Source organism: Mus caroli, unplaced genomic scaffold (genome assembly GCF_978045245.1).
Source record: "Mus caroli unplaced genomic scaffold, Mus_caroli_1 scaffold_17, whole genome shotgun sequence".
NCBI lineage: Eukaryota > Metazoa > Chordata > Mammalia > Rodentia > Muridae > Mus > Mus caroli.
Window position 1 is genome coordinate 75,325,285 of NW_028227272.1, and position 144,179 is coordinate 75,469,463.

Genomic DNA, 144,179 nt, shown 5'->3' on the forward strand with positions numbered 1-144,179 from the left:
TGATCTCCAGTTGGCGAGTGTAATCATTGAGAAGTGATTGAGTCATGTGGTGTCTGGCGTAATCAATGGATTCTACATTAATGGATTCAAAGTTTCATGTTGCTTGGAGGTGGTGGTATTGGTAAACTTTCAGAGTGGGGTCTCACGGGCAAAACTGAGCTACAGGGTAAATACTTTTGAGTTCTCTATCTTGTCCTGGCCCCCTCTGTTTTTCTTCATTATCATGTTCTTCATCAGCACAGGTCCATAGCAATGAAGCTGGGCAGCCATGAGCAAACCCCTCCGAAACCATGAGCCAACATAGAGCTTTAACCCTTTAAATTGCTTTTCAAGGTATTTTGTCGCAACGACAAAACTACTGATAATAAATCTTGCCTCTTCTCTATGACTCAGATTCTCTGATTTATTAATAAGATGAGAGGAGAAGAAGACAGGCTGTCTTAGGGTTTGCATTGCTTTGAAGAGACACCATAACCAAGGCAACTCTTATAAAGGACAACATTGAATTGGGGCTGACTTACAGGTTCTGGGCTTCAGTCCATTATCCTCATGGGAAGCTTGGTGGCATCCAGGCCAGCATGGTGCTGGAGAAGCTGAGAGATCTACATCTTTATCCAAAGGAAGCCAGGAGCAGATTGTGCACCACACTGGCCAGAGATCTCAAAGCCCTGTCTCCACAGTGACACACTTCCTCTAAGACTACCCGTTCTCCCATAAGGTCACATCTCCTAATAGTGCTACTTCCCATGGGCCAAGCATGTTCAAATTACCACATAGTCCATGGGGATATAAAACCACACAGGGAAGGAAGCACTAAGCTAAATAAATCAATGAAGCACTTTATTCAACAAATCCAATTAATGGCAAATAATCAAATGGGCAGAGTCTACTAAAAACCATGAAACAAAGGCAGGGCAGTTGGTTTCTCCACATAAATAGTTCAGAAAAAAATATTTCAGGGACAAAAGTAGCCACACTAACAATGGCACTTCTTCTGTCTGTGCTGGCAGTACGGTGCTATCCTCTCTCACCACTGGTAAAGGAACATCTATGGAGCACTGTGATTTCTGTATATCCATCTATCTCTCCATCAGCTCCTGGTGTTTAGAAGCACATAGACTGAACACTGTACTGACATCACCAAATCCATAGACATCAACTATTATTTTCCCTCAGTCTCCTTCTTGTGTAGTTAATGAATTATGGAATTAAAGTTATTAATCTCAGAAAAATACTGGACTCAGCAGTATTTTTCAAAATAGTAAACAGAAAATAATTCCAGTCATTATCCATGAATCAGTATAGAATTGTTTATGACTCTTCTCGTGGTCTCCTAGAGGAGGACTACACATTATCACAACCTGGGCAATCGCAAATGTTCTGTGACATTGCTCCTGACAATGACCACCTTCCCCCTCCTGGAATGCTGAGAGCTCTGTAATCAGTATAGCCTTGTGAAGGTTAATTCTGGTGGTCAACTTGATTGGATTAAAAGGATCTAGGGGATTCGGGAAGCACATCTCTGAATGTGTTTGTGATGAGGGCGATGACTGAGGGATGGGATTCATCCTCTGATGACTATTAGTATGAGGGGATCATTGGGAAGTGGCAAAAGGTAGGAGGTGTGGCCTTGTTGGAAGAAGTGGGCGACAGAGAACATGTCCTAAGACAGTATCTTCTTTCCATCAGGTAATAAAGAACAGCACATCCCATCGCACTCTCCTACCGCCATGATGTTGCCACTCAAGTGAATCTATGATGCTTGATGCCAGGAATCCTGGGGTCCTCATCTCTATACTGCAGCCTAGCTAATGTGTTTTGGGGGGGTAGGGCAGCAGGAGTCTTTTTGGTAATGTTGGTCCTCACACTGGAAGCTGAAGAATGAACCGAGGACTTCCTCTTCCCACACCAGGACTCTATCTCTGAGCGAATTCACCAGTCTCTGCTCTGAAGTCTAAAACATGTCTTACCTCTCTCCCTGGGGGTCAGAGCAGAGCTGCAGTTAGGGTTGCTCTCAGCTCCTCTGCTCCCTCCCCAGTTTCCCTAAGAGGCACTTCCCCCAAGAAAGTACTCTACTCATACTTTGAGATAACACCAATTTCTCTTTTCTATTTACTTTTTAATAAAATACATTCCAACTGGCATATAAAGACTTAAAATTATACATGGTCATGGAATAATATATAATCTTTTCATGCTTTTAACATTTCAGCCCATAACGATGGAACAAATATCTTGCAAAGCAGACTAGAACTTTGTGTCTTTCTCATTGCAACTTAATAGCTACCCACTGACCAATTCTCTCCCTCTCTCTCCCTCTCTCCCTCTCTCCCTGCTTAGACTCTGCTAATAGTCAATCTGCTCTCCATTTCTATGAGATCAACTTTTCCAGATACCACCTATGAGTAAGATCATGAGGTAGTTGCCCTTTTATATCTAGCTTGTTTCATTTAACATAATTAACAATCTCTAGATACATCCACACTGCCACAAATGATAGAATTTCATTTTTTTCATGGTGGAATAAGATCCCATTGTGTATGTGTACCATATTTTCTTCATTTGTTGGTTGATGGATATTTAGATTGCTTCTATGACATCAGCTCCTTTGAAAGACCTGAACTACCACATGGTCACATCTCATTCCTGTGTGCACATCTCTCCTCATAGACTAAGGGCTAGTCAAGACAAAATCAAACTCAAACACACACACATACACACACATACACACACACACACACCACTTATACTCTAAACCAAAGGCTAAAACACCTTGGACATCAGGTCAGCTTTAAGGAAATGGTGTTAGAACTCGGAAGCGATTGGGCATGACAAAGTTGTTGGAGAATCCACAAACCCTGGCAGTTTATCAAGAACAGACATATCGACAAATCTCCCTACTTATCCTTGTTTGGTCTTTCTTTGCCATAATTTATTTCTTTACTTAAACGAATCAAGAAGTAGAAACAATACCTATTGTTTTCTAGCTGTTTTGAACATTCATACATCCCATGTCCAAAATGATAACTTTCACAGTCTTTATTTCCTGTTTTCCTATCTGGTAACTCAGGCACCATATGATTAGCATATAGATTATATACTTTACCACCAAAATTCTGCTTTGGTGTAGCAAGGCTGCTTGGAAAATAAAAGCAGCTTCATTGCTTCATTTAGCCTTGTTTTATGATATCTGTCCTATCTTAAACTGTTCAAGAGAAAGATTCTATGTTGCCAGGGAACACTGACTGCTGCCTACCTAGTCTATGTATCTTTAACCCAGAAACTCTGTAAGTAGATCACTAGGTTCTCTGTAAGTCACCATCCACACACAGAAGACATGCCGTGATTCCTCCTCGACCACAAAAGAAGGGCATCTGCCTGTCACACCATACAGTGTGTGCTAACCCAGAAATCTAACTACTAAACCAAAAAGCCTCCCTCTTCCCCAGAGGCAGAAATCCTGAACTGTTTTTATTCATTTTATACTTTTTTTTTCTTCTTCAATGTTTCAGTAACATAGTAGCAATTGTCCATACTGTTTTGACAGTTTCTATTCTTCGGCTTGAAAATCTTCCCTCTTGCAGTCATCCATACTGCTATGCTAGAGACTGACAGCAGAAAGGAAGAATTCCAGATGCCTGACAAGAATCAGGGGGGAAAGCAAGTGTGGTCTCATTTTACATCTACCGAAGTTGGAGTCATAGGATTGTATTACCTACTTAACAAACCAAATATAAAATAAGATAGGTTAATGTGTTATCATGTTATTCTTTAGGAAAATTAGCTGCTTTAGTAGCAACAAATTGAAGCCCATAATTCACGTGATTTATGAAAGATATCTTTCCCTCTAGGACTCTCTCTCTCTCTCTCTCTCTCTCTCTCTCCCTCCCTCCCTCCCTCCCTCCCTCCCCTATTTTTATAATGATGCCTTGGTTATACTGTGAATGCAGAGAGGACTGTAAAATCACTCTTGTCCTTGGAGATGCTTCCACTAAAACTCCTTCCCAAAGAATGAAGCAGAGCCCAGGGAAAAGGATAAGACACTTAGAGGGGCTGTTGTTATCATCATCACTATTTTGTAGGGGATCTTTGTGAGTTTCACATCATGCACCCCAGTCCCACTCATCTCTATGTCCCCTCATCTCTACCCTTCCCTTGAAACCTATTTTCCAAAATAAAACACACAGACACACACACACACACACACAGACACACACACACACATATATACACACACACAGACACACACACCCCATAGGAAGCATCTCATTGTGGAAGTTGTGGTGTGTCAGAGCATGTCCCACAGTATGTCTCTCTGCTCACATACAATGCAAATGTTCTTTACAGCGACTTATTGGTCTGGTTCAAGGTCTCTGGCTTCTGTGACACCATCAATATTGGCTCCTTATAGGGACTCCTCCCGGTTATCCTGTTGTTGCCCTGTGTCATGGAGATCCTGCAGCTTTGGTTCTGCAGGAATGTCCCTTTCACATGTCCCTCATCGGGGTGGGTGTCTGAGACTGCAAACACTTGACTGCATGGATTTATTACCATAAGTTTTTCATTTAGCTTTTGTCAGGTTTAGGTCAGGAAGGCATAACTCACTGCACTTGCTGTGATCAGTTTACTCATTGTCTTTTTGGTCAATTTAGGACCCCTAGGGTGTTTCTTGTTTCACTTTACCCAAGCAGTGACAATAGTTTGAGAAGTACCTACGGTGATTCAGTGAAAATCCATTTGCTTTCCCAATTCCCTAACCCCTTCCAGACCCTAACAACAGGATCTGTAATCCTTGGCTTTCCTTCCTCCATCTTGAGTCCAGTGAAGATAACATGTCCTTAAGACCATGGGGACTCCATTAACTAAACTCTGCCATTCACAGCTCATGATGGTCTCTCCTGCCAGCCTGACCCAAATCAATAACTTCCTAGTTGACCCCAAAGATCCTGCATTCATCTGGCAACATGTTGACAAGTTAAAAGATATCTATATGTTCCCAAAGGAAACTACTCATTGGTATTTCAGGTACAGGCCCAAGTTGAATTGAACACAAATCTAATACATATGATTAGTTATTTTTTGCAGTGAAAAGATACCCAGTTTTAATGAAATTCTACAAGTGACTGATAACCACCAAGATGCACATATACACATATACATCATACATACGTACATCCGTAAAAAAAACACACAGCAAGAGCTATAATCAAATAGTTCATATCCAATCAGCATTTAGTACTCTTTTCCCATCAGTAAGAATTAATGGCTGGCTGATTGAGGACTTTCTCCAGCTGTAAGAGTGTTAGACCCCCTCAGGGACAGATGAGAAGAGCCTTCAATCAGTGACAGAAAAGAGTTAGCGAATTCCTATCACAACTTTTCACCCCTGAGATCGGATAACTCCAAGCTCATTCTATAGTATCTCAGTGTCTCCCTCCTACTGGAACTGACCACCGGGGCAATATGTCCTCTACTGACTAATTTTGCATGGTCACACTTCTACTTCTTTTCCCTAGCAGTGTTCCCTAAAACCACCTTCTAACTTACCTTTAAACCTGTCTGGACCAGAGGGTCAGTTTCTGGGAGAACTCAGCTGAAGTCAATCACTACTCCATTGCTTCTGTCATTGATAATCCACTCTTGATTTCAATTGGCTCGTCTATACTCAAACCACCCAATATTAAAATCAGAATTCCGGCTAAATAGGCTCAGGTCTATATATGTCTTTGGACATCTTTAAGTTTCACTGATCCCTTCTTGGATAGTTGTCTTAGTCGGGGTTTCTATTCCCTGCACAAAACATCATGACCAAGAAGCAAGTTGGGGAGGAAAGGGTTTATTCTGCTTACACTTCCACATTGCTGTTCATCACCAAAGGAAGTCAGGGCTGGAACTCACACAGGGCAGGAACCTGGAGGCAGGAGCTGATGCAGAGGCCATGGACGGTGCTGCTTACTGGCTTGCTTTCTTATAGAACCCAGGACTACCAACCCAGAGATGGCTCCACCCACAATGGGCTAGGCCCTCCCTCCTTGATCACTAATTGAGAAAATGCCTTACAGCTGGATCTCATGGAGGCATTTCCTCAACTGAAGCTCCTTTCTCTGTGATAACTCCAGCCTGTGTCAAGTTGACACACAAAACCAGCCAGTACAATAGTCAACCAGACCCTTCTAATTCTCTACTGTCCATAGAACATTCGAGGAAATTCCATTCTCACCCTCATAATCTAGCCTTTTATGCTCAGTACAGTTATGTAGAGATGCTCAGTTGCCCAGGCGTTAGGGAAATGAAATGAGTGGTGAAAATTAGCTAACCTGGGTTACCATGGAGAGTAAATGTTTTAACTGATCTCATTTTATTAAAGACCATGACCTATTTTGAATAGTTGGTTTCTGTTGCCTGATTGTTTTTGTTTTTTTCTTTTTCTTAAGAGCTCTTCTTCTTTCTCACTTCCCTGGGTCTAATCCTTCTATCCTTCTTAGAATATTAATAGGAACATCGGTTACTGTTAAAGAAACCAGGCTCTGGAAACTGGACAAATGTTCTTTGACAGATGGTTTGTGCAGTTCTGCGGGGCAAAACCTAATTATCCATTTTGAGTTATCATCTGAGTTTCTACTAGAGTTGCCAATATTTGTCAATTTGACTTTTATACTGTCCATTAAGCGATGTTCCTGCATGATAGAGCATCTATACCAGAAACATTTCTGTGCACCATCAGCCATGTGTTGAGAGCAATGTGGTACATGCCAGCACTATTTGCCCAAGGTCCATTCCTGTCCTTAGGCAAATAAGACCTGGGAAATATTACACTAAATAGTTTCTTTAAAGATGTGGCTTAACACATCTAGAGGACACGGTCTGGGAAATGCCCATCACATTAAGAGTTCAGAAAATGCCTGGAATGTACGCCACTTACTCAAGTCAGAATGTTTAGTTTCCACTTGAATAAACACAAAGATGCTAAACGCTACAGCCTCCTAGAGGGTTTTAACGAACACAATTAAATACACTAAATGCACCTCCTCAGTTTTTTTTTAAGAGTTCCTACTTGAAGGTTGTTTTCATTTTTAAGTTACTACTGCCACATACTCCAGTCAAATTTGAAGTTTGGTTCACTGATACTAGTGAGCCGTACTGATATCTCTTCAGTGAGAGCCTGGACTTTGCTTCCCCATTTCTAGGGAAATGGAAAAACCAGGTAGTACAAAGATCAAAAGAAATCCCTTTATTTTTCTAAGCAATGCTATTTGGATACAGGCCAGTCCACACTGGACAGACCCTGAAGTGTCTTTTACTGAGAAGAGAGTTCTTAGTCTTTCTAATGCTTTTTTTTTTTAAAGATTTATTTATTTATTATATGTAAGTACAGTGTAGATGTCTTCAGACACTCCAGAAGAGGGAGTCAGATCTCGTTCCAGATGGTTGTGAGCCACCATGTGGTTGCTGGGATTTGAACTCAGGGCCTTCGGAAGAGCAATCAGGTGCTCTTACCCACTGAGCCATCTCACCAGCCCTTTTTTTTTTTTTTTTTTTTTTTTTAATGGAGGTTTCGCTGTGGTGCTCAGGTTTGCCTTGAACTGAACACAGAGCATCCTTCTGTTTCAGTGTCCTGAAAGGCAGAGACCTTATATGTGTACCAGTACACCTAGGCTTCAAGGGCTTCAGAATAAGCAATATTTAACTGACTGCTAAATCTATGAAGTAGAGACAGCAAGATCAATTCCACAGAAAGACTGTATGGGATGAGAGGTCTTCCTTTGCCAGGTGTTAATGTGGTACCCAGTTCTTCAGAGGTTGTTTTATGAGTGGCTAGTAATACCAACCCTAAATTAAACAAGCATTCATATCAATGGCCACAGTAGCTAGATAATCCCCTAACGTCCAAAGAAGGGCATTTTCCTGACTACCCCCAGTGCTCTAAGTGTCTCCCTAGATCCCCTTCTCTCTTGTCTTTGTTGCTCATTAGCAGAGCTCATGGCTGACATCTTCCCAAGCTTAATAACAAGGTCTCCTGAACTGCCCAGGATGTGTGGCTCCCATGCCTTCCAATCTTGCTCTCTCATCAGTCTTGCTACTGGCTCTTTTGGTCCCCATTAAGGTCTTTCATCCACCTTTCCACCCCCTCACCAAGAGCATCTGCCCATCCTACATGAAATGCCTGCCAATCTTCTCTGCCCTGAGTCAAGCTGAAAATTCAGTCCCTTCTTTCTAAAACTACAACCAGTGCTACTTCTACAGGGCAGGGTCTGCAAACTAATGCTCCATTCCACAACTAATGCTCCATTGTTGCTAAGAAAAAAAAAAAAAAAAAGAAAGAAAGGAAGGAAGGAAGGAAGGGAGGAAGAAAGAAAGAAAGAAAGAAAGAAAGAAAGAAAGAAGTCTGTTTGTTACCAGTTCTGTGTTGGAGCAAGAAAAGACGCTTTACTGGGAGTTGGCCTAGTTCATGCAAGTCCCCAGGGAAAAGAAACACTCTTATAAATGGCATTTTGTCATATTCTATCTGGAAAACTATAGGCTGAATGGTGTTTGCGAGCTTCCCTGGGAAAGTAACCACATTTGGAGCAATGTCGCTATGGAATAGGTTGAGATTTACCAACCAATACAACATACAGATTCATTCCTCAAAGGAGGGTGATCTGGGTTCCCAAGCCTGGATCTCCAGCCAGTCTGTCTCTTCCTGGTATCTCCACTTGGATGTCCCCCAGGCACTGAAAACCTAACATTTGCACTCCACTAAACCGGCTCTTCTTGCTCCTCCCTCTGTAGTTAACAGCACCCCTTATCCACAGTTACCTGAATCTAGAAACCTGACACTGCTGCGATTCTTTCCTCTCCCCCATTGTCTTCATTCAGCTGGGCTCAGTTTTTTTCTGGTGCTTCCTCCAAAATACCTCCCCCCCCCCCAACTCCATCTTCTGCCACCATTCCACCTGCTTTTATTGGGACCTTGGCAGGAGTTTCTTCACTGAACTCTCTTGTTTCTTTCCTCTCTTCAGTTGCCTCCTTTGGCATTCTCTGGGGTGTTCTTTCCAAAACTCAGATAGGCTTATGAAAGGCCCCTGTTCTCGAGGCAAGGAGAAGTACACATTGGATGGTCCTTTGTACTAAACCAAAAAGCCTGACTTCAGAAGAAAAGGGATTCTTGCCCATGATGTCACTCACCCCTGAGCACCCAGGCTGTACACCTGAGACCTTGCTGACAGCAATTTTTGGCAAGTCTCTTCAATAAGCCCAGGGAGCAGACAGCACTAATAGCATTCTTAGGTGCTGCAGAATAAAATCTCCTATGAATTCCTTCTCCCTAGAATCCAAGTGACTACAGATAGGTCATGGATTCAACTGGGTCTCTGAGTTCCTCTTCAGTCACGACTTTCCTAATTTGTCTCCTTTCACCTTACTAGATTTGAAATGGGTTTCAACATGTTGCTAAAACATTTTATAATGCTTTTCTATTCAAGTATATCAGATTAATAAATTAGAATCCTTAACATTTAGCTTATAATTTTAAGTTGGAGTTTCAAGATTTACATTCCGATTTCCAAAGACTACTCTGCTAAAAATTGAAATCAATTCGCTTAATTTTCTTTGTTTGGAGCGCGTATTTAGAGCCAACCACTAAATGGGGCTGAGGCTATAACAGTAAGAGAAATCAGACATATTCCCTATACTCATGGATCCCACAGTTGGGAGATATATTAATAGATACCAAACAAACAAATAATTTGTATATCCAGGCAGGAAGCTGTACTGGTTGCAATGTGCTCTGAACAGGAAGCTTATTAAACACTTCCAGCAACGTTATTTCATCCCACGGAATCCTGGATTCTTTGGAACAGTCTGTACTGCATATCTATGCTCTAAAACCTCTAATTGTGGAATCTGAATTGACCAGGATACTTGTCTTTGCCCCTTTAAGAAGAAATAATCAATCCCAAAATGTGAAGGATAGCAATGTCGCTACCACCTAGAAGGTCAAGTATCCATAGTGGCCACAGATGCAATAGTAGACTGAGTTGGAGATGAAGGAGGACTATACTTGTAAGCGTTAAGAATTATGTATTGTGCCGGGCGTGGTGGCGCACGCCTTTAATCCCAGCACTTGGGAGGCAGAGGCAGGCGGATTTCTGAGTTCAAGGCCAACCTGGTCTACAAAGTAAGTTCCAGGACAGCCAAGGCTACACAGAGAAACCCTGTCTCTAAAAAACAAAACAAACAAAAAACAAACAAACAAACAAACAAAAAGAATTATGTATTATCAGACTGGAGAGATGGCTCAGCAGTTAAGAGCACTGACTGCTCTTCTGAAGGTCCTCCTGAGTTCAAATCCCAGCAACCACATGATGGCTTACAACCATCTGTAATGAGATCTGATACCCTCTTCTTGGGTGTCTGAAGATAGCTAGCTACAGAGTACTTACATATAATAAAGAAATCTTTAAAAAAAAAGCATAAAAAAGAATTGTGTGTTATCACTTCTGTCATACATGCAAGGGAAACTGTTGGAGACCTCGGCAGAAAAAGAAGATGTGGATTTGGCTGCTGCATAACCCGAGGAAGGGGACCTGCTGTGCACTGCAGCTCTGACTCCTGAAATGGCTGGTTAGTATTTAGCATTACCTCCGTTTTCATCCAGATAATAGAAAGAAAAATGAGTCATAATTGTTGAGTTCTTTGAACTCCTTGGATGAAAGATGTTTTACTGTCTATAAGTGTGAAACATTGTTATTATCTATCAGACAGAGGCTCCCTGCAGCCAATAAGAAGCCAGTAAAATATAGATGAGGATGTATATACTGTTGTGATATTTAAATTTATATTCAAGAATAAAGTAAGTATGCTTAATGCTAAATAAGTGAAAAATCTTTGATCTACTATGCTCAAAGCACTCGGCAAACATGAAATCATCTCGATTCAAAATGCCTTGTGTACATGTCACACACTGGCCACTGCACTGCCACTAAATTCTTTAGTTTTCTTTGTAATGTGTACTATCAATTTTCTTTTCTCCTAAACAAGAGAATGAAAATGCTCATGAGGGCTCAGTAGGCAGCTCGTGGCAGGAAGTGTGCCTATCATAGACATGACCAACTCGAGCACTTACCACTTGTTTTCTTGATACTCATCCTGACTCAGTGAGGTGAAATCTCACAGTGATTTTAAGATGCATTTAAAAGGCTTTTAAAGATGTTTACGTGGGGGATTAGTTCTAATGCTTTGAATTAATCTGACCTCCCCAAATCAGGAATCTGCGTGTCCAAATGTTAAAGGTTCTTGCCCCCAGTTGGTTTTTGATTAATCAATAAAGAGCCAATGGCCAATGGCTGGGCAGTAGGCTGAGGCGGGACCCTTAGATTTGCATGGGCTAGGGGCTGGGAGAGGGGAAAGAGGGAGTTGCCATGATTCGGAGGGAGATGGATCAGACGTATAGCTGCAGAAGGAAAATCATCTGAAATGTAGGCGAGAAGGAACTCGGCCCCCGAAAGGGCTGCCCAAAAGCATTTTGGGTAGCAAAGACTAAGGGACTCCAGAAGGAACCAGGGCAGCAAAGATAAAATATAGAAATAGAGGACGTTAAGCCAGGAGTCTTAGAGGGAAATGCTAAGCTCAGGGAGGATTAGAACTGCCAAACCTTTGAGCTAGTCAAGGCATATTTAAAATTAACATGTGTGTGTGTGTGTGTGTGTGTGTGTGTGTGACTAATCCAGATGGTTCTTGGGTGGGTATACAAGTCCAACCCGTTTGGAGCACAAAACAGTTTAGCCAAACTCACCACAACATGTTTAATATTTTTTCCACTATTAATGGGACATTTTTTTTTAATTTTTTAATTTTTATTACATATTTTCCTCAGTTAGGGACATTTTCTTAATTTAAACTTTTTAGTCACTGTATTTTGAACATCTTTTCCCCTTCCTTCATTTCCTCCCAGATCCTCTCTACCTTCTGTTTTAGGGTTACTATTGCGGTGATAAAACACCAAGACCATAGAAACTAGAGGAGGAAATAGTTCATTCAGAGTATGTTTCCACATCACAGACCATCATCAAAGTCAGGACTGGAACTCAAGCAGGGAGGCAAGAGCAGACACAGAGGCCATGACAGAGTGCTGTTTATTGAATTGCTCCTTCTGGATTGCTAGCCTGCTTTCTTATAAAACCCAGGACCACCAGCCCAGGGATGACACCATCCACAGTAGTCTAGGCCAGTCCTCATCAATCCCTAAGAAAGTGACTATAGCCCGACTTATAAAGGCATTTTCCCAAGGGAGGCTCCCTCCTCTCTGGTGACTCTAGCTCATACCAGTTGAAATACAAGTAACCAATAAACCTCATTATCCATCCAGTTTTATACTCTTTCTTTCTCTCAAAACAAATAAGAAGCACACACTTGCAAAGCTCTGAAAATAACCTCCAAAATGATAAAGCAAAATAAGAAAAAAAACAAAATATGACCAAAAAAATGCCAACAAAAAGCAAAATGAAAGACGAAATTGACAAAAATATCATTGAGATTGTCTTTGTCCTGGCTGTTTGCATTTAAGGAGTGTCTGAGGTATGTGACACATTCGTTGATGTGTATGTTTGTGTGTATGTGTGTGCTGCCTAATTTTTGAGCTTTCTGTAGGTTCTAGCGGTCAGTCCCCTATTAGCTAGTTAACCTTCATTCCCAACTTAACCGAATTTAGATTTATCATGGACTCACACTTTGTAGCATGTCCTTGATGGTGTTTCCATGACATTTGATTGAGCAGGAGAGGAAGACCCTCCTTGGAAGTAAATGGGTACCACTGTGTGCTTCTGGGTCCCAGAGTGAGTAAAAGGACACAAAAGAGAGTTAGCTGTGGTTAGCTAAAGCTGAAACTTTAAGAGTTCTTTGGAAAGTCAGTTGTGTTGGATGGTGTTCTGCTGGGGCAAACACGTGAAGGAGTGTTTTCCAGAAGTGGACACAGGTGAAAGGCTAAAGCAGACAAGGAATGTTTGGCTGAAGCAGATACAGGAGAAAGGATGTTCTGCTAAAGCAAGCATGGGAAAGAATGTGTGATGAAGGATTCTTTGCTAATGACATGTATTGGTCTGCCTTGTGTAGTTGAGCTCCATTTGTCAGGACTCCATAGAAAGCCTACAAAAAAAAAAAAAAAAAAAAAAAACAAACTTGCGTTGGTATGCTGCAATTTCTTGCTGCTTCTGTGGGCTGATTGGCAGAGTGATGTCAGCTGGGACAGATCACATGCTGAGGCAAGACCTGGAGGACACTTGATGTTTGGAGGATATTAAAAAGACTCAACAGACAGTGATGGGCACTGAGCTTGGCTTGCTTTTAGAGCTAGCTGTGCAATGTTTGTTGGCTAAGAACTTTTCCTCCAGGTTCCTCCTGCTGAGTCACGCAGAGGATGAGGCCTGGCTGACTCTGCTAGGTAGTACCACTGCTGCTGATTCGTATTTGCTATCCCAACTCTACCAAACCAGACTGCTAGTGTATCTGTGAAGTGTTTGCGAGTGCCACTGCTAACCTATGAACTGAACTACTGATGGGAGTTGCTCCAAAAGACCTTTCTAAACAGATCCATTACGCCTCCCCACCCCCTCACCCCATGGCCTCATCCTTTCTTTTCCACTACCTCTGGTGGGTGGTGGGCTACAAGGGAGGTTAAAGCATTTAAGAACCATCATTAAATATAGGTTTTGAAAACATTAAAGTCACTGTTACCTGCCTAAGACCTGCACAAGATCTAAGCGACCAACATTTCAACATGGATCAGAGAGGAAAGCATGTGGCCCTGCCCTGCTCCAGTATATGATCCCACAACTCTGTACTTAGAGGCAGCACTAATTAACCGAGGAGATTAAAAAAGATACCAAGAAGAGGGGAGATGTGTTGGGGTGTCTGGGCAGAGTCAGGATAAATATGATCAAGGTACACTGAATACATGTATAAAGTTTAAAAAAAAATAGATACAATGTCTAAAAGTGTTTAATTCTAAGTAGAATGATGACCAGCAGGGCTGGGAATAGGGAAGAGGGGGCAGTGCCTGTTTAATAGGCACAGAATTTTAGTTTACCAAGAACTCAAACATTCTCATGGCACTGAATTGTATACTTACAAGAATAAAAAAAAAATCTGTGTTGCGCATATTTATCATCACTGAACAGTTAAAAAAAAAAACACTTAAACCCTTAAATAATTCATATTAAGTTCCGCAAATGAGTTTAAAAATTTTAAAAAGCATGAAATACAGGAAAAAAGAAAGCAGGATCTGTACAAACACACAAAAATGAGACACACAAAGACATTGATTTAGTCATGCAATTATTTCAGATGGTATGTGTACTTTACATGTATGTATGCATGTGTGTATTTTATATATATATATATAAACTATGTTTAAATGTATATTTCTTTTCTGTGTTTCAAAAGACAGAAGAGATAATTGGCCATATACAGATGGAAAATAAGAAACCAACTAACCTAGATGTAAAATGAGAATTAAATATGTACAAGTAAAAATGTAACCTAAATGAAAACTCACATAACAATTTTGATATAAGCTAGTTGTCCCTCCCCAAAGTTCAGGTGAGTACAAAGGGAAAATGTAACATATATTTAATTAATAGAATAAAAACTGAGGCCCTGTAGGAAAAGCAACATTCAAGAGAAATTTGACTGTTGAGATTTTCCCAGGAGTCAGAGATCACATTTTTAACCCAATGGAAACAATGTTTACTTTAAAGAGATTTTCAGTGCAGGAGTTTGTAAGGACATAAACTCTAATAAAAGAAATTGATGTTAGAAGTGATTCGAAATGACATAGGAAGCAGAGACACATTGATAAATCTAAGTGGGTATTGACTGTACTCAACATACAACAATGTATAATTTATAAGGTGAACAGAAAAAAAGATTACATTATAAATTAAAATAGCCTAGATATTGTTATTTGTATAACAAAATATAAAGATGTTCATGTTATGTAGAGTTTGAAATTTTAAAAATTTCATAGGAATATTTACTTGCATTGATGGCAGACTTGTGAAAGGTATGAGATAAAATACATGCATTTCTCTCTTCTCCTGAAAACATTAAAATCAGAGCAGACGGGACAGAATTATAGATCAATGGAAGAGAGCACCTTTGGCCTGCATGAAGATCTAGATTCGATCTTCTGCATGCAGTAGGAGTGAGAGGAAGGAGTGTCATTGGATTAATGGATATCAAAGTGTTGTGATGGATGTTGAATTAAGAGGGATTCAATAAAAATTCCTATACAGGTACTAGATGTGATGTGCTCAGTCCATCACACACTATGTTTCCAGAACACACCCTTTACACTGGAGACTGAAGATTAGTAATCTTTGGACAGGTGCTAAGTAAAGTAAAAAGTAGAATTTTTTCCCCCTGACACAGGGTTTCTCTGTGTAGCCATGACTATCTTGGAACTGACTCAGTAGACCAGGCTGGCCTCGAACTCAAAAATTCAACTGTTGCTTCATACCGAGTGCTGACGTTAAAGGCATGTGCCACCACGGCCTGGTAAAAGTGGGTGATGCATTTTTAGCTTATGGGTTCAGATATTTAAGTTCATGGTGTTTGACTCTGTTTGCTTCTAGGGTTGAGGTGGGGTGCAACATCTCAGCTATGAGACATGCCACAGTTGCTACTTATTGACAGCCAGCAAGCAGAAAGGTGACCATGTACATCCTTTGAAGGCATTCCTCTGGTGACTAGCTTCCTTTTGTAGGTGTCCTACCTATCCTAAAGGTTCCACCACCTATTAAGTGTTAGAAGCCAGTCATTCAACACATGAAGGAAATATTTCATGCGTAAACCATAACAGTAGTTATCTTGGGATCTGTCTTAGTTAGGGTTCTACTGCTGAGAACAGATGCCATGACCAAGGCAAGGACTTGACTGGGGCTGGCTTATAGGTTCAGAGATTCAGTCCATTATCATCAAGGTGGAAACACGACAGCATCTAGGCACAAATGATGCAGGCAGAACTGAGAGGTCTACATCTTTATCTAAAGGCTGCTAGCAGAATACTCACTTCCAGGCAGGTAGATTGAGAATCTTAAAGCCCACACCCACAATGCAACACCTACTCCAACAAGGCCACACCTTCTAATAGTGCCACTCTCTGGGCCGAGCATATACAAACCATCACAGGGTCATTCCTCAAACCTTCCTTTCTCCTTGTGTGTCTCTGGCTTGGGGCTGACTTGCTGGGGTTGGCAATCCTTAGCCTCCAGAGTGCTGACGTTATTACCGTGGTGTGGTACCATGTCTAACTAAGTGATTTCAATACACATTCCCACCCCCAACCCCCACTACTTTGTTTAACCTTTGAGTCAAAAACTATGAAGTACCAGAATTTGGAATAATAAGAAAAAAATCCTATGAAGTTCTGGAGATCTGAAGAAAAGAAAGCAATGGAAAGAAACAGATTCTTCTTGGGTAAGGATATTTTAAAATCCCATCAATCAATCCTGAGTTTTGGTCTCTAAATCTAGTACTCATGCATCAATTTTTATTAGGAACCTAAGAAATGCTCAGGGTCACCAGCACTAATTTCTGTCATATATATATATATATATGTGTGTGTGTGTGTAATATATTATATATATATTATATATATGTGCATGTGTGTAATATATTATATATGTGTATATATATATACCTATATATATATACAGATACACACACACATATATACCACTCAAAGACTTCATATTAAGCCTATATATATATATGTACATATACATATATATATGTACATATACATACATTAATATGTATATTAAGCCTATATATATGTACATATACATATATATATGTACATATACATACATTAATATGAAGTCTTTGAGTGGTGTGGTATTTATATATGAAACCAATGTTCTGGTAATATAAATACAACATACTAGTGACAGGCCTTGATTTCTTAAGAGCAGTATCTCATTTTCCAGAAACCATGTGTGGTAGAATGTACCTATTTAGGTCCACACATCTGAAACTGGAAAGAGAAGGAAATCATTTCAATCAAGTCTACGTTAACCTTGGTTGCACAATTTTAATCACCTGTGGGTGTCCTGATTCTTCCATTACTGCCGAGATATTCGAGAAAGGATAGATGGCTTATTAACCACAGAGTAATTTATGTCTGTCTAATTGCTACCTTCTCTTCATCTTTCTGCTAGCTTAGAGGCTATACAATACAGAATTGCGAGGTGTAGTCGATGACAGAGAAACCCATATAATGGCTGGGTATCATTTGTTTGTTTGGTTTGAGTAAACCAGACAATGAGTAAATTGCGCATTCCAGAGTTAATGAGATTATTACACTCCAGTTTCCAGGAGGCATAATTTCTAAGCTGACGGGCAGAAAGGCAGGTTAAGGTGTCATTAGCAGGATCCACTTACCTGCATAATTTTATTTAATATTTATGTGAAAACCTTGTCAGAACCCAGAGTCTAAAAGTAACTTTACATAACTTTTTGAAAAACAATAGTCCCTTAAATAAGATAAACTGCTCTTTTCTTAATTAAATTTAGGTTAAAAAAATTTAAGTGCCCTCAAAGTTTTGTACTCTTTAATATAAAGAAGTATACAACGGATTTAGTAAAATCCATCTTGAGATGAGGGTCAAGATGAGATACAAGGTCTTAAGTAGAACCAGGGTGGATTTGAACTTGCTACGTAGCTAAGGATGACCTTGAACTCGTGATTCTTCGGCCTCTACTGCCCATATACTGGGGTTATATACCTGAACATGGGTAATATTTGCATGAAAAAAATTCTAGGGGTTGTCAAGATGGCTCAGCAGTTAAGCACACTAGTCATGTGTTTAGAGGATCAAAGTTTGATTTCCAGGACCCACACTGAGGCTCACAATCATTACTAACTCCTGTCCCAGTGGAGCTGAAACTGGCTTCTGACATTGGAGGGCACCAGGCTCACAGGTGATGCAGATATACATGCAGACAAAACACCCATACACATAAAAATAAATAAAAATTAAAATATACATTCTTAAAGATATATCAAGGTGCAATGATTTGTTGGAATATGTAAAGTATTTTATGAACATGATGTAGAAAACGTTCCATTCAAATGATAAGGAGCCTCCTATGTACTCAGCTTATATAAATGACATAAATACAAATTATGTACATAGCTGATGTAAATCAACTTTTAGAAATATTCAGAGTAGGAGACATAATTAATAGGTTTGCAAATGCCCATCTCAGTAGGTAAAACACGAGGACTACTTTTTTTTTTTAAAGTATCAGGAAAGAGAATCAAAGAAGTGTCCCTTTGAATTAATTTCTAAGATTTGCTGCAATAAGAGACCAACCTGGTTCCTGCAGAGTGGGTTTAATTTCTATTGCAGGAGATAGACAAGACAACACTATAACAAACATGAGCTACTGTCGGAGTCTGAGTGGGGTTATCGTGGGTGTGATGTAGCACCACGACCAAAGAAACCGGGGGAAGAAAGGGTTTATTTGACTCTACTTCTACATCATTGATTATCGCTGAAGGAAATCAGGACAGAAACTCAAAAAGACAGGAACCTAGAGGCAGGAGCTGACGCAGAGGCCATGGAAGAGAGCTGCTTAGCGGCTTGCTTCTTCTGACTTACCCAGTATACTTTCCTATAGAACCCAGGACCACCAGCCCAAGGATGGCACCGCCCACAATGGTCTGGGCTCTCCCCCACCAATCACTGATTAAGAAAATGTTCTACAGGCTTGCCTACAGCTCAGTCTGGTGGAGACATTTTTCTCAATGGAAGCTTCCTCCTCCTCTCAAATGACACGAGCCTGTGTCAAGGTGACATAAAATTAGTTGGCACAGCTACCATAAAGGTCAATACCAAGAAAAGTTCCCCCTGCTGTGAAATGGATCCAAACGGCTTCAACACTTAACATTTCGTGGCTTAATTTCACAAATTATAAGGTTGTGAGTAAAAATTTCAGATTCAAGTATTATGGATCTGATGTATGTGCACCTATACAGTTTAGAAGGTCTGTGTCCTCAGCTAAGAGTCGTCTGTAGATGCTGCTCAAACTGTCGCACCATTATACTTGGACTCCTTTTAGGTAAGCTAGGATACTATACAAGTCAGGTTAAACTAGAATTATGTGGAGAGACACACGCTGTTGTGTAACAAAGCTTTCCCTGGGGAAACACAACACACAAGTCTACTCATCCCAGATGGGGAACCAACACTAGATCAAAACGCAGATACCACCAAGGTGCAGTTTAGTAAACCAAGGGGTTTAGGAGGGTTACTTACAGGAGCAGAAATGACTCAAAGACAGTTGCATCACCAAAGGCCACCCCAGTGTGGGTGACCGCTCACAAAGCTGAGGACCTGGAGCACACCGCACACAGAGCCTGCAGGCAGCTCAACAGGTTGGAGAGTGGCTGTCCCCAGGGGTGGGGCTGAGTTGATTTAAATCTCTCACAGGCAGCTGCTCTGGTGTCAGAGTCTGCCTTGCGGGTTTGCTCCTCTTGAGAGTCTGCAGTTAAGCTCAGCTGAGGCTTGGCGACTTGGCTTATCTGAGAGACCTGTTTGCAGCTCAGCTTTCTCCTCTTCTAGAGCTTTCAGCTTTTATTGCTACTCTGGGCAGGGAGGGGCCCAATGAATCTGGTCGGTTTCAGAGACTTCCTGAAGATTTTTCAGTTATTAACCTTCTTCTGAAAGGTTTTGCAGAGTGGAATGTTTTAATCTGGGAGGAGAGGAAACTATAACAGAACTCCCTCCCTCTTTCTTCCTCTCTCTCTCTCTCTTTCTCTCTCTCTCTCTCTTTCTCTCTCTCTCTCTCACTGTGAATACACCACACCTGGAGCACAAATGGACATGTTTATTGAATTTGTCAGAACTTATCGGAATTTACTGAATAAGTCTATAAGTTACATCGGTGTGTGTGTGTGTGTGTGTGTATGTGTGGTGTGTGTGTGTGTGTGTGTATGTGTGTGTGTCTGTGTGTGTGTGTCTGTGTGTGTGTGTATGTGTGTGTGTGTATGTGTGTGTGTATGTGTGTGTGTGTATGTGTGTGTATGTGTGTGTGTGTGTGTATGTGTGTGTGTGTGTGTGTGTATGTGTGTATGTGTGTATGTGTGTGTGTGTGTGAGAGAGACAGAGACAGAGTTGTTTGGTTGTTTTGGGCAGCAATTTAGTACTTTATTCTCTTGCTAGTTTAGCAACCACAGATTATTTTAATCCAAAATTAATTACTAATAGTAACTTGGAGCATATATTTCCCTACACACACACACACACACACACACACCAAATCCCACCGCACCACACCGTTACATAATGATTACAATATATCCTAGAAGTCAGTGATAACTCCTGGTTGCCGAGGCAGAGAGCCGAGGCACACAACCACAGAGTTCAGCTGGACTTCCAGGGCTCAGGGCATGGGGGAAGGGAGAGTGCAACACTGCAGGGTTCTGAAATAGAATGCGGGCCTTGTGGGGTGGGGCAGGGCAGGGTAGGGGGAAGTGTCTTTGGCAGGCCCATGCCAAGGTGTGCCCCTGGGATGCAAAGTTCTGGTGTTGAAGAGGTTTGTTGGGGGAAGGGAGAGGAGTGGAGGCCTAGGGAAGAAATGGAGGCAGACAGACAGTAGCAGAGGTGGGAAGGCAGAGAGAGAAGGGGGGTGCCCGCAGAGAACAGATCAAGGGGACACAGGGAACACAAGGAGAGAGAGGGAGAGAGAGAGAGAGAGAGAGAGAGAGAGAGAGAGAAAGTGAGAGAGAGAGAAAGTGAGAGAGAGAGAGAGAGAGAAAGTGAGAGAGAGAGAAAGCAGGTCCTCTTATTCACAGCACAGGCTGTTGCACCGGAGGCCGGCAGGTCTGTCTGCAGGTCACGTCTTAAGCAATAGCTAGGGCCCTGAGGGCAAGCCAGCGGTTTGGGATTTCAATGTCAATGTCATAGCCAGGGTTACCATTGCTGTGAGAAAACACCAAGAGCAAAGCAACTGTGGAGGGAACGGTTAATTCCAAGTCTGCTTCCAAACCACTGTTCCTCATTGAAGGGAATCAGGACGCGAACTCAAACAGGAGGAACCTGGAGGCAGGAGCTGACACAGAGGCCATGGAAGAGTGCTCCTTACAGGATTGCTCCTCCTGGTTTGCTCAGCCAGCTTTCTTATAGAACCCAGAACCACCAGGCCGGGGATGGCACCACCCACCATGGCTCAAGATGTGGTCCAGATCAAAGTTGGACCTTCCAACCTCAAAAGATCTGGATTAAAGGGATATCTTCTCTCCTCTAAGATCTGGGTTCGAAGTGGGTCTTCCTCCTTGGAACATACATCTTTAGGTGGGGTGTCTCCATCAAATTCCTCCCCTTCGGACTCAGGGAAAAGGAGGAGGAGCGAATGTAAAAGCCAGAGGGGCGAGGGGATGCCAGAAGAATAAAGTCTTTTAAACAAACCGAGCAAAACCCAGAGGAACTCACAGACGAACTCATCAGGCCCGCTGTGTACATATTACAGGTTTTAGTTTATGTGGATAGTTCGCAGTGTGCAAACCAGATTCTTGTGCTATCGGCTCCAGGACTTTTTTGCTTGCCCTTGTTTTATCTTACTATATTGTATTATATTGTGTTAAAAAAAAAAAAGAAGTGGGTCTTCCCACCTCAAATGATTTAATTAAGAAAAACGTCCCTCACAGGTATGTCCAACCATTTGGTTAATTCCAGATGTAGTCAGGTTAACAAACAAGCATAGCCATCACAAGCCCACCCCGTGATAACTTGACACACAATGATATCTCTTCATGCCATGTTTAATTTCCAAGTATCAACAATAACATGCCATAATTACACCTAACATGGTATGACTATCCCACATCCAAATGCAAATGCATTATAGGTTTAGAATGGGTGGCAGTGTCCCTTGAGGAGCATTCTTTTAGGATCTCAAACTTAAATATGATATCCACTGATATTCTCTGAATTGACGTTATCTTACATGATGAATAAATCATGGAAAGAGAACACAAATATTTGTGTATAAACACATGAAGAAAATAAGACAAAACACGGATGTCAATTATAATCCTTGTTTCTACAAGTGGTTAAACACCCTTAGCTGGTATTTCTAACTGTCTTCCTCCAATCTCCATTCTGTATTCCCTCCATGGCTCTTTTCCAGGAAGAAGGGACCTAGAGCTTCATTCCTGACATGTCTGTGCTCTTTGTCATCCAGTCTGGATTAGGTTGTTGTAGTTTTTGATTGACTTTAATCACAGGACACGTTAGTACCAAGAGCCACTCTAACGGACCGCTTACACTCCAGACATTTTCTTTCATACCTCCATGTGGAGAAGCAATCTAATGTCCCCCTGGTAATCCAAATCAATCAACCCTCCTAACACCGTTATTCCCTTTTTAGCCTGTTGTTGGCTTGAGGGCATCAGAAGCTCAAAGTGGCCTGAGGGAAGTCTGAACTTCTGCTTCAATGGAATGTTTGATGTGGGTCCTGGCAGGAGTACACCATGCTCTGGAAACAAAACTTCTAGGCCAGCAAAAGTTAAGGTTCTATTAGAGGAGGAAAGGGAAAATTTCATATTGGGTCACTATTAGTGAGTGGAACTATTCTATTTTCTACCTATTGATTCCTGGACCTGTGGATCCAGGTGTGATGGTTTCTGTATGTTCAGCGCAGGGAGTGGCACTATTGGAAGGTGTGGCCTTGTTGCAGTAGGAGTGTCACTGAGTTTCCTTGGTCATGGTGTGCACAGCAGTAAAACCCTAACGAAGACAGCTGACTCTTGGAGAAACATACCATATATGATTTGGACACGGATTCAAAGCATATACAACGTTTTGGAGAACCTTGTTCCAGACCTCTAGAATGATGTCACCTAATTGGGGCTGTAATTATATCTTCAAAGGGCCATTTTCTCTTTCTATCATGCCAGCTGCTTCAAGATGGTGGGGAATATAGTAAGACAAGTGGATTCCATGATCAGTGAATAGGGCATTCTGTAAGTCCATGGATGGTGGTTTTGGCAGAAGTGTTATATGCAGCAAAGGCAAATCTATAAGAAGAATAACTACCTACTCCAGTAATGACAAGGAATTGTCCTTTCCATGGAGGAAGTGGTCCAACCTACCACCAGGTCACTGGCTGGTCATCCCAGGGAACGGTGCTATATCTGGGGCTCAGTGTTGGTCTTTGCTGTTGGCAGAAGTGGCACGAAGCAATACCTGTAGCCAGATCAGCCTTGGTGAGTAGAAGTCTGTGCTGTTAAGCACACACATAATCTCCGTCTCTGCCATCACGGCCCCATTGTTCATGGGCCCATTGGGCAATGACTGAATGGCTGGGCAAAGAGGCTGACTGTCTACAGAAGGGGCTATTCTATCTTCTTGCTTCTTAAACTCCTCTTCAGCTGAAGTCACCTTTTGAAGTCGCATTTACATGGGACACAGTCTCTTCACATCCTTTGCCCATTTGGAGAGATCTATCCACTTACTTCTTCCCCGGGTGTCTTTCTCACTAGTTTTCCAATCGTGCTCTTCCCAAGTCCCTGACATCCAGCCAACCCATTCTCTCTGCACTGGCCAGATCAGCGCATTAAAAGGAGATAGGGTAGAAACCATTACCCCTGCATCTTTCAACTGCTAATTTTTATAGTTTCTCCTGGAATAAAATATTGCTTTTTGATTCACTATATTCCCTGGCAGAGGCAACTCTAAAGGTTTCCATTTAGCCTTTCCAACCACAATAGCCCTCCTTTCACTGGTCAGGAAACCAATGTGAGAATTCTGACTTCTAAGTATATTTATTCCAATTATATTTCCTGGGGAAATAACCACAGGATGACCCACTGGATCTACCTATGAGTAAGACTTCTCCAAAAACTCCATTAGATCTTCCTAAACTCTTAATTTAATTGGAGGGCCATAATGTTTTGTTTTTTTTTTTTGGGGGGGGGGAGGGTGTCTCTCGGAACCAGTATCCAATGGACCCTGTGCTGACCATTATGGGTCAGGCCATTCTGGACATTGATCTGTCAATGCTGCCTGACTAAGGCCACATTGCTTCTGGAAGGTCAGTGTTGTCACTTGGCCTCCGTTACCTTGAAGCCTAATTTAAACTCATTGCATTTAATTCATCAAACTGAGCAGCCCTGTGTGTCTCAACCCTAAGGTTGACAACAAAGCCCTTCAGATCTGCTGGTGCCCCTCTCACAATTCTGCAGTTTAAAGGGTTACTGAAGGGCACGTCTCCTGGACCTTCCCCCTGTGGGAGATTGGGTTTTACAAGGTCATACGCTCTAGTATTGCCATTTCCCTGAACCTTAAAATCCTTTCGTCAACATTAAGCCAACGGATACCAGGCATCTCCAACTCCTTTTTAGTAGGCCATCTTTTAGCATCTGAACAAATACCTCAGCCAACTAGTCAGACATCTGGCATCCTTGTTGACTGTGCAAGCTTCCATACTAAACCTAGAATCTCCATTCAGTGCACCCATATTAATAAACTCAGCCTAATCCAGTTTTATATTCTTTCTACCATTGTCTCACCCCCTTAAAGTCCATTCCCAGGCTTCTGCTTGACTGAATTAGCCAACGCTTTAAGCTCTTTAACAGGGTAGCGCACCTCCTCTTGGACTCCACTCTTTTTCCTTCCCCGTAGGAACCTGTAGCCTTAAGTCTGGTTATTCTTCTGTCCCAGTTATTGTTCTGTTACTATGAATAGACACCACGGCAAAGGCAACTCTTACAAAATAAGTCATTTAATTGGAGACTTGCCTACTGTTTTCAGTCCATAATTATCATGCAGGGAGCATGCAGACAGGCAATGATGCAGGTATGATGCAGACGAAGCTGAGAGCCTCATCCTGATGGGAAAGGAGAGGAGGTGGGGAAGAGGCAAGAGAGAGACAGGGTCTTATGGGTGTTTTGAAACCTCAAAGCCTGCCCCCAGGGATGCACCTCCTCCAACAAGGTCACACCTACTCCAAAAGGCTGCAGTACCCAATCCTTCTAATCCTTCCAAATAGTAATTAAGCATTTAAATATATGAGCCTGTGGGGACATCCCTATCACCCCCTACACCTGCCTTCTCTCTTTTCTCTGGTTCAACAAGCAACAAGGCATTCCCAATATTCCTTTTTTTTAGTCGCTACTTGCTGAGCACTATGTGCTCTGTGTGTGTGTGTGGGGGGGGGGGGACAAGCATTTTTTAAAAAAAATATTTATTTATTTTTATATATTTGAATACACTGTCGCTGTCTTCAGATATACCAGAAGAGGGTACCGGATCCCATTACAGATGGTTGTGAGCCACCTACCATGTGGTTGCTGGGAGTTGAACTCAGGACCTCTGGAAGAGCAGGCATTGCTCTTAACTGCTGAGCCATCTCTCGACCTACCAAGCATTTTTTTTTTTTTTTTTTTTTTTGGTTTTTTTTGAGACAGGGTTTCTCTGTGTAGCCCTGGCTGTCCTGGCACTCACTTTGTAGACCAGGCTGGCCTCGAACTCAGAAATCCGCCTGCCTCTGCCTCCCGAGTGCTGGGACTAAAGGCGCGCACCACCACGCCCGGCCCAAGCATTTTTTTTTAATGCATTATTTCACTTTCACTTCTAAATAACTTGCCCACCAAGACCCCTAACTCTTGGCCATTACGCTGGTTTCTTCTGTTTTCTACCTCCTAATATGGGGCTCTTGTGAATTTCAACATTTCTAACAGTTTTTTAAAAATGAACTGGGAAGAGCAACCAAGAACAGATAGCAAGGGCAAGTCTGAGGATAACAGCATGGGAGAGCTGCAGTGCGGGATTGCACTGGCTTTTCAAATTCCTAATTTCCAAGAGCCACTCCCGTTCATTTAGCCATCCCCAACCGGTCCCACTTTTAAAGTTCTTTTTCCTTGTGGGCTAACTTCAGGGCTGGGATGACTCATAATCGCAAGGAGGAGAAAAGCCCCAAGTATTTGTTAAACCTGCCGCCTCATTTTATAGGTCTAGTGTATACAGGGGTGGAAGAAAAGCCTCTCCCGAGCCTTCTATAGGAACCTAGCCATTCAAAAAGAAGGCAAGATATTGGCGGGGCTCTCTGATCGCCCATGGAAACACGGGTGCCAGGAGGTCCCCACCCCTGACCACAGGATGCACAGACTGCTAGTGGTGTGTCGAAAGAAACCTAGCTCAAGGTTTAGGGAGAGGGAGCAATTCCGGCCTGGAGCTGGGCTGGGGGGTGGGGGGGTGGGGAGGGCGTGACTGTGGTTTCAGCAGTGAGACTGGCTCACTGCTTCCCAGTTCACAAAGCAGCGATTTAGCCAGGGGGAGAAAGCTCGGGAGAGCTGGAGGTGGCTGCTGGCGCAAGCAGGTGTACAGCGCGCAAGACCGCTGGAACTGGAAGGTTCCCTAAGTGGGGAGTGGGGGTGGGGAGGGGGTGGGTGGGACGCGGGCTGATCCCAGTTTCCATGGCAACCCCAGGGCGCCAACACTGTGGGCTCTTGCTTAGGGGCTCCCGGGTGCTGCCGGAAGTGACGCGTTCACCTGCCGAGCTGGGGCGGGGCGCAGAGGTGCCTTCGCTGCTGCCACCGCCGGGAGCCAGACGGGAGTGTACCAGGCTCTGGGAAAACCAGGGCTCCCAGCCGAGAGCGTTTCCCTGCAAGCCACGACCCGGCCGGCAGCTACCATGGCGCGCCTACTGTGCTTCGTGCTCCTGTGTGGGATCGCGGGTGAGTTGCGGCACCTCTCCGTCCCAGTCGCTTGCGCTCCCAGCTCGCGGCCTCCCGGGAACAATGGGGCGTGGGGGGAGGGGGCGGCTCAATTTGGGGGGCGCTGCCGTGGTAGTGGCGGATGGGCACCCATGCACAGGGTGGTCTGCCCCGGACCACGCGCGCCAGCCCGGAGAATGCATCGGTCCCCGGGAGCGGCGCAGGGGGCGTGAGGCGTCTGGGAGGCAGCGGAGCGGGGACCCGATCGTCCGGTGGCGGTGGCGGAGGCTCGCCTAGGGGCGTGTGGGGCGCGCCTCCAGGGCAGCTTACCCTGGGGACCATTTGGCTTTATCTGCCCTTGTCTGTTTCCCGCGTCTGCCTGGGTGTTGTGTGCCGCCAGCCTTCCCCGATTTCCAAGCTCCGGGCTGCGAGTTTTTAGGTATCGGGTAGTCCAAGCCGGGGAGGCTGAATTACCAACGCCATTATTTGAGAGAAGACTGAGACGTTCGGTGTCAGTCGCCCTGGCTACCTCTAGGAAAGAAGCACCGAAGCTGCTGGGTTTTAGCTCCAAGAACAGGCTAGCTCGACCCAGCAGCTCCGAGACGAGGTATTAGGAGCCGAAGGTCTGATATCGCTGTTGGGGAGGAGTTACCCCGGGTTTGTAATAAGTTGATTTTTTTTTTTTTTTTTTGTATGATGATTGACGTTCAGGTGGTGAGGCGTGTGGTGTTAGAAATCGCCCAGTACATCTTTCAGCTGCAGAGCGTCTCTTTCAGGAAACAAGGCATTAAAAAAAAAAAAAATGCCTGGACCCCAGGACGCATACGCATTTTAGCACTTAGAAATTAATCTTTTTCTAAGTGTGTTTTAAACAAGTCGGTCTCATTTCCTAATACTAAGCAATTGGAGGAATTTTAAAGCCAAATGAGTCATGTAAAAGATTTACACGTTCAACTCTGGGAAGCACGCACGCGCACACACAGCGTAGCCTCCAAAGAGGATTGCTTAGGGTTCAGGGAGTTGGGAAGGTTGTTGGATCTGCCTCAGCTCTACTGGGATGGCTCTCTCTGCTTCCTGCTGAAATGTTAATTCCATTGTTGGATGCCACAGCTGTGGACATTACTCATGGGATCAACATTCTATTAACAAGTCTAATCTGTGGAGCTGAGGCTACCACACCACCTCCACCTTTTTTTTTTTTTGGATACAGATCTTTTAGGCTTGGCTGAAATGTCGAAATTAAATCTTGTGGAAAACAGGAAGGGTCGTTGAACCAGTCTGCTTGGTGAATCCCACCTTTGTTTGGTAAAACAAACCGAAGTTGAATATATCCAAAGCAGAAATTGGAGGAATGAAGGATGCAGGGAACTATCTTCCTCTTTTTTCTTTCTTATAAAGTAATGCTTTCCCCCCCCCTTCCTCTTCTGAAATACCTCTCTGGTGGTCACTCTTTCCATTAAGACTATTTTAATATACCTAGCTATTCATTCATATAATGTGCGTTAGTGTGTAGTGAACACACTCTCGAAGGACAGATGTTTTTTGTCTAAACAGGACAACTATTTTCAACTCCAGTTTTTCTGCTTCAGAACTCAAATTTCTCAGTTGACACTGACCCCCAGCCCCCAACCAACCAATCAACCAACAAATAAAATAAATCCTAAGCCCAAGTTCCAAAGACCTCAGAAACTTATTGATGTATGACTTTGAGTATTTTTGTAGATCTGACTCTTAGTGTGGTGGTGAGAAATTTCGTGCTTATACCCATTGACTCTTCTATTTGCAAAATAAGGTTTACTCATTAAATACTGCACTGCTGTAGACTGCCTTTGCAAGTTCTAAAGGGTTTGATAGGATGTCCTGGATGCTGATGGGACTCTGGAGGTATAGTTATTGCCTCTGTAGTTCAAAGTCATAGGATTAGGAATAGCAGTGGAGGCTGTAAGATACAGTAGTAAAATTAAACCTTTGGTTAAACAGTTACTAAGCATGTCCCCCCTTCCCCCACTTTGCCAGTGTGTCTGACCTCTAACTTATGCTGGAGCATGACCTTGAACACTGGGCAGATGACCTTGAACACTTGGTCCTCTTCCTCTTTCCTGGGCTAGTATTAGGAACTCAGTTCAACCACTCTACTGACTGAGCTACACACATCCCCAGCTGTACTTGTATGTGGTACATTTTCTAATGGCTCGTGTTTTTTTCCAAGGCTTGTCTGGAACTCAGATGTGTAGACAGCAAATTTACCAATAGTGTGTTCCTTCATCCTTCCCCTGCTGCTTGCTGGATTTACAGGTGTGCTCCCTACACCCGACTCCATGGGCTGTCTCTCCATTCCTTTAATCTCTCAAGCAACACTCTCCAAGGAGTGGCTTATAGTCATCTCTATTGTATGAATGGAGAAACTGAGGCATGGAGGAGTGTGTACATGAATGTTGAGCCGTCACGGTTTTGCTGCTCATTGGGCACATGTCACTGTGAGATTATACCTTTGAAACGGCCACTTTTCTTTTTGATTGCCTGTAATTGACATTCTCCCATCTGCCGCTGGTCGCCCGTCACTTAGGAAGAACCTGCTGTCGGTTTGACCTTGTGTCGCATGTTGAAGGCTTTTATGACTTAGCCTTTTAATTCCATGGTCTTGGTTGAGTGTTTTTGAGTCACTTTGAGGAATCCGAGACTTGTCCACGCTTAGGACACTGCAGGAAACTAATCTGTCCTGAGTGAACCCCACGTACCTCAAGTTTTATTCTCAGAGAGAGTCTCAGGTAGACAAAGCTGCCCTCTAACCAAGGATGGGCCTTGGATTCCTGAGTCTTCCACTTCTGCTTCCCAGTAGTGGGATTATAGATAGGTAGGCACTACCATGCCTAGCCAGCACCAGCCATTAATCCCAGCAATCGGGAAGCAGAGACAGGTGAATCTCTAGGAGTTCAAGGCTAGCCTGATCTACATAGTGAGTTTCAGGACAGCCACGGGTATGTAGAGAGACCTTGTCTCAAAAACAAAACACAGTAAAACAAACAAAACCCCAAATCACCAAAAAAAACCTAATTCTTTGAGGGTTTCGTACATGTTTATGGTTCGTTCTGATCTTACCAACCTCCTGCTTTCTCTTCAACTCTTCCCAGATGACCCCCACCCCCACCCCTACCCCCACCCCCACCCCGACCCCTGCCAGCTACTTCATGTCCTTTCACAATCCAGTGAGTCCAGTCAGTGCTGTTCATATAAGCTTGGGTGTGGAACCATCCATTGGAGCATGGATAACCTACCGAGGTCAGTTCCCCGAAAATAATTAACTGACTTTCTGACTGCCTTTAGCCGCCAAAGCTCCTTAGCTGGGGTGAGGCTTTATCCGGTCCTTCCCATCTGTGGCTTGATCTTAGCGCCAGCATTTCCGAAGGTTTGTTCAGTAACAGGGTGCTGCTGGCTTTCACTCTTCCAATGTGAGTCAAACTTAAAACCTGACTCCCTCACTCGCTTGCCTTGTGATGGTGGCCAGGTCCTCAGTATACGTCAGTTGCTTTCTGTGTCCAGTATGGGTGATCTGAGGAAGGGATTGAGAAGGTGGTGGTGGTGGTCACAGGGATGCATTGCTTCCATTGGATCAGAGGGAGAAGTTTAGGAGACCTCTTCCTGAATATGTTGACCGTAGTTAATAACCGTCTTGAGAAATTGCTGATATTTTAACTGTTCTTACCACACAAAAAAATAAGTATGAGGTAATTGTCAATTACTTGGCTTGATAGAGTCATTCCAGAGGGCACTGCTATGCATGGTCCCTCCATCCCTCCTCCTCTCTTCTCTGCCTCCCTCCTCCCATCCACCCTCTGGCTCTCTCACATTAGGTCACTTGTACTGTTACATAGGCAGGCTGACCTGACCTGACGGTCATGCTCATGGCTCCCCTTCCTGAATGCTGAGGTGGTGGGATGTGGGAGTGTGCCTCCACAGCACGAGCTCACTGTCCGGTCCTAACCTCTCGGCTGAAGTCACTGAAGGTAAAGATAGCCGGTGTGTTCTTCCCAGCCTGTTGTCTTTCCACACTTTCTGTGTCAGCTGTCCCATGGTTTGGCACGTTGTCCTTTTTACAATCTCTGCCCTAAACCTGGGTGACCTCATTACAGCATCACCGTGACCTTCAGCTTTACTGATAGGACATGGAAATGACTTCCAGTTCAGCTGGCTTTGAATCTGAACTTCTATTTCCTTCTCTTCCCTTCCCCCCTTTCCTACCTTCCCTACCTTTTCTTGCCCCACTCCCGTCTCAATTTTCCTTTTATTCTTTCTGAAGTCTCTGTTGCTAGGTTGGCTACCCTGAAATGTGCCCTGTTGGCCCAGGCTAGCTTTGAACTCATGGCCATCTTTCTGTCTCAGCCCACAGGAGTAGGAATTAAAGGCATAAGCCACCACAACCATTTGACTGTCTGACAGCCCTTTGTCATTTGAGTACCTTAGATGTTCCGTGCTGTGTTCCTAAGTAAACTTTACCATTAATTAGCTGATCAAAACGTCCATTCATTCAAGTATTTATAGTATACTATATATACTATGTTGTGGGCTGGGTGCCTCCTCAAAAGTGTTTAACATTGCAATTGTAAAATGTATTCACAAAGATGTGCAGTGAAGGGGATATGATGTTTCTTGAGGGTTGAAAGCTCAGTGGCTGTAAAATATGTAACAAATACTGTTTTGAAACTTACTGTACATGACTCAAGTTGGCCTAGGGTGGGGCCTGAGAGATTTTTTATGTTAACAAGTGACATATGACGTCACCGCTGACTAGGCTTAGTGGATAAGATGTAAAGGCTGTTTTGAGAGCTTGAGAGAAAATGATAGGTTGGTCAAGTTAGCCCCTCACACCCATGGCTCTGAGAAGCTGTGGGGGTTGTGAAAGTTCTCGAATGGTTAACAGTGCAGCTGTTCTGGAGGTGGGCAGAACTGCCCGCTCTTAGCAGGACACCCGGCTTGGTCTGAGCATGAGCGGCCCCTGTAGACACGCTGCACAGCAATGCTGGGCTTCCCCGTGGGTCTTTGGACGTTGTGTTGGGTGATGTGAAAGGTTCTGTCTGGTTCCTTGTTGGAGAGCAGCAGTACAGCTTCTGGCTTGATTTTTGTGGTGGTGTCGCAATCTGTATGGGGAATAATGAAAAGTGCAAGGTTTTTTCATTGTTTGTTTTTAAAAGACTTATTTATTTATTTTATGTATATGAGCACACCATTGCTCTCTTCAGACACACATCAGAAAAGGGCATCAGATTCCATTACAGATGGTTGTGAGCCACCATGAGGTTGCTGGGAATTGAACTCAGGACCACAGGGAGAGCAGTCAGTGCTCTTAACCACTGAGCCATCCCTCCAGCCCGACAAGTGGAAGTGTTTTTGTTTTGTTTTGTTTTTTGTTTTTGGTTGTTTTTTGGTTTTTCGAGACAGGTTTTCTCTGTGTAGCCCTGGCTGTCCTGGAACTCACTCTGTAGACCAGGCTGGCCTTGAACTCAGAAATCCGCCTGCCTCTGCCTCCCAAGTGCTGGGATTAAAGGTGTACACCACCACCGCCAGAACCCAGATCCTCTGCAAGATCAAGTGCTGAGCCATCTCATCTCTCCAGCCCTTAAACCATGAGGGGGGAGGGGACCAAAAACCAAACCCAAACCGAAGAACCCACAAGGTGGCGAAATTTAAAAAAAATAAGGTAAAAGGCTGATCCCAGGAGTGAGTCAAAGACCTGCAGTCCTGAACTGCGGAAGGATGCTGAGAGATATCAGCCATGAGTATCAGCTAAGGGGATGGGTAAGGCTGAGAGGTGTTAGCCATGAGTAACAGCTAAAGTGATGGAAGGATGCTGAGAGATGTCTGCCATGAGTAACAGCTAAAGTGATGGAAGGATGCTGAGAGATGTCAGCCATGAGTAACAGCTAAGGGGACCGGTAACGCTAAGAAGCATCAGTCTGGGAATAAGCAGCACGAGATTCGAACATGGATGCAAGAAGGACCTCTGTGGAGAGCTAGACAGGGTGAGGTTGTCCTAAAGATCCACAGAGCGGTGAGGCCAGTCCTACTGCCAACAAGCAATTGTGCAATTGAGGTCAGTGGATTGCGTGAGGATGTTATCTGAAGTGGTGAGAGGAAAGCTGGGTTTTAATAGGGCGTCTGGGCATTGGCTTAGTGGAGAATAGAAACCGGACTTTGACCATTGCCCCCTTGAACCCTAACTCCAAACCAGAAAGAAGCAAGCAGATCTTGCCTTTTTCTCCCTCCAGACTGAAGATCTCAAAAACCTCATTATTTGAACATTGATCCTCCTGCATATGAACTCTAGAATCCTTTGGTTGCTCAGGGATCACCATCCTATCTCATCTCTGACTTCTGGACCTTATCAGTGTTCAGCATCTTCTTCTGTATGCCTTCAAGCCTCTACTTCTCCCTCATTGCTCTCTGTTTTCCTATCTTAACCCGATCTTTTGAGGCAGCTGCCTGCATTTACTGCCTCAATTGTCTCTTCCCAAGTCACATTCCTTCTGTGAAAGGGCAGTGACATCTGGCTAAATCATACCTCCACCCCTCGTAAATCTTGTGGTAGAAATAGCTCTGTTGGGGCTACAGAGTTGGTTCAGTGCCTAAGAGCAGTGGCTGGTCTTCAAGAGGACCCAGGTTCAATTCCCAGCACCTATATGGGGGCTCACAACAATTTGTAACTCTAGTCTCTGGGGAATCTAGCACCCTCTTTAGGCACTAAGTCTTAACATTCTGTCTAAACACTACCCCACAGTTACCTGGCAATAGCCAGGTAGGCCTGGCCCACTATAAAAGGGGCTGCTTGCCCCCTCCTCCCTCTCTTGCTTCTCTTGCCTCTTTCTTTTGCCTCTTGCCCTCTTGCTTCCCTCTCTCCCCCTTCCCTTCCCCGCTCTCTCCAAGTGGCCATGGCCAGCCTCAACTTGTCTACTCTCTTCTTCTTTCTGCCTTTCTCTACCTCTTAACCCCCCTCCCCACACCCTGAATAACCTCTACTCTATACTATACCGTCGCATGGCTGGTCCCTCAGCAGGAAGGGATGCCTCGTCATGGGCCCACCAAGGCACACCCTCTCCCCCATACTTCACCACACCCCCATAGAACATATTCTTAATCATCTTTATCTTTTTATAAACACATCACTAAGGGCACAGCATTCTCATGGTACACGGATGTATATATAGGAAAATAGCCATATATATATATATATATATATATATATAGCCATATATATATATATATATATAGCCATATATATATATGTATATATATATATATTTTATTTTCATTTCTATATATATATATATATACATATATATACATATACATATATATATATGTATATATATATATATATATAGAAATGAAAATAAAAAAAGAACCTTATTAAAGAACATCCTCCTCTTGAACTTTTTCTTACTTCCCACCCTGAGAATCCGTCTCTTTCCCGCCTCTTTGTTAATATCTTCCCTCACCTTGGCGTGCTGTGCTTGGCTTCCTACTTGGACTCTAAGTGCTAACCCCTCAAGCCCTGCGCTTTGAGTGAAGTTCCCCCTCCTGCGCTTTCAGCGTCTGGTCTATGTCTCATCGATCACAACCTTTTCCCATCATGTCACCCTTGCTGTCTCCAGTGGGACTCACACTTCACTGAGTGCCATTCCTTCTGACATGAAAGTCTGTTTCTTAGCCACCAAAAAAAAAAAAAAAGAAAAGAAAAGAAAAAAAAAGTCTCAGACAGAACTGTGGAGGATTCGACTTGACTCTCTCATAGGCTCACATCCTGCTCTGAGACATCATGTGTGTCCCTCTAGCCATGAGCCATTTTGTTCGGGTCATAGTACCATGCTGTTAACCTTGTTGACTTTACCTCTGGCCTTGGTGAGGTGATGTTTTCCTTGTGCTCCAGGCCCATCCCTTTCACACCAGGCACACCTTATGTAATTGGTTTTCTCCGGGAGATCCACGCTTTTGTGAGATAAGGGACTGTATACCCCCTCCTGGCTTACACCAAAGCTGTGCACATTCATTGGATAGGCACAGAAAGGCCTGCAGAGCCATTGGGAAGGCTCTAGAGTGAATAGAGCATTTGAAGGTCAGAGGTGGTGTGGTGGCAGACTTGAGCAAGACTGGGCTGTGTCTTTCCTATCAACTGGCCAGCTCTGGGGCACCTGGGTGCTCCGGAATGGCAGTAGTGTGTCTCTACTCCAGCCCAAACTTTAGGATTCCTTTTTGACTTGTTCTTTTCTTCTGCCGGTCTCCACGTTTCTCCATGCAGCGCCCAAGCCATCAGGTGAGAACTGATCCTTCTGTGAGTAAGTCAAGAAAATATTTAAGCTGGGGATTTTGACTGTCCATTCAGTGGTCCACAAGTCACTCATGTGAATGCTGAGATGACTATTAGACTAAGCCAGGAAGCAAGGGACGCCTAACTAGAGTGACCTTAGAGCCTTGGCTTCCCGGTTTTCATCCGACATACACTCTAGTAAAAGTAACAGTGTAAGACAAGCGATTCTCAACATGGGGGTGGCGACCCCTTTGGGAGTCACATATCAGATGTCTACATTACGGTTCATGACAGTGGCAAACGTAGTTTCGAAGTAGCAACTAAACCACTTTAGAGTTGTGGGGTCCCCACAACATGAGGCTCCGTGTGAAAGGGTTGCCGCAGTGGGAAGGTTGAGAACCAGTGCTCTAAAGTGATCGCTAGATGATTGGTTTCCCTCCTTGAGCCGGAGAGGAACAGAGTCAGGAAGCTGGTCGGGCTGTCAGCATGAGGAGCTGGGTTCAATTACCTAACTCGTGAAAAATCCGATCAGCATCAGTAATAGTGCCAGACCTTGGGGCCCCCCCTTGAGCTGGATCCCACTTTGGGCCTGTCCCTGGACCTCCTTTTCCTCAGGCTCTTCTCCATTTTTTGACCCTGTAGTTCTTTCAGACAGGAGCAATTATGGGTCCGAGTTGTGACTATGGGAAGGCAACCCCATCCCTCACTTGATGCCCTGTCTTCCTGCTGGAGGTAGACTCTACAAGTTTCCTTTCCCCTCTGTTAATCATTTCATCTAAGGTCCCTCTCTTTGAGTCCTGAGAACCTCTCACCTTCCAGGTTTATGGTACATTCTAGAGGGTCCCCCCGCCCCCCACTTCCCAGGTTGCCCGTTGCCCAACAAGCAGCTGAAAGAGTCAGATGCAGATATTTATACTGCATACCAATGGACAGAAGCTGGTGACCCCCGTGGTTGAATTAGGGGAGAGCTGGAAGGAGCTGAGGAGGAGGGAGAACCTATAGGAGGACCAGCAGTCTCAATTAACCTGGACCCATGAAATCTCTCAGACACTGGGCCACCAACCAGGCAGCATACACCAGATGGTATACACCAGCTGGTATGAGGCCTCTGACACATATACAGTAGACTGCCGGGTTTGGACTCAGTCAGAGAAGATGCACCTAACCCTCCAGAGACTTGAGGCCCCAGAGAGTGGTGAGGTCTGGTGGTGTGGGGATATCCTCTTGGAAATGGGAGCTGAGGAGGGGTGTGGGGAGGTATGGGATGGAGAACAGTCAGAGGGTGGACCCAGAGGGAGATAAAAACTGGACTATTATAAAAGATTAAAGAATAAAAAGAAAAGTCAGCTGTAGTGACATGTACTTAGAATCACAGCCCTTAGGAGGCCAGGATAGGGGGTCTCTGTAGCTCCTTGGCTACTGGCCTAGCCTACTTCGTGAGTTCCTAGGCCTGAGACTATCTCAAGAAAAGTTCAGGTTCATGGCACCTGGTGAATGAGACCTGAAATTGCCCTTTGACCTCCACATACATGGATCCCCCCTGTACACATAGACAACCTATGAACACGTAGTTCAAAAGAGGTTTTATTTGTCCATATTTACAGCATCTCGTTCTGTAACTTAGTCCATGTGAGAACTAGGAATCATTGGGCCTTGCCTTTCCTGGAGATGGGATTATAGGAATCCCAGCTCTGGAGTTACTGTCTCCTAGACACTAGGGACTAACGGGGCGTGACCTTTCTGAGTCCTTTCTTTTCTGGATTTCTAAATTTGGTTTGAAATTACAGATGGAGGAATGTGAGCAGAGTGGGTGGTCCCCTTGATGCAGTGCTAGGATTTCTTCAGACAGCTAGGACCTGCTTCATGCTTCTGTGGGATCCTTGTTATTAATATTGTTCTGCAGACTCACTTTTCCTAGTCTATTCACTGACTTCTGGGTGATGGGGTGACAAAGTGAAAGATGGTTTCCATTTAGTGACAGCAGACGATCGTTTGATGAGGCTGGGAGGGTAGGTTATTCCCCTACGCCTTCCCACTTGTGCCTCTGGAGCCTTGCTCTGCTCTGTTGTCTTACCCAGTCTGATTTGGAATGAGGGCTTAGCTAAGTTGTAAAGGCCTCCCCTAGAGTCCAGCAGTGTTAGCACTTGGTTGTAATTGTCAGGCTGCTCCGAGAAGCCTGTTTTCTGCTCTGTTGCAGGAAGGCATAGGAAAAGACGGGCCAACCATGGTGGTTGGGTTTTTTGAAGGGTGTAGTATATGATACCAGTGTCAGGATTCAATGTTTGTTCCTTAGTATTTGAGGAAAAGGTCTGGCACGGTTAAATGAACTAACTGTACATACTGCGGAAATACACATTTCTTGGAAACAATTCAGTTTCCTTGATGTGATGTGTAGATGCTTAGACTACAAGAAGGAAGGAGACTTCTGGATACTGCTTCATCTTCTGAAGCCAGAGGGATGCTTTCCTCAGTGCGCTTTCTAGGATTCCAGGATGCCTAAAGAACTTTGGACTGCACAGATGAACCTCTGTCAAGGATTCCTAAGGGCTATCTCGAAACTGTGAGTCACATATGATAAGTACGTAGTATCTTTGCTAAGTCCTTATGTCACCAATGTCTTCAGACTTTCCAGTAAAAGTCATATCTTTGCTAAGTCCTTAGATTGATGACTGTCGCCAGTGCCTTCAGACTTACCAGTAAAGAAAGTTTTGAACTTGGAAATCCAGGAGAGTTCCCATGTTTTTGGACTAGACATAAACTTTTCACCTCATTTTGAACCAGAGTAGTATTGCAGTAAGAAGCGAGAAGACTTTAACTTGTTCATTGCAAACAGGATCAGCTCAAACCAATCTTGAATGAGTTAAGTCCGAGATAGGAGAGTGAATATAGCCCATTGGTTTGGTTTTGTCTCTTTGATGCAGGCTCTGTGTGTAGACCATGCTGGAGTTGATCTTCCTAAACAGTGCCACACACACTACCACCACCACCCACCCCCTACCCCCCCCACCCCCGCAACCTCTGGAGCTCTGTGATTGTAGCGACATGCTGCCACTCAGGGTTCCTTGTTTCTGTAAAACGATTTTATTTGGATCTAGTGTCTTCAGGATAAGAAGGACAGCCATCACTCAGAGTTGCAGAGATCAAAGCCTGCATGCGTCCAGTAACATGATGTCACACAGTGCCGTGCAACAGAAATAATGTAAATGCCGCCTGCATGGGCCATTTGACACTTTCTTCCAGACTTATCTAGAAAGAAAAGGTGAAGTTAATTGAGTAACTTTTATTTAACCTGGTTTATGTCAAACACATTTCCATGCGTGATCACATTAAACGTATTGATTGGGGTTAAATATTTTCCATGTAGCCTTTGAAATTTGAAATTTTGGTGAGTGTTTCTGTTTATAAGCAGCTCATTTCAGCTACTATTTCAGGCGCTAGCCACTTGTGCAGTGGCTGGCAGTTGCCATATTAGCCACCAGAGAGCTAGAGTTCAAAGCAATACTTCTGCTGTGGTCAGCCCTAGAACAAACACTGGCTATAAACATGCACAGAAGCAGTGTGTCCTCAATGCTAATGGAGTATGGCTTTCTATTATTCTTGGGAGGTTTTACCTTTCAAATAATTATCCTTGTCACACGGTATTTTCTGTTGGCAATGAGCTAAATAAAGCTTCCCGTTTCTTATTTAGTTTCCTTTACTCACTCGTTAGAGCAATTGCCACATGTGTACAAATCTATGTCAGCACCGCTTATTTGATAATTACGAGCATTGCACGTTTTACAGAGAAGACAGGAAAAATGTAAGCATAAAAATTATTGTCTTAAACCATGCTCATGGGGGAAATAAATGCAGTCATGGAGGAGTGCCAAATAACTGGATACAATGGCCCTGGTAATGGTGGAGGAGGAGTTCCGGGACATTAGGAAGGCATTCCCACTGTAATTAAAGTAGCCAGTTTAGGTGAGTGCGTCCTGGATGGGAGTGACGACCTCTGTGGGATCGAGCATTTCTTATACAGGGTGAAGCACTATTTACTGATTTTGCTGTGTGTCTGTATGTTATGTTCCTTATTTCATTTGAATGTTTCCTTACTGCTGCTGCCAAGTAGCTTTGTCTCAGGCTTGTGTTAATGAAAAGGGAGAAGAAGTGAGCGAGCAGAGGTTTTCATGAGCAGCGGGGCAAAGGACATTTCCTAAGACGCAGTGTTAACATAGCATTTTATGAAGGTGATGAAAATATTCACCATGACAACCCGTCGACTCTTACACATAACGCAAAACAACCTATCTGCATTTGTTTAGTCAGAGACATTTGAAATTAGCAGGCTTGACTTAAAAGACCAACGAGAAAACAGTTGCCATTTAGTAGATAGGAAAGGACAAGAGGGGCTGGTCGTAGTTGAAATGTGAATGCTGCCTTTCAAGAGAGGGTCTTTGTGAGGGCTGTGGGGGAGGAGGGATCTACTTCAGTGCCGCTGATATCTGAATGCCCTGTGCCTGCCTTCCCATGACTGTTTACATTTTCCTTAGTCCTGGCTTCTAAAGTCTATATTCAGTATTCACTACAAATCTTTTCAACTCCCATGGAAGTTTGAGGAAAATAGTGTGTATTTTTGAGCCAGGTGTTGCAGTGGCTTCCGGAGATAAGAGGTGAGAAGGCACAGACTGGGTAGGGGTCAGACATAGGTTTACCGTCACCTTTTATTCTGAGTGACTTTTATTCTAAGTGAGTGTACGTACGCCTACTTTGTCACGGAGGAAACACAGGCTAGCAGGTACAGGTTTCTTTTATTGAATTTCTTACGCCCCAGTGTAAACTGAACCATAATTGTACTGTGTAGTTCCATCTTTAAGGGGTCTTATCCTGTGCTTCTAAGGTCTTATTTCTCTGAGGCTTTCCTGCTTAAGTGTGAGTGTTCTATTGCACGTGTTTGTGTTTTATTCAATTTTCCTTTCTTTCCTATTGACCTATGAGCGTGTTTGACATTTCTCATTTCAAACACCCCTTGCTTGGACAGGACCTCAGTCTGTCCACTGTTTCTGTCCTGTTCTTGAAGGTCACGCTCCCTAATATAGCAGTCATTTCTGTTGCTGCTTGGATCCCCTCCCCCACTCCTCTAGTGAGATATGTCCCATTCTGTAGCCAAATAGTGTCGCTAGGTTGGAGTTGACCTAGGTCATTTAGTGATCATAACACCTAGTAGATAACAGGCCAGTGTCGCTTCCTTTCTTAAGTTTTGAGTTCTTTTTTTGTTTGGAAAACATTATTAATGAGTGTTGGGTGTACATCCAATCAGGAGAGATTGGTTTGGCATATTTATTTATTATATAGTGTGTGCCTAGTCTTGTGTCAACTTGACATACAAGCTAGAGTTATCTGAAAGGAAGGGCCCTCAATTGAGAAAAATGCCTTCATAAGATTTGGCTGTAAGGCATTCTCTTAATTAGTGATTGATGGGGAAAGGAATGGGTGGGTCCGTTCCTAGGCTGGTGATCCTGGATTCTTTAAGAAAGCAGGCTGAGCAAGCCATGAGGAGGAAGCCAGTAAGCAGCAGCCCTCCATGGCTTCTCCATCAGCTCCTGCCTCCAGGATCCTGCCCTGTGTGAGTTCCTGTCCTGACTTCCTTCGGTGATGAACTGTGCTGTGGAAGTATAAGCCAAATAAACCCTTTTCTCCCCAACTTGCTTTTTGGTCGTGGTGGTTTTTCGCAGCAGTAGAAACCCTAGGGCATATAGGCACGCACTGCCATGTCTGAATTATGCCATGGTAGAGGTCTAACCCAGGGCTTCTTGCATGCTAGGCAAGGTCTCTACGAAGCTGTAATGCCTGCCTGAGATGGGCTATTAAGGCGGCCATGTATTTCCTGCTGTCTACTGAAGAGAGAATACTGCTGTGTGCTTAAGCTTGTCCTTTAAAAACATTTAAACAATGTATCTGTGTGTGTGTCTGTCTGTCTGTCTGTCCGAGAGTTTGGAAGCATAGGATATCTGGAGGTGAAGTTACAGGTAGTTGTAAGCTGTCTGACAGGCGTTCTGGGAATAGAGCTGTGGGCCTCTGGAAGAGCACTGTGTTCCTAACCTCTGAGCCCCCCTCTCCAGACCCTGGATTACTCCGGCTTATGTGCATTCTTTCATTTGATCCTATAATGATGTAGGCATCGTTACATTATTTATTTTTCAGTACAAGGTCTTACTGCACAGCCCAGGCTGGCCTTGAACTCTCAAGTATAGCCTAGGCCAGTCTCAGGCCCACGACGATCCCTCTGCATCGGCCTCCACAGTACCTAGGTGGCATTATGATTATTAGTTCTCATCTAAAGTGTGAAGACGTCATCATGAGGCCACAAACTCTAAGGCTGAACTCAGAGCTGACCTTACAGCCCCAGCTACTCGCTGGGTAAGTTGTTGCCGTAATCCAGGCTGTGGATGTTTTCGACTGCACTTCCTGAGGCAGGATCGGAGCTGCTGAGCTGTGGAGCTGCTGATGGGAGGATTGGGGAGGGGGTGATAGAGGGCAAAGACATCTTTTTGGTTGATCAATGAACTACAGTTTGAAGGCATTTAATTGTGAAATAGAAGATTTAGTTCCACACCTTCAGTTTACGCTTGCGTCCCGAGAGAGGCAGCTTGTTTAACATGACACAGAGCGGTGTCTATGTGTAGGTGTGCACCAAATTCGACGACAGATTCCCAGTCTGATGCTTAGTTCTCTGCTAAAAAGAACAATTCACCCAGACCCTTGAATCACGTGTTCTACCTGAGACACTACTTAGAAGTTTGACATAGGGGTTGGAGAGATGGCTCAGTAGTTACTGCGGTTGCAGAAATCCCAAGTTGAGATTTTAGCACCCTTGTTGTGTGGCTGGCTCCTGACTGCCTGGGACTCCAGCTCCAAGGCATTCGATACCCTCTTCTGGCCTTTGAGGGCACTGCACTTAGGGACAAAGCTTAGTGTAGAAGAGGATTTGTGCATGCTTAACCAATCTTCTTCCTACAGGTCGGATGGGATTCTGATGGCGGACTCCCTGCATTTTCCAGTGATTCGGGAGGTGAAATATTTTATTGTCTACCCGCAGGGTGCTCGCAGCCGAGGAGCCCTGTTCCGTCCTCACCTCCATACAGTTGGACTGTGGCTGAGACATAGCCAGCCAGATTGATCTGATTTTGTTCTGTTAGAAGTTAGGCTACCTCTTGGTGTCTCTGCTTTGCAAAATAGGGACTCCTGTGACTACCTTTGCCTTGGAGTTATTAGTGAGAATTCAGAGTTAATCTCTATAGAGCATTTTGAAAAGCACAAGGCAGTTAATGAGTACTCTTGCAGTTTATTAAGATGGTTTCAAGCTGGGTGTTGTACATGGCTCTAATCTTAGACTCAGGAGACTAAGGTATGAGGGTCTCCAGGTTGAAGTCCCTTTGAGCTACACAGTGAGACCCTGTCTCAAAAAAGTCAACTTCCTCTGCAAAAGACTGTTTTCCGTCCCAGCTTAATTCCCTGGTACCTGGTATGGGATTCTCGTTGGTATAGGGCATTAATTCTAGCTATTTATAAAATACAAAAGTGTCCCTGGGCTGGTTCTTATTGTTGCTAATTTATCTGACTATCCTTATCTTAGCAGATGTAAGTGATAATTGAACAACTCAACTTTAGTGACCCCACCTCTGCCTATAATTTCTACTTCCCTCTGAATGATTTCTTCTTCCCCATGGCAACACATAAAGGGATAACTGAAGTAATTATATTCTCTACCTACCTTCTCCCCTCTTCTTCCTCAAGAGAGGTCTCTGCTTAGGTCAGTATGGCCTGAAATTCCTGCTATGGCGCAGGCTCACCCCAAACTCCCCATCCACGGTCTCGGGCTCTCAGTTGCTGGGAATACATGTGTGTGCCACTCCGATCAGCCCGGCCCAGTGCCTCCCTGCTCCCCCTTCTATGATAGAAACAGGGAGAGTCAGGTGATTTTTTCTAAGCATGACTAATCGTAGAGGAATTTTCTGGCAAGAAGGTTGGCACAGGTTAGTGAAACAGGAAGGGATCAATCGAAATAGCATAGATAACAGCTTTCTCTTGGCCCAGGGTTGACTCATCTGTGATGTTGTCAGCATGTGAATACACTACTAACGTGTGCTTATTCTTACCAAGGCTTTTCATGTATGGGCTGCTGCTTTGTCTAATTTAGTTCTTGAAATTCAGCTAGAAACTCCACACACCCCCGCCCCCTTCTTTAAAGTTACTGTAAAATCCAATGGAGTTGGTTTTTAAAAATATATTATTTATTTTTACTTATACAAGTACACTGTAGCTGTCTTCAGACACACACACCAGAAGAGGGCATCAGATCCCATTACACATGTGAGCCACCATGTGGTTGCTGGGAATTGAACTCAGGACCTCTGGAAGAGCAGTCAGTGCTCTTAACTGCTGAGCCATCTCTCCATCCCCCAATGTAGTTTTTATGGTATGCTACAAATGGAAAGTTTAGGTGATGGCTGGCCTTTCACATAAACGTGTTGTGTAGCAATTTTTAAAAGCAGACCCCCGACTTTCCGGAAGTGAAAAGAAAATGCCAGAATTATCAGTCTGAAGCTCCACAATGTTTCGGAGAAGAGACTGCTGCTCTCCTGAGGAATGCTATCTCCTTGGCGCTACAGCAGGTACAGACTGCCTGATGTTGCACAAATCCATTTCAGGTCCATGCAGGTTTCTGATTTTAAGAGAGTTAAGACCTCGGCAATGATAGACAGAGAAAGGAGGACATGAAGATGCAGTTGGGAGTTCTCCTGTACTCCAGGGTATTCTGTGTCAAGGTTGCCTGGTCACTCAGCTCCAGGCAGTCCTGGGAGTGGAGAATTGTATAAATTATCTGGCCTGGGAGTCATTCTGTTAATAACATACATAAGTTTTCCTAATGACAAGGAAGTCTGTGTACTTAAAAGGTGGCCTTGAAAAAAACAAGGTAAAGCAGAGTCCTTGAGTGTTACAAAACCTGGTTTAAAAATAGTGTTTTCAGCTGCAGTGTCAGAAGATGCACACAGTTATTAAAACCACACGTGTCTCACACTGCACCTCAGTGGAGAGGTGATAGGATACTGGTGTAACTAACCCGTGCAAAGCCCTGGGTGTTATCCCCAGCGCAGCCTAAGTGGGGTGTCATGGCACATGCCTGTGGTCTCGGCTTCTCTATTGGTGCTTCTGCTGTCTGTCCTCTGTTAAGTCCCTCTACCCCATATACATTGTAAATAAGGTGACAATGTTATAAAACATCAACTGTATTTCATACTCGAAACAATTGTCTAGTGTTGCTTGCAGTGTCTATTCTGCAGGATTTGAAAGTGAATTTACAGCCTCAGAATGATGCCTGACTCATAAGAAATTAATAAAGTTTAATTTAAAAAGTTAATGAAGTTTGATGAAATACAATTAATAAAGTTTCTATATCTCCCTGGGCATAAGTTATTTCATGCTTAGATGGTCTCTCCCGTAAGTACAGGCATGCATTGGTGAGGTATGACTTCTCAATATTAAACATTCTTGGGGAGATTTCGTTGTAATGAACAGCTCACCCGTTCCATGGATCTTTCTATCCAGGTTGCTGTAACAGGATACCAGAGAGGATGGCTTAAGTTAAGAAACTTGTGTTCTTACAAGTTCTTACTTGTGTTCTATGAAAGCCAGGGCCAGGGTGGCAGCCATTGTCGTTTCTGGAGAGAGGCCTCTCTGCGCTGGAGGTAGATATCGTCTGATCTCTGTCCCCACCAGATGGAGAGCCCTGATAGCTCTTCAGCGCTCAGCCAGATCTTACCTTACGGGCAGTGTCTCCAAGTCACCAAAGAGACTTTCCCACATGGATGCTGGGAACATTCAACCTTAGCCTAGTTCTCTAGGAGTTTTCAGAACTTAGTATTAGTGTGCTGTATATATTGTCTGCCTATGCCTATGTTTCTTTTGAAAGCTATGATTTGACTAAAATCATTAGGTAAATGAAATGAAACCAATGATATTTAGCTATACTTTTATTAATGGAGTGAGATTTGACTTTATCACCTCAGAGGTTTTTTTTGTTTCTTTGCTTTTTGTTTTTGTTTTTGTTTTTGTTTTTTTGATAGGCAAGTGAGTGCTCCACCAGTGAGTTACAATTCCAACCCTTGGTTTTTGAGACAGAATCTCCTTCCTTATGTAGTTCAGGCTTGCCTTAAGCTTGCTATGAAGCCTAGGCTAGCCTCAACCTCTTGAGCTTCCAAGTGCTGGGATTATAGGTGCGAACCGTCTTGTTTGGCAAATTTGCTTTTTAAACCCTTAATCAACTTTATACGTGACTACAACATCACATTGCTTTAATTTATATCTCTGTGGTCCTAGTTTATATTTTTAGATTGAGTGTGAGGTACAAGGAGGTCCTGCACACCTTGGGTTATTTTACACAGCCTTTTATTTAACCCTTTCTGTCTCAGCGTTCCCTGCTAAGACGTGATGAGCCTGTGTCATATTCCTATCACCCAGAGTCTATGGTTCTATTTATTGCACAGATAATGGACAAATGCACAATGATGGGTTGGGTAGGGTGGCGCTAAGAAACCTGCTCCATCCTTCCCCCCCTCCCTGCTCTCTAGTCACTTCTCGCTGGGCTAAATTGTCCCTTTTGTAGAAAGTCAGTTGGTTGCAAACAAACAGATCGTCATTTTTCTCTCTGACATCTTTTCTCAGTATCCTTGTTATTTTGTTTTGGTTTGGATCATAAGGTCTCACGATGTAGCTTTGGTGGCCTGACACTTGTTAGATATAGGTCAGTGTCGCCTCCAGCTCACAGAGTTTGCCTCCCAAATAACCTGGAATTGAAGGGGGGGCATCCCTATTCCCGGCCCTGCAAATATACTTTAAAGGTTTTCCTGTCGACATGGTAAGCGAATGCATTTCTAACTTGGTAGGTGTTATTCTAGGAGTAAGGCTGTGTTTTGAATAGGGAGCCACATGCTTTCCTTGGTGGTCTAGTGAAAGTCCCTTTGGCCATTTGGTTAAAGTGGTATGTTATATAAACTCCACTATAAACTCACCATTCCCCTCTGTCCTTCACGACACCACGTAAGGTACTCGGTTTCTCATTTTCAAACCCTTTGTTTGAAGCTCTTCTGCCGTTTTGCAGAGTGATAATTTCCAACTTCAAGTGTTTATAGTAAATATTTTGTTTCCCATCATAGCCGTCTCTCTCCTCCCATTTTCTTAAAAAAAAAAAAAACAAAACCACAAACTTTTCTCTAAGCAGCCTTAGTCAAAATAATTAAAAAAAAAAAAAAAAAAAGAACGAAAACTATCAACATTAAATCTCCTTAACACTTTCTTACTTTGCATGATTGAGAGAGAAAGCTCCTTGAGGACCATTGATATTGAAAATTGAAAAGACAGTTTACTCTGGGACAGTGCCTGGCCATCTACCCAGAGGACTGCCTCCCTTAGAGCAGTAGCTCCTCCCATCGGATCTCCTAAGGACTTAGTAGGGGGTGACAGCAAGGGCTGAAGAATAATACTCTTTGATGAAGTCTCATTGCTTTGATGTCCCCTTAGCCTGGGCAGCAGAGAATCTCCAAAGACCCGATTGACTTAGAAATTGGAGATAAGAAAAGCAAGCAGAAGGTTGGAAGATGTTATTCCAATTCGTGTCCACGTGGGATGGGCTTCACTGTTTGTTTATAGACTCTGGTTCCAAGCACTCAGAACTGGCCTCTGGAAGGCCTTTGTGGCTTGAATTCTTGTGCCGTGTATTTTATTAAACCCGGACAGTCAATTCGAATAAAATTATATTTGATTTAGCTTTCAAGCGCCGTTTGAACCTGCAAGCAGTTTTCAGGTTCCTCTGTCTGTCAGTGCAGTTTACTACAGTATGAGCAGTTTACAGCATGAGACTGAGTATATCTGTCTTTTATTTTATACAATTCTGACTGGCACATACTTCAGCACTTAAAAAAAAATAAAGGATGCCTCTGGAGATAGCTCTTGGTGTTGCTAGGCAACTCACGAACTCTTTTTGTGAGGGTCTTGAGATTTTAGTTCATTTTTAGTACAACCCAGGGAGGAGCAAGCTCATTTCAAAAAAAAAATACTGAAAGCCGTTTACGAAGCTGCTTTAAATATCTCATGCAGAATAGCATCTCCTGGTATCTGAGGGTGCCCACGTGTAGTGCACATATTTGCATATAGCCTAAGCACCTTGTCCATCAGCAAAGGGAAGACAAGACAGACACTGCTCGAAATGTGAGACTTTCTTCAGGCAAATTTTACATTTCCCTGACAGTTCTAAAATTGAACAGAATATAATTCAATCTTAAATTCTTTCCAGCAAATTAACAAGGGGCTATTTTAAGAGACTGAAGTTCCAGGGCCCCCTCCCCCCCTTAAAGAAACTAATCATGAAATGATAAGTCACGATTTCTGCCTTATGAGGGGTCTTAAAACTCCAAGGCAGCATTGGGAGGAAGAACAGCCCAGTACTGAGGAAATGCAGTGGAGTGTGGCTGAGATTTCTAAAGATTGCCAGAGATTTCTAAAGGAAAACGAACATTCATGCCAGCGAGAGGTAAAGGCACGATGGTCATACGTGGAAACAGGTGAGGTACTTCCTAGACGAAAGGACAGAACACTTACTGACTGGAAGGTGGTGAGGTCATAGACTTGTGTTCTGAAGGCTGAATTTATGAGAAATTAGAAATAGGACCCCAAAGTTCCAATATCTCTTCAGCAAGGACTCTAGAGATGCCAGTGTTAAACCATATTTTAACAAAATAAATATGTAGACATGAGGCAGTTCGAAGGCCAGAGGTCTTTCAGGACGATGCTAAGCAGTTGTTTGGTCTCAGTCAGTAGGTTTAGACGGGGGACCATCAACCTTTGTTGTGTGAAAAAAACCAACCCCAACGTTAGAGACTTAACCCAGAAATCTGTGGGTGTTGGGATAGGCTAGGCTGAAAAGGCTCACCCAGGGTACTGATCTAGATCAGGAAGCTGATCTAGAAGTGGGGTGTTGTGGTCTGGTGTGATGGTTATCTTGGGCAGTCCCAGCTGCTGGTCAGACACCCCAGTTATTTCCCACAGGGTTTGTTTTGCAAGGTGGTTCCTAAGAAGTCAAGAATGGATTTAGCGGGGCATCTCAAGACCTCACCCTGGAATCTTGCCCAGTGCATTCTTGTTACATTTCACTGGTCAGACTTAATGCAGAAGGTTTGTACGCGTTTTTTATTCCCCTTGAGGAATGTATTTAGATACTGTTATAAGGTTAGGATGGTGGCTTCTCTTTAGTTCCTGGCTTCAGCTTCAGCAACACTGTATTATTTCTCATAGATAGTGTATTAAGATTAGCTCTCACCTAATAGAAAATAATACCACATATTATTGGAGAAACATCATCAAATAGTCACTGTGGAGAGTGAGTTACTTGGGATTGATTGGCTCCTAATTTTTGTTCAGTGTGTTAAGGATAAACACAAGATGAAGGGAGGGGGAAGGTGAACAGAGTGTGGGGGTGGGGAGAGGCAAGCCCTGGGTACCGTTCATAATCTCAGTGTCCAGACTTTGTTGTGTAATTGTCCAACACTAGACATGCGAGTCCCGGAAGGGTCCAGGGTTTAAAGCTGTTGCTTCCTAGCACAAAATGGTGACATTTCATGCCCTGGACAGGGAGATGCTTGAGTTACACAGGAACTCTACTGGAGTTGCTGGTGACGGCTCATGCCTGTAAAATACCAGCTCCTTGGGCCCCTGAGGTAAGAGGATTGCCGTGAGTTCCAAGCGAGTTCCAGACCAGGCTGGAACCTGGAGTTTATTTATGGGTCTCATGATGAGTGAGACCCGGACTTAGAATAACTAAAGAAAGCTAAAGGTGGCCACAGAAGAAGTAGCAGACAGGACAAACTGGAGCTGGGGAAACTTGGATGATGCAGTAAATAGTTTTAAAGATATAACCGGTGAATTATAGATGAATTTGTGTTGTAAATCAAGCTAATGACTAGACTCTTCATACCTTGGATCTTGATTTGAAAACCAATATTGGCTTTTTTTTTTTTTTTTAAATGGTACCCAGGGAACGAACACACAGAGCCTTTTAAACACTAGGCAAGTGCTCTAATGGGGTGTTGACTTCTGCCTGCCTGTTTTGAGAAGGGGTCTTGCTATGAAGCTGAGGGTGGGCGCTCAGACCCTCAGTCCTCCTGTCTGGTTCCTTAGTACTAGGGTTCAGGAATGTGCTACTACAGTTGATGGCAAACCTTTCCCCCTCCTGTTTCTGAGACAGTCTTGCTGTATGTCCTAAGCTAGCCTCTAACTTGTGATTCTCCTGTCTCTGTTTCCCTGGTGTTGTAATTACAGATGTGTACCACATGCTCAGTGACCAAGCCAAAACACCCAAACCAAAACCCAACCAAACAAGCAGCCAGCTGTTCACTTGCTGAGGCTGAAGTGTGGGACTGTGCACGAACTAAGGCAACTGAGCTGCCATCTTCAGCTATAGCAAAACTAGGCTTAAAGTCAGGCTTGGTAATATACCTTTATAATTCCAATCCTTGGTAGGGGAGACTGGATTATGAATTCCAGGCTTCAGCTCTTAAACAGTACATTATTATTATTATTACTTGCATCTGGGACGTTCACAGTGCTTTTGAAGGGAATTGTTTGGATATCATAGCATCAATGGATTCATTACAAAGGTACCACAGCCCTTGAACTCCATTGCACGGAACCCAAACCCTGTATCACTTTGCTCCCATGAATAGCCCCGGGGCCGTGTGCAGAGGCTTAGTCCCACATGTGTGGTTCTTTTTGCAGATTTCACCAGCGGATTGAGCATCACTACACCCGAACAGAGGATCGAAAAAGCTAAAGGGGAAACTGCGTATCTACCATGCAAGTTTACTCTCAGTCCCGAAGACCAGGGACCACTGGACATTGAATGGCTGATATCCCCGTCTGATAACCAGATAGTGGATCAAGTGGTGAGTTTGATCAATTGCTGGTCCCTCCTCAGTCCAAGCCAGCGTGTCTCTCGGGTGTGCCTTCACATAGACTGGGGCCTAGGAGAAAGCTGTCAGCTGCTCAGGTGTGATGTTAGTGAGGAAGGCTGTCATACTGTGTGCTGTTGACACACCCGGAAGATACTGCATATGTAACGCATGAAGGGGCAGTGAGTGGAAGGTGCTTGGTGTGCATGTGAGGGGCCAGAGCAGGGAATTGTGGGAATCTGGAGCAGGCACACAGCAGTGTACAGCAGTGTAGGGACTTTGAGTAAAACAAGCTTGTTAAAGAAGATACAAGATATAATATATTATAAGAAAGGTATACAGTATTATTGTTAGGGCCTAGTTTCCATATTTCTTCAAGCTAAATATCCTGTACGATGAATTACTTAAGAAGGAAATGAGATCTTTGTGGTTGTTCTACCTTGACTTTTTATTTATTTGTGGGCCTGTGCACATGCGTGTGACACAGGGGTGAGCCAGTGGAGGTTAGAGGGCAGCATTGAAAGTTGAGACTTTGCTTGCATCCTGTGGATCCCAGGAGCTAAAGGCAGGTACTCATTCTCGGTGACACACTCCTGGCTTGACAGAAGCTTCTCTATGCAGCATGTGACTGACTGTATGTACTCCAGCTTTAATCAGACTCTGTCGGATGAGCGTGGCTATGCTTATGAAAGTGAGGAAATGGGCTCCGAGATGTGAAGGAGCAAGCCCAACGTCACACAGCTAGTAGGTGGGATTTGAACCCAGAATTCTGCCAGTTCTCATACCTCTTTTTTTATCCAATGTTATATATTAATGTTATTTTTGCATTTTATATTAACATTGGGGAGAAAAGATATTCTTGTATGCTATCTCCCGCCATACTACTCACATGAGAGTTACCTGGAGCTGTTCCAGCTGTGACTGTTGGTATCCTTTGCTCCGTCCTTCCTCGTCTCCCACGTTCCATAAACACATATTTCCTCACGTGGCCGAAAAGGGACACAGGTCATAACCACCCCTTAGCAGAATGTGACAAAATACCGCATGCACAAGTATTTTGTCAGCTTAGAAACAGTCACATACTGTGCCAAGTGAAACAAGTTTGGCTGATACAAAGCTAAGGATTTAAATTGCTACGACAAGAGTTAGCACTGTTTTAGGGTAAATGTTACAAGGATGTCCCACCATTGCAAGGAGAGATCAGCAAAGACAAGTAAAATCGTCAGGTAAGTGATTGTTGTACCATTTCTTAACCCGTCCTTCGGAAACGGGAAACGGGAAAACACTATGGTGGTTTACGAGGTCGCTCATCACGGGCACCACGTGTCTGGTGAGATGTGTATGACTAAGCAAGCTTCTGAGGTGCAGCTGTTTGAACATGAGGGAGAGGTTTAATAGACAGGAAGTCAGCATCTGGTGTGCCGAAGTTTGATTGATGTTGACGGGTGGGTGTGGCAAGCTAGGTACTGGCCAGAGCGTTCAGACCAAGTGCCGTCACCTTCAGCTGTTTTCCTGTGTGTACTCAACAAACTGATGTTGAATGGGACCCAGTGACGGGCGGTCGTCATACATACCCAGGAGGGTGTGTGGACTCAAGGTGGGGCAGACACGCTTGAGGAGTCAAATACAGAAAAATCCAGAGGTTCCCTCAGAAAAAAGATCCTTGGGAGACATTTCCCAGTTATAGTGCACATAGTTGGCGTCTGAGACGAGAAATTTGTGCAGATTATAACTGTGTTGGGTTTTTTGTCTTTGTGTTCGTGTTTTCCTGTCTGTCCTATTTTGTCTGTTTTGTTTCATTTTAAGATAGAGTCTATGTCTAGTATCAAGGGATATCTTTCTTGGATAAGGAATATCCTGTGACCCTGTTCCTCTTTGTTTTCCCATTAGAAATGGAGCAGAGAGCTACTACTCAGCCCCTGTGTCCTTTTCGTTTCTCATCCTGTATGTGGTTGGATAGCTGGTGTCTTCCTAACACAGGATTTTCCTACCCTGCATGTGGTTGGATAGCTGGCTTTTTCCTGCTTTTGCATTTTATATTAACATTGGGGAGAAAAAGATATTCTTGTATGTTATCTCCTCCCTCCCCTTCCCCCATACTACTCAGATAAGAGTCACCTGGAGCTGTTCCCGCTGTGACCCTCTGGTACCGTTCGTTCTTTGGCTAAGAACAAGGGATCTTAGTGGGAAATGTGAACAGTTATGAAATAAGGTGTTTTTTTGTTTGTTTGTTTTGTGTTTTAATCTCCTTTCCTTATTTTTGCTTTCAGATCATTTTGTATTCTGGAGACAAAATTTATGATAACTACTACCCGGATCTGAAAGGACGGGTACATTTTACGAGTAATGATGTCAAGTCTGGCGACGCATCTATAAATGTGACCAACCTACAGCTGTCGGACATTGGCACTTACCAGTGCAAAGTGAAGAAAGCCCCTGGGGTTGCAAATAGGAAATTCCTGCTGACCGTTCTTGGTAAGTTATCGTTCCTATTATCCACAGGGGTGGAGTGGGGTGGGGGTGGGGTTACAAGGTGGCAGGGAAGGTGGCTAGAGCGTACAGTAGCAACGCCCATGGAAGACAAGGCTGGTTTCACCTTAAAGTATTTATGATATCCTTGGACAGCAGAAAACAGCTTGTCTCTCCTCTTTGAATGGAGAAAGGAAGAGGACTGCCTACTTTGTAAAGGTTAGGAAGGTAGACCTCTCTGCTATGTTTTGAGGGTTGTGACCCAAAACTCACTGAGGCTTAGGAAGTGGGTGGAGCTTTTAGGTCATTAGGTCAGGGAGCTTCCAGTCTTGTGACGGGATTGATGTAGTTCCAATGATGCTAGATGAGTTACCCCGAAAGCAGGTGCTTACAGTTGCTTGGCTTCTCTGACCCCGTCAGGGCCTTCTTCTTCAAATGCCACTTTTGCTTGGGTAATGCAGTACCTACCGGAAACCAAGCAGATCCACTTGATCCTATGTTTCTGGGCCGCCAGAATTATAAGACAAAGACAATGTCCCTTTCAAAATAGTGATCTAGCTTCGGCTTCAGACATTTTGTTATAACAAGAGAAGACAAAAAGTTGACTAAGTGAGGAGTTACCCTAACTGGTATAAGATTCCCCCGCACCCCCTGGGAATTAAACCTTTTCATCTGCTTCAGCCTATCACGTTGAAACATAAAGATTTAATTATTATTAAGTCTAAGATCTCATTCAGCTTTAAAATGTTTTTGTGTTTTAATCTTTTACTTTCTTAAGGATAAATGAGATTTCTATGACTAGTTAGTTACTCAGAGTATTTCTTTGTATTTTTTTAAGATTTTGTTCAGACTATGTGTAGGTGGATGTCTGTGTGTGCATATGGATGTGTGGACCAGTGCCCACGCAGGCCAGAGGCATCCAATCCCCGTGGAGTTGGAGGGACATTCAGTTAGGAACTGTCAGACGTGCATGGTGGGACTTGAACTTGGGTCGTCTGCAAGAGCTTTACTACATACTCCTATCCACTGAGCTGCCTCTCCAGCCCCACATCACTGGGATGTTTCAATCAGAGGAGATGTACCATGGTAGCATGAATTGGAATGCGGGCTCATGTTACCCACCTCCTTCCCGCTGTTTCTGTTCTTCAGCTAAGGGGGTCAGACAGTTGCTGGGGTGCCTTGGAGCTTTCTCTGGATAGTTACAAAGGTGATGCTTCAACATCTTAGTAAGCTGTCAGACTCAACTCAGTTATCTATTAGACTCTGAAATAATGTGTACAATTAATCTCTTCATATTGGGATGCTCTGAAAGGCTGTAACTCTATGTCTACAGCTTTCTATAGCTCTTTGTCTAAAACTCCCTTGTGGGAGATTGTACACACAATGTGTGCTAACTTTATGAAGTAAACCACAACTGTTAGCTGTCTGTGTTACGGTGGTGATTTCCCTGTCTTGTGTGTCTCAGAGTTCAGGGAGACTCACTTTCTATAGGAAATGCTGGTGGCTAGAATTACTTGATACTCTTGGGAATAATGAAGTAAGACATTTACCTCTTGTCAAACTCTAGACTTGGTTTTAATTTAGGGTGGGCAAGTGGTCCTGGCCAGGGCCTCTTCTACAGCATGCCTGTGTGAGCAGACAAGGACTAGGAGCAGTAACTGGGATTGCTTTTGCATTCCAGTGTTAACTGCAGAGGTTGGCTTGGTTGTTGGTCACCTCACTGATAGCACACAAGGGGTCCTGGTCTTAAATTGGTTAGTTAAAAGTATTTTAGGGACTATGACATCATTGCAAACACTAGCTATGTTTATATCATGGAGATGTGGACTGAGCTTATGTTTGTAAACTGTATAAGCTGGCAGCAGTCTCTTTAAACACGTGGTCTGAACTCTTACTCAGATCCTGATGCGGTGAGTCTGTGGGGACTACCTACTTGCCTGGAAGTTAGTTCTGAGTCCAGGTGCACGTAGAGTGTTTCACACTGGTATTCATATGCTTCATGACGTCACTCACTCACAGCAGCTGGCTAGCAAAATTTGGGAAAAGGTACATTGGGAGCGATGGGATTTATATAGCTATTCCCAGAATAACTGGATGGAACAGCACTGATGATGGCCAAGTGGCTAGGCACAATTATGGTATCAACAGGAATGGCCCTTAAAATCTAGTGTCGCCGGGCATGGTGGCACACACCTTTAATCCCAGTACTCGGGAGGCAGAGGCAGGCAGATTTCTGAGTTCGAGGCCAGCCTGGTCTACAAAGTGAGTTCCAGGACAGCCGGGGCTATACAGAGAAACCCTGTCTCGAAAAACCAAAAAAATAAAAATATAAAATCTTGTGTGTGTGTGTGTGTGTGTGTGTATGTGTATGTGTGTATGTGGGGGAGGGGGAATAGGATCGTTTGAATCAGAAGTGCCTGTACGTGTGTGTCTGCGTCTGTCATTGCACTTTTATTCATAATGGTTAAACAAGGAAAACTCACGTAGGACAGAAAGCATGAGAACCAACTTAGACTGGGGAAAGAAATCAATAGCCCTGGCATTTATCAGCTGGAAAGACAGACAGCAAAGCCAGCCGCAGACTTCATAGGTAGAAGCATTGTTTTCCCGAGGTCTTAGAGGAAAACTAGAATAATGACATAGTGTTTGGCCAGCATTGCCTGCAGACCGGCCCTGCACTACCTGCCTTCACCAGGTCACTAATTATTCATGGGCCCTCCCTCCTGACAGTCCCCACTCCATGTTCAGTCCCCACTCTCCCTTCAGAAATAGCTGCCTGAGAGCTGATCTCTGCTTTCTTGAGAGCATCCCTAGATCCTTTACGGATGTTTGCCTCTTGTGTAGGAGTGATCATAATTCCCTGGCTCTCCCTTCTGACTTTATAGACCGCACACTTGGTCCTGGTGAGCTTGTGTAAGCAGGTTTTAGAGGTGTCCCCAAACTACAGGGTTCATCAGTATATGACTGGGGAGACACCCTTGACTGGTGCTGACACAGTGGACAGAAATCAGCACTTAATGAAGATGATTACTGATGCACACAGTGTGACTCATTCTCAGAAACTCATGGAATGGACCAAAAAAAGTACCTTAACCTTACTGTTCACATCTTGATTCCAGAAACAGAAAGGATCTATGACGTTTGATAGATATCTGATCAGCCAGTTTGAAGTAAGGCCACCATGAGAGAACTTGAAAAAAGTTCGGACTCCTGCTTAGTGGGTATCCAGTTAGCCCTTCTATCCTTGGGCTTCATTCACATCCACACACTGAGCAGACCACGCACGGATCAAAAAATATTTGGAAACATTTGTGTATATGTATTTGTATATTGTGTATAAGTACAGACTTAATGATTTTCCCTCAATTCTAATCATTATAAAAACTATGTCGTTTACATTGTAATAAGTATTACAAGCAATCTGTAGGTAATTTCATGAATGACTTAAGTGAAATACTATGTCATTTTATGAAAGGCAGTTGAGAATCCTTGTATTTATGTACCCATAGGGTCTGAAACCAATTACCTACTAAAGTACCAAATAATGACTGTATACACACATTTGTTAAACCCACTTGACTAACATATTAATTTTATTTCATAAACGTCATGTCTCAATGAGTTGCAGAACAGGCAAGGTATTAAGCAATGCGATGGCAAGGTATTAGGCTAGAGTTGGGGTAGGTGGCAGGTAACGAGGTTAGCTGTGACTCTAAACCATGGCTCAGAGGTCTGGAAGATAACCTCCCCCTTACCTTTTATGACTCTGCCATCTGAATGGATTTGAATTCACGTAAATTCATAATGTTAAATGGTCTGTGCTGCACTAAGCGGGTCGTCACGGTGATCAGTGTCATTAATAAGTGCCCTGACTGTCCAGTAACGACACCTAGAGAGGCGTGACTTGGCACGTACTCACCGATGGCTGCCTTTCAAGGACAGAGACTAGGTAAGGAATGGAGGGGAGCTTCTGGGAGCATCATTACCCGGCTGCATCATCCCTGCTTTTTTGACATGTGCCTCTGGAATGGCAGTGCGCAGAGCTGAGCTGCATCTCAGATGCACCAACCATTATGCAATGGCTGCTTGCCTGAGCTCATTACCTGTCTTGTGTTTGATAAAGCCGCGTAAGCTGGTTTGACAACATATCATTCCTTGTTCCCTTGTCCATCCTGAGCCCCATCCTGGCTGACGAAGGGGTGAGTGGCTATGCATCATACTCTGTGCTTACGGTGCTTACACAATCAATCCATTAGAAAGACAAGTCCCGTTCTCTTGGATAAAGCTGTAATTTCTTTTCCCTTCTCTCAGTTAAGCCTTCAGGTACAAGATGCTTCGTGGATGGATCGGAAGAGATTGGAAATGACTTCAAGCTAAAATGTGAACCCAAGGAAGGCTCCCTTCCACTACAGTATGAATGGCAGAAACTGTCAGACTCGCAGACAATGCCTACGCCATGGCTAGCAGGTACTGCTCCTCTTAGGAACCAAAGTGGTTCCCTGTGTCCTTGGTTGAGATTTCAACCCAGCGGTGTCTGTCTGTGTGTGTTATACTTTAAATTCCATGGTCTATATAGAATAATCTAAATTGCTATGGAAATTACTCCGTATCTTATAAACACAACCAAGTGTCTTCAAAGAAGAAATATTTCTATAAAGATCTTATCTTTAGCTTATTGTAATTGGTTGATGTGGTAGATCTTTTTTAATGTTGAGAACTGTGCACGGTCACAAATCAGTGGCTAGGCAAAGTGTCCAGGGGGTTCAGCCTGAATTCTTACTGATGGTCTAGTAATTTACCCATGTCGGGGCATGAGCTAAAAAGTTACAACTTGGCTAAATGTAGCCATTCATGTGGTTAGTATGACTGCTCTACTGTAGACTAATCACCTCACCTTGCTTTAGCTGAGGCTGTGGCTGAGGGGTTCCAGTAATTGTGGGACCTTGCTTGTAGGACCTGCAGGCTGGTTGTATGAATTCTGGACATGTGCATCTGCCTCTGGCAGTTTGTCTGCACCCAGCATCATCTTGTCTTCTAACTGCATTGCCAACCTTACAGGTTTATTAGCTTTATTAAAAGCTGACCGCAATACATCCTATCAATACAGGTTTGCCCTCCCCCACCCTTTTCTTTCATAGAAATGACGTCACCAGTTATATCTGTGAAGAACGCCAGTTCTGAGTATTCTGGGACATACAGCTGCACGGTTCAAAACAGAGTGGGCTCTGACCAGTGTATGCTACGACTAGACGTCGTCCCTCGTAAGTACATTCGTTCATGTGCTTCGCTTCTGTTATCGTCTCATAGCCTGCTTCAGGTTACTCTGTGAGCTCTGGGAGAGTCTGTGACGGCAAGGATGCTCACATGGGGCAGAACACTGTGTTTGCTCACGTTCCTAGTTCATGCAGAAGAGAAGACACTATACTTACCAATAAAACCATCACTTCAGTAGCTCAAAGGTCCACCATTTAGCCATTAAAGTACAAGGAGCTGAGGACTTTTCTGGACTCAGAGTAGTTTTGAAATTTGGGTGAGATATGTCATTCAAAAGAAAATAAATTTTTATGTTTTCTTTGCTTAGACAAAGGCCTTGGTGATCTCTTTTGAAAGTTAATATATGCAATAAAATGAGTCTGTCTCTCTCTCTCTACACACACACACACACACACACACCATACTTTCAGTACTAAGCCCTGTGTGGTATGTTTTCTTACTCCTGCTAATTCTGTTGCAATCTCACACTAGCCTCCAACCGAGCCGGAACGATCGCGGGCGCCGTCATAGGGACACTGCTGGCCCTCGTGCTCATCGGGGCCATCCTCTTCTGCTGTCACAGGAAACGCAGAGAAGAGAAGTACGAGAAGGAAGTTCATCATGATATCAGGTAATTCAGTGAAACTAGACTCCGCAGGTGTCCAACCAACAGTCCCGTCCCTGAGTCGCCCGTTCTGCAGGCACTCTGGTGCACTGAGGTGTTGGGAGAACTGGGAGAATCTTGAATCCTCCCTCCAGATCCTTCCAAGCATTGCGTTCAGATGCTTCGGTCTGACCGCTTCTGGATGGGCTGTGTGAAGCCTTCGAGTTTTCTTCTCCTGTTTTGAGAACCACAGCAAAATGCTTGTCTCAGGAACACCTGCTGTTAACCTGTGAAAAGACCTGATGGTCACTTAAGTGACGGGGTTTTAGTTTTTCCTCTTAGGACAGACAGTCTCACCGCGTTGCCCAAACTACCCTTGATGTCAGAACCGCAGTGAGTCTCCAAAGTGCTAGGGTCACAGGTGCGCAAACACACACACACACACACACACACACACACACACACGGCTTATTTTCTTAAATATTCCAAACTGGTAGATTTTAACTAGGGTTATACTTTTAAAAATTAAGAACACATGTCTTAAACAGCTTAACAACTTGGACATTGTTGTTAGTTAGGTCTGGAGATTGGAGATCTGAACGCGGTTTTTTAAGATGCACTCAGAGTTATTGAGGTTTATATTCTGTGTCCGTGCTTGATGAGAATTCTTCTTTTTAAAAAAGATTTATTTATCATTATATCTAAGTACACTGTAGCTGTCTTCAGACGCACCAGAAGAGGGCGTCAGATCTCATTACGGATGGTGGTGAGCCACCATGTGGTTGCTGGGATTTGAACTCAGGACTTTCAGAAGAGCAGTCGGTGCTCTTAACCACTGAGCCATCTCTCCAGCCCTTGATGAGAATTCTTAGGTACCGATGATAAGGCTTTGAAAACAAAAGTATGTCTTTTTAGGCTGAAGTCTTGGAGGACTTTCACAGCAAAGGAATTCTTTCCTTCCTTTTGGGGGCAGAATATGTATATGTGTCTGTGCTTTCTTAAGTATTAATGTTAAAGCTGAACGGCATGATCATAGATGCTAGGATATGAAGATGAGATGTCTTCCTCAGTACACATGAAACATACGCATTTGTACAAAAACCAGAATTTAGTTACTATGCCTTATGGTCTGACCAAGATAATAGATTGGGAAAGGCACACAGTTAATGCTGTGACGCCTTCCTCTGCAGCGTTTGCACTTTTGTATTTATCCATAATTTAAGTTTTTAGAAACTCAGTTATTTTTAACATGTACTGGGGACTTTGTTTTCCAGGGAAGATGTGCCTCCTCCAAAGAGTCGGACATCCACTGCCAGGAGCTATATTGGCAGCAACCATTCCTCCCTGGGATCCATGTCCCCCTCCAACATGGAGGGGTATTCCAAGACGCAGTATAACCAAGTCCCCAGTGAAGACTTTGAACGTGCGCCTCAGAGTCCGACTCTGGCACCCGCTAAGGTAGCTGCCCCTAATCTCAGTCGAATGGGAGCGGTTCCTGTGATGATTCCGGCACAGAGCAAGGACGGGTCTATAGTATAGAACTCTGCACCTCTCCGTTCTGCTGCCCATGGCTCGTTTCTTCTCTTGACATATCAACATTTACTCTATTCTAAATTTTGTTAACAGTAGCCCATATATATAATATATATGCGTGTATGTGTATATATACACGTGTATGTATGTATGTATATGTATATACATACATACATGTGTATATATGCATAATATATATGCATATATACACACTTATATATGCATATATATGTGAAGAAGTTTATAAGAAACATGCTCCATAAGATTTTTTTGGTTATTGTGAAACAATAAAGGCTTAAGAGTAATAGCATTGACCATCTGGAAAATTTGGGGTTTCTTCCCAAGTTGATTTTAATGCCCTTATCTTATATCTGAAGAAAGATATAGCACTTTGAATATGATGTCATGGATGAAGAAATTTGTGAGTTTACACACATCCCAAGTTTATTCTTGAATCATCTGAAAATGACACTTCGTAGTTTCTACCATTATTTTCAGGATATCTGTCTCATTTATTGATGAATAACAGTATCTCTCAAATGGAAAAACAAATCCATGGAAAAACTACTTAATGTATGAATTTGTTTTTATAGTCTGAGAATTCTAAGTGTATTTGGTTATCTGTAAAAGTAGGAGACATGACAGTGTTTTAGAAATAACTAGTTTTCTTTCTAAGTCATTCCTAAACATCTATGACCTGATTTCTTTCCTGTCTTTTTTTTTTCTTTTGTTGTTGTTTTGAGATAGGGCCTCAGTGTGTTCGTTGCCTAGGCTGGCCTCAAATCCTGATCCTTCTGCTTCTGCTTCCTGAATGCTGGGCTCACAAGTGTGTCTGACTGTACTGGCTGTAGACCGGTTTCCTAAGTATCTAACCGGTGCACTACAGAGGCAGCAGGAAGCTTTAGTGCACGACAAAGGAAGCTTCTGCTACACAGAGCTGAAACCCTTGATGCTGCATGGGTCGGGGTAGGAGGAGGATGGAGGAGGAGAGTGTCTGTGCCTCGGGGCCTGTGGACTGCTGCAAAACTGACCAGGCAGGGTGAGGGTGCCAGATTTATCGGTCTGTAGCTAAACACTGCCCTTCTACTGTAAGTGATGGTTTTGCAATTGGGAAGGAAGGAAGGAAGGAACAGAGGGAGGGAGGAAGAGAGGGACAGAAGGAAGGAAAGAAAACTGTTAATTCACTTATCTGGCAGGAATGGATGAGAATTCTCAAATTACTGATTTTTAAATTTGTGTTTTTGTTTTGTGGCAGACCGTACTGCATATTTTATGTTGTAATCCAGGCTTTTGAGTTGGAGTACGGTTCCTGGAGGCTATTTTTTTTTTTTTCTCTAAGAGTCAGTGAACAAAGAGATTTGAGGCAAGTTAAGTGTCTTCCCTAGTCCTGAATTCCAGACTTGAGCCATGTGCTTGCTGGCCTGTGGCCGCACCTGCCTCTCTCTAGCTGTCAGAAATCGAGGCTGAGTCTTAGGTTTGTGAAAGTGACTTACTCTCAAAAGAAATTTTAAAAGGAGTAAAGGGAATACTCCTATCTGCCAAATGTATTAAATATAGTTTTCGTAGGGAAAAAAAAAGTGAATTTATTGTATATCCCTTAAGATTGTGAGGGAGTGTGTGTAGCGTGTATTGAGCCAGCATTTTGTTTATAGTAGATAAGGTCTGTAATAAAAGATTTCATTAACTGCAAAACCTTTCCCCTAGGGAATTGGTCCCTGTTAATCTCTTCAGGTGCTGTGCTGGTAAATGCTACATTATAAATTAATGTTGGCATGCATTTACGACTAAGCAGAATAATGTGTATACTTTTAAATGGTGAATTTAAACTGAATGTCCATGTAATGGATTCGTGTACAGTTTTACATATTTGGAAGCATTTTTTTTTTAAAGTAGGTTTAAACCTCACGTAAAATTACTTTTTATATTTGTGTCGTCTTCATCTGTGCCTTTTAAGGTAAATTTAATTTCTACAGTGACTTTCTGGTGCCTATGAGCTAGCTATCACCTACCTTGAGGTGCTTAGAGGTGAAGGTACTGTTTTCAAAAGCACATCACCGTGGCTTTCTACCCTTAGAGTCCCAGTCTCGCCTCTTCTCCTCTGCCTTTCTTGATGTCACTTAAATAATACCACTGTTTAGTAGGATTGAAAAGAAAGCCACACCCTCAGTACGCTTTGACCGTGCTTCTAGTTTATAACCAGAGCCACGTTTGACTTTCAGATGTTTGGCATTTTTATAAGATATTACAAGAATAAACTGGAATGCAGATCTTAATGGGTTTTAGAATGGTAATGAAGATTATGGTAGGTAGAAAACACTACAAAAGCAGATGTGTGGAATCTTTTCCTTTTCTTAGACTTTGTATTTATTTAAAGGCAAACAAAACCTAGAGTATCCAACTATTTTTAGTCTAGATCTGTAGTAACTATAATCTGAAAGAGAAACTTGTTTAAAAAAAAAAACAAACACTGTGAACCCCAACAGGCCTGGTGGAAAAAGAATCAGAGACATAGTTGAATTTTTAGGCTTTGGTCTGCAGCGCTTCTCGTTGTTCGCCTCAGTTTACCCAAAAGGTCAGACAAGTGCTAGGAATTTCCCAGACAATCTCACTGATTTTAGTCAACCAAGGAGCAAGTATTTGCTCTAGAATCATTGTTGGTAATGGTCAACAGCCCATCGGCCGTGCTGGCGCATCTTCACTAAGAGCCAGTGTGAGTTCAGGGCCAGCACTGTCTTCCCAGGAGACCTTTCTGATTCCGCTCTACACATGAGAGACTTAACCCATATTCTAATGTTCCGAGAACATTAAAACATCTCTGGAGTGAAATGACACTCGTCTGTGTTCTGAATACAGAACAGTTTATGAGTATTACTATGGATAATCTTAGTCGTGTTTTCCTGTTAGAAAGCCTCCCCTTCTGCTCAAAGTCTGGTATCGATTTTTGTGGTTACATAGACAAAGACTTCCTTAAATTTGAATTATCTACCAAGGATTTATTAGTATGGAAACAGACTGAGTGTGTTTGGTGGGGAAGATCCATATAGACTATGGAAATGCCTAATTTCTGGCACATATGACTGTGCACATCATCTACGATCCCTGAACTCAGAGGCACAGGAAGATCATGGCTTTGAGGCCAGTAGCCAGTTCAAAGCAAGCCTGAGCTTCCCGGAGCGACCTGGCACCTAGAGATTGGACTCAGTAGTACAGTATTTTCTCTAGAATGGGCAAAAAGAATGAGGTCTGAATCGGAATTCTTTTAAAGAAATGAATTTCAGGCTGTGCCCTGGGAATTAGATTACATGGAGAGGCAGCAAATTTTTGATTAAAAAGAACTCACTGCATGGAGTTGGCTATTCTTTAATGTGTGACTTAGGAAATAACTACTGTCTCTGTGTGTACAGCATGTAAATTTGAAGCTATGTGAATGTTCATTCATAGGTTTCTGGGTTTTTTTTCTAAAATATTTCCAGTAGTGTTTAGAGTGTTCTCAGCTGCCTTATTTCGGTGTGAACAGATAACGTTCCTATTTTATGTGGTGAATGCTTTAAATGTGTCACTTACAGAGTAGTTGTAGAAAACAGCTGGCACGACTTTAAGTGGTTTGCGACATTATATATTATATATGTACATATATGTTTATAACATTATTGTGTTTCATAGTATAACTGTTCTGGGCAAGTTTTAATATTTCAAATGCCTCTGGATATTCCAGCAATAAAGGCAACATGTTCTGCAGTCAAATTTCTCGTTTGCCTACTTTGACACTAAAATAATCTGTATTTGAGCAAGATTCCTTTTGAAAATATTACAGAATGGGGAAATAAATTTGTGAATTGTGGTTATTTCTCCTTTCAGAAGGCTGACCATTTGTTTACCTTCCTTGAACGTGACCTTAAATTCTAAGTTCAGGCTTACAAAGTATGTCCCAGTTTGTAATTTAGAGAATAGAGACCATCAGTTGGGCTTGGTGTTGATTCAGACACTAAGAAGTCTGCCAAAGACAAGCTTTGGGATTTCTGCTAATTTGTTTAATGACACAGGTGCTGAGAAGGACCACAGTTCACCAACTGACTTATTCTTGTTCCTAATTGTGAATGTTGGCAATAAACACAGTTGTATTAAGAACACTAATTTGACACCCACATTTGCAAAGTTATAGTGTCAGTTTCAGATTTTGTATTTCAAATATCTGGCTTACATATTCAATGATGCAGATTTCAAAGTTTGTAAGAACAGTTTTGTCTAAAAACAGAAACTTGCTCTTAGTTTTGTGACCTTGTGTACTTTTGAAATAAAATGAAGAAAGCAGTCCCCTGCCTTGCGGTGTGGCTTTATTTTGCTTTGACAGACATCTTCCAAAGCTTCAGTATGTCTTTCCTTCCTGCTTTCCTGTACCAAGCCTCTTTGAACCTCATCCCTTGAACAAGAAGAATAAAGAAACTAATCATATATTAGTTCAACATTCATATATTGTCTGCCACGCCATACATACACCAGTGTACATTGTGAAGCTTATGGAATTCTGTAATTTTAGAAATCAACTCACAATTTTCCGGTGAATTAAAAGTCTTTATAAATACATATGAAATGTATAAACATGTTTTGATCCCTTCCTGCTGCTTTAACAGAATCTCTCATTCTGGGTTATCTATAAACAAACTCTGCCTACGGTTCTGGAAGCCGGGAAACCCAAGACCATCGCAGCAGAGAGTCTGATAGAGCCTGTTCTGTTGTGTCGTCCTAAAGTGGAATGGGCTCATTCATGCCTTTCCTAAGGACACTGATTCCAACCAAGAGGGTGGATCCCTCCTGACGGGCCATTTTCCAAAGGGCACCCCCACCCCATCACATTAGCCACTGAGGGTTGATTCAGGATGAGAATTTCAGGAGAGCATAAACATTCCGACCACAGCAGCAAGCATCTCCTGGTTTAAAGCTATTTTCATGGACTTAAAATGCTGCTTTCAAGAAAATGGGGCCTTGAAATTTCGGTAAGAATACTGTTGGAGAATAACAGGGTGATTTACTAGGCTCTCTCAGCCCCAGCGTTGCCAAGCAACTGTCCCGCGCATGGTAGAATGGGAGTGGCGGGTCCGGCTTCTACTCATTTGATGTCAGTAGTACCCTTGCCCCTACTCCATTTATTAAAATGAAAAGTGTCTTTAAACATTGCTTACTGTCCCCATACTGCCTAGGGTAGAAGGTGGATCAGGTCCCCTTGAGAAACAGTGGCTCACAGAGTCTAAGATTTCCTACTCGGGTTAAGATGACGAACACGGGACACGAAAGAAGCTATGTTGGAATGCTGGGGATTACTGCTTGCTTCACTTAACTGTTATTTCGTGAGCTTAGACTGGTGGCAGCTCCCCTACCTCATGAAGTGTTGGAAGGTCTTAAAGAATTGGCATGATGACAATTTTTATTCATGTTCATCTTTGATATCCGCAATGCTCATACATGGAATTCCACATCTGTATGTTAAAGTTCATATTACAATGAAATGTCAGGTGAAAATATGATGCAAACTTGAATGCCTTTAACACAGACCATATTTTAACCTTACTAACTCTAAAGACCAGATGATAGCTTGGCTCACGAAGTCAACACTGCAACATGTAAAGTAACTTATTACTAAATTAAAGTGGTCTAATAAGTGTCTAAGCCATAAATGAATATAACTTCAAAATGCAATAATGGCAACAGAGGACAGGCCGGCCCCAAAAACCAAGCTCAGGGCTTCAAGGTTTCCTGCTGGTGGCTCTGAAGTAGGAGCCAAGTTACTAAAATGACTTTTCACTGTTGTGAAGTCTTACATAGAAAAGAGAACAGCAAGGAAGTCCTGGTGAGGCTTAAGTAACAAAGACTTGATGTCTCCAAGTTCTGAGGCCAGATGGCCACAGTCAAGGCAGAGACAGGGATTCCTCTCTCTAGGAGCTGTGAGGTGGACTGTTCCAAGCATCTGTTATGACTTTTCCATGGGTCTTTTCTCCCTGTTTCTTTCACGCTGTTTTTCCTCTATAAATACCTGTCTCTGTCCATATTTTCTCTTTGAGGACCTCAGTCATACTGCACTTATACCCAACGGAGACCTCATCTGACATAACTGTAATATCTGTATTCAGAGTAGCTCCCAACTAATGCAATAAGGATTACGTTTCCACATAAGAATTTGGGGTGGTGGGGACAGCTCAACTCATAGTAGCAATGGGTGCAAACCCCAAAGGCAGGCCCTAACCAGTCAAAATTTATATGGAATATCTGCAGAGGGTTTCAAGACAGGGCCAACTCTGTAGATCAGGCTGGTTTCAAACTCCAATCTGCTCCCCTCTGCCTCCCAAGTTCTGGGATTAAAGGCATGCACCACTGCCCACCATTACTTTACAATGACTTTGTATCATCAAAAGTGACACACCCACTTGCCTCATCCTTTCTCCAGTCTCCTATCTTTCAAAACCAAAATGGGATGGTGATGCTGTTTAAGCTCGCACTTGCCAAGTGGAAGCAGATGAGCTGCCCACCAGTTTGTCTTTGTGACTCTTGCCGAGAAGATGCAATGACTTGCAGAGACACAGAACTAAATGGTGTGTGTCTTTTTAAGTGAATAACTGGATCTGAATAGCTTTCTTTAGTTTGGGGTTTTGTTTTTTCTTAATTGTGTTTCAGACAGTAATAATGAAGGCGATCCAGTGCAAGACACAAGACAAACCCTCACCAGTGTGTTTCTATTTCCAGTTCCTCTCCAAAAAGCTGCACGTCAAATTCGGTTAGTTTGTGAATAGGTTATTCAGAGAGCAAAAGGAGAAATCAGTATGTATGATCAGTGTCTTGTCTTGTTTCAGGAATTTCCTATACGTACACAAGGTTGCTAATTTATGTGTTTTAAAACACATCCTATTTATTTTTAAAAGTTAGTACTGTCAGGATTGGTCACAAGGGAGATAGTATTAGGTTTTACGTTGAAGCAACTTAGTGGAAAACTGAAGTGGGACAGAAAACTGAACACTTCATATTTGATTTGTGTGACAGCTCTGTTACAGGCATAAAGGACATGAAGGTTTTCTTTAATACAGGCAAAATATTAACTGGCAACTGAGTTACATACCTGGAACAAAACAATCATCACTGTAGGCAAAAAGTGCAAAGCAAGATGGTAGCCCACAGTGCATGTAACCATGGCAGACAATTTATAGAGAGGGGAAAGATAGCAGTTACAACCTTGCCGTGTAAATGTCGTAATCGAGGCCACGGAACTGTGTTTTGAACATGAGAGGAAGGAATTTCCTTGACCAGGGAACTGGCAATGCTGACATGCCTGTTTTTCTGGAGCATGCAAGAGTGCTGGATTGGACATAAACGGTTGGGACTTAAGAGGTGTGTGTTAGTGCTCATACTTCCGTGTAGATGAAGATGGGAGACCAAACCCCATAGGGACTGCAGTCTAACAGGAAACAGGGAAATGAGCTGTGTGTTCAGATGTCTGAGCTGGGATTTAGGATTCAGTGCTGTCAGGCCGTGCAAAAGAGGGAAGAAAAACAAAAACAGATGTCGCGGTTTACATCAGAAAGTTCAACTGAGCAGATTCTCAGTGGTCTTAGTTGTGGATAGTTTACAGCTGCTCATTTTACTCCTAGTAAGTCACTGACAAATCTCTAACAGTATCTTTCAGTGTATATTGAGTTGCTGGAATTTCTACACAGAACAGTTCTATGGAATCAGCACAAACTAAGTGAATGAAAGAATGAATTATTTTGCCCTTTAAGAGAAAATGGCGAAGTGGCATATTAGGTTAGCTATTCCTACATGAATTTGGCCACCGGCAGTGTGTTCTTTTAATGTTAAGTAGGACAGTTTCCCTCTCACAGTCCCACAGCAGTCAGAACATTTCCAGGGTACAGTAGGACTGAGGAATGGAGAGCGGTAACTGTAATGCGTAGTCTTGTAAAGTTGACACTCTTCTACAGAGCAGCAGGGTACAGTAGGACTGAGGAGTGGAGAGCGGTAACTGTAAAATGTCAAGTTGACACTCTTCTACAGAGCACCAGGCTTTTAACAAGAGAAGTCGACTGCTTCTATGTGTTCACGGAAACCACGCAGATCAAGATTAAAGTTCTCCAGAATGTAAAACGGGTCTTTCCCTGTCAACTAAAATGTTCTCACATGTTCACAGCACTTCAGTATGTAATTTATGAGTTTGAAATTTCTTACGATGTTATAAGCAAACAAGAAGCCACAGTTAAGTAAAAAAGTTAAGTAGCAATCCAGACTTTACAATGCCAACAGACTTAAAAATATAAAAAATAAAATAAAATAAAAAGCTGAGATGTCGTGGCAGTGGCAGGAATGACATCAGACTCAGATAGTTTTGAGGTGGTAACTTATGGAATCTTTTTAACACACATTATTAATTTTGTACATCTTGCACTTTAGTCCTGAAGTAACACTTGAAATCTGTCAGGATGTCCAAGCCACCAATGATTTGTTCAGTGCTGACAGTTGAAAATTGACTCCACAACCCTTAACATCAGGAACAGCCTACTTAAATGACTGATCACTAAAATGTTGACAGACTAAAATAGAGATACAGCCCTTTTACAGTTTGCTCAGAGAGATGGCTTATGAAGCCTTAGCATTGTCTCAGCTCTCTTAAGGAATTCCTTTTGAATTCTTTGAGGCCATGAAGTTTCCTGCAGTGGAGCAGAAATACAGGTCTACTCAGTTTATCATCTCACAGAATGGGTTTTGTCTTTCCATGATCATATGGCAGTATAAAGCTACTCACCTAAGGGAGGGAAGTTTGTACTGCAGGGTGTTTACGATACGAGCTGGCTCATCCTATAGTCATCTGGGCACTGTTTGCAAACCAGGATGGCTCTTGCTCTACATGCACATTTCACTACTAGAGATTTGCCAATTTGGAAGTTACAAGTCAGGGAACATGTTTGGGCAGAAAATTTGGTAAGAACTGGTATTTCAGAAGAGGTGGTTTTAAAGCCAGATACAGGCAAATTAAATTATTATTAAAACCACACTACCAGAAATATTACTATATATGTTATTCGGTTCATCATCATATACATATTGAAATAAAGGCAAGGTCCAGTAAGGTTTTTGGTTTTGTTTTTTTTTTTTTTTCCATTTCACAAGGCCTTATAAAACAAAACACGTCTACTCTTTTTCTAGAACCCTTGCTTTCTTGGCATTGAGGAAAACTGATCGGAGGGTAGTTAGTCTGGGACCCTCTTGAACCATGACCAGTCTCTCTTGGCAACAGCAGCCAGGAAGGTCACTCTCCCTGTTAGCTGCTTGAAACTGTTTTCAATGGGTGCTCCAGATTCCTGTCCTGGTGCTAGTGGTGGTCCCAGTGAAGTGTGTGCTTAACAAGCGCTAAGTAATGTTTGGGATGAACTCTTTCGGATACTTGCTGTGATTCCAGATTTCAAGTAACTGGTATACATTGGTTTTATCAAATATGAGATAATAGAAAAAATAAAAAATACTGATTGATTCTGGGGCTGGGAGGACGTATATAGTGCAGAACAGTTGCTCAATACACACAATACATTCTAGGTAAGCCCTGTGCCTGAGTGACATCCCCAACCAGAAAGATTTTGTACAGCCCCTAACTTGGCTATATTTGTTTGCTTAGCTGTACGCTGATAGCATACAGGGCACCATGTTCCTGGCAGTGGCATCAAGCTGTAGTTCCCAGTCACATGGTCACAAACCGACACTCTATGATGTAATGCTATGTTGCTAAGCTATGATTAGCAAAGTAAATGCATTTATAATGTTCAACTTATGGTGCACTTATCAGAATTTAACAATAAAAAACATATGTACATAAACATTTAATAACCAAAAGTACACTGCTATTCAAAATACTTAAGGAATGCTTTTTAGTGGACTATCACTTAAAACTTTTATTTGCTATTCCTTTTCAAAATTTATATTTTATGTACATTGGTATTTTGTCAGCATGTGTCTGCATGACGGTGTCAGATCTCCTGGAACAGGGGGTTACAGATAGTTGTAAGCTGCCATGTGGGTGAATTGAACCTGGGTCCTCTGGAAGAGCAGCCACTGAGCCATCTCTCCAGCCCTTGTTTGTTATTCTTGGTTGTCAAGGAAGAGAGAGGTTGTCCTATCCACCTCAAAAGCAAAGCCACTGCCATGCCCCGTATTCTCACAGTACAAATTTTAAGTATATCAAGTATTGTAAATGATATGGCCAAAGTTCCCCTTTGTTTCACTTTTGTTGTTTTTGAGACAGGGCCTTGCTGTGTAGCCCAGGCTGGCCTCATATTCAGTCCCCTGGTCTCATCCTCATGAGAAGAGGTTAGTCATGTGCCACTCGATCAGGCATGCACCTCTCTGCTTCTTATGCACATAGAACAGACAGAATCAGTCAGCAGGTTACAATGAACCTGACAAACTTGAAGTAGGTTTCACTTACTAACAGTTTAGATGACAAAATGAATTTATCTTTCATGTTTCAGTTGATTTGGACAAAATTTGAAAAAAAATTTTTGAGAAAGGTCTTCATTCTATAACCTAGGTTGGCCTGGAACCCACTACATAGCCCAGGCTAGCTTCAAACTTGGGTAGATCCTCCTGCCTCAGAGTCTTGAGTGGGATGACAAGTATAAGCTACCATACCAGTTTAAACACATTAAAGACTGCTCCCAGGCTGGAGCTCTAGGGCAAGCGTGTCACTGCTGACTGTTCCCAGCCTTCACCTTACTTTCACTGCCGTGGAGACGGGTCTGGTTATTGCTCTATACCACTTGCACGCAATGTTTCCAGTTTCATGAACGGCCACGTTTGCCTGTGTTGTTGACTTCCACAGCTATACTTACAAGTTGGCAGTCAGGGGATTATTTTGTACATTGGAGTGATTACTCCCCGTCACCATCAGTACTATAAATTATATAGTGACATACTTGATGGGACATTTAAGAGATCTGCAGCCTACTGTCAAATGACAAAGACTCATTAACCCAATAAGGAACATACATATTAGCTGTGAGACTGAAAACACCTTCTCCATATGCTAATCTAAGAGCAGTGCCAAGAAGGAAACGTGGCGTCCTCCCTCCCTCCTCTAACATTTCAGCAGAGGCTGTATCTGCCACAGGGGTGAAGTACTTTTAGGGTATTTTACTTTTGTACATATATTTTATTGTATGGACACCACTTCTATGACATAAAAACATACTAATAAAGAAATGTTAATTGTATACAACTATGAACACTTAACAATTTCTACCACTATAGCTATACCTCTTAACATTTCACATCAAGGGGTCAGAACTTGGAATCCAACCTTTAGCTCTGACAATAAAAAGATTATCTGATGCCCTCTTGTGGCCAATGACTTTTAGAGGGGTTTTATTTCTCATTAAAATTTAACTTATATTTCATTAAAATCCACCCTAACAGATCTACCAGAAATGACACCTCATTGTTTCTTTAAAAAAGTGAGTAAGTAAGAAATGTCACATAGTATTATTAACAGTGCAAGACCGTGCATAAACTTCTGTTCCTCGGCTCTTAAAAGCTTGCTTCCTAGAGTTACAGTGCCCGAGTTCAAAGTTCTCTAGTTACAGTACCGGGCAGGTTAATACTCGGTATTCTCTCTGTAAGGCACACAGTATTAGGACACACACAGGGTTGTGGTGGAACAGAAAGTACAGTGCTTAATTCCCAAGAGGTTAGGTGCAATTCATTATGTGTAACATATACACGAACTACCATTGAATAAGCCTGATGATGAGGTTTTTTGTTTTGTTTTTGTTGTTTTGTGAGATAAAGCCTAGCCATACAGTGTACGCTGGCCTTGAACTTGTAATCTTCCTGCCTGGCACCCAAGTGCTGAGACTTTCATGCGTATGCCACCCTGGGCAGGTACTGAGCAGGTCCTATCATCAGTCCTGACCTCATGGAAAGAAACATACTGAGCGTTAATGCTTGCCCAGTACCACAGCATCTTACAGCTCTCATTTCACTATGAGCAAGGTCTAAGCCAGGCCTGGTGGCTCCTACCCATAATCCCAATCCCTCGGAGGTAGAGACAAGGGAAGTGGGAGTTCAAGGCCCTTCTCAGCTCTATGGCGAGTATGAGGACTGTCTGCAACACAGACCTTGTGTCAAGAACAAGCAAACCAACCCTCTATGCCACATTCCATTCTCATGACATTCTGTACGTTATCGCAGCCCTGTCACAAACCTGGACATTCTCTGTAAGGCAGACTCAGGTCACTCTTTTACTGGCTTTATGCTCTTGCACTACACGGGTGCGTTATAATCCTTCACTACTGCAAAGGTTTCAACAAAGCATTTCGTGTATCAAGTATGTATTTCTACAAGTATGTCCACAGGCTATTTCTCATCTTGTAGTAGCTAAAAGTAGAATTGACCTTAAAATGCTTTTGAAGATGTTTTTACTCCTCCAGTAAAAAGGTTCTGACGTTAGGGCTTCCAGTTCAGTGTTTTTATGGGATTCCTGAGTGTGAGAAAGTGGGTCTCCGATTCTTGTTTTCTCTCTTGGGCTCTTTCTTTCTATTTGTTTATTGTGTTAGTTTTTATCATAGCATACCATAATATTCCTTTAAAATAAAAGTTTTTTTAAAAAGCCAGTAAAAAGCTGGGCGTGGTGGCGCACGCCTTTAATCCCAGCACTCGGGAGGCAGAGGCAGGCGGATTTCTGAGTTCGAGGCCAGCCTGGTCTACAAAGTGAGTTCCAGGACAGCCAGCAGGGCTATACAGAGAAACCCTGTCTCGAAAAACCAAAAAAAAAAAAAAAAGCCAGTAAAAAAGAAAGGTTGTGGAGTATGAATATTTACCAGAAAAATCCAAAGATGCAGAATAGAACTGTCTGTATTTAGCCCCTTTCTCCTCCTTCTGAATATACTGTCAAAATAGTGTTTTACTCATACAACACACAGCATTTTAGATAGGATATTTCCATGTTTCCACCTATAATATTTTGTTATTATTACTTTATCCATTCTTTTTTTCCATAGCCACATAGCATTTTTCATACTACCTTGTATAGATGTTTTAAATTTTATTTAGTTGCTCATTTGTTATGGCTATTTTTTTTTTTTTTTTTTTTTTTTTGGTTTTTCGAGACAGGGTTTCTCTTTATAGCTCTGGCTGTCCTGGAGCTCACTTTGTAGACCAGGCTGGCCTCGAACTCAGAAATCCGCCTGCCTCTGCCTCCCGAGTGCTGGGATTAAAGGCGTGCGCCACCACGCCCGGCCGGCTATTTTTTTTTTGTCACCCAAAAATATACTAAACACTTACATAGATGATAGCCCCATCCAAGGACTTCTATAGATAAACTTCTTGAAGTACAGTTGCTAGGTAAATCATACACACCTTAAAAGTCTAACTGCCTTTCAAAAGGCTGTATTCCTTTAAACCTCTATTTCAACATGTTCTAAACAAGGGACATTACCTTTTAAATGATAGGTGTTTTAACTGATACATCTCAAAGACTTGAATATCTATCTGTAGGGTACTATGTCGGGAACTATGGGATATGCCAATACGTGGATACAGTGCTTACACAGTAATGGGGCTTATCACTCCTGACGGCCTCATGGGTTAAGCAAATAATCTTGCCCAGCATCTGCAACCTTTCAACCATTACTAGTGAAGCTGATAAATGGCAGCACTATAAAGGCGACAGACACATCAGACAGCTAATGCAGCGGAGATGCTGTCCCCGCATCTCACTGATGTATGCTGTAAGCTCTGCTGATGGGTGTAGATCATAACGGTGTTTTCAAGCCCTATGAAATTCCTAAGTTCCTATGACTATTTCTGACCTTTACGGATGTTCTTTCTGTAGCTACTCCATTTTGAGGGTAGAAACAAGGCAATAAACATCAAGCCAGAGCAGTGAGAGTGACATTACCTTCTACAAGTCCAAGTACTTTTGATAACTATTAAATAATTGTTTTAGTCCTTACGTTAAAGGTGGCCTTCTGCTATAGACTTGGAAGCAGGTGACCATTTCTGCAATGTTTATAGAGTGCACACATTTTACATAGGAATTGCAGGAGCTTTCCCTCATTTGCCTTGGATAACAGACGTCCAGTGAATGCCCCAGGCGGCATGTATAATACAGGGGCAATACTGTGTTTCCCAGGGAGCGTCCTAGGTACTGCCTCACTAACCAGAATCTAAGGCCAGAGGAAATGTGGGGAGACTAGGCCAAAGTAATTGTTAACATTGTGTCCTAGGTTAAATAACCAAAAAAAATGATAATTAAAAAAAAAAAAAAAAAAGCAGAATGCCCATCTTGGGCATTGCTCTATTATTTCTCTTATCTGGATCTTCCTGGCCAGTTCCTGTCTTGTCCATTAGGTCATACTGCTACTAAAATTCAATTTACAGTTCAAACAAATGAAATCATTGTCTACGGTTGTTTTGTTTTGGTTTTGGTTTTTCGAGACAGGGTTTCTCTGTATAGTCCTGGCTATCCTGGAACTCACTTTGTAGACCAGGCTGGCCTCGAACTCAGAAATCCACCTGCCTCTGCCTCCCGAGTGCTGGGATTAAGGCGTGTGCCACCACACCCGGCAACCTAAGGTTTTAGTGTTACTTTTCAGACATAACTGAATAGTCTGTAACAAGGAAGTAAGATTAATGGCCAATATAGACGTTTAATTCATTTTCACTTAACATAAATCTCTGCCTGAGTTTCCTTCTGTCAAGTCTTGACCTAACCTCACAAGCTCCAGTAGTTGGTAGGCTTTGCATAGGTACCAAATAGGATGTGGTGTTGAGGTGCCACAGAGCACAGGCTTTTAAGTTGAGGCTTAAGTTAGCTTGCTGTCACCTTGGACACCTTTTGCTTCCCTCAGAGCCATTATCCAAATGAATAAACGCGGCACAAATCATGAGATGACTCTGAGGGTCAAATTATCACAAAGCTGACAGCTTAGAAGTCAACTTAAATCATTTATCTTGGCCGAAAGTTACACTGTACTAGAGTCAAAATGTTTTGCTACAGTTAAAAAAAAGTACACACTATAAGTATGCATTTTATGACCAACACTATAGAACTTACCAAAGAATTTATATTTTTCAAACATCCACATTGAACTTAACCTCTATAATTTAGAGCTCTGCTGTTATGCCTTCAAATACAAAAACGGGAGATTAAAACAAATTATCGTTATTCATTCACAAGCCACTCCCCCTGCTTGAAACTCCCTAATAAAGGTTTTAAGCTGAATGACGAAGCCGCTGTCAGCCACCTCTCCTGAGATAATTGTTTAGATCAATCCTGTAAGGGACACATTAACTCAGTCTTAAGTTCCATTAACAAGAACCCCATACCCACCAAAACATAAAGAGCCAATAGCTGAGAGGTAATTTGTTTTCAATAGTTAATAGACTGGAAAAGCTTTACTGTTGGAGGCTTTAATTACTAGGTGAACTGAACCTTTTAAACCAGGTAGATGAATAAAGTTCACAGTTTCATGCAGAAAATGATCTAAAACGCAGTTACATTAAAAATGAGCTTTCAGAGGGCTGGAGAGATGGCTTGGTGGTTAATAGCACTTGCTGATCTTACAGAGGGCCCAGGTTTGGTTTCTAGAACATACATAGGACGGCTAAGAACCATCCATACTAGTTCCAGAGGATCTGATGCCCTCTTGTGTCTTCCCCAGGCATGGCACACATACACACAAATATGCAGGCAAAACAGCCAACCACATAAAATAAAAACAAATATAAATGTCAGTTTTCCCCAAGATTCATCAGTTAGTTGCCATGGCTAATTAAGGATTTACTTCAATCATATTTATGTATTTGTATGTGCACATACATATATACATGCCCATGAAGTCAGAGGACATCCTGCTGGATGGAGTCAGCTCTCTCCTACCACTGGTGGATCCTATATATCAAATTCCTGTTACCTGCCTTGGTGGCAAGTGCCTTTATCCACTGAGCCATTTCGTTGACCAGAGATTTATATTTTGTAGTCATGTGCAAAGAGTTCTAGCTATTTGGTGTGTGCTAAAATTACTGCTTCTCTTCCTGTGTGGCTATTATACTTCAAATTCCCCAAGAAATTTACCTGTAACAGAAGCAAAATAGAACAAATGCTGTCTTTCCCGACAATCTTTTCAAACTCCCAACTCTATAACTACCCACAAGTCTGTTGTTCTCTCTATATATAAAATCCTCCAAAACCTACAAGGGAACAAGCAATGGCCTTAAGAGTGCAACACTTTTCTGTGGGGCATGACAACACACACCCGCAGTCCCTGTACTAGTGCTGAGGTGGATCACTCGACATCAGCAGGTGGGAGACAAGACTCCCATCTCAAAACACTTTTTGACTCCCTTCCTATTTAAAAATTAAGATGCCAATTACCAGTAGGAAAATTCTCAGGGGGAAAAGCTGATATTATGCTTTAGAAATATGCTAAAATTGCTACAGCTTAAGTCAGAAGACAATGACATTAAGAGTGTTTAAAATATGAAGTGGTAAACATCGACACTATAAAACTGACTTTATCTTCGTAAATTTAAGAAAACTGTCAACAGAGTTGGGCAGGGTAGCAAACACCTTTAATTTCAGCCCCCAGGAAGCACAGGGCGGCAGATCTGTAAGTTCAAAGCCAGCCTATGCCCTTATCTCAAAAAACCAAGAGTAAATGAAACGAAGAAACCTGATGGTTTGGAATAGCCAGCTCCCCTTTGATCGATTACCAGGAAGAGTGACTTGTGGTCCCTCTTGGCTAAGTTGAGTAATTTCCAAGTAAAACTGTGAAGGATGGTGATGTGGGAAGGCGGATGTATCGCTGATCTTGTTCTGTAAGTTTATCTTTAGAATATCTGAACTCATAGATGCTTTCTCCCTTTTCTTTGTAGTTCAAGTACGCTTACAAGAGCGATGGCATTACAGTGGTATAAATATGAAGGACTACTGAAGACTCTGAAGTACCACACTTCTTCCTTTATAACTCTAGCAAAGACTCAGGTTTTGTTTTGTTTTTTTTTTTGAAAAAAAAAAAAAAAAAAAAGCACAGCACTTTTGTTTTTAGTTTTGAGCTAGGATATCATCTTGCCCAGGCTAGCATCGAATCTGACGCACAGCTGAGGTGAGCCATGATGTCCTGTTGTCTGCCTCAGCCTCTCAGTCATGGGATTTCAGGCACTCCCACTATATCCAGTTTACAAGGTGGGTTAACAGTGGCTACAGGAACACGTCTGCTTTCTCTGATGGGAGAAGGCGAGTAAGTCAGATGTCCTATAACATCATTATGGGTCAAAACCCAGGTGACAAAGGTCCCATATATACTGACTTTGATTGATAGCTGAAAGTTGTTTTAATTGTATTTATATTTTCATTTAGCTACTGCCAGTAAATTAGAAGTTTTTTACATGTATATTTTCATATGTGGCCTTTGGGGATCCTGTGTTCAATAAAAAGGTGGTTTTTTTTAAACGAACATTTTAGATTATTTTCCTTCCTAAGTATCTCTTCTACCTTCTCCTTTTCTTACATACAGAACAAAACCACACATTGTCATGCCTCAAACTACCTTTTATTTGCAACTACATGATTTCACACAACTCTTCTAAATAATGACATAAAATAGATGTCCTTCTGTATAAATAACTTATATACTCTCCATAAAGTAAATGCTCAAAGGTGCTAGAACACATCGCCCACTCCTACAGTGTTTTTGTATCCAACACAGTCAATGCACAATATATAAATACTCAAGTCCAATATTAAAAACTCAGGCACTTGACTAACTTTAATAAAGTTTCTCAAACTATATCAATATATCTAAAGTGCATATATATATATACTTTTAAGAAAGATTATTCTCAATAGCTTTTCTATAAAAATAAGTCTGATGGTTTTGCCCACCTAACTTCACTACAAGTATGAACTCTTAGTATAGAGGAAGGCATGTCTTCCTTTCTAGCAACATGACATCAGCACAAGGAAAGGAGCTAGTGAGGTGCTAGCATGTGAGGGTTAATCCAGTGATTTCGGTCACAATGCATCCCAGGAGGAGGTACCCACGTCACTGGGATTGGGCGGAATGGTTTATTCTTCCTTCCTGGATTTGGATAAGCAAATGGAACAGGAGGAGGGTAATGAGTCTGATGGCCGCTCCCTCGGTACATTCCTGGCTTTTTCCTCGGCAAAGGGTGCCACATTGGAAGAGGTGGGAATATCAGTTCTGAAATCTATAGGAAGAGAAAGCATTAAGTAAATTAGGAGGAAAACAATAGCCTACTTTTCAGTAAAGACGAAGTAGTTCCAGACGACACAAACCTACCACTTACCCCAAGAGTGGGTCTTAGTGACACCCCTACAGTTACATTTAAACACCTTAAACAATACCCACATCTCACTAATATCTCCCATGTGCTTTCTGAATGAAGAAGAAAAAAGACTAATGGAAACAGTCTTACAAGCATCAAGGATGCAAACACACAATAATAGTTAGGTTTTAGGGCAATAGGCATGTTTTAGTTAGTTAAGCAAGAAGTCACGCAGGGAGCTCTGAAGCACACATTTTCACATCCCAGCCAAGGTCTACTAAAAAATAATGAAGTGTGAGGAGCAGAGGCCAAGTATTTTGACAGAACTTTCCAGATCATTCTGCTGTAGCCTGTTCAGCACTTGGGCTCAACATTCTTTTAAGTATGCTGGAAGTCAGGTAGACGACATCAAGTTCACATTATTTAAATTCTCATCAGCAATTTTCAAATTCTTTGCTTGGAACACTGCACCCTAAAGAATTTCAGATTTTCTGGTTCTAATCTGCCCTTCCAAGTGTGGGATGTTTTCTGTAATAGTTAAGATTTTGTAGAGCATTTAATGCAGACGGTACAATGACATGAACCAATTTTGTATTTTGAAAAAGAGGTTCTGTGTTTACGCCCGTGAACACACCTATATACACACTGGAACTTTTTTACATTTGGCTTTCAAGATCCTTATTTTCGTTTTTCTTACTATGCAGGAGTAGCATGGTAACTAGTAGACTAGCTGGAGAATGTCAGTTTTTCCAAATGGTCACAGCAGTTTCTACTCCTTATGAGATCTGGCTGCCTGATCTTCACTCAAAGTTGAGTTGCTAGGCAGTTCAACTTGGAAAAAGCCAGGTTTCATTGTTTTAATTTGATTTGTTTCATTGAAGACAGATGAGCTCTAACTCTTTTTCCTGTGCTCGCTGGCCATGTATAACATTTCTGTACAGTATTTATAACTTCTGCCTACTGCCTAATTAATTAGGTTCCTTGTGTTTTACTACTCTCTCTACTGCTATTGTTGTTGTAGGAATGCTGAGAGCGAGCCCAGGGCCTGTGCATATGAGGCAGCTACTGCCCCACTGACCTAGAGCCCCGTGCTTCTTTCCAGGTTTTATTTTGAGACATGGTCTCACCTGCCCAAGATGGCAGTCAACTGTGACCCTCCTACTGTTCACCAGGCCCATTAATTTTTGGAGTGTTTTTATGTTATCAAAACAAGTCTGTAACACACAGGCGTAATGAGAATGTACTTTCTGTGACTTGGCCATTCACTTTCTAACATTTTCTTTTTGTGACTAAAAATATTTAGTTTTGATAAAAATCAAAATTTTTTGGTGATCCTTTGGAGACATTTTGAAGATAATTCTCCACATTTCTTGATACATATAACTTTAAAAACTGAGTTTTCTTATATGCAGAGCCATGATCATTCCAAATCCATTTTCTGGTGCATGCTATCAGGTAACACTTAGACCCACTTTGGCCTTTTTCCTCTTTTTCAAACCTATTCAAGACTTTCCACCCTAAATGCTCTGGTGTTCTGCTGTGGGACAGGTGAGTGGGGAAAATGTATAAAAGTGAGCTTATTTTGGAACTTCGATTTTTGTTCCAATGATAGATTGTGTATCCCTAAACTATTAATAATCTTGATGCACAGAATAGTTTTATATATATAACTAATATATTATATATAACATATATAATATATAACTTAATATATATTTATTAAAGATTCCGTGTATGTGAGTGAGTACACTGTCACTCTCTTCAGACACACCAGAAGAGGGCATCAGATCTCATTACAGATGGTTGTGACCCACCATGTGGTTGCTGGGAATTGAACTCAGGACCTCTAGAAGAGCAGTCAGTGTTCTTAAAGGCTGAACCATCTCTCTAGTCCATAGCTTTATGTTCATGCTAGCTCTCAAATTTTAGTTTCTCACAGCTTTCGAATCAATGTGTTACTCCATAGAAATGGACTTTTGGGATTCTGATTAAGCTGAGTCCACAGATCACTTGGGAAATAGAGAGCTGACTGTAAGAGTAATTTCTAGAAATGCTATAGAATAAAGATCCTCCCCTGTCAGGAGCCGTTAATGTTTTTGTCTTTATTTGATGCTCCCCCTTTAGATTTTTATCAACAAAAGAATAATTAGAAAATGAATGATTAAATCACAGAAGGTATAATTTCGTTACATGTATGTGCTAAGGACTTGTTTCCAGAACATTACTCTTATTACAAAGAAAAACAAACAAACAAAACCAAAAACATTAATATCAGTCAAGATAAACAGGAAGGTTAAAGTGGAACTGTATCAACTTTCTACCCAAGGCTTAGACAGAAGTGACTTTTTTTCTGTGAAATGTGTTTTGTTGCAGAGTAGACTGCCAAAGAGAAAAGTTTTCCAAAAAAGCATGTAAGCTACCTTAATTTCCACACCTTTCTTTTGTTCTCTTGTGGTGGGCAATAAATGTCAATTAGTGTAAAAGGAAATGTAAACTGATTTTTAAACTTAAAGGTCAGCTTACTTGCAATTAAGAGCAGCCACTTGGGACTTATATTTTTGACTGAGTAAAAACAAAATCGAGTTAAAATCATCACATTTAGATGATTTCCAGGAAATTCAATAAAGTTAATTTGAAATGTATAATTCAACATACAGAGAAAAAAATGCCCCAAATATTTATGCCATAGACTTGAAAAACAATCTGAAAAGCAACTGCTCTAAAACAAAGCGAAACAAAAGGCAAGGCTGGTAATAAACATAAACAGCCCTGGAAAGGCCCCGGACACTGAGGGAAAGCTCACGATTCTACTCTACACTACTTCACTCTTTTTATTTGCAAGGTTTTTTTTTTTTTTTTACAGTTTTAATAAATAATTTTTTTAGAAACAGTTCTGCTAAATGTGACCCGTGCCTTTGATCCCACCACTCAGGAGGAAGAGAGGCAGGTGGGTCGGTCGCTCTGAGTCCCAGACCAGCCTGAAGTTTTATAAAACGGAAGCTATGTAAAACACAGCCACATCACCCACCCTGCAATAATCTCTACAACATCTTTCATAGCAACCTGAGGAAGAACCATTATATAATCAAGAGGGAAAATTACATTCCAGGGGGAAAATGTTCCTATCAAAATTTATATCATTATATAAATTTGAAAGTTTAGTTTTTCATACTCAAAAGCTTCTTAATCACTAAGTATACGGTTTTTAATCATTAAGTATACGGTTTTTAAATCATTCTTTGATCTCACCATGAACTTGCCACACTAAAGTACATCTAGTTGAGAATAATGAAGATAAACTTTCAAATATTCTAATAATACAAAAGTAAAGCAACTGTTTTCTGTTTAAGAATATTACTAAGTGGCTGGGGAGATGGCTCAGTGTTAAGAGCACTGGCTGCTCTTCCAGAGGTCCTGAGTTCAATTCCCAGCAACCACATGGTGGCTCACAACCATCTGCAATGGGATCTGATGTCCTCTTCTGGTGCATCTGAAGATAGCTACAGTATACTCATATACATAAGATAAATTAGTAAAAAAATTCAGTCTGCAGGCAAGCCTGTAAGGCATTAATATATATGTGTGTGTGTGTGTGTATATGTATATATATAGCTAATCAAATTCCTTGAAAGTAATTAAATGTTTTTAATGTACAGACATAAAGTAAATGAATCTGTAATGCAAGTGTATTTTCATAGTCAGAGCAAGAAGGAAGACTTTTTGGTTTTTATATAAGAAACTATCCTAAATATAATTCAGTGAAATTTCTCTTTAATGATGAAAAGGGGGAATACTAAGGAAATTAACCTAAAAATATAAATGAAGTAATAAAAGACTTAAAAAGTTACTGACGTTTTTGCTTTTTTAAATAAAAGGCTTTTTTTTTTCAATAATCAGGACTGTTTATTATGACTTCTCTTTTTGGAGGACAGCACATTTCTTTCAAAAATATACTTATCCTAGTCACTGTAGTAGAGTACACTTTTGATAAAATGACCCAGAATGCCCAGTTGCATCTCTGATAAGCAGCTTTCCACTAGTGTGTGTGTAACAGGAAGAGCTGAGGCAGAAAATATTCCACCATCTTGGGCAGTGCAACTGTGACTAGCTTGAGAAGCTGGCCGAAGGAAGCACTGCCCCCCTGTGGTCTGCACATGCGCAGGGGCAGGCCGTGGCAGGTCTTACCTGGTACACGGGGCTTGGCGTTGCAGCCACTGAGCTGGGTTTCACGTCCACTTCCTTGCTTGTGTCTTCATCTGAGGAAGAGGACCCGGAGTGATAATCAGAGGTCACCTTATCAAGAGCCCTGCTAACTTTCTTGGAGATTTCATCCTTGTTCTCATCCTCATTTTCAAAGCTGGCAACGATGAATGCATTGTTTTTCTCTCCATACCTAGGTGGACATAAAACGCTTACTAGTCATAGAAAAAGCAAGAAATGGTCATAAAAACAATTAAACAGGTCTGCTCATGCCAGTGTTCCGAGGCAATAAAGGACCCAGCCCAGAACTGGACTGTGCACATTTAATACCCAAAGCGCACGCAGGGTGTAATTTTCTGTCTACCCTGCTGAAGTATAAATGAAAGTGGCTACTTTCTTCTCTACTGACATCAAACAAAAAAAATTGTTTGAAACATCACAAGGGATCCATATTTTGATTATATTTACTAGGTATTAATGATATTTTCTTTAAGATTTTTGTAATGTATTTCTAAATGGCCACTGTACAAAATCAACTAGAAAAATCGTGTATTTTTTATTTTGACAGGGCCTATGTTTTTGACGGCTACAGATCAAGAGGTTTCTGACAATTACTAAGATTAAAGGGAAATGATGAGGGTGACTGATGTAGGGGTTTGCTTGAGCTGTATTACATTAGATTGCATTACTGACATTTTCATGAGTGTTGAAACTAGTGTGACCAAACGCAAACCCTCTAATCTCCTTGGCTTAGTTTCCTATCCGGTGGAAAGGAATCCAGATGTACTTTTAACTTCAGAGCCTCCTCTCCAGCTCAATCTAGTAATTCTTAAAATGCCTAGCAGTTTGAATGAGTTATTCATAACAGATATATGTAGTACATCTTCATTTTTGCCTACTAATGTTATGAAATTCAGAGAAAACAGAAAGGCAAGGACCTTCCTGGAAAACCACCACTGCCTCTGTAAAAATAGACATCAAAAACAAAGGCAGGCAGGTGTGTAGTAACTGAAGGGCCTGCTGGAGTTACTCAGATCTCTAATTCGCACATCTTTGCCTCTGTGGTACTTTGGAAGGAGGGTTTCATGCTAAATGAAACCACTGAGTGTATTACTGTAATATTGAGAATACACAATTAACTCCTTATAAGAATTAATAATGGACAATTTTTACACTTTCCATTCCCAATGATGGGTTGCTAAAACATCAAGGATAAGTTACTTACTATGAAACAAATCAATACTTATCTAATGCTCTTTTAACAGGAAAAAAAAAATGTAGACATTACAAAAAGTTGTAAAAGAATACTGAATCAATTAAGTTATCAGCTATTTTTATACTTTCTCATAGGAAAAAGATATATTATTTATTCTGTGTTTTCAAATATTTTACCATTTGATAACCTACTAAGCTATATGTTGTTTTGTTATTCTATATGGCAAGGAAGAATGTTTCATCTAAATACATCTTAATTTTTATTATAGCATCTTGGTCTCAAGTATACCAATGGATCATTTTTTAAAGTTTATTTTTAGTTTCAATGATGCTTGTATGTGTGGGTATGAATGTACCGAGTGGCGTTACCTTTGGATGCCGGAGGCATTCCTTCCTCTGCAGCTTGAGGTGAAGGTGGCTAGTCATGAGCTCCCTACATGGGAGCTGGGAACCACATTAAGTCCTCTGGAAAAGCAGTCCATGCCCCTAGCTACCTTCAGCCCCCAAAACAGTTACTGTTTTCAAAGGCAGCGACTTTTCCATTATGTATCTACTACATCAGCACTGTTCTACTTCCAGAATATTCATTTTTTCCAGTTTGGGTTCAAAAACATGCTATCTCAGTGCTCTCTGTTAACCTACATAAATCATGCAGCTAAATTGTTCTTATCAGAGTGTATACACTACAATGTTAAGCTAATTTGTATTAGCCATTACAAAAAAAGAAGTAACACAGCAGGCATGGTGGTACGTGCCTTTAATTACAGCGGTAGAGGCATGTTGGTTGCTAAGACGCTAGAGGTGTGCTGGTTGTTGCTAAGAGTTTGAGACTATCCTGATCTACATAGAGTAGATATGGATGTGTGGCCTTATCTCAGAAAGATCAACAAAAATACCCAAAACCCAGCAAAAATGTCTTTACAGTGGCCACTTGGCAGAAAACGTCATGATCATATACAACCCTATTTGTAGGTACTGAGTATGAAGATTTTTATAATACTACTAATGAAATCACAGCTGGTTTTTATTATCTGGCACTATTAAGAATGAACCATCTAGTTAAGTAGTATACCCATACAACCAAAGCTTTCATTTTTGGGTACCAAACTTTAAATACCCGAAAAAAGTGTGCTAAGCTATGGATACTGTATTTACATACACAGTAGTGTGGACGAAGAAGCCGATAATGGCTTTTCTTTGCCTCACAGATCACAGAGCTTACACAGTGCTCTGACAAAAGGTTGCTCATAGTACATTCTGGAAGGAACAGTGAGGATCTGATCATCCCAATGGAAAACCTTTGTAAGGCGCTGTACTGGCTAGTTTTGTGTCAACCTGACACAGGCTGGAGTTATCACAGAGAAAGGAGCTTCAGTTGGGGAAATGCCTCCATGAGATCCAACTGAAAGGCATTTTCTCAATTAGTGATCAAGGGGGAAAGGCCCCTTGTGGGTGGGACCATGTCGAGGCTGGTAGTTTTGGTTCTATAAGAGAGCAGGCTGAGTAAGCCAGGGGAAGCAAGCCAGGAAAGAACATCCCTCCATGTCCTCTGCATCAGCTCCTGCTTCCTGCCCTGCTTGAGTTCCAGTCCTGACTTCCTTGGTGATGAACAGCAGTATGGAAATGTAAGTTGAATAAACCCTTTCCTCCCCAACTTGCTTCGTGGTCATGATGTTTGTGCAGGAATAGAAACCCTGACTAAGACAAATTGCTACCAGAAGTGGGGTATTCCTGTGACAACCTGACCATGTTTTGGGGAGGACTGTGGAAGGACTTTGGAACTTTGGGCCAGAAGATCAATTCAGTGTTAAGAGCTCTGTCGAATGTTGTGTAGGAGCTTGGAAGATAATGTTGAGAACAGTGTAGAAGATGGAGGCCTGGCTTGTGAAATTTCAGAGGGAAGATTAAAGACTTTTTTCAGGGCCATTATTAGTTTGTTTGTGAAGATTCTGTGGTTCAGGTTGGCTGGGGCTGAAGAATCAGCTATGATTAACAAGATACCAGAACTACAAAAGTGAAAACTTTGCATTACTGGGACTATTGATGCTGGATAGCTGGAGCTAAGACATTAGCGGTGATTAAGAAGAGACCAGCATCATTGAGGTGATATCTTCTGGGAAGTGTTTTTTGAGAACAGAGGCTGTGTTCCAGAAATAGCCAAGGTTGTACCTTGTGCTGCAGTGGGACTTGGTAATGTGTAAGGGTTACCCAGGTGGTACTGGTTTTGAAGACATGAAGGGGTCACACAGAGCAGCTGAGGCTCAGCACTGTGAGAGGCCATGGAAGGCCATTGGTGAAGGTGCAGCCTCAGTTGCAATAGATGGCCCAGGACTGAAGGGGTCATGCAAAGGAGTTGAGGCTTAGCACCATGAAGAGAGCCTATGAGAGGCTATTGTTAAAACCAAGTTACAGTGGAAGACAGCAGCATTTTGGAGATGCCGGTACCATGAGATGACTACCAAGAACAGCAGCAGCAGTGGATTACAGGCATCTGGAGCCTAGAAGACAACGTGTGTGCTACAAAGGGCATGGCTGGAGAAGTGACCCAAGCCCTTGGAGGAGCCCAGAAGATTGTGAGTTGGATCCCAGACATTGGACAGTTGGAGATTGATTTTTGCTTTTGATTGTGACTGTGCCCTGATATTTTTCCCTCTTGAAGGAAGTTTTTTAGTGAAGCCCACAGTTAAGAGACTTTAAATTTTAAAAGATACTGGATATTTTAAAAGGATTGAACTTTTAATGTGTAAAGACTGTGGGACTTTTAAAGTTATTTAGATCTTGGGGATGAATAAGAATGTAAGGGTTGAGGCTTACTAGTGATGTGTTTGTGTGTCAAGTTGACAAGGGGTCAATTGTACTGGCTAGTTTTGTGTCAACTTGACACAGGCTGGAGTTATCACAGAGAAAGGAGCTTCAGTTGGGGAAATGCCTCCATGAGATCCAACTGTAAGGCATTTTCTCAATTAGTGATCAAGGGGGAAAGGCCCCTTGTGGGTGGGACCATGTCGAGGCTGGTAGTTTTGGTTCTATAAGAGAGCAGGCTGAGTAAGCCAGGGGAAGCAAGCCAGGAAGGAACATCCCTCCATGTCCTCTGCATCAGCTCCTGCTTCCTGCCCTGCTTGTGTTCCAGTCCTGACTTCCTTGGTGATGAACAGCAGTATGGAAATGTAAGTTGAATAAACCCTTTCCTCCCCAACTTGCTTCGTGATCTTGATGTTTGTGCAGGAATAGAAACCCTGACTAAGACAGGCTCCCTGTAAGAACTGCATCTTAGAGACAGGTGTTTGAGACCAGCCTGGTCTGCATAGTGAATTTCAGCATAGCCATGTCAATATAGGTCTTGACTTTCAGGAAAAAAAGGAAGAAGGAGAAGAAGAAGAAATGCACAGGTAGGAGAGATGGTTGAGTAACTAAGATAATTTGCTACTCTTCCAGAGAACACAGGTTCAATTCCCAGCAGCCATGGCCTTCAAACATCTGTAACTCCAGTTAAAGGTCCTACTGCCCTATTCTGGCCTTCTCAGGCACCAGGCATGCAGAGCACTCACAGACAGACATTCAGGCACAACATGCATACACAACGCATCTTGTGTGAGAATTATGTCTACTATTAAGAATGTGTAGATCTTCATGGAAAGAAACTGAAAGAAATAATGTAAGCAATTAAGACAGTTCAAACAATGGGGTTTATGTCATTACATACAAGGAACCTTCACCTCAAAGACCCTAAAGTTTGTAACATTTGATATTAAGAATAAATTTTTTAAGATTATTGCTAGTAAATCTTTAAGTGTCCATCTCTATATTATATAGCCAGATTCATATAGAAAAGGAACTTTCTTTCCTGTTCTCAAGAGATTTGCACCCTCAAAACAAAGAAAAGCTCCCCATGAGCGCTAGCATCAAAAATGTGCAAGTTCATGCTTCTAGTTTATCCTGTTTCTTCTTCCTGGAGAACCCATCTTCCCTGCCTTGTCACCTAGTGACCTTCACATAGCAGCTCAAGTGACATCTACACAGTCGTCTTTTTCTCGTGTCACCTACAACTCTTTTATAGATAGTTCTATGAAGGCACAAATCATACCATGTTGTAATTTGCTTACTATTTCTTCTCTCTTATTACCCTGTGAACTACCTAAAGAATGTTGATCTAATTTTCGAAAACTCCACAAATGCCTAGTTTACATAATGCTTTTATTGAAAGTTTAAATAGATTTCACATCTAACTCTTTTAAAGTTGTTGGGAGATAGACGCAATTCCTATGATGAGAACAGCATCTTTAAAATGCTACTGAGCTACTTGAAGAGATGGAAACAACTAAACATCACACTGCTTCTTTATTTGGACTCAGCCTTTGCTGTCTGAGGAAAGGATGTGTCACATGAATAAAGCATGGTGGCAGAGGGCAAGGTACATACTTTCTACACTCTACCTCTTCTTGGTGCATAGTAAAATCCTCCACAACACTCCAGGAAACCTTTTCTGAACTCTTCACGGTAAGAGGGTCATTTCATAAAGCTTTTCTGAGAACACCGACGAGGCCCAGGTCGATCACACATGAGAAAATGCAGTGAAAATCAGTTCAGCTGCTAAACATGAAGACTCACCGGCAGCACACCTCACACGGATCCACCCAGAGTGTAAGTTCCTTAGGCAAGCCCAGGTCACTGTACAAGATGCAGCTGTTCTCACAGGCTTTCAGGACATCGGGATCAACTCTCTGAAACTTATTGACACGAATGCATCTATAACAAAACAGATTAATAGCTATAATTGAATCCCAATCATAAATCTTACCAATCAATATACGTGAAAGCGAGCAATAAAATACCCTGATAGAGAACCGGGAGATTCGCAAGTGTGAACTTCAGACAAGAAGGCAACCTGAAAGCTGCCCAGCCTAATAAAGACAGAAGAAAGATAACCCGTATGAGCCCAGAGGAATCACCAGGTCTCCTCACTTATCAGAGACCACCGTACTGCACACCTAACATCAAGTAAGCCCAGAGACCAAAATGGCTACTTAGAACTCTTGACAACTTTTGGAGGGCTGGGGGATAGGAGTCTCAAGCTTGCTATGGAGCTGAGTTGCTCCTGCAAATTGTGATACTCAAGCATCAATCGCTCAGATGCTAGGGCTAGAGGTGTACACCCTCATCTTCGGCTGACTGCAATGCTGGAGATTCAATCCTAAGCTTCATGTGTATTAGGCAAATACTGCATCAACTGAGCTCTATCCCCGGCCCTGACATTATGAAGTTTTGAAGACTAATTGATAAAATCTGAAACTAAAGGACTTCAACCAGTGCCTCAAATACTACTAGAATTTTTTGTGACCAGTTTTATTGTCACTAACATGTTTTTACATTCTGGTAATAAAGTGAAATCTTAGAGGAGACAGCTTTTACTTCATCTATAGTTGTTTAAAGAATAAGGAATTCAAGGACCATGCACACAGCATTCTCATAACTAAAATGTAATCTTGGAATACTGCTTCATTTGATGTACCATGTCTTATACACGACTTTCTTTTACCTAAGTTGCAAAATAATAAAGAAAAAAATTTAAACTAATAAAGCCTCTTTCGACAAAGTTTGGAGCTAAGACTAAAGGATGGACTATCCAGAGACTGCCCCACCCAGGGGTCCATCCCATAATCAGCCACCAAATGCATATGCCAGCAAGATTTTGCTGAAAGGACCCTGATATAGCTGTCTCTTGTAAGGCTATGCCAGTGCCTGGCAAATACAGAAGTGGATGCTCACAGTCATCTATAGGATAGAACACAGGGCCCCCAATGAAGAAGCTAGAAAAAGTACCCAAGGAGCTGAATGGGTCTGCAACCCTATAGGTGGAACAACAATATGAACTAACCAGTACCCCCAGAGCTCGTGTCTCTAGCTGCATATGTATCAGAAGATGGCCTAGTTGGCCATCATTGGGAAAAGGGGCCCCTTGGTCTAGCAAACTCTATAGGCCCAGTACAGGGGAATGCCAGGGCCAAGAAGTGAGAGTGAGTGGGTAGGGGAGCAGGGCGGGGGGGGGGGGGGAGGGTATAGGGGACTTTTGGGATAGCATTTGAAATGTAAATGAAGAAAATATCTAATAAAAAAAAAGCCTCTTTCAAGTTAATTTAAGAAATGCCTGTTCAACCAATGGAATATAGACTATAAGGCTAGCAGCTGTAGGCAACACCATACTCACTGTCTAACCTGTTGCCCCCTTGTATTCAAAAATGTATTTTCCCTAAGTGAATAAATAGTAGCATGAAGGCAAAAATGCACCTCCAGAGATGCACTCTGTTTAAGTAGAAAAACAGTATCTACAATGGAAAATATGAAGTATATTTACTACTTTCAATCAAGACTCAACCAGGGCAATCCGGCATTATAACTACTTATGGAATTTACTGTCTGAGCTTGAACTGTTTCATTTCTCTTCCATATCTGACGATATATATATGGATATGCAAGTCAACTGGAAATACTATCCATTATAATGTTCTATTTAGGATGTAGTGGATATAGCTCAGTGTACAGCAACGGCCTTGAGTTTCACTGTTCCTGGACTCAATCTCAAGCATCCAATAACAATGATAATCCAACCAAAAGACTTTTCAACCAGTGTTTCAATTGCTGGTATAGTACCAATGTGATATTTAGCTTATAAAGTTAAATTGTTCCATTAGCTCATTTTAATCTTCACTGAAAAAAGATCTTGTTAAGACAACTAATAATGTTTCTAAAATATATTATTTTTTACCATGTACTATGCAATAAACAGTATCCTATTAACTCTTTTTAAAAATTTCATAGCTAGATATTATTTTCACTTTGTAAGGGGAAAAAAAGGAGGCAGTTTGAGGAATTTGCCCAACATCACACACCAGTGAATTTAGACTGCAAATCCAGGACCCCAACCTCAAACTTCATATATAGCTTAGAAATAACATGCGTGTCTAATGTACCTGATCAACATTAGAGCTACAGCATACAAACCCTGTCACCAAAGCTCACCCACAGCTCCCTGCCACGTCCTACGGATACCACTAAAACTAGCAAATCCAGAGTAAAAGCTTCCTTTATTATATAGAAGATGTTGCTTGATCCTTTGACCTAACCTACAGATTCTAATGTTATATAGCATATAGGGCAATCCAAGTCCCATGTACCACACCATCACAAGCAGTTAAGACTGGCACTCTTCATGTATTATACGTTGTATTTGCCACGAGAGTGATGAAGATGCTAAGCTTTTAAATTAGATATAACTTATCTGTTTAGAAAACTTAGATACAACACACGTTTTTACACTTTTTTTTAAATCCTAAAACTGGAACTACTTTTCTATTAACTGTTCTTCAAATGCAAGATTATTATAAAAGTTGCACGAATATATTATTTACTTAATGCTGATAGTTCTTTTAAATTTTTTGTAATTATAACATGTAACATAATTCTGTATTCATCCGTATTTGTCTGCATTTCTTATTGTTTCCAGATAAGATTCCGAGACATAATGTTCAAAATGAGTATTTTCACAGATCTTATATTGCCAAACTGTCTTTTATAAATATCACATTTGCATAAAATGTAGAAAACATTTTAAACTTATATTCATTTTTCCCACTGTACCATGAAGTCTAATAGTTTTTTTAAAAGCCTATTTTAAAAAGCTTCAAAATGACTCAGTGATACTTCTGATCACATGCCAAGCTAGTCTTCTTTGAGTTTTTCTCAAGTTTTTAGCATTAATGGAGATGAAATGGTACGCTCTCTGACCTTGCTGTATTTACTTGGTTTTCAGCAACTTGGCACTTCCAAAAGCACCCAGCCAACATCAATTAGACACGTGTAAAAAGCCTCAGTAACTTACAAAAGCAAAGCTGTTCACTATCAGGAAAAAGGCAACCAAATGAGAAACTAAAACCTTCCCTGAGCCTAGATTTAAAACTACATATCAACTTATATTCATAATATTAACCACCTTACTAGGAAATTCTGGGTAAAAACTATGAAAAAACACAAACGTTATCAGAATAGTACACTGTAATCAACTGGCTTTAAGGAAATGAGAAACAACAAAATTGTATTTCCACTCCAGTTGCTAAAACAAAAATCTTTTACAACAACAGCACGTCTAAGTATTGGTTTATGGAACAAAAAGCAGGGACAACAACATGCTCAAATAAAGGGGAATTTTCATAGTTGACACAAGTTAACCAATGTTTCAGTTTAACTGTGAGGCACGCCCACAATCCCCATTGTGGTATGACAGCTAGTTTTAGGAAATGACCTATTTGCCTTCTCAGCAGATACATCTCTACCAAAGTGAGCATGTCAGGGCATGTTCTTCTTGTACAGCTTAAAGATCCGACAGTTCTTTATTTTAACTTACAAATCAAAATATAAGTAAGTGCTCTCTTCCTCCTCAGCGCTGAGCCTATGGTGAGCACAAGCTCATGGAACTCGGGAGCCATTCAAGACCCGCTATAAAATCCCCACCCCAGGACTTTACCACTGGAGGTACACAGGTGAGTTACCGTCAACTGCTTATACCATAATATAATATTATATTCATAATGTAAGTGAGATCATCACCACGAAGGCCAAGAACATGCTAGGTTGAAGACAGTCTTTCTACATTGCCCTAACTGTCAGGGAACTCACTATGTAAACTAGGCTACCCTCGAAAGTGACAGAAATCCTCCAGCCTCTACACCCAGAGTGTTAGAATTTAAGGCAGATGCCACTCTGTCTGCCTTTGCCTGATTATCTTACTTTACCATTTTCTCTTCTTTTTGGTTTTTCGAGACAGAGTTTCTCTCTATGGTCCTGGCTGTCCTGGAGCTTCATGTGAAGACCAGTCCAGTCTCAGACTCAGAGATCCTGCCTGCCTGCCTGCCTGCCTCCTGAGTGCTGGGGTTAAGGCCTGTGTCATCAGTGCCCTCTTCAAAAAATAAAATAATAATAATGATAATCACAATAATAATAATAAAAAGTGCAGCATATACATTACCTTTAGATACAAAGACAAACTACTTTCTCAACTCTTAATCGCCATGCTCATTTCTGAGAGATTAGGGTCCTCTAGATTTGTGAAGAACCCTAAGCACTCATGATAACAGCAAAAATCTACTCAAGCAAGAGCCAAAGTACTCACAAGAACCTAACTGGTGACCACAGCTCTGGCCTTCCAAGGCTAAACAGTAGAATTCCATCAACAAATATGCATACTTTAAAATGAGCAAGAACAAAATACCACGACACCCCAGCGTTTTTTGTTTTTCAGATAAAATCCTAGAAGGCGATTTCTAAATACCCTCCAGCCCTCTGGCCTTGCAGTCATTACACAAACTGATCTTCATTTAGTCCAATCCGACCGTCTCGTCGAACGCCTTACCTGTAGGCCTGACCTTTGGATGGTTTTTCTGGATACCAGTGATTTTTATATTTCTCTTGAAGTATTTGAGTTAATTTCTCAGCAAACCTCTCAACTGCTTCTTTTTTCAACTTGTCATGCTTTCGAACCAGCCTTGTGAAAAAGAAGACAACAGCCGCAATTTCGTTCTTCATTTTTCCCTGTAAAGATAAAATGTTTTCTTAGAAACAAAACACAAATTAATCCAAACAACAGCAACTACACACACAGACACACACACACACGAAAATAAATTTCTGCAAAATATGCCCCTCTACAGCTTTCCCTTTCAATTTGCCCGGTCTTTTCTTGCCAGTAATCATTACTAACGGTTTGTAGTCCTCCGAGACCTATTAGGAAATACTCCCGGGATTCTTACTACTTGGTTTTAAGTAGTAGTTCAGTGAAGAACACAGCATATTGCTTCTGACAACTGAAATAAATTCAGAAACTAATCAAAAAGAATCTTAGTAAATATTACACTAAATGAATCAAATTCAAAGTAAAATGTAAAGTTCTGGGAAAGGGCCTGAAATTCCAAACAGAAGAGTCTAGCACTAGGGGCTGAAGAGAGGCTCCGTGTCCTCCTCCTGCAGAAGTTGGGTTTACCTCCCCCACACCACAGGACAGTTAAGAAGCACCTGCAACTCTAGTTCCAGGGGGCTCTCTTCTGCCTTTGAGGGCACCAGGCACACACGTGGTAGCTATACATACACGCAGGCAAAGCACTCATACACATACAAAGTAAAAAATAAATCAGGTTTGGAGTCCCTCCCCAAAAAAAGGTTAAACAGCAATGACATTTCCAGTAATTCTATCAGCTATGAGCCCAAGAATTCTAAAGTATATGTTCCTACAAGAAAGAAGGAAGGAAGGAAGGAAGGAAAGAGAGAGGAAAGAGAGAGAGAGAGAAAGAAAGAAAGAAAGAAAGAAAGAAAGAAAGAAAGAAAGAAAGAAAGAAAGAAAGAAAGAAAGAAAGGACGAACATATGTCCTTGGCAACATTATTCACGACAAAGTAGAAATACTCCAAATATCCCCCAAATGCTGACTGGACACATAAAGTATGGCTTATATGTACAACAGACCGGGCAATTACCATAAACGAAGCACTAACACGTGCTACAACACAGCAAGCAGAGGTAACAAACAATGCCACACTAAAATTTCTGCCATGTATACAACTGTCCAGAGCAGGGAAGTCTCTACAGGCAGAAAATAGACTGGGTGGCCTACAGGCAGGAGGAGCAGAGGAACAGGAGACAAGATTCTAGGGAGTCCAAGGTTCTTTTTCTGCTGTGATAAAACTATTACTCTTGAATAAATTTGTTACACATGTAAAGTTTTTCAGCATTGAAGCTTTTTATACATATTCTTTCGGGTATAGGTATATTTTCCTAAAAAGCTAAAACAAAAAATAGTGAGCATTTAAGTACATTAAGCAGAGCATCAATTCAGGGTCACTCACAGAAATTTTAAATGAAATAATCAGTTACATTTTGGAGCTGCATCAAAGGATTCTTAAAAATAGAAAATCTGATTGATATTGATTAATCCAGAAAGGCTGTTCAGGCGTTCTTTTGAATATGTGTGTGTGTGTATATGTATGTTTTGAGATGAGCTCATTCATTTGGCTGAATGGAACTTGGAGATATTCTGATCCAACATTTACCAAGTAAAGTAACGTCATCTTTCTGGGCGCCAATGTCAGGCCCTACTGTATTGACTATACCAGTGAACTAGCTTAACAACAGGCTGGCAGTCTGGTCTTATAAATTAAAAAAAAAAGAAGAAGAAGAAGAGAAAAAAGAAACACCGTTTTTTTTAAAGATTTACTAAAACTGCTCTCTTAAGTTTCTTGTCTAATGTGATTTTTACTCTGCATGCAAATGCAAACAAGGGTTCTCAGAGTGAAAGAAATTCTATATAGTATCTGAGATTTGTCCTGGCAGCCCTACTCACTCCGATCCTAGATGGAAGCCACCCAAACCTTCCTCTTGGATGCTTAGAATGCCAAATACACCCTCTACTGCTATGGTCAGCCGGTAAAGAGAATCCTCACAGACCAGTAGTAGGCACATAGAACTTCAGTCTACTACAACTGCTGTGCCACCTCCCTCCTCCTGCACAGTGTGAGGCCTCTTCCGCTCTCCGAAGCTTCCTTTATACTTCATGTATAGCACCTTGTGATGGTCCAGCAAACCCACTGAAACTGAATATACAACTTGGGCGAGGATATCGCAGATGGAGCTGCATACGCTCCACTCCAAACAAGATAGAAGAACTCACACTAGAGAAATGTACTGATTCCTAGATCCCTCGCATTCACCAACTGGGCTACCTAACAGTTTGGGGGATTTGCTTTTGTTTGCTCAAGTTCATATAAAAAAATAAAATAACATTAAGGAAGGAAAGAACCACTTAGCGGTTGTTTTTTGGTTTGTAACAGAAGATGAGTCATACGGACTTATTTATTTTTCTGTTTGAAGGAATGGAATAGCTGAAGAATTAACCCCCTCTTATCAGTGTTCCAGAAGTACCAAAGGCCCAAGAGAAAGGTCTAAACCTCGGGGGAGGGAGTGGGGATCTGTGAATACCACGGGGGGCCGGGGGTGGGGGATTAGACCTTAGGCGCCTAGTGCCACCCACACTGTCCCCCAAAGCTCCCATTTTAAACACCGCTTGGTGACGTCACCCCAGGACGTCGTCACCGCGGCGGCTGCTCCTCAAGTTCTACTTTGTTCCACGAGCTCGACCTTCTAGGAGTTTCTAACTTTGCAGTCTCCCCACCCCCACCCCCACCCCCAACCCCTCCCCAGTAACGAAAAAGCCACTCGCAGTTTCTAGAAACCACAACTTCTTCAGGTGGACGCTGCCGAGGTGGAGGGGACAGCAAGCGTGGTCGCGCCGAGAGGCCCTGACCGCCCCGGGCGGCTTTGGCCAGCGGGATCCAGATGCAGCCGGATCGGGCCCCCCTCCCAGCCCGGCGCGGGTGGAGAGAGCCCCCCACGCGCTCCGAGTGGACGGCCTGCGCGCCGCGTCTAACCTGTGCAAACAAACCGGCTCGCCCCTGCCCGCCCGCCCGCCGCCCGCTGTCGCCTCCCCGGGGGCGGCAGGCGACGTGGCACGCGCCCGAGGAGGCGTCCCAACCCCACCGAGAACCCGCCGCCTCGCCGCGCATCCTTCGGCCGCTCCGCTTTCGACGTGGCGGCGGGCGCGTCCCAACCTCCCTCCGCCGCGATGCCCGGGGGTCCCCGCCGCGTCCCCTTATGCCAGGCCCGCTCTCCTCACTGCCACCGCGTCCCCGTCTCCGACCCCCGGCCCGCTCTCCTCACCGCCGCCGCCGCCGCTGCCGCTCCGGGGGCTGCACCCTCGCCGGCTGCGACCGCGTCCCGTGGCCGAGGAGCCGAGCGCGAGCGCCGCTGCTGCGTCGTCGGGCCGCCGCTGCCGCCGCCGCCGAGCGCGCGCCGACCAGACTGGCGGGCGGCGGAGCGCGCGGCCGACAGGGCGAAAGCAGTCCGGACGCGGCACACGGGGGGCTCGAGGCCCGGAAGAAGGGAGGGGCGATGACTGGGAGAGGCCCGGCGCCGCGAGGAACCAATCCGCGCGCCCTGGGGCGGGGCTTCCCTCGGGCCCGCCCCCCCCTCCAGCGGTGCGCGTGGCCGGCTCCTGCCTCGGGCGGCGCGCAGAGCCTGGGCTCCGACGGCGGTGCAGGCACGAGGTCGCAGTGCCTCCTGCGCGAACCCCGAGGGCCTTGCCTCCCTCGGTGGGGTGGGCAGGACGCTTCCTCTCGGCTCTTCGGCCACTCCTCCTCACGCGGGACTCTCTCCCTGGGATCGGCCCGCCTCTCTGCTGCCTGAGGGCAAGTTCAATCCGGATTCTGCTTCGATGGGCTCTCTCCCTCCTACCCACCTCTGCACGAAGCGGCCGCGGAGGGGAGCTTGGCACTGAGTGCTTGCCAAGTCCCTCCGATCGTGAGGTCACTAGCTGCCTCCCTGTACGTGAGATGGCTTGGGTAAAACTCTTACCTGGACACTTGGCTGGCAGAGCTCGTGTCTCCATGTGACCGTGGCAGCCTCCTGTTGAGTACGGGGTGTCTCTGCCAGCACTGATGGCCCAATGGATGAGTGGAGTGGCCAGGCTTTGTATTTCTCAGACACTTCTAACTCAAGGACTTCCCGGGGGGGGGGGGGGGGGAAGCTTTTAAGCCTAAACACATAGGGAAGATAAACTTTCCGAAGAATAGAACCATCTTTCCCTCCCTTAGGCTGAACTGGCAGCTAGGTGTTAGTGTTGTGAAAGCAGCTGATAAGTCAGACAGGCCAGAAAAACACAAGACACTCATTAAAAGAGAATTTTTAAATGCAGATTACCCAGGAACTAATTGGTTTTTTTCCCATTAATTAGGTATTTTCTTCATTTACATTTCCAATGCTACCCCATAAGTCCCCCCAACACTCCCCCCACTGCTCCCCCTTCTTGGCCCTGGCGTTCCCCTGTACCGAGGCATATAAAGTTTGCAAGACCAAGGTGCCTCTCTTCCCAATGATGGCCGACTAGGCCATCTTCTGATACATATGCAGCTAGAGACACGAGCTCCGGGGGTGGTACTGGTTAGTTCATATTGTTGTTCCACCTATAGGGTTGCAGACCCCTTTAGCTCCTTGGGTACTTTCTCTAGCTCCTCCATTGGGGGCCCTGTGATCCATCCTCCACTTGTGAGCCTCCACTTATGTGTTTGCCAGGCCCCGACCTAGTCTCACAAGAGAGAGCTATATCAGGGTCCTTTCAGCAACATCTTGCTAGTGTGTGCAATGGTGTCAGCGTTTGGAGGCTGATTATGGGATGGATCCCCGGGTATGGCAGTCTCTCGATGGTCCATCCTTTCATCTCAGCTCCAATCTTTGTCTCTGTAACTCCTTCCATGGGTGTTTTGTTCCCAGTTCTAAGAAGGAGCAAGGTGTCCACACTTTGGTCTTCGTTCTTCTTGAATTTCATGTGTTTTGCAAATTGTATCTTGTATCTTGGGTATTCTAAGTTTCTGGGCTAATATCCACTTATCAGTGAGTACATATCATGTGAGTTCTGTTGTGAATGGGTTACCTCACTCAGGATGATGTCCTCCAGGTCCATCCATTTGCCTAGGAATTTCATAAATTCATTCCAAGAACTAATTGTTAAAGCTTTATTTAGACTATGTTGGTGATTATAGCCTTGTGAGCCTCAAAAATAGTAATTTTTTACCAGAAGTATAAAACCCTCAAACCATTATAAAACTAGTGTGCTATGCCTTTATTTTGTGAGAAGCACTTCTACTATTGTGAAACTAAAGCTATTTCTCAATTTAAAGGGGGTGCTGTCATATACATCCGTGGGACTATTGCTGGAGATGTACTTTTGTTTAAAACAAATAATCACATTGACGTTGTTTTACTGCTAAAAGCTTTTAACTCTACAGTTTCACAAAATAGGTAGTTACAAACATTTTTAACTGCCAGAAAATTTCAAAATCTTATGACTAATGTTCTATGTAATTTTTTTTCTTTGTTTGCTTTTTTTGAGATAGGGTTTCTCTGTGTAGCCCTGGCTGTCCTGGAATTCACTCTGTAGATCAGTCTGGCCTCGAAACTCATTGAGATCTGCCTGCCTCTGCCTCTCAAGTGCTGGGATTAAAAGCGTGTGCTGCCACCACACTGTGATGGTTTAGTGAATTAACATGGCTCGCATGCCCAGTTAGGATCCCTGTGATAATAATTCATCATTATTAATCTGTGGTTATGTATAATACTGTGTGTGGTTCAGACAACAGAACCATATCTAAAAAACTAAACCAAAGGTGAAAAACCCTGAAATCTCACACATTCAGTAGGACTACACACATCTGAAACACCTCTGTCCTCTCTCATTTACTTTGCTCCCACATTGTAACTCCTTTCACGCTTTGCAAAACTTGTCCATGGAGGCTGTCAAGACGGCTCAGTGGTTAAGAGCAATTTTCCCTTTCTGACAGGAGAGGTGGTTCTTTGGCTTTCTTCAACAGGACTCACCTATTTTCCAGTTCATGAAAGAGTCTGCGTTTTCTTAGTTAGTTTAGCCTACATGTACATATCGTGCATGCATGCATACATGTAAAGAAAGAGGGGAGAGAGGAGCTTTAAGAATTGGTGTGAGTGGTTATGGCACATGGAAAACGCAAGATCTATAAGGCCATCATTCTGGAAGTCATCAATAATTGAAATTAGCATATGAGTCTGAAATTTATATCTAAGATTTCTATTTTAAGGCCTTAAGGCACAATTTTTAAATTTTTTTATTAATTATTTTATTTGCATTTCACCTGTTGTCCCCTTCCCAGTCTCCCCTCCTCAAACCCCTTCCCTATTCTCCCTCCCCTTTGCCTCTAAGAGGGTGCTCCCCTGCCCACCCACCCACTCCTGGCTAACCCCTCCATCATCCCTCTTAGATGGGGCAACAAACCTCCACAGAACCAAGGGCCTCTCCTCCCATTGATGCCCGATAAGGCCATCCTCTGCTACATATGTGGCTGGAGCCATAAGTCCCTCTGTGTGTATTCTTTGGTTAGTGGTTTAGTTCCTGGCAGCTTGTGTGTGTGTGGGGGGGGTCTGCTTAGTTAACACTGTTGTTCTTCCTATGGGATTGCAGTCCCCTTCAGCTCCTTTGGTTCTCCTAACTCTTACATTGGGGTCCCTGGGCTCAGTACAATGGTTGGCTGTGAGGATCTGCATCTGTCTTAGTCGGATGCTAGTAGAACCTATCAGGAAACAGGCTCCTGTCTGCAAGCACTTCTTGGCATCAGCAATAGTGTTGGAGTTTGGTGTCTATGGATAGAATGGATCCTAAGGTGGGGCGGTCTCTGGGGGCCTTTCCTTTGGTCTCTGCTCCATTTTTTGTCCCTGGGTTTCCTTTAGACAGGAAAAATTATGGGTTAAAAATTTTGAGATGGGTGGGTGACCCCATCTCTTCACTGGAGGACATGTCTATCTACTGGAGGTGCTCTCTTCAGGTTCTATCTCCCCACTGTTGGGCATTTCAACCACTGGGTCCTGGGAGCTTCCTACATCCCTGGCTCTGAAACTTTCTAGTGGTTCCTCCCACCTCCGTTTTCCCCACCCCCACCCCACCCCTGCTACTTATTTCTATGAATTCTCCTGGACCTCTGGACTTCTCTCCTGTCTCTTTCCATACCTGGGCTTGCCCCTCCTTTTTTCCCTCCCTTCCCTCTCTCACCCGGTGCCCTCCCTCCCTCCCCCTCTTTTCTGTGATTATTTTGATCCCCTTTCTAAGTGGGATTGAAGCATCCATACTTTGGCCTTCCATCTTGTTAAGCTTCATATGATCGGTGAGCTATATTGTGCGTATTCTGGGCTTTTGGGCTAATATCCACTTATCACTGCATACATACCATGTATGTCCTTTTGGGTCTTTGTTATCTCACTCAGGATAATATTTTTCTCGTTCCATGCATTTGCATAAGAACTTCATGAGTTTGTTATTTTTAATAGCTGTGTAAATGTACCACTTTTTAAAAATAATTCATTCTTCTGTTGAGGGACATCTGGGATGTTTCCAGTTTCTGGCTATTATAAATAAGGCTTCTATGAACATAGAGTAGAGCATGTGTTCTTGTTATATGTTGGAGCATCTTCTGGGTATATGCCCAGGAGTGGTATAGCTGGGTCTTCAGGTAGAACTATTTACAATTTTCTGAGGAACCTCTAGATTGATTTCCAGAGTGGTTATACCAGCTTGCAATTCCACCAACAACGGAGACATGTTCCTTTTTCTCCACATCCTTGCCAGCATCTGCTGTCACCTGAGTTTTTGATCTTAGCCATTCTGACTGGTGTGAGATGGAATCCCAGGGTCATTTTGCTTTGCATTTCCCTGATGACTAAAGGATGTTGAACATTTCTTTAAGTGCTTCTCCTCAGCCACTGGCGATTCCTCAGTTGAGAATTCTTTGTTTAGCTCTGTATCCCATTTTTAAATTGGGTTATTTGGTTCTCTGGAGTCTAACTTCTTGAGTTCTCTGTATATATTGGATATAGGATTGGTAAAGATCTTCTCCTAAGATGCTGGTGGCCGTTTTGTCCCCTTGACAGTGTCCTTTGCTTTACCATTTCATGAGGTCCAGTTTGTAAATTGTTGAGCGTGAGCCATTGTTGTTCTGTTTAATTTGATGTTAGCTATTGGCTTGTTGTATATTGCTTTTATTATGTTTAGGTATGTACCTTGAATTCCTGATCTTTAAAAGATGGTTAGCATGAAATGGTGTTGTGTTTGTTTTTCTTAGCATCTAATGAGATGATCATGAGATTTTTTTTTTCATTGAGTTTGTTTATATGGTCAATTATACTGATGGATTTCCATATATTGAACCATCCCTACATCACTGGAATGAAGCCTACTTGATTGTGGTGAATGATGGGTTTGATGTGTTCATTTTGTGAGAATTTTATTCAATATTTTTTGTATTGATATTCATAAATGAGATTGGTCTGAACTTCTTTTTCTTTGTTGAGTCTTGGTGTGGTTTAGGTATCAGCATAACTGTGGCTTCATAGAGTGAATTGGGTAGTATTTCTTCTGTTTCTATTTTGTAGAATGATTTGAGAAGTATTGGTATTAAGTCTTCTTTGAAGGTTCGATAGAATTCTGCACTAAAACCATCTGGCCCTGGGTTTGTTTGTTTGTTTGGTTGGTTGGTTGTTTTGGTTGGGAGACTTTAAACAACTTCTTCTATTTCCTTAGTGGTCATGGGACTGTTTGCATAGTTTATCTGGTCCTTTGGAACATGGTATCTATCTAGAAAAATCATCCATTTCACCAAGATTGTCCAATTTTGAGAGTGTAGGCTTTTGTAGTAGGATCTGATTTTTTTTTATTTCCTCAGTTTCTGTTGTTATATCTCCCTTTTCATTTCTTATTTTGTTAATTTGGATACTGTTTCTCTGGCCTTTAGTTAGGTTGGCTAAGGCTTTATCTTGTTGATTTTTTTCAAAGAACTCTCTCTTAGTTTTGTTGATTCTTTGTATAGTTTTCTTTGTTTCTACTTGTTTGATTAACCCCCTAGTTTGTTTATTTTCCACTGTCTACTCTTGGTGTGTTTGCTTCTTTTTGTTCTAGAGCTTTCAGATGTGCTGTTAAGTTGTAGTGAAGGATCTCTCCAATTTCTTTATGAAGGCACTCAGTATTATGAATTTTTTTCTTAGCACTGCTTTGATTGGGTCCCATAAGTTTGGGTGTGCTGTGCCTTCATTTTCATTAAATTCTAGAAAGTCTTTAATTCCTTTCTTTATTTCTTCCCTAACCAAGTTATCACTGAGTAGAAAGTTATTCAGTTTCCACTTGTATGTGGGCTTTCAGTTGTTATTGAATTCCAGCCTTAGTCATTGGTGATCTGATAGAATGCATGGTATTGTTCCAATCTTCTTGTGTCTCTGTTAAGGCTTGTTTTATGTCTGTTTATATGGTCAGTTTTGGAGAAGGTAACATGAGGTGCTGAGAAGATATATTCTCTTGTTTTAGGGTGAATTGTTCTGTAGATATATGTTAAATCCTTTTGGTTCACAACTTGTTAGTTTCACTGTGTTTCTCTTTAGTTTCTGTTTCCATGATCTGTCCATTGGTGAGAGTTGGGTGTTGAAATCTTCTACTATTATTGTGTGAGGATCAGTGAGTGTTTTGAGCTTTAGTAACATTTCTTTTACAAATGTGGGTGCCCTTGCATTGGGGTAGAGATGTTCAGAATTGAGAGATGATCTAGTTGAATTTCTCCTTCGATGAATATGAAGTGTTCTTCCCCATCTCTTTTAATAACTTTTGGTTGAAAGTCTATTTTATTGGATATTAGAATGGCTACTCCAGCTTGTTTCTTGAGACCATTAGCTTGGAAAAAGTTTTTTCCAGCCTTTTAGTCTAAGGTAGTGTCTGTTTTTGTTATGGAAGTGTGTTTCCTGTATGAACCAAATGCTGGGTCCTGTTTACATATCCAGTATGTTAGTTAGCCTATGTCTTTTTATTGGGGAATAGAGTCCATTCATATTGAGAGATATTAAAGATCAATGATTGTTGGTTTCTTTTGTTTTTGTTATTAGAGGTGGTGTTGCGTTTGTGTGGTTCTCTTCTTTAGGGGTTGTTGTGAGATGATTAATTTCTTGGTTTTCCTTGGGTTTAGTTTCCCTCCTTGTGTTGGAGTTTTCCTTCTATTATCCTCTGTGGGGCTGGATTAGTGGATTAAGTTTGGTTTTGTCATGAGGGTATATCTTGGTTTCTCCGTCTATGGTAATTGAGAGTTTTGCTGGTTATAGTAGCCTGGGCTGGCATTTGTGTTTTCTTAGGGTCTGTGTGACATCTGTCCAAGATCCTCTGGCTTTTAGAGTCTCTGTTGAAAAGTCTGATATAATTCTGATAGGTCTGCCTTTATATGTTACTTGGCCTTTTTCCCTTACATATTTTAATACTCTTTCTTTGTTCTGTGTATTTAGTGTTTTGATATGTAACAAGAGGGATTTCTTTTCTGGTCCAATCTAGGTGTTTTGTAGACTTCTTGTATGTTTATGGTCATCTCTGTCTATATGTTAGAGAAGTTTTCTTCTATACTTTTGTTGAAGATATTTGCTGGCTTTTTGAATCGGTAATCTTTACTCTCTTTCTATACCTCTTATTCTTAGGTTTGGTCTTTTCATTGTGTCCTGAATTTCTTGAATGTTTTGAGTTAGGAGCCTTTTGCACTTTGTATTTTCTTTGACTAGTGTGTCAATGTCTTCTATGGTATCTTCTATGCCTGAGATTCCCTTTTCTCTCTCTTGAATTCTGTTGGTGATGCTCGCATCTATGACTCCTCTTTCCTAGGTTTTCCATCTCCAAGGTTGCCCCTTTGTGATTTCATTATTGTTTCTATTTCCATTTTTAGGTCCTGTTAGTTTTGTTCAATTCCTTCTCCTGTTTGATTGTGTTTTCCTGTATTTCTTTAAGAGATTCATGGTTTCCTCTTTAAGGGCTTCTAGTTGTTTTCCTGTGTTCTCCTGTATTCCTTTAAGGAGTTATTTATGTCCCCATTAAGGTCTTCTAACATCTTCATGAGATGGGATTTTAGGTCAGAATCTTGATTTTCAGATATGTTAGGATATCCAGGGCTTCCTGTGGTGGGAGAACTGGGTTCTGATGGTGTCAAGTGGCATTGGTTTCTGTAGCTTGTGTTCTTGCACTTTCCTCTCCCCATCTGGTTATCTCCAGTGTTTACTGGCCTTGCTGTCTCTGACTGAAGCCTGTCCCTCCTGTGAACCTGGTTATGATGGACTTCCTGGGAGTCAAGCTGTGTGTGTGTGTGTGTGTGTGTGTGTGTGTGCTGGACCACCTGATCTGCCCCCCCCCCCCCACACACACACACCTGATCAGTTGCCAACTGGGAGGATCAAGGCACAATTTCTTACTTGATAAACTTCAGTTTTTGCATTTTGGGCCTTCAACTGATTGAGGCTAAGATCTGTTCATTGAGAATAACTACTTTGCTTCATGAAGCTGATTAAGCATGTTATTCACGTTTAGAAAATATCCTTCACACCAGCATATAGACTAGTGTTTGAGCAAACTGAGAACTATATTAACAAACTGACACACAAAATCAGTAACTGAAACAACTGCTAATTAATAAGGTCTTTTCAAAGACATGCTGATAAGTAGGCTTAAACGTATACATTTTTTAAATGAGCCACATACAGCATTCATATAGGGAAACAAACCCTTGGACTGAGGAGATAGCTCAGTTGTAAAATGCCCTGTGCACTTGGCACACCCAAATTCTATATCCAGAATCTAGGTTAATTAAAAAAAAAAAGAAAGAGAGAGAGAGAGAGAGAGGAAGGAAGGAAGGAAGGAAGGAAGGAAGGAAGGAAAACCTAGGTGCTGTGTTATAATTACCATCTCAGTGCTGAGGAGGCAGAGACAGGAAGGTTTCTGAGGCTCACTGGTTCCAACCTGTTCTAGTTCACCTTGCCCAGACTGTCTCTTCTATTCTAATGTTGGAACTTAGTGGGGAATAAAAGGCCAACCCTAAAATCTTACTTTGTCCTCCATTCCTGCCGAGTAGGGAGATGTGAACAGATGTTGATACAGAGAGAGAGAGAGAGAGAGAGAGAGAGAGAGAGAGAGAGAGAGAGAGAGAGAGAGAGGAAGGAAGGAAGGAAGGAAGGAAGGAAGGAAGGAAGGAAGGAAGGAAGGAAGGAAAACCTAGGTGCTGTGTTATAATTACCATCTTAGTGCTGAGGAGGCAGAGACAGGAAGATTTCTGAGGCTCACTGGCCAGCTGGCTGTTGGATATTGGTTTTACTGCTTTGATTCAATTGGGAATCTTTGTGTCCTTGTCCGGAATTGGTTTTTTTGATCAATCAATAAGTATGCTGATGTGTAATGGCTGGGCACGGGGAGGGACACTTAGATTTCCGTGGGTAGGACACAGAGTAAAACGGGAGAATCTCGTGGATGCAGTGTGAGACAGAAGAGGTGAGCTGCAGGAGAGATATCCTTGGATCCACGTGAGAATTTGAACGGGTGGCCACTTGCCACTTCCCCCATTGGGCCTAGGGTAGCATGGGAAGCTTTAGGAGTTCCCAGCCTTTGAGGGAGCCAAGGCACTTTAAAAGTAGGCTAATGTGTGTGTATCTTTCATTTGAGGATCCAAAGATAGTTCCTGGATGTGTGTGTGTGTGTGTGTGTGTGTGTGTGTGTGTATGTGTCTGTTCTCATTCGAGGATCCACAGATAGCTCTTGGATAGGTGTGTGTGGTGTGTGTGTGTGTGTGTATGTGTGTTCTCATTTGAGGATCCACAGATAGCTCCTGGATAAGTGTGGTGTGTGTGTGTGTGTGTGTGTGTGTGTGTGTGTGTGTGTGTGCATTCTGCCCGGAGACCTAGCAGTATAGCAAAAAATTCCTGCTACAGCTGACCTACCCTATTTGGTCAGTTTCAAAACAATGAGAGACCCTGTTTCAATAAATAAGGTGGATAGTACCTGAGATTGATAGCCAAAATTATCCTTTGTTCTCCACATGTTCATGCCTAGTATGTATGCCCCTTCCCAGCAAACAGTCACACAAATCCACAATAAAAACAATTTCTCTCTCTCTCTCTCTCTCTCTCTCTCTCTCTCTCTCTCTCTCTCTCTCTCTCTCTCTCTTTTAACTTTGACCTGTTTTAGGCATCTGGTGGTAGAAAGGGTGGGTGAGGGTATTGAGTGAGGTACAGGGAGTGTACCTGTCTGCAGCACTAATGAAACACCATGATCCAGGCAAGTTATAGAGGAAACGTTTACTTGACGTATAGTTTCAGAGGGATAAGAGTCAAACATGGCAGCAGGAGCAGAAATTCTATGGCCCCTATCTTAAACAAAGCATAGAGAACAAACTGGAAGTAGGGTGAGGCTTTAAGCTCTCAAAGCCAGGCCCTAGTAACAACTTCCTTCAGCAAGGGCCCACTTTCTACGCCTCCTCAAAGTGGGCCAGCGACTGGGAACCAAGTGTTCATATGCCCCAAATTATGGAGAGGGCTGGGGGCCATTCCTCATGTAAATGGTTACATTAGAGGTGTGGGAGGGAAGATTGGATGTCTGTTTTTAGAAGCAATCTTCTCTGTAACCAAAGATTGGCTACCGTACCGGGGACAGTGCAACCCTAAAGAACAAAGCTGAACTAATAAATGGCTGACTGCCTCTTCGAAGGTAGAGATATGCTAGTATGGTTTCAGTGTGTTCCTTCCAAAACTCAGATGTTACCAAAATGATCATATTGAGAAGTGGGGGCCTCCCGTAGGGTGGTTAGGCTGTTAAGAAGGCTTGCTTTCTAAATGAAAGCAGTGCTCAGGCAAAACACGTATCCTACTTTAAAGAGCATAAGAGATAGTTTAATTCTTGAGCCAAATATGAGTGACCCTGCCTCAGGAACACAGATTCAAGTTTGTGGTGGCTTAGATGAAAATGGTCCCCATTGGCTTATCTATCTGAGTGGAAGTCTTTGAGAAGGATTAGGAGATGTGGTTTTGTTGGCATAGGTGTGCCTTTATTGGAGAAGGTGTGTTCCTGTGAGTGGGCTTTGAGGTTTCAAAAGCCCATGCCAGGCCCAGTCTCTCTGTTCTTGTCTGTTGCCTATGGATGAAGATGGGATGCTCTCAGCTACTACTCCAACTCTTTCCCTGTCTGCTCCCTTCCATGAGAATCATGGACTAATTCTTCAAAACGTAAGCAAGTCCCCAGGTAAGTACTTTCTTTCATAAAAGTTGCCTCGGTCATGGTGTCTCTTCATAGCAATAGGGCAGTAACTCAGACAAGGTTGTCCCAAACAATATGTTTCCTTGTAGAAACAACTTCACGAAGCTTTTACAGTTAAAGAACAGAAAGAAAGTCATAAGTAAACACATTTTTTTTCCCAGATACATTAGCAGAGACATTGGTAGGCGAGTTTCAGCAAAGCGAGAAATCTCAGCTGTAAGTCTCGGATGCTATCTGATGGCATTCTTAGCTTTTGGGTTGGTGGATGTTAGTCACCTGCTCATTCAATACACTCTACAAAGTTTCACCCGATAGCTGAAAGGATGTTAGGTCAGAGGCAAAGATGAGATATGCAAGACTGTTAAGGGGGCGGCAGATAGTCCAAGACAGTTTGGCTCAGGATCTGCTTTCTACAATCAAGAAGTTCTAATCGGTCATTCAGCTTTGCAGAGTCCGTACTATATAGCAGCGACCCTTCCCTGAAACTTAAGATCACGGTTAGATAAATGACTTAATGGAGTTTGTCTCTTCTAACCTTTTGTCTTCCAAAGAGAGGGCACTGCTTTCTTAGTTGCCATATTGGATGCAGAGAGGCGCCCTCACCAGACAACTCCTCCTGCTGATGTCTTGATCTCCATCTTTCCTGTCTCTAAGACTGAGATAAATAAACTTCAATTTTTTATAAGTTACTCAGTCTCTGAGATTTTGCCAAAGCAGCACAAAGAGCTACATGCAAACACTCTACTTCACATTTATAGGTTGAATTATTCATTCAGGGCCACATAAAGATGTAAAGGCTCGTAATGGTAGTAAAGGTCTATCAGTGTGTCTGGATGGGATTAGGCTTCCAACTGAAAGGAGGTTTTGCAGACCTGTGAGGACATCTTTGCAAGCCTTCCATGGTACCAGCAGGTAGCCAGGAGAGGCCATAAACTTGGGGAAATTGCTTCCCAGGCAGAGTCACTCCTTTAATGCAGGCAATATCAATTGCACCACAGAGATGGCTGGAATTAATGAAATTCACACAGCAAGTCCTGACACTTGACGGCCTAATTAAAATGATTATGGGTAGGCTTTGCAGAGGTGCTTTGTCAGCAGATGAGCCAATGAGTTCTTCCCATGATGAGCATGTTCCCACCCCACCCCCGATCTAGCAGGAGCTTAGAGCATGGACTAAAGTTAGCACATTAATAATTGTTTGTGATGTGGTTAGCAAAAAATATTTTCTAATGGTGTGCTCATAGGAGTGCTTTAGGGGGTAATTGCAGTAGGACAGGTTTTTTCTCTCTGAAATTGCAGGAGCCTTTCTACTCTCTGTTGAGTATGTGTGTGTGCTTCGTTTCTAAGGGTAATGGAAAACGAATTATAACAGAGATCTCTGGTCAGAGTCCTCGTACTACTCCAAAGTGAACCCAGATCTCCTCCTGCTTTTTTCCCCAGCAGAATGTCAGCGAAGGCAAGCTGACTGTGACACGGTGGGAGAGAGGGAAAGAAGCTGGAGAGCTCAGCTGGTCACTCCGCTTGCTCTGTTTTTAATTGCACACATGTAAAAACTGAGTTCCTATGGCAGCGAGGAAGTAGAATGAATAATGCCTTTTCTTATCAGATTCTCCACATAAGCTTTACATGAAGAGGGTCTTATCCTGAGACATTAGAATGTCTCAGAGTGGCAGCAGTTGGGGAAATACAGTTTACTATGTCTTTATATGTCTTTAATGTAGCTGTGGGCCATATGTGCTTTTTCAACAATATGTGCAATCTTAATTGGAAGACTAGAAAAAAAAGTGATAACTCTTTTCAGTTTTTGTCACAGTAAGACTTAGTTAATTGTATTATTTTTTTTTAAAATGTCAATACATATGTAAATAATTTAACGTACATTTTGCTTTTGGCCAGTCTGATGGCTCAGTAGGGAAATATGCATGCTGCCAAGTCTCGTGACCATGACCTGGATTCAGTCCCCAGAACCCACACGGTGAAGGAGAGAGCCAACTTCTAACCTCCACATACGGAGATGGCATGTGTGCACACACTCAAACACACAAACACACACACAAACAGAAAGTGAGTATGAAAATAGGAATAGTGTTGTGTTGAAGCTGGGCACAGCAGCATCCATCTGTAAGCTCAGTAATCAGAAGGCAGTAGAGCTGTAGGTGAGGCCAACCTTAGGGCTACATAGCGAGACCATCTCTCTCCCCCTTACACACACACACACACACACACACACACACACACACACACACACACACACACAGACACTTGTAGTCACAAGTCAGGAATAACGCAATACACTCCATAGAAGACTTTCACAGAGGCGTCAGCTGGGAGGAGCCCATTTTCTCTGAACTGCTCACCTCATGACTTTAAAGAACACCACCATTAATAACTGCAGTTCCAGATAATCCCCCAAAAGCATGACTGTGTATCTTGCAGCTTGATGGATATTCTTCTCCTCCAGGCTGTCTGACAGGCGTTTCCTACATAACAAGTCCTGAGATGAACCTGTATCTGTCTCTGTCCCCTCGCTTCCCCTGAACTTGCTCCTCTGCATTCTTTGTTACCTCAATGGAACTCTCTTCTACTCATGGCTCAAGCCCAAGACAACAGTGCCAACAGTGACTCCTCTCTTTCTATAACACCCCACAAGCCCTCCCCATCATATCTCTTAGCTTATCATTTAGTTTTCAAGTTTGGACCCACTAAATACCCTTCAACTTAACTCAGTCTCCACTATGACTTCTTGTTGCATAAACTATGGTGACATCTGTCTAGCTGGATCGTTCTAATTGTCATTCAAAATGGTCTCTTTATAATGTAAGTATAAGAATATCATACATCTGCTGCCAACACTTGTTGGCTCCATATACCCCTCCAATAAAGACAAAGGCTTTATAGTGGTACACAATACCCAATGGTAGCATTCTCCTCACTTGTCCTTGCATCCTGCCCCATACCTTCCACTTCTCTTTCCTGATTTCTTACCATGCTCCTCCCACATTTCAGTCTAGTGTCATAGTCTGTATGGCTTTGCTGTAGCTGTGCCAACAAATGATCACAGATTGCTCCCCCACTTTGCAACTTAAAACAACATACATTCATTGTCCGGAAGTTCTGGGCTAGAAGTTAGAGCTGCCTTAGATATTATCTCTGCTTGTTGGCCAAATTCAGAGCCTTAAATTGGTACAAACAAGGTCTCAATTTCCTTGCTAGCTGTTGTGTAGAGTCTGGCCTTACATCCTAGAGGACTCTCCAAAGTTTTACTGGTGGGTCCCTAGGTTTTCAAGTTAGTAGAAGCGTGTGGTATCCTCCTCATACTTACAATCTCAGGATTTCCTGTTGTGTTAAGTAATTCTTGCTGCAGGGGGAGAATTCTTCCTGTTTTTAAGGGCTCAAGTGAATAGGATCGGCCCATCTAGATAACTGGGGATTATCTCTTGTTCTGAGGGTTGAAACAATTCTATCTCCAAGGTTCTTTTGTCATGTAACACAACACATCCATATGTTCCAAGAAGCCCCCACCTTACCGAAGTCCAGGTATGATTTGAGTGTATTCCTTAAGGTTCATGTCCTGAAGTGTGATCTCCACTATAAGGAATTAAAAAGATGAAATGGCCTGAGTGTGCTAGTCCATATCTTCAACCTCAGCCAGCATTTGGGAGAGAGAGACAGGAAAATGTCTGTGAGTTCAAAGCCAGTCAGCAACATAGCAAGTTCCAGGCCAGACAAGGCCATAGAGTGAGGTCCTATATCAAACTAACTAATAAAGGTTTTTAAGTGGGGCCTTTGGGTGATCGTTAGGAAGAGGTAAGTTCATCGGGGCTTCCTGATTGAATGCTAGTGGCTTTGTGTGACTTACATGTGCTCTCTGGTCCCTGATATGTGATGACATACATTACTCTGAATGGCATCAAGCAAGCTACAGTCATTTTTGGGACTTTGACTTTTCAGAACTGTAAGCTAAAGAAAGTTGCTTACAGTTTATGTAGACAATCTCTCAGCCAAGCAGATTTCTACTTCAGATCCATCCACTCAGGGTCCTACCACTTGAAATGTTCGTCCCCTGGATAATTACACAGCTAACTCCATCCTCCCTTCAAGTCTCTGCTCCTTGTGGTCACACTCTGCTCTCTGTCTTGTCTTGAAGGAAACGTTCTCCAGTCTCCTCTCATTCGTGTGTAAGTTCTTCTTCCTTTTACTGCATCTTGTCTTCCTATGTGTCCCTCATTACTAAGTACCATGAAAGCAGAGACTATAATGAGCTCACTTTTGGATTCCCAGTACCCAGCGCAGTCCCTGATAAGTGATAAAATGCTCAATATACATTTGTCGAATGATTGTGGAGTATCCATAAAGAAAAAAGCTCCCGAGAACACACTTCCTAATTAGGTCTGACAAAAGTGAATCGGCTAACTCTCAATTGACTGCAGAGAACCACTTTAGAGAGAATTCACAAGAATATCACTAATTTGTGAAATGCCCACGAAAGACATCAGTAGCAGTTTTGTAAGCATCTCCTGGTCTGTCGCAAGCAAACAAGCAGCCTGATAATACTGTCCTTAGTGGATGCCCAGTAGCATATGGCTTCCATCACAAGAGCTGCAAGGTTTGGAGTCCAATATGCTAAAATCCTGACAGAACTAAAAATCAAGTCTGTAGTTTTCGGCATCCATCTTTTCCTTTCTTTCACAGTCAGGAATGAACATGTTTGCCAATTATTGATACTTTTAAAAAAATGTTTCCTCAGAGATTAGAATAGCATACTGGAGATCTACAAAAACCTGGAGCTGAAATGGTAGCCCCTCAAGGTTACTCTGCTTTTTTAAAAACTGCAATCTGTAGACTATTGATTCTGTTGCTCATAACTTAGGCTTTCCTTGGAGTAAAAAAAAAAAAATGAAGGGAATGAGAACCTGAAGGGTTTGCTTGACTCTGGTCTGAACTTGGCTCGGCGACTCCTGTGACAATCTAGTTCTGTCTGACATTTTGCCTCTTGACATCACTGTCATAGGTTTCAGTCAGTACCTTTGTGCTTGTCGCTGACCGGTCAGTTAGCACTTTGTCCAGAGTGCTTAGTGTCCTTAGCATTTTCTTCTCTCCTTCCTGACTATTATTTCTGATAATCCGCTGTCTGTTTTACAGTGACATTCCTCTCGTCAGTGCAAGTATTACTATTCCTCAAAGTGAAAAGTATTGCTTTAAAAATAAAATTGGAGTTTTTATAATTACCAAGAGATCTGCTGTATCTAGATGTAGCTCCTGTTTTCATCTTAGAGTGTGGTTGGTGGATCAGAACCATGGGTCAGGGGACGAGTTATTACAATATAGGTTTCTAATTACTGAATCAGAATTGGAATCAGGTGCAGGCTTGGGAAATTATATATATATATATATATATATATATATATATATATATATATATATGTGTGTGTGTGTGTGTGTGTGTGTGTGTGTGTGTGTGTGTGTTTATATAAATTTTTTTCCAGCAAATATCTCAGATTACACTTTTCAAAGTCCGAGAACAACTTTTTGGCACATAAATATAGAGGCATAAATTCAAGGAGCTATTACAGGGACCGCAGGTAAAGCTGCCAGCCGTCAAGTCTGATCACCTGAGTTAGATCCTTGGAACGCACACAGTAGAAATGAAAGTCAGATGTTTATCACTCATAAGAAGCATTTGAGAACTATTTGTCATATTAATGATGAATGTCATTCCCACAAGGGAACATGCCTCCCTTTTACTGAAACTCTATTGTCTGCTATCAAATGTATAAGGAAATTGTACTTCAAGGATGTCAACTGACAAAATTGCTCTTGTCACCAATCCCAGTGGTATAGGAAAACTCTAAAATCAAGGTCTCCAACTTCATTCTGTAGTGCGTTTCCTACTAGTCTATGAGATAATTGTCCTCAATGAGAGTCACGGGGAGGCATTCTGATAACGGCGGTAAGTGTAGTTCAATGTGTGTCAGTTCTATATAAACTCCCACACAGTAGGGAGGTCAGAGCATTTGCGAGATTGATGAAAGACAAGCCAGAGGAATGGACGGTGATCAAACCGTGAGTGGCTCCGATATGAGAGTGTAGGGGTGGACATGAGCTAGCTACTAAAGCCTTTGGGATGACATAAAAGGTATGGGTTACAGACATTAGATTGCAGCTTCTATAGGACAGGCTGAAATGAAAGATGGATGACAGTCAGGAGACTCAAGAGGAGAAACAGGATCATTGGTCTGTGAAACTAAGACCCTGACTGATGAAAGTGTGTGTGTGTGTGTGTGTGTGTGTGTGTGTGTGTGTGTGTGTGTACAAACTCAAAGTTTGGATCAGTAAAGTATGTAGGGCTGGAGAGATGGTTCAGCCTTTAAGAGCACTGACTACTCTTCCAAATGTCCTGAGTTCAATTCCCAGCAACCACATGGTGGCTCACAACCATCTGTAATGGGATCCAATGCCCTCTTCTGGTGTGTCTGAAGACAGGTACAGTGTAATCACATCCATAAAATAAAAAAATAAAAAAATAAAAAATGAAATGAAATAAAATAAAATATGTAACACTCATAGTTCTACCCAAGCCCCATGGCTTCTCCTCTCTTTAGATAAGTAACTTTGTAGTTGCTTTTTTTTTTTTTTGGTTTTTCGAGACAGGGTTTCTCTGTATAGGCCTGGCTGTCCTGGAACTCACTTTATAGACCAGGCTGGCCTCAAACTCAGAAATCTGCCTGCCTCTGCCTCCGGAGTGCTGGGATCAAAGGTGTGCACCACCACGCCTGGCTGCATTATTTTTGAAAGCAAAAATTTACCTTTCCTCACATCAATGCATAATCAGACTTTCCCAAACTTTTGTGTTGTTTTTTTTCCTGTTTTAATGAACAACAAAAAAAATTAAATCAAATTCGTATGTTTGGAGATTATAAAAAATACTGTTTCTAAATACCAATTTATTTACTGTACCTTGAAAGAGAACTATCTGCTTTTTGTGAGACTTTATGGCAGGTTTCTGGATTTTAGAATTCCACAATTTTATGTCAGGATTCCGCAGAGACAGAGAACTGGTAAGATTGGTAGAAATGTGTCAAAATCACTTGCTTCAGAAGTTGGCTTGCTCAGCGATGGCAGCTTCAGGATGAGCCAGGACACTGAGTTCTAGGGCAGCCACTGGGATGGATGGTGTTTGTATTCAGACTCTTGGTTTCTAGGAGAGCCCATAGTGGGGTGTGGTGGTTTGAATATGTTTGGCCCATAGGAAGTGGCACTATTAGGAGGTGTGGCCTTGTCAGAGGAAGTGTGTTACTATAGAACCAGGGCTTTGAGATGTCATATATGATGCTCACATCTGGCCACTGCGATACATAACCTCCTCCTGGCCGCTTTTGGATCCAGATGTAGAACTCTAGGCTCCTCCAGCACCAAGTCTGCCTGCATGCTGCCATGCTTCCCACCATGATGATACTGGACTGAATCTCTGACACTATAAGCCAGACCCAATTCAATGTTTGCCTTTATAACAGTTGTCTTGGTCATGGTGTCTCTTCATTGCAAGAAAACCCCAAGACAGTGGGTCTCTGTCTTGTTCCAATTGGGAAGACCTGATGGTCCTGTTAGTTAGAAGTCTGGGGAAAAAAATGTCCCAGTTTAGAGACTGTCAGAAAGATAGGATCCCCACTCCGTCAGAAGAAGGTTCAGTGGTTTTCTCTTCTCCAGGTCTCAGCTAACTAGATAAGCCACACCCACATTTGGGCTTTCTTAGCTCGCGATTCAAATGTTAGGCTCATCCAAACTATCTGCACGTGAATGCCTATAATGACGTTTGACGCTATCTGAGAGCCCGGTCAAGTGTATGCATTCATTTAGTCATCACAGTTTCTGTCTTCAAGGAGTTTATAATTTACTAGACTACACGGCAAAGCAAAAGAGTAACACACAGTTTTAATGGTGTTAAACCCAGCTACTGAGACCAGAAGACTAAGTTATGTTGAGCCATTAGAGATGATATCCAGGAAAAGAAAGAGTCCTGGGACAAGTTCCCAGAACTGGTAGCAATACCTAAAAATGAATGTTTGAGCAGGAAACAGAAGCGTAGTTATAGTGAACCTACATTTCCCTGTCGACTAGATGGGTGGCTTCTTCAGGAGAACACTTTGGGACAGGAAGACTGTCTATAAAGGGAAGTCACTACTGTCTCTGCACTGGTTAGTCCTGTAAGCAGTTCCAAGCAGGAGGCACAGCACCACATTTGCCTTTGAGTTAAAGATTCAACATATACTCAACTAAAAATTTTAAATCTATGGCTTGTTAGTGATAAACTTCTCCAAACATCTTGTCCCAATACAGTTATAAGTAGAAGATTAAGGTGAAAGGTGAAGTCGATATAGTCGCAAGAAAAACAGTGGTTTTAGAAAAACACGGCTGTGTCATTCTCTCTATGGATAGTAAGTCTCTGACCAGCATGAGAATACCCAGGATAGCTCGACATTCTTCCAAACGGGAAGCTCGCTGGCGTCTGACGATAGACTGTCACCACAGTGAAGAGTGAGAGTTGAGGGGGAAGTCAAAGCTGCCCAAAATATGTTGGACTGATTCTTAATAGAGAATACATCTAAGTGAAATTTTCTAGGATTCATGATTTACCTGTAGTTCTAAGAACAAAACTGTTTATTATTATTACTTAATTAATTAAAAAAATTTTGTGTGTGAATATTTTGGCTGAATGTAGGTCAGTATAACATGTACATATCTGGTGCCCACTAAGGTCCAGAGAGGGTGTCAGATCCTCTGGAACGGGAGTTATAGATATTTATGAACCACCATTTGGGTGCTGAGACCTGAACTAGGATCCTCTTCAAGAGCAACAAGTGCTCTTAGCGCTCCTAACACCTGAACCATCTCTCTATTCCTTTTTTATTATTATTCTGAAATCTGAAGCTTGTGTGAAATGGAAAAAGTTAAACCCACATGCAGATAGAGAGCACATATTTGCCATACATTCTTAATTCCCTTTTCTCTCTTTGCTACCTATTGGAAGCAAACCTGAGAAATTCTTCCACATCACGTCCACAGACTTCAAAATTGGTTTCCCAAATATAAACTTTAAAAACACCACAATTTCATGCCATTTAAGCCCTGAAAAACTAAAAAAAAATTTTTTTGATTGTGCAATTTTGGTATAGACAGGTATGCAGTCCATTGAAATAACCATAACTGCCTCATAAACTCCTGCACGCAGTTGATTAATTGAACAATTCAAGGTCCTATACAGCATTAAATATCCCATCTCTAAAGCCCTGAGACAAACTTACTTTCCTATTGTGATCTTCATAGTATTACTGACTAGTGGTCTTGTTGAAGAAGTTGTATCTGCTCTCATTTAAAGTGTCCCATGTTCAGAGTGTGTTATTCTGGTAGGAACTAACCTTTGAGTTCGAGGGATGTCATGGGTGCATAAAAATCAGAGATCTTATCCAATCGGTGCTATTTTGAGAACAGGAGAATGGAAGAACAGAATTGAAATTCAGGATATAGATTAAGAGAATGAGGGAGTGGGGATGAAGAGGGTATTGGGTACATCTCTGCCTGAAACCAGGCAAAGTAATGAATGGAATTTGTGAAAACGGAGGTATAATGTGAGAGAGATTTCTATGCGCGGAGGGTATTAAATGATTGTTCAAGGATTTCAGTGGGCCCAAAGATGAACACAGGTCCGGATCTCAGAACTAAGTGAACTGAAGGGCTTTGTTAACTTGTGACAGAAATTGTGTGGGTGTAGCGACATTCACGTTCTTTTTTACTGTGATATGAGTTTAATCTTTTCTCCTTAGTGGAATCCCAAGGGAAAGACAATGAAAGCAATCTCGTGCTTTTTGGCAGATCAGCTCTTCATGTAGAAAGCGTTTCAGAAAAGCCCCCTCTCCACGTCCTGGAAGAAGAAAGAGGTTAGAAACATCCGGGCTCTAAAGACAGCCAAGTTAAGACCTTTAATCTCTCCCGATTGGAAGTTTGTAGTTTGTTGAAGTGACATGCTCTGAGATGTAGCTTTTTTCGGCCTTAACAGATACAAGCCAAGTGTCGAAACTCCAAGATGCTTGTAAAAAAGTCAGCCTTGGCTAGGAAAATCGAGTATCACGTGAACATAGAACTTACATGTTCGGTTTTGTTTGTTTGTTTGTTTGTTTGTTTTTTGAAAAGCATAGTGTTGGGTCTCGCTCAGTGCTCGGCGCTTTTCTCAGCAGCTCACTCTGGACCTCTCCAACCCAGGGGCTGCTCCCCTTCCCCCAGCTTCTCTTTCCTGTAACTCAGCCATTCTGGTAGTATTGCTTAGTTCTGTTCCTAAGCCCTCTCTTGGCTCCTGGCTGGCTCGGCTCCTGGGGTTCTCCTGGTCTGCTTGCCCGCATCTCTCCTCTCGCACCTGGTTCAGCATGCGGGCCGTGCTCAGTGTGGACCCTTCCACGCTATTTTCTGCCTCACCTCTAGAATACACCTTCTCAACAATATTGAGGAGCAGCTACGACCTCATTCTTCATTCAAATAGGTTGTGACTTTACTGTAGAATCACCCCAAGCCCAATGGTGGTAAAAAGTTTAGTACAGCATAGTTTTCTAATTTGTTGCTTTTATAGTGTTAGGCCATGACATAAAAGTACAGCCAGGCTACTGGTTGTTCTTGCCTAAGTGTAGGGTGGCACTTCCAGATACCAAACTCTGTAATCTTTTTAAGTGAAACCGTTTTATGAATTTGAAACATATTAAAACATTTTCAGGATCTCATTGAAAACCTATTGTATGGTGGTGACCAGTGCAGAGTCCAGAGACACCTCAAATACATCAACTGCTCCTCACCAACACCCACTGAAGCCGCCAGGGCAGATTGAATGATTTTCACTCTTTATGTCTGATTTTGTCTCTTTTTTAGTTTCCACATTTCTACAAGTTGTCACTGTGTACATCCTTCTACATCTAAGATCTGAGGATGCTGTGGGCATCTGCTCACCTCACTCAGTCTCCCTTAGTGTGGTTCACCAGCTGCGGAGCAGGAACGAGTTCATGCTGTTTAATAACCTCTGCATTCTACAAGCCTCAACAGCGAGCAAAGGAGTGTGTGTGTGTGTGTGTGTGTGTGTGTGTGTGTGTGTGTGTGTGTGTGATAGAATTTGGACCTGGTAACTGACTCCTTTACTTCTGTAGCTTGAGTACCACAAAGGGAAAGAGTTAGAGAAGGTGGACAAAATTCCCACCCTTCTTCAAGAGCATTTGCAGTCTGTAGTTAGGATTGGATTAAATAGATGCCGAATGCAAAGATTAAGGGCCCAGTGGGGAAAACTTCAGGGACTACAATGTGAGTTAACATTCTCTTCAGAAAGATCAAGGCCAGGAAGAGCTATTAAAAGAACAGATAAGGGTGATACTCAGAATGACAGAGTTGCATATTGGCACAAAGGCTCTGCAGAATTTTCGGCAGTCTTTAAGATGCACAAGTGAAGCTGGCAGTTCAGGCGGTCATTGGAGTTTAGCTTGTACTTAAGGCAGAAGAGGGCAGAGAGATGCGTGCCTGTAATCCCAGCAGTGGGAAGTGGAGGCTGCAGTTCAGATTCAACTACATAGCCAGGTGGAGGCCAGCCTGGGATATGTGGTATGTTGTCTTACACACACACACACACACACACACACACACACACACACACACAAACAACCACAATAACAGAAAAACTGAGTGGGGCTAGATTTATGTCCAACCATGAATCTATGGGTTTTGTAGGAATTGCAAATCCTAACTCAGCCTATAGGCTAGACCGTCTCTAGGAATCTGAGGGTTGGTTGGTTTGTTTTTGCTTTTTAAAAGGTATACTAAGGTAATTTTGTAGCAAGTATGTTACTTAATTTCCCCACCCCACCCCACCAACAACTTGAAGCACACACCTTAGAATGGCTTCATGTGAACCGAGTGGTAAAGATGATCAAGTCGTTTACAGTAATAGCATGTTCTAGAATAACAGAGAACGAAGCAACATCTCCCAAAGCCTTGCATCTTGGAGCCTGCTGTTCCGAGCAGACCGGAGACTGGTTTGGGCTGGACAAGGTAACACACAGCGGCCCTACAGCACACAGCTGTTTTCAAAGGTTGCAAAATGGCTCCTGTTTCTTACCGTCTTGGGTTTTGGATTATACACTAAGACATATCTTAACCGGGACTCTTTCTGGATTGCAGTCACTGTAAACCAAGTAGCCCTTTCATTAAGTACAGTGTGAGGCTTGTAAAAGAAAGGAAAGGAGCGGCTGCAGTTGCTATTTGAGTAGGGTCACTGGGGTTTGAACTAGTTATTTCTTTTTAAATTATAGACCATTTTTCATTTTACTTATACATCTTACATTATACTAAAGTTCTCTGAAAAATGAGTAGACATAAATAATTAGGTGTTCCAACAACAGCAGACGCCATCAGCCATGGTAGAGACTGTTAAACTCCTTTTCCATGGGTCCTGCTTGGGAAAAGAAGAAGATTTTAGAGCACCAGTTCTTTGGACATAGACACAATGATTTTATGGTATTGGATTTTATAGACATGAAGACATGGGATCTATGAAAGTTCAAATCGTAGTAATACTGACATAGTAAGAAACAGAATCTGTGGCAGAGTTTGGGTTTTGGAGACAGGGTTTCTCTGTGTAATAGCCCTGGCTGTCCTGGAACTCACTCTGTGGATCAGGCTGGCCTCAAATTCAGAGATCTGCCGGCTTCTCCCTCCAGAGGGCTAGGATTAAGGCATGCCTGTCACCACACTGGGCCTGTGGTATGTATCTTCAAACAGGACTGATGGGATGACTCAGCAGTTAAAGCCCTTGCCCTGCAAGCAACAGCCCTGGAGTTTGGATCTCCCAAACTGGCCTGAAACACTGTTTGGGTGTAGATGCTTGCAGGTAACTCTAGCCTTGAAAGGCAGAGCACAATGGGTTTCATGGAGAGACTCTGCTTCAAAAAGAGCAGAGCAGAGCATGGTAGTAGAAGACTCTCTGCATCTGCCCCAGGCCTTCAGATGCCTGAATGTGCGTCTGCACACACAAATGTGCCCACCAATGTGAATATGCACACACAAACACACACACACACATACACACACACACACACATATGCATAGGAAAAGAAGAAAAAGGAGAAGAAAAAAAAAAACCCCACAGCCATTTTATCATCTTATTTTGAAAATACCAAAGCTAAAATATAGAGCTATGAAGTCACTAGTTCAAATTTAACTTCTTGGTTATTAACAGACCCAGGACTGACGTTTATATCAGCAGATTCTTAGCTCAAGGTATCTCTGGAGCTTCTATTAGTAAGTGTTAAGTTAGTTGTTTTTTATGCTATTAAAACACAATTTTAACTATGAAATATTTGCAAGGTGCGTGAAAAAAAACAGGATAGTTTCCTTGTACTGATCAGTAAGCTTTCTACTTACCACCATATTAATTTCCTTATTACCGATGAAGTTCTTCCTGTCCATCATTTATATTGCTAGAATTTAACTCCGCCCCTTTTCCTCCTTACTTGGTCTTCAAGGGGCAAGTCAGTCGGTCATTTCTCAAGTTCATGAACACTTCTAATTTAGTTTAAAAATATTTTAAATCTAAAAGGTATTTAGCATAAGGTTTACTTTAATAATATATATTTTAATAAATGTATTTATTTCATTCTCTAAAACTAGTGCTAGAAAGTACTTTCTAGGAAAACATTTTACACAAACACACCACACACCACACACCACACACACACACACACATCCTCTGCCATTATTTCCCTTAACTGTTTTGTCTATTTTAGATTTTTTTTCTACATTTTCAAATCGGCTTGTCACTCCTGTAAAGTAGCCTGCTGCTTTGTGGTTTTTGTCTTTTGTTTTTAAATTGGAAAATCTTGAACTGATAGATCAAATTGGGAAGAAATGGCCTCTTAACAATAAGTAATCTTTAAACATGGAAGATTGTATATGTTTCTTTATGAGGTATTTTTTTAAATTTCTGAGCAATATTTTACAGTTCTTAGTTTAGCATATTTTTTATGTTAATATGAATAAAAATTTAGTGTTTTATTCATAGCTAACATTTGAAAATACTGTGTCTCTTTGTCTCTGTCTCTGTGTGTGTATGCGTGTGTATGTGGTGATGGTGGGAACCCATGATCTCATGTATTAAGGGCTCTACCCCTAGCCCAGTGACTAGTCTTTTATATTAACTTAATAGACTGGTATTTAACTAGCTTCACTTTTAGTGCTAATATCATGGTTGCAAATTCTTTAGTATTTTAACATGCATTATCATCCTTTCTATGCATAAAGAGATACTTAAATTTTTTCAATCTGTTTGCTCATAATTTCTTTCTCTTGTCTTGATTAGAGATAGGTAGCATGGGTATCTCGGATGATTAATTTTGTATCAATTTAATTGGACCACAAAGAACTTAGATTACACGATAATTGCATGTGTTCTCTTTATGGATGAGATTAGCATATGCATCAATGGATAGCGGACAGTAGATGGGTCTTTTGGATGTGAGGGGGCATCTAATCTTTTGAGGGCTCAAAGAGAACAAAAAGCAAAGGAAGGAAGAATTCCTTCCCGTTCTGTTCCTCTCTGTCCTGCCTGGCTGCTTGAGCTGGGACATCTTATCGCTTCTTTGTACTGGAATTTACATTATCAGTTTAGTTGGTTCTCAGCCTCAGACTCAGCTTCAGGCTTAGGCTCTGGCTTTTTGGTCCTCCAGCCTGCAGATGATGGGATTTTCCAGCATTTATAATCCCAAGAGCCAATTATTTGCTCTGTATGTATGTATACATATGCATGTATACTTATATCCTATTATACCTGTTTCACTGGAGAATTGTTCTTGATATGAAAGAGTTGGGTTGAATTCAATCTTTTACCATTTACTGCCTATAGCAGGTTTTCATATATGCCTCTTCTTAGGGTGCGGTAGTTTAACTATAGCTCTGTTTCTCTGAGGTAATATGCAATTGGGCCAATTGTATATTGCAAACTATGAAAGGAGTGGTCAGTTTGGTATGACTAGAGATAATTAAAATATATGTTAGTGTCTTCAATCTATTTAATTGTGTTTTTTCAGTTTTACTTTTTTTCCCCATTGTATGTGTGTACACACATGAGCACACACATGCATGCTTACACACAGGAGCAATTGTCCACAGGCATCTGCATGCCAGAATACTTGTGTGGGACTCAGATAACAACTTGGGGGAGCTGGGTCTCTTCTTACACTATGTGGGGCAGATGGAATTGGATTTAGGTTGTCAGGCAGGCATGGCAGTAAACACCTTTACCCAGTGGGTCATCTCACTGGTCCAGTTTCTTCTATTTTGATGTAAATTATAATGAAATGTCTATCAATTAGAACTCTTCTTCTTTGAATAGAAATCTCAACCTACACTGCCTCAAGGGCTAAGGATTATTTGGCCCTATAACTGAAAGTCAGTCTAGGGTGACTGGGGTGAGGCCATTAGAGCTAATTTCTTTTTCCCAGCCTCTATTCTTTGCCTTTGGCCTACCATTGTCCTTGGATAGTGTGCTGGCTAGTTTGATGACAACTTGACATATGCCAGAGTCGTTTTGGAAGAGGAAACCTCGATGGTGGACATGTCCCCACCAGATTACCCTGTGGGCAAGTCTGTGGGGGCGTTTTCTTGGTTGATGATTGATACAGAAGGGCTCTGCTGACTGAGGGCAGTACCACGCTTGGACTGATAATCTTGGGTGCTATACAATAGCAGGCTGAGCAAGCCAGTAGATAGCACTCCTGCTTGGCCTCCAGGGTATTGCCTTGAGTGGCTGTCCTGGCTTCCTTTAATGATGGACAGTTACCTGAAAGTGTAATTGTGTGGTTTTTACAGCATTAGAAAGCTAACTAAGATAACACCTGCTTTTGTGACAATAAAGACAGCTTTATTCTTTTTTTTCTTAAATTTTTTTATTATTTAAATGCATTTTATACATCAAACATGTTAATAATATTGAGCATTTTGAGAACTAAATAATACATAAAAATTGCTCAACTTTTATATTCATATCCTTTCATACCCTAAAAATATCATTAATGAATGTTTAATACTATCCATAACTGAGGATCCTATATCTAATGTTGAACACAAAATTGTTTCAAAACATACAAAATATTCTTTGGGGATTAAGCATAGTAAAAGAGCATAAAATATTAAAAATGAACCATTAAGAAATATATTCAGCCCGGCAGTGGTGGCACATGACTTTAATCCCAGCATTTGGGAGGCCGAGGCAGGCAGATTTCCAAGTTTGAGGCCAGCCTGGTCTACAAAGTGAGTTCCAGGACATCCAGGACTATACAGAGAAGTCCTGTCTCAAATTAAAAAATAAAAAAAAAGAAATATATTCAAAAGCCCTTATATGATACCACATGACATAGTGAGGAAGTATTTAAAATGCATTATATATCTGTGTACATTGTCTAACAATCAGTTTACTTAAAAAAGATTACCAGTGTTTCTAGAAAAGAAAATATTTTATCAATAAGTATATTTTAGAAATTTCAAAATACCAGAAATTCTTTGAAGTTAAGCATTAAGAAAATGCTAATTTCAAGCACAGTGAGAAAAACTATCAATATTTCCATGATGTTTGTAGAACAGAGACAATATCCAAATAAATAAAATCAGAAATGAAGAGGGAGACATAACGAAATATATCTTAAAATAATTATTCTATTTGCTGAATATTAACAGTTGAAAATATTAAAATCATGTTCTACAAACAGCCTTATTCTTTACATCTCCTTAGCTCTAAGTCCACCAGAAAAGAGTATCTACTTCCGTCTGGGAAGTCTAAGCAAGATTCTTTGCTGATTCCCTTGATCAGGCCTAAGTTGCATATGCTGCAGTAAGTTGCTATGGCCTCGGAAGGGTCATGGGTTAACTGAGTGAGGATCGTATCCAGTGTACCACACAGAGTTAGGATGGGGCCAGGACCCAATAAACCATATGGTATGAGTGACTGGGAAGGATACTAATGGCCTAAGAGAACTAGAGACATGATCACCAAACCTGGAGGGAACCCATTATGAGTTCTCAGAATCAGTAACTGACTCTTACACCCACATTTATTCAGCACAAGGTGTGAATAAAACACTTTACATCTCCTTAGTCATTTCTCCTCAAAATTGCCTCCAGACGCAAGGAAGGGCTTATAAGAATTCTCAAGTTCAGAAGTGTGGAAACTGAGGTACAGAAGTGTCATGAAGCCACAAACTCACTCGGCGAGGTTGTTTGAGGGGCCAGTCAATTAAAACTCCTGCCTAATTGTGTCCCCACTAACTAAGCAAAACAATAAGTAACCTGACGATGGTCAAGCAATAAAATGTTGGACAGTCAGATGCAGAAAGAGAAATGCATCTTGTCAATGTGCTCAAGGCTGTCAATCCATGGCTGTAGCGATATCTTTTCCTACTTTTCTTTTAGATAGATTTTTATTATTTTAATTGCAAGTTTTGGAGAAGTTTTGGATACACAGAACAAAGGAGCAGAAAATACACAGCTCTTGCATGTTCTGCTCTCATGCCAAGTCTTCCTCTTGACATCCTACCAAGGATTTTATTATTATTATTTTTATTATTACAAATAAGGAAGCAGCATCGATGCACCACGCACCATCATCACTGGATTTCTGCAGTTTATGTTAGAGTTCTCTCCTGGTATTGTGTGTTATATGGGTTTTAGCAAATACATGATGACATGTATCTACTTCAGAGCATCATACAGAATATCTGTGTCTCCCGAAATCTGTGGTATGCCTATACATCTTTTTTAATCCCACAGAATTCATTGGTTTTTTTTTTTCAGTATCCAGGCTTATGGCTGTACTTTACTATTCATGTATTCAGAAGAAAACAAATAATGGAACAAGTGCTAGTCTGTCCTTGAATTTGGGGGGGGGGGGAAGGAACACGTGAAGGCTTGTTTTTCTAAACCAGCTATAAAGAGATATAAAGATGTGTGGAATACCTATATCTTTGGATTGATGACAAACTTGAAGGGACATTTATTTGTTCAACCGTTACACTTACCAAATGTTTGTTGACTGATTTCCAGCATCCACTCTCTCTAAATGCAGTGTTAGCTATTCTACTTTAGCTCATGAATTAATCCTCATGTTTCTAAGGCTCCTGGTAGATGGAACTTCTTTGAGGCAAAGTCCTATCCGTAGACCCTGTAGACCCGTACGACTGTAAGCCCTGCTAAAGACCCAGGGGGAGCACAGACCAATAAAAGACGTCTTAGCTCTATACAGATTATTGTTATCTAAGAAGGATGATATCAGTAACCGCTATGTAATCCAGGAAAGCAAGACTGAGTATCAAGAAGGGTATTTTAACCTTCTGCCACACTGACTGACTTAAAAAAAAAAAAACACTTATTTAGGGCTGGCAATAAGGCTCAGGGGTTGCGTGTCTGCATTGCGTGTGTGAGTCTCTCAGTTCAATTTCTATCACAAGAGAGAAAGGAGGAGAGGCGGGATGGTTCAAAGAAGAAAGCAAACTAAGTTGGAGGTACCCAATGAACTATGAAGATGGCGAACCTTTCACTAGTCATGAAGAAGTCCTGTGGCCTGGAAAATGATTCAGCAGGTAAAAACACATGCCACCAAGCCTGATGGCTGAGTTTGTTTCCTGTGATCTATATAGTGGAAGGAGAGAAGTGACCTCCACATGTTATTCTCTGATCTATACACACACTCATGCACACACACACACAGCACATGTACACACACATGCATACACACACTAAATAAATAAATGTAATAATAAAACGAATTCTAAGATGGGGACAGCAGGGAATCAAGTCACATCGCAGGGTTCTGTGTGACCTCACAGGCTACATATTGATGAAGGCAGGTCTTTATTTTCATGCATACAAGATGGCTCCAGACCCATCCATATGTGAGCAGTTTCTCTTTCTTTCCTTTCCTTCTTTCCTTCTTTCCTTCTTTCCTTCTTTCCTTCTTTCCTTCTTTCCTTCTTTCCTTCTTTCCTTCTTTCCTTCTTTCCTTCCTTCCTTCCTTCCTTCCTTCCTTCCTTCCTTCCTTCCTTCCTTCCTTCCTTCCTTCCTTCCTTTCTCCCTCCCTCCCCCCTCCCTCCCTCCCTCCCTCCCTCCCTCCCTCCCTCCCTCTCTCTCTCTCTCTCTCTCTTTCTTTCTTCTTTTCTTTCTTGGTGGTGGTGTGTGTATCTGTGTGTTTTAATGGAATAGTTTTCTTGGAAGTCCTGACCAATACTACGGTGCTTATTTTATTACCTAGAAGCAATTCACTTGCCAACTTCTCTGAGGAATATATTTTCCTAACTGGGAGTTTTGCTGTTCCAAAGAAAGTTGGACACAGAAAGGAAAAGCAGAGAGTCTGTTGTGCTGGCAATTAGCAGACTGGCTGTTTGTTTTTTTTTTTTTCACTCAATGCTATGCAACAAAGCATGCCAAAGTAATGTAGTGACTTAAAGTAATGTTAGCATTTAATTTGCTGATAAGTCTATACTTTGGCAGAGATCCGCAGCCTACACTGCCATGGTTCAGGCTGAAGGCTAAAATCATTTGAAGTTTCACTTAAATATCTAGGGGTTCATTTTGTCCAGCAGCCAGAGCTTCTGCTGGGACAGTGGCTGGAATGCCTCCATGTGGTTCTCTGTAGCTTCTTGGCTTCCCCACAAGACAGTGGATGAATTCGGAAACTCATATGTTATCACTAGTGCTATAGACAGCATCCCTCTGTCGTTCTGAGAATTAGACCCCAGCAGTCAATAAGAGGATGCTAAGGAATGTCTTATTGGAAGAAGAGCACATGGGCTGTGTTTTCTTGGTTCTGGCACATTGGGATAATTTCATTACCTACTCATGTGCTGATGTTGGAGCGTAAGTTATTTCATTTCTACAAACATCAGCACATCCTATCATTCTTTTTATTATTTTTTGAAACAGTATCACTGGGTACTTTAATTGATGTCATACTTGAGGTCCTTATTCCACAGCCTCCCTAATACTGGGCTATCATAAAAGAGGAGGAGGGGGGGAGGAAGAGGACGAGGAAGAAGAAAAAGGAGGAGAGCAACGTGGCTTACTTGTTTAAAATATCTCAGCCCTCCCATTATAGCTCAGATTCATTCATACTTCTTTGGTTCATGGTTAGTGAAGTACCTGGTCCCTCCGATTTTGTCTCATTCTTTTCTTCCTTTCTTTTGCTATGAAAGCTATACAAGCATGGGAGCTTGTTTTATTCTTGCAGGTCTTTGTGTAAATGTTTCCCCCCTTTTCTAAGATGCTATTTCTTTAGTAAACTGAACAGACTGAACCCCGATCATTCTTCACTTCTCAGAGGACCTTTAAACAACTAATCAGCTAACATGATAGATCTCCATTATTCTTCCTTATTTGTTGTTTATTTCTTCATCTGAGGTTTCAGTTTCAGAAACCTCCCCAGCTGTTATAAATTTGCTGCTTGTATGGTGTTTCATCATAAGCTACTGAGTTAGAAACTATTATCCTTCACCTTTTGACTGATAGGAACTGAAGGCCGAGACACATAGATGGCACAACTCTGGCAGTTAGATTCTATAGGCAATACTTTGGCTTACATGTGGGCAAAAGTGAAACACTGCAGTCATTAAGCTTGTCATAGTCAGGAAAGAACTCTATAGATGCTGAGCCATTCAACAGGAGTTTGAATGCTAGAAATAGTCTTCTTGGATGATAATAATGGGAAGAAGACATCGTAGGCGGTGAGAGCAGTATGAATAACGTGAGAGTTGGGAAAGCACTGGGACATTCTGGTGATGTGTAATGTAGAGTGGGGTGTGGGGGAGTCGGAACTGGAAAGGCAGGTTATATCACTCGGTAGGTAACTAGAAGATAACTTCTTGTTTTGTTAGGGGGGAGACTCTCTGCTTTAGGAAAATAAAGCTGTCCAGGACAAGAGCAAGGATTTAGCTATTGGTATTGAGCACATCATATAAGTACTTAGGGTCTTGTTTTATTCGTAAAACAAGCACAGAAATATTTCCATGGTCATAGTTTTTATTTTATTTTATTTTATTTTTTTAAAATAAGGGTTAAATTATGTGATGCATGTGAAGATCGTCTGTAGAGTTGAGCGCTAGACAGTTACTGGGATCTTCAAAACAGGTTTACTGCATGGTTCTTGGGTAGGGATATTATATAAGGAAGTGGGCAACCAGAACAGCTGGGAAATAGCAGGACCTGATGAGCAAGGGTCAAAGCCTGAAGATGGAGATAACTCAGCTCCAGGAAGACAAGTGGTGCTCTCTCTCCTGGGCACATTCTAGCTTCAGTTAGTTGTTTGTTTGCTCATTGGTTTGTTTGTTTTGGGTGTTTGACTTGAAATATCAAGCAGAAGCCAGTAAAGTAGAAAGAGACCTTTGGAAAAAGGGACATGGTAAGTGGAAGAGGCCAGGAGGTTAGAGGTAAAATGAGAGCAGAGAGGAAGAATTGGGGGGGGGGGGCACAGAGAAGCTTAAGCCGGAAGGGGTCTGGGAGAATCGGAAGGTGAAAGGGAAAACTAGCTTAAAAGAAAAGACTATGAAAAGTCACATGGAAGCCTGCAGTCTCACAACTGCCATTAAAATATGGAGGGTGTCTTAGTTAGAGCTTTACTGCTGTGAGAAGACACCATGACCAAGGCAACTCTTTCTTTCCTTCTTCCTCCCTCCCTCCCTCCCTCCCTCCCTCCCTCCCTCCCTCCCCCTCCCTCCCTCCCTCCCTCTCCCTCCCTCCCTCTCCCTCCCTCCCTCTCCCTCCCTCCCTCCCTCCCTCCCTCCCTCCCTCCCTCCCTCCCTCCCTCCCTCTCTTTCTTTTTTTGTATTTGAAATATTTTTTTCCTTTAATTGGATATTTTCTTTATTTACATTTCAAATGTTACCCGCTTACCAGGTCTCCCTTCTGGAACCCCCCTACCCCATTCCCTTCCCCCTGCTTCTATAAGGGTGTTTTCCCTTGCCCACTTACCCACGCCCACCTTCCCACCCTGGCATTCCCATACACTGGGGCATCAAACTCCCTCAGGCCCAAGACTAGGTCAACTCTTATAAGAACAACATTTAACAGGGTCTGGCTTACAGGTTCAGAGGTTCAGTCCATTATCATCAAGGTGAAAGCATGGCAACATTCAGACAGGCATGGTGCTGGAGGAGCTGAGAGTTCTACATCTTCATCTGAAAGCTCCTAGGTGAAGACTGGTTTCCAGGTAACAAGGATGAGGGTCTTAAAGCCCATGGTAATAGACATCCTCTAACAAGGCCACACCTCCAAATAGTGCCACTCCCTGGACAAAGTATATTCAAACCACCACAGAGGGTCAGCAGAACATATGTGAAATGGAGCAAGAGTAGAGAATACTTGAGGTTAAAGGATTAAGCTGAGATGGAGATGGTTGAAAGGGAGGGTAGTAGGTGGGAACTGGGAACTTGGGACAGACCAGAAGTAAGGATACTACCTAAGTAAGGGCCATAGACAAGCCATAGAGGTGTGATCTCAATGCTCATAAGAAACACAGAAATCTCAGGCTCACCCAATGAGAATCTGCAGGTTCATAACAAGGCCAGTGATTCTCATATACATAAAACTCAAGAAGTGCTGCTTGAAGATCTGCCCTAGGGCATTCTCTCTAATGCTTTTAAAGTCTGTTTTTATCCCCCATCCTTCTCTCCATTCTTGATGACCTCATCCCAGTCTTCAAGTAAGCATCCTAAGGAACACAAACCTGTTCGTTTGTCCATGGGATCTTTTTGTCTTTACCCAGTGTCCGCCATTTTCAAAAAGCCTTTGAACACCTTCTCTGGGAAAACAACATAACCAAGGGCAGCTTATAGAAAAAAGAATTTACTTTAGCTTATGGTTGCAGAGGGAGAGTCCCGGATGGCAAGATAGGAATGGCAGTGGGTGGCAGAAGAAGGAAGCTGAGAGATCGTATTTCAAATGTGTTCAGGAGGCAGTAAGTGCAGGAAGTAGAGCAAGGCTGCAAGCTCTAGAAGCCACGCCCCTTATGACATACTTCCTCTTGAAAAGCGAGCGACCAAGCATTCGAATACCTGAGCCCACGGGGGATGTTTCTTACCCTGGCATCACCTCCAAAGGAAACATCTCCCCCAAAGCTCTCCTTTCTTCTCCATCTCAGTGAAGCCACTGAGGCGCCTTGAGTGAACACTTTTGTTGTTAACATTGCCTGTCCTCTGAAATTGACCTTCCAATGACAAAGCATATGTTCTCTCTTGGTTGGATCTTTAAATGTCCTTTGCATTTCTGGAATTTAACAAACAGCCACGGACAGGGAGTCAGATTAAACAGATGATTGACAGAAATTCAAGGTGGCTTCACATATGTGCATGAGAGGCACGCTAGTGCGCGCGCAACCCTCCTCTCCCCACCCCGCACCCCTCCCCCCAGATATATAACAGTGAATTATGAGCCACATACACTAAGAGCATTACTAGTATAGTTCTGTTTAAACTTGCCTGCAAGGGCTGGGTATAGCTGGAGCAAGGCTTTGGGCTTCTCAATAACTAACCAACCTTCCCTTTGTTAGATAACAGAATCTTATAATCATGTCTTTTTAGGCTTTTAAAAATATCCTTACAAATTGTGTATGTTAGGAGGTAGTTTCCTTAGTTCAGCCATCTCAGGAACGAGGTCCACCTTGCTGTCTGGATCAAAACTGAGTTCGCGTTCCCAGGCCCTGAAACCCAACTCCTATCCTGCTTCTTCAGATGTTTCATGTTTGTCTGTTAACCACAGAGGGATGTAAAGAGGAAAGATGCTGCTATCCAGTTATCTAAACTAAAGCACACAAGTTGTAAATGTGTTGCCTGTCTTGATTTAATTGACTATAAGCTGCTTGCCCAATCCTTTGTTCTCTTATCATTCTAAATTCCGGACCAGAGTCCAGGAGGGAACCTGGCTGCAAAAGCTGACTCAAGGACCCTGAAACCTAAGGCCCAGACACAAATGTTAGCTTCCTTGCTTAACCCCTGTGTCAAAATATGACTGGTCAATGCAATAGCGCACCCCCATCCCCCTTGCTTTGTGTTCCCATCCTATAAAATGTACAATCTCCCATTGGGGACATTTAGATCCCGAATTGGCGACCTTCTGGCCGGCACAGAAAAGAAAACTTTCATTTTAAAGCTTCCATATCTGAAGCGAGTAAGATTTCTCGGCTCCCACTCCAACCCGATATTTACATGTATACAGTGAAATATGGCCATACCCACTAGTGTTAGCATTCTGTCTAAACTCCACCCCACAGTTACCTGGCAACAGCCAGGTAGGCCTGACCTACTATAAAAGGGGCTGCTTGCCCTCTCCTCTCTCTTGTTCTCTTGGTCTTCTGCCTTCTTGCTCCAGCTCTGGCTTTGTCCCCTTGCTCCTTCCCCATTCCCTTCCCTCACTCTCTCCACGTACTCATGGTCGGCCTCTAATTTTCTCTTCTTCTTCTTCTCTTTCTCTTCTCTTCTCTTCTCTTCTCTTCTCTTCTCTTCTCTTCTCTTCTCTTCTCTTCTCTTCTCTTCTCTTCTCTTCTCTTCTCTTCTCCTCTCCTCTCCCCTCCCCTCCCCTCCCCTCCCCTCCCCTCCCCTCCCCTCCCCTCCCCTCCCCTCCCCTCCCCTCCCCTCCCCTCCCCTCCCTTCCTCTTCCTCTTCCTCTTCCTCTTCCTCTTCCCCTCCCCTCCCCTCCCCTCCCCTCCCCTCCCCTCCCCTCCCCTCCCCTCCCCTCCCCTCCCCTCCCCTCCCCTCCCCTCCCCTCCCCTCCCTTCCCCTCCCTTCCCTTCCCTTCCCTTCCCTTCCCTTCCCTTCCCTTCCCTTCTTCCCTTCCCTTCTTCCCTTCCCTTCTTCCCTTCCCTTCTTCCCTTCCCTTCTTCCCTTCCCTTCTTCCCTTCCCTTCTTCCCTTCCCTTCTTCCCTTCCCTTCTTCCCTTCCCTTCCCTTCTTCCCTTCCCTTCCCTTCTTCCCTTCCCTTCCCTTCTTCCCTTCCCTTCCCTTCTTCCCTTCCCTTCCCTTCTTCCCTTCCCTTCCCTTCTTCCCTTCCCTTCCCTTCCCTTCTTCCCTTCCCTTCCCTTCCCTTCCCTTCCCTTCCCTTCCCTTCCCTTCCCTTCCCTTCCCTTCCCTTCCCTTCCCTTCCCTTCCCTTCCCTTCCCTTCCCTTCCCTTCCCTTCCCTTCCCTTCCCTTCCCTTCCCTTCCCTTCCCTTCCCCCTTCCCTTCCCTTCCCTTCCCCCTTCCCTTCCCTTCCCTTCCCTTCCCTTCCCTTCCCTTCCCTTCCCTTCCCTTCCCTTTTACTCTGTAAGAGCTTTGGAGGCCAGAAGTCAAGAGATACTTTCAGTGGGCTTCAGTCAAAAACGTCAGCTTTCTCTAGAGGCTGCTAGGAAGAGTCTCTTCCTGATGCTCTCAGCAGCTGCCAGGATTGCAGGGCTTGTGGACGCATTACTCCAATCACCAAGGGAGACATGTTCCTGTGTCTTTTCATTTTATCTTCCTGGTATCACTTCTACATGTGTCAGAACTCTCTTGGCCTTTTACTTATGAGAACATATGTGCCTGTACTAAGGTCTATCTAGTTAACCCAGGAGAACCACTTAGGTTTATGAGCCCCAGTCTAATCAGATATATAAAGGTGACAAAGGCTGGGCTTAGGACATGGCCTGCTGTCTTTTGGCACAGCAGTTTTCATCTTCACGTGGAAGGATGACAGTACCAAAGAAATTCAGAGCTTTACGGGACGTCACAAGCAGCTGAGAGGCCCGATTAATGAATTTGAAAAGAGCAGTATAAAGTTTTGAGGGTGTTTTTCTTAGTTAGGGTTTTGCTGCTGTGAACCGACACCGTGACCAAGGCAAGTCTTATAAAGGACATTTAATTGGGGCTGGCTTACAGGTTCAGAGGTTCAGCCCATTATCATCAAAGTGGGGGCATGGCAGCATCCAGGCAGGCATGGTGCAGGCAGAGTTGAGAGTTCGACATCTTCATCCGAAGGCTGCTAGTGGAAGACTGGCTTCCAGGCAGCTAGGATGAGGGTATTTAAGCCCATTCCCACAGTGGCACACCTCTTAATAGTGCCACTCCCTGGGCCAAGCATATACAAACCAACAGAGTGTTTAAATAGAAATGGCTGGAAAGTGTCCTCTGGAAAAAAAATATATGGTAACTCTCAGGCTTGGGATGATGACCAGGAAGTGGATATCATTTCAGTGGGCTGCATGGGAAAGAGTCAGAAAAGATACACTGCAGTTGAGATAAGCAACCCAAGTAGTGTTATCTTAGGTGAAAACTTAGTTTGGTAGGACAGCTATGATAAAGTAGTTATGAAAGGAGTCTTTGATGACTATCAATCCACCTGCAACTCTTATGCCTTTCAAACTAATAGTTGTAGCAAAAGCCATTTGTCACAGTTTCCATGTTACTCTCCTTGGCTAGGTATTACATTTTACAGTTCATGCATGATTAATGAATTGCAGTTGATTTGGATACATGACTAAAATTCATATGCCTAGTGCCTGACTGCGCACTTCAGACATTTTAATTAATTGAATAATGATTGCATGAGTACAGTGAACTATAGAAGGACATACAGTCTGACGTCCCCAGGACGCTGTCCCTAGGGACTGCTTTGCCTATTGACCTGTTGTTCAGGACATATCCTTTCTTGCATAGCCAACTAGTCACTCACAACCACAGCTCCTTAAAACTAATTTGTGTCCTTAGATCCCATCTAAAAGGGTAAGACTTTAAAATGTAGTAAGTTCTTAATGGTAAAATCGTATTTTAAAACATGATTTTTTTTAATATAGAGAAAAAATAGTATTGAATACGATAGACAAAAATTATAGGTAAAAAATAGACCATAATTGCTCCTGAAGCAGGGGCTATTGATTTTTTTTTCTCCATTATCTCATCAAAGAGAAAGTGAAGGGAGAAAAATACAAGTTCAAAGAGCCTGGTGCTCAGGTAGCAGGTGGAGCGACAAGTGAAAATTTCTGGCTGATTAAAAACATTTAATGGAAAGAGCTTGTCTTGGTGCAGGGATCGCTCTTCTCTGTTTGAATTCATCCTCTGGAGTTTTCGCCTCTTCAGAGAGGTCATCCCATGCCATCTCTAAGAACTGCTTTAACGGGAAGGATTTATGTTAAGTTGATTCAGGTAGTAGACAATCCTGGAGCCTTTTTAATGGACAACAGAAGACCGTCCAGTAATTAAATAGATTTCTTTTTCCCTCTGTACTGTTCCACGATCTTTAAAAACACTTTGCTGAGCATGTAAAATCAATTTCCATTACTGGCCTTGACCTTTGCAGTTTCATAAACATGTTTTCCCCTGTGTTTGGAATGCAGTTCAAAGGCAAGGGTACTGGAGTAGAGAGAGAAAGGATGCAGCAGGTTCTTTTAATAAAAGCCCTGTCACAACAAAAACCTCATTTTTCACAGCACTCTGTAAATTGTTTCATAAATATAATTTTATACATGTATATATACCCTTCCATATTTATGCTTTTAATGTATGTGTATGCTTGTATTGGAGTATTGAAGTGCACATATTTATAATTGATGTTATAATTGTGTATTTTATGGATGCTATGTGATATCTATATTTACATACAGTGTGGAATGGTTAGCTAATTAGCATATCCCTTCACTTTCTTGCCACTTTTTGTAGTCACACACTTGAAATTTATCAAGTATTTTGAAGTGTGAAATGCATTATTATTTGTTATTGACTGTGATATCTGTTGCTATGCCATAGATCTCAAAGCTTATTACTCCCCGTGGTATTTTATACTCTTTAATTAACTTTCTCCCCTTGCCCCAAATACTTAAGTGCTCTCTTTCCTCACTGCACTGCAGAACAGACCTGTGCTTTGTTTTTCATTGCTAAAAGGTGTTTTTCCCTTCCCCTTCCAAGAAAGTAGCCAAGCCATTGTGTTCTTTTGCCCCAGGGGCTTTGGGTTGCTAAAGAGAAAGCAAATGTTGCCATACCAAAGCCTTCCTCTTAGTTTGTTTTGAGAGATTAGGATCTTGGTGGTGACTATTTCTTGACAACCCAGAGAGTAGAGGAGAAGCACCTTTTGCAGATGCTGCAGTGGTAGCAGCAATGACTACAAGTGGCAAATCCCTTAAGACAGGAAAGGGGAGGATTTGACAAGATTTGGGCAGTTTCTAAAAAGGGCAGTGAAAAGGTCCTGGCTATTCTCACTTGACAGAGGATTGCCACAGTCTCTTAGAAAACATGTCCTCTAATGGCTATGGTATCTTCTGTGACAAAGGGTCCACAACTCTTCTCTAAGATGATGGGAAGTACTGTTCCCTTCAAGTATTAGATTTTGTGGGAGGATCTTGTAGGAATACACTGTGTCTTTCTGCAGTATCAGTAACAATAAGTAGACAAGAGCGGTTTCAGTGGCAACAATTTAGCAGATATCCTCACTTTTCTTGATAGCCCTGGCAGAGGGAAGTACCAATAGGAATACCAATTCTTTTATTCCTACTTAACTATTAATATTAGTTTAGACACCACACACACACATACTACACACACACACACACACACACACACACACACACCAGAATGCTTACAAAAGGTGAAGGTGAATTGACCTTTCAGAAGTCAGAAAAGCTGATAGAAATGCAGATAGAGTCTGTCTTGGATAAGATGATGAACACAGATGAGCTGCAGAAGCTGGATAAGGTAAGCTTTGGCTATAGATGGTCAGGAGGCAGGCGCAGATTTAAGTTCCTAGAAAAAAGCAAAGCATAGGAATAGGACCAGGTCCAGATATTTGAGCAGGTGAAAGGATGGATGGCAGGTACAGACGGGTGAATAGGAGGGAGGACAGACATTAGTTGGGGAGACCTTAACAGCAGGACTGAACTTAAGCCCTGAGACAAGATGTTCAGGAGTTCTCTCCTTTTGGCTGTTTTGTTATGTACACCCGGGTCAGATGACAGCTCCGTGGGGGTCTGACTCCACTGCAGCGCTAGTTGTCTTTGTCTTTATGGGGCCCAGGTGAAGGAGTACATCCTTTCAATTGGATGTCTGATAAATTCTTGGCTCTGGTTCCCATGATAGGACTGTATATGCCGATGTGCTCCGACAGTCCCAATTCACTCTGATACGTTTAGAGCCTGGTACTTTTTCCACTCCTAGGAACGCATAAGCCGTCTGCGCTGTGGGTGCGACGCCAGTCGTGAGGTGACATGCATTTATCCAGCTAGGTGTTGAGTCATCCTCCATCCTCCACAGAAGGTAGGCAAAGGCTGCCCGCCCGTGGAGTTTCTCAAGACAAGGTGCTGTGTGAGCAACCGCTGTTTTACATAAAAGGAAGCCCTTTAGGGCACAGCTCAGGTGATCTCGGCACCAATGTGGCTATGTGGGGACCAGCTGGGCTTTAGATTCCTTGGGAACGGCAAAAGACATTACCACCTCTGGGTTTTTGTTTTCTTTTGTTGTTTGGTTTGGTTTGGTTTTTTACTTGGAGATGGTAAGGGAGAAGGGGCATCCACGTATTCGCAGCTTTCTCTTCTCGCCATGTGCAAAATGGTGGCTATAAAACTCCTCTTGTAGAGTCATTTCAGCGTTAATTATGCTGACCTGTGTATCGCACAGTTGCATATGGTCCATAAGATGTCACAAGTGGATATGTGAATGTGTCCATACTGTTGTAAGAATGAAATGAAAAGCCTGGGGGAGATTGCTCAACAGTTAACAGTGCTTCCTGCTCTTGGATAGGACACACATTCAATTCCCAGCACCCACTGTCTGGTATTCCCGATTCAGGGGAGCTGATACTCTCCATCTGAACTCTTTACCTCACCTGCACTCACATGCGCATACCCAACACCCCCAGCATACACACACGATTAAAAAAAATACTAGAGAAGAATGGAGTCAGGTGTTAGAGATTTTCAAAGAAACACAAGACTTACCTTCAGTGCTCAAGAAATTTATGTCCCATTATGGCATGGAGAGTAATTATTTTGAGTTGTCAGAATTAGCAGGTTCATATGTCTCAACAAGGAATGCAAGCAAGTGTAACATGGGTGTGGACACAGGGAAACTGAAGGGAAGGATTTGGAGGGAGGAGTCATGACATAGTACAGAAAATCTATGGGAATTCCAGAGCTAGCGAGGTGAGAACTTGAGGGCTGGGAGGAACTGGAGTAAGATGCTACCATCAGAGAATTTTCTCCAAGCAGTAAGTAGACACTCATGCAATATTTGGACAGCAAGTTTTTTCTTTTGTGCTCCTCCCCCCACTGAATAATTTCAAAAATCAAAATTAAAGGTGCACAAAGTTTAAAGAATAAAATACAGACTGCTACAAAATAAGAACTCCCTTTAGTTGCTCTCATCCACTTCTCCTTTACCCAGAATCAACCCCTTTCTACCTTTTTATGTTCTTCCCTAAGATACATCAAATTCGTGCTTCCAAATGGTCAATGTAACTTTTATTCTCTGTACTAATTGTTGTCTCCAAGGTGTGCTGCCTCCGTCTGCTAACCTAAGCCTAGTCCTGGAAGCTTCTGGCCTTCCTACACTCTTACGTCGGTCTAGAGTGTTCTCAGCCTCTGAGCCTTGCTGCTAGATAGGCTTCACACTTTCCAGTTCTTTCTGAATGCTGTTGGCTGTTTTAACTCAGCTGTTCTGGCTCAGACTCCTTTCTGTTAGGGTTGGGCTTGTGTCCTGTGTATTAGGAAGCTGAGTTCTATGCCCTGGGCCAGACTGCAACCTGGGGCATAGGCTATATTAACCTATATATTGTAAAAGATGCTCTCCAATAATCCCTGGTGTGTGTGTGTGTGTGTGTGTGTGTGTGTGTGTGTGTGTGTGTGAGAGAGAGAGAGAGAGAGAGAGAGAGAGAGCATGAGATGAAGATGAGAAGGGGAATATGATGGAGGAGAAAATATCTGGATAGATGATGAGCATGTGTCATAGTTAGGGATTTACTACTGTGAACAGACACTGTGACCAGGGCAAGTCTTATAAAGGACAATATTTAATTGGGGCTGGCTTATAGGTTCAGCCCATCATCACCAAGGTCGGAACATGGCAGCATCCAGGCAGGCATGGAGCAGGAGGAGCTGAGAGTTCTACATCTTCATCTGAAGGATGCTAGTGAAAGACTGACGTCCAGGCAGCTAGGATGGGGTCTTATAGCCCACACCCACAGTGACACAACTACTCCAACAGGGCCATACCCTCTAACAGTGCCACTCTCTAGGCAGACCATATAATAACCATCACAGCATGTATCCAAGAGAATCTGGTCCTGAGAACACATAAGACTCTGACAAGCCTTAACTTACCGGAGACCCCCCTGAGTTAACAATGTGGAGCAGGGGATCTATGCAAAAGCAAGAGGAATTTTATTGTTCTAGCATGCTGGGGTCACCCTGCACACAAAGGAGAGAGAGGAAACAACCCATTCGGCGAGTTTTTATACAGTTTTCAGATCAGCAGCCTTTAGGCACAATGTGATTGAGCAGAACAGTGTGACTTTTAAACTCATTGGTCTTTAGGGAATGAGGTAGCAAGGACTTCCTTGTCTGTAGGTGGCCAAAGGTCCACAAAGTATCTACATGCTCTGCCCCCCACCCTCCACAGGTGGCTGATGGTTGGTGTCCCCCCAGGTGGCTGATGGTCAGTGTCCCCCCCAGGTGGCTGATGGTCAGTGTCCCCCCCAGGTGGCTGATGGTCAGTGTCCCCCCCAGGTGGCTGATGGTCAGTGTCCCCCCCAGGTGGCTGATGGTCAGTGTCCCCCCCAGGTGGCTGATGGTCGGTGTCCCCCCCACAGCCCCTCATGGTCTGAGGTATGTAATTGGCCTCTTCCTTCTGGAGGGGAGGGGTGCCTGAGTGTTCCTTTCTCTTCCAGAAGGGGAGGGATCTGGTGAAATTTTCCAAAGGTCCTGAATTGACCTCTTCAGTATGGAACAGAACATGCCAGGCATGCTGTGAACTGCAAGTGACACAAGGCCTGTGGTTTGGGTATAGGTTAGAATAGCTCAGAACCTTCATAGTCTAGGCTTACAAATATACTTACAGTGTTTCTGTGTCAATTACTTAGGAATTAGATGAACAGAAGTGGGGCAGAAAGTCCTCTATAGATATTAAGGGATTAAAAGGGGCATAGCAACTCCCCCCCCCAGAATATTAATATTATATTAATTGGTACCCTGCTCTCCAAGATGACTGATTCAGTATGGCTTCCCTCAGGTTCTGATTGAATTGCTCTGCTTGGCCTCAAACTAACTTTGGAAAAATGTTCTAATCTTCTGGCTCCCTCTTCTTTTCTTGCTCATTCTGTCTTCACCTGTGTTCTGGCTTGTTCTCTCTCTGCAACCTGTCTCTATAAATTGTCCAGGTAAGCCTCCTCTCCCTCTGCACTCCTCCCTCTTGTGTCGTCTCTCTGTTCCTCTGAGAGCTGAGCATATCATATACTGTTAAATCTTTCTCTAATTCATCACTTTGTCTGTCTCTCAATTAGACATCACTTTCAAATGTGGATGCTTCCTCTACAAACTAACTTCATCTTCGTTGTTTGGTATTAAAGGTGTGTACCAAGGGTGTGTCTGCATTGCAGCCGGATCACACAGACCCAGAAGGTCACTGGATGTGATCAAAGCAGTCATGATGCTGGATTAAAATACCTCCACATCAACTACTATGCGTATGGTTTTACTTTCTTTTTGTCTCAGTCATTATCTGTTACAACTTACTTCCTCCTTCAGAATGGGATGATTTTCTCTATCTCTCATCCCTATATTCTCCCCATCTCCTATTCCTAAATCCATTTACAGTTTTCCTAGTGAAGCTATATCATAATTTGACTTAGAGCAGCATTACTGTATTACGATGATGATACTAATGTTATGTGTAGCCAAGGTCTGTAGATCAATTATTATTCTTTCCACTCACAGATTTGTCCTTCTTGGGTTGAATCTCTGGAAGTTTTTCATTTTTTTAAAATCTATTCCAACATCTGCTAATTGTCTAGTGTTCTTCTTAATGCATGTGGCCAAACATGCAATCTGCCATTTCAGATTCCTAAGAAGAAAGGATAAATGCCTTTAGTGTGGAAAGTCTGACCTGAGACTCCTCTCCAGAGTTGTCATCGTGACTTTGCTTTCAGACACAGTATGTGAACCTTTTCACCTCTCTCTGTGTCACTAGGCTCTCACAATATATTTTTTTAGTTAAAAAAACTTATTTTGCTACTTCTTCAGATGCCTGAAAAGGTCATAAAATGTTCAGTGCTGTGAGTAATGAAAATGTCCTTAGTTCCTCATGTTAATGCCCCAAGATAGACATCTAGGAAAACTTCAGACATTAGAAAACACTTTCCTTTTAGCAGCTTTAAAACATTGTTGTGATGTCTATCTGCAGCCTTAACATCCACCCTCTTCAAGCCTGTGCATGTCCTAGAGTGACAGGACTGTGATTTGATGTCTTTCATTGTGAGCCATCATCCAGGAACCCTGAACTCCTTCAATCTTGGTTATTTAGCTTTGGAAATTTTACTTGTAATGTTTCTTAAATCATTTCCCCTTTTCGGTCTTGTTATTTGATTGGTCAGCATGTGAATTTAGTGTCTAGTCTTCTGATTTACATCCCCACCTTTTCTACTTCTGTATCTTTTTGTTTTTCCTTTTTAAAAAAAATTTTTTTTATTAATTTCCCACCCATTTTAAATTAAGTAAGCACATTTTAAAGTGACACAATATGCACCAAGTCACTCACATAGAGTGACCACACAGAAAGTACTCTTTAGGTCAAGAAAAGACCCAGTATCTCAGAATGCTTCACACAACAGCCAAATATACCTCTGCAAAACCAGAAGATATGTGCTAGTTCTGTGACCCCTCTCCTCTTGTGCGAATCCATAATCTGCCACCGGTTGACAGAAAGGGGCTCAGTGAGAAGACCTTTTTGGTTTTCTTATTCTCCTTTGTCCTCCCTGGAGGTTATTCTCTAATTTTATTTTTATATTCATATTTAAGAGTTTTTAAAGTCTTATTCATTTTTATTTTATGTGAGAGCATTTTGCTCACATGTATTTGTGAACCATCTGTGTGCCTGGTGCCTGAGGAGATCAGAGGAGAGTATTGGAGTCATGCATGGTTGTAAGCCACCAGATGGGTGGTAGGACTGGAACTCGGGACCTCAGTTAAGAGCAATGTGTGCTCTCAACAACTGCTGAGCCATCTCTCCAGCCCTGCTATTTAATTTTTAATGTGTGCAATTAATAATATTTTAAAGTCTTTTCTTACTTTTTGAAATCCTAAATATTTATTTTATTTTAAATTGTATGTGTATATTTGTGCCTTTGCCCATGAGTACAGGTGCCCACAGGCGTAAGACCCCTAGATCTGCAGTTACTGGCAGCTGTGGCACCCAGTGTGAATGCTGGGAGATGAACTTGTGTCTTTTGCATGTACTTGTAACCTCTGACCCACCTCTTTGGTCGCACATGCTTTGAAATCTTAAAAATAATTACTGTATCTCTTAAGGTGTTAAGGGCTTCACACATGTGACCCTAGTGGCCTACCACTAGACTGTATTCTGAAACCTATTATTTTTATGGTTGATTATTTATTTACTATTCTTGTTCTTTTTGATTACTTACTATATAGTTCCACATTTATTGACACAATAATTTATCTCTCATTGGCTCATGGGTGTTTGGGTCTTCTTGTTGTATGTTTTGGGTTGTAACATTTTTATTATACTGTGTTGCATTAGGTTATTTTCATTCCAGTATATAACATATATTGAAAATATTCCCTTCCACCCTTCCTTTTTTTTCTTTAATTGGACCTCTTTGTTTCCTAGACAGGGCGGTTTCTCTTCTCCTTTCATGCCTTATGCAGGCATATATTATGTATATCTGAAAAGTTTACAATCAATAGATGAGCAGTAAAGTGAACTCTGTCCCACTTAGACTGCCTCAATTCACTCAATGTGATCATCTCCAGCTGCAGTCATTTTCCTGCAATTTGTTTGGTTTTATTCCTTAAGGCTGAAATAGTCCATTGTATACTGTATCACATTTTCTTTATCCACTCCTCTGTTTATGCCTAAGTGGATTCCACAGCTTTTCTATTGTGAATAATGCTGTTGTAAGGATCTCTGATACTTCCTCTGACACACTGAAGTATCTCTGTGGTAGGTAACTTGGAGTTACAGCATAAAAGCTGTACCTCACTCCATAAAATACTGGTTATAGACATGCAAACCATTGTTGGCATATATGGTCTTTCATACTTGCACTTACTTTACAGGCATTCTTTGAAGAAGTTCAGTAGACGGGTAGTCTGCCATGCCTATAGAAGAAGAAACTGAGGCTTGGTCAGTCCATATACCACATGAAGGCTTCTTGGCCCACTACAGGAAGACTAAGCTTAGTCTATTTGCCATGAGTGTTGGGAAGATGTTGACATTCCTTTAATCGAACTGGGGTGAGTTCACTGGAGAAAGAGCTTTGAGCTCCTCTCTGTAAGTCAGCTCTGGTTCCCAATACACCGGAAGCCAGGTGGACGAGGGAGTCAAGGGAGCAAGAATGGGTTTCATCTTGAGTGTGTTTTCTGTTTGAGTTTTCTGTTTGCTCTTCTACTCTCACCTCTCTTTAGAGTCCTGTTTTTGCTGTCCTCCAAAACAAACCTCTGGACCACATTTTAGAGAACAGGCAGGAGACCTGAAGTTCTAATTTGTTGGCCTTGTGCTTGTTTTCTGTCTAGCTGTAACCAGCATCGATTCTCAAGACTCTGGTATCCCTAGTGTCATCTTACCTTTTGCACCACCATCTTGGATGAGGTCGTCTTCAATCAGCTACATAAATATGCTTCACCCATGTCTTTCCATGCTATTATCTCCCCTATTATTTATTTCTTTTATTGTTATGATTTGTTTGCCTAAATTTCCATTACGTTTAATGGAATTTCAAAAATCAAGACTGTCCAGTTAGTCTTCTTTGTGTCATAATTAACTCCTTCCCCTATACACACATGCTTATGACCTTTCAGAGGTAACCCTGTTGTACCAGATTTCTTTAAGTTGATGTAAATAGATAACGTTCAATGTCTCTGTTTTTAAGGCAAATACCCGAGGTAATCACCTGAGAAAGAGAACATTTTTTTTATTTTGGCTCAGTTTTGGAGGCTTCAGCCCATGGTCAGTTGGTTTGTGGCCGTTGGGCCAGGGTCAATTTATGGTGGGAGCAAGCTACTTACTTCCTGTGGCCCAGAAGGAAAGGTAGAGACAGATGTGAGGGCCGTCTTCCCCTGTGCTGTGTCCCACTGATTAGAGGACTGCCTATTAGATGTGGACCTCACCCAACAGCAGTGAGTTGTGAACTAAATCTTTAACATGTGCATCTTTGGGGGAACATCTCAGATCTGACCTATAGCACCCCCCCCCACCACCAATTATTTTAGAATCCATCCCTCTAGGAACAATTAGAAATCTGTGTAAAATGCAACAAGCTTCTTTTCAATGTATTAGTCTGCTAAGTCTATGTAAGAGTTCTGGGTAAATCTTCGCAGTTGGTAGTTCACATTTGTGATCAGTGTTTATTTTTCTCTCTAGTGGCCTAAACTATTGTTCTGTCTCACTGTTTTTCCCAACTGCCGAATCCCTACCCTGCCTAGCAGTTACACAGAGAGAGCTCTGATTTCATTAAGTAGTGTTGTTTTTAATTACTGCTTCTTTCAGACAGTACTAAGCCCCACCCCCACACTCCTCACCGCCTCCATTTCACCACACTATGATGGCTTACAAGAGGAAAGTCACCGACCCCACCCCCACCCCCCATAGTGCTTCGTGCTGAGAGCAGAGGGACATCTAGGACACTTGC

General features: G+C 42.4%; 2 protein-coding genes and 1 non-coding gene across 4 annotated transcripts; 1 reads left to right on the plus strand and 2 right to left on the minus strand.

The window, feature by feature from the left end:
• The first annotated feature begins 26,315 nt into the window (after positions 1–26,315).
• Positions 26,316–77,320, plus strand: Cxadr (CXADR cell adhesion molecule). Of its 2 annotated transcripts, XM_021184864.3 has the most exons (9): positions 26,316–26,397; positions 26,503–26,722; positions 49,806–49,972; positions 52,249–52,453; positions 56,759–56,914; positions 57,586–57,708; positions 58,193–58,331; positions 59,579–59,762; positions 76,740–77,320. In XM_021184864.3, the coding sequence occupies exons 2-9, from the start codon at positions 26,680–26,682 to the stop codon at positions 76,779–76,781; spliced, it is 1,059 nt and encodes a 352-aa protein (XP_021040523.1). In that variant the 5' UTR covers positions 26,316–26,397; positions 26,503–26,679; the 3' UTR covers positions 76,782–77,320. The 2 variants fall into 2 exon arrangements, with proteins under 2 accessions (XP_021040523.1, XP_021040522.1); XM_021184863.3 differs by lacking the exon at positions 76,740–77,320 and having other exon boundaries at positions 59,579–64,148.
• Btg3 (BTG anti-proliferation factor 3) lies at positions 76,878–96,524 on the minus strand. The gene is made up of 5 exons (XM_021185002.3): positions 96,323–96,524; positions 92,971–93,149; positions 88,176–88,313; positions 82,338–82,545; positions 76,878–78,074 (listed from the first exon to the last, which is right to left on the minus strand). The coding sequence occupies exons 2-5, from the start codon at positions 93,141–93,143 to the stop codon at positions 77,835–77,837; spliced, it is 759 nt and encodes a 252-aa protein (XP_021040661.1). The 5' UTR covers positions 93,144–93,149; positions 96,323–96,524; the 3' UTR covers positions 76,878–77,834.
• A 44,598-nt stretch (positions 96,525–141,122) lies between these two features.
• Positions 141,123–141,252, minus strand: LOC115029607 (small nucleolar RNA SNORA75). Its single transcript, XR_003835176.1, has one exon. It is a non-coding gene; the product is annotated as a small nucleolar RNA SNORA75 (small nucleolar RNA).
• Positions 141,253–144,179: the final 2,927 nt, after the last annotated feature.

Bases quoted from the DNA above. Each gene is read 5' to 3' on its own strand.
- Cxadr (XM_021184863.3), top strand. From the start codon at position 26,680: ATGGCGCGCCTACTGTGCTTCGTGCTCCTGTGTGGGATCGCGG. The intron at 49,973-52,248 runs GTGAGTTTGATC...TTTTGCTTTCAG, and splicing joins ACCAGATAGTGGATCAAGTG to ATCATTTTGTATTCTGGAGA. The intron at 58,332-59,578 runs GTAATTCAGTGA...TTTGTTTTCCAG, and splicing joins GAAGTTCATCATGATATCAG to GGAAGATGTGCCTCCTCCAA.
- Btg3 (XM_021185002.3), bottom strand. From the start codon at position 93,143: ATGAAGAACGAAATTGCGGCTGTTGTCTTCTTTTTCACAAGGCTGGTT. The intron at 82,546-88,175 runs GTGAGTCTTCAT...ATGTCCACCTAG, and splicing joins CCGTGTGAGGTGTGCTGCCG to GTATGGAGAGAAAAACAATG. The intron at 78,075-82,337 runs GTAAGACCTGCC...CTCTTCCTATAG, and splicing joins CGCCAAGCCCCGTGTACCAG to ATTTCAGAACTGATATTCCC.